General features: G+C 41.5%; 2 protein-coding genes across 2 annotated transcripts; one reads left to right on the plus strand and one right to left on the minus strand.

Annotated features, from left to right (window-relative positions):
• The first annotated feature begins 2,874 nt into the window (after window positions 1-2,874).
• On the plus strand, window positions 2,875-49,598 carry NRAP (nebulin related anchoring protein). Its single transcript, XM_064716317.1, has 42 exons — window positions 2,875-2,946; window positions 3,218-3,312; window positions 4,025-4,112; window positions 6,298-6,402; window positions 6,947-7,051; window positions 7,706-7,813; window positions 8,685-8,789; window positions 9,341-9,448; window positions 10,417-10,521; window positions 13,336-13,440; window positions 15,182-15,298; window positions 16,665-16,769; window positions 17,712-17,819; window positions 18,522-18,626; window positions 20,716-20,814; window positions 21,317-21,421; window positions 22,616-22,723; window positions 23,569-23,670; window positions 24,147-24,344; window positions 24,562-24,666; window positions 26,921-27,019; window positions 27,998-28,102; window positions 28,535-28,642; window positions 29,259-29,570; window positions 30,601-30,705; window positions 32,743-32,841; window positions 34,663-34,767; window positions 35,168-35,275; window positions 35,704-35,817; window positions 37,128-37,325; window positions 38,821-38,925; window positions 39,945-40,043; window positions 40,859-40,963; window positions 41,331-41,438; window positions 43,040-43,351; window positions 44,175-44,279; window positions 44,946-45,044; window positions 45,162-45,266; window positions 46,784-46,891; window positions 47,552-47,863; window positions 48,107-48,259; window positions 49,439-49,598. Exons 1-42 carry the CDS (start codon window positions 2,875-2,877, stop codon window positions 49,538-49,540), a joined length of 5,214 nt encoding a protein of 1,737 aa, XP_064572387.1. The 3' UTR covers window positions 49,541-49,598.
• Window positions 48,913-113,332, minus strand: HABP2 (hyaluronan binding protein 2). The gene is made up of 15 exons (XM_064716318.1): window positions 113,248-113,332; window positions 111,537-111,818; window positions 64,181-64,217; window positions 59,179-59,313; window positions 57,994-58,101; window positions 57,457-57,573; window positions 57,012-57,131; window positions 56,195-56,366; window positions 55,672-55,760; window positions 55,311-55,542; window positions 54,265-54,410; window positions 53,792-53,926; window positions 52,142-52,287; window positions 51,081-51,281; window positions 48,913-49,498 (listed from the first exon to the last, which is right to left on the minus strand). The coding sequence occupies exons 3-14, from the start codon at window positions 64,185-64,187 to the stop codon at window positions 51,105-51,107; spliced, it is 1,584 nt and encodes a 527-aa protein (XP_064572388.1). The 5' UTR covers window positions 64,188-64,217; window positions 111,537-111,818; window positions 113,248-113,332; the 3' UTR covers window positions 48,913-49,498; window positions 51,081-51,104.
• Between the last annotated feature and the right edge of the window lie 30,847 nt (window positions 113,333-144,179).

The raw sequence follows: 144,179 nt of genomic DNA on the forward strand, positions 1-144,179 counted from the left end.
TGCAGACATGCTTCAAGTATTCTGTGCAGTTAATTCAACGAATTTAAGGAGGCTGGAGAGGTAACAATGTTTCTTCCCACTAATTTGCACTTTCAAGGTACCGTCTCCTTGTACTTTATGTGTAACCACAGTACTTTTAAACCACATTGATTAAGGTTCTACTGTTAAGTAAAGCCTTTCAAGATTTTCATTGATATCAAAAAGCCTTTATGAGGCCTTACTAAAGGAGGAAAAAAGCCACAATGAGCTTTTAACTGAAGAGAAAATGTCTTGCTAAGATTTGTCAAGATAACAAACTTGCACTGGTTTTGTGATTTAATTCCTTGCATGATCAAAATACAGCGTGTACTTTGTAATGAGACCATTCAATGTTTACTTTTTAATAAACTCCCTTTTTTGTTAGCAACTCGGCTTTAATCCAGGGTGGTGAAGAACAAGACAGCTTTGGGGTCCCCAGAAATGGGAAAATCTCTAAGAGACTCCAGCAGAACTGGTGCACAATGGATGTGAGGGAAGTAGATGTGGCTGGGAAAGACAGTAGCTGTGGAGGATGTTGTGTGTTACCACACTTCTCCTCTTGAACATGCTGTGACTTGGGAGAAGCAGGAGAACTTGGAAAATGCATTTTCTGACTTCCAGACAAGCTGGTAGTATCTGTCACTGTGAAAAGAGAAAAATGGGCTTTGTATGTCTTGAAATGAAGTAGGATTTATCTGTGAAATAAAGGACTTTATTTGTTCTTTCCTCTTGGAAGGAGCACACAGTCTCATTGCCTTCAATGAGGGATGTCTGTGGGCTCTGTGGGTATGATGATCATCCATGCTGGAGTCCTCTCCAGGTGCTCAGTGTCCAGGTGACTCCTGGATTAATTATTTGTTCTGTAATTGCCAAGTATTCACAGTTTGGTGTGGTTCATGGGTGTCCTGCTTTCACCACTTCTCTGAGCTCATTTCAGGAGGGTCTTAAGCAATGCAGGGCCAGGAGCAGGTCATGCACTCTTATTCTCGCTAAAGTGGGAGACAAGGGCTCCAAATGGGCTTCAGACAGCATGGAGACCTCTGGGACGGTCTAGAAAATACACAGTGTGGTGACTCTTGGAGTGGAACACAAAGAGGTGACAACTGGTAGTGTGCCAAGTGCTAAGTGAGGAGGAGACAGCCTGGCCACTGTGACCCTAATACAGGTCACTTGCATAAACAGAATGACAATCTGGGACAAGATGCAAAGCTGTGTGAGAAGGGAACTGGAAGCCTTCCAAATTACTTTGGTTCATGGGAGTGAGTGAGATAAATATTATTGTGATGTAATATTATTGTCGACATAAATCTCTCTTGATCCCAAAAAGAATAACATAAGGTAACTCAGCAGTTATTTTAGTATAAGAAATTATGTTCTGGGGACATTTTTAAAAAATGAAAATGCATCTGTTTATATACTGATATTAGTTACTTTGAAAGGCCTTAAGTGTTTTCAGGACTTAGTGCCACTGCTCTTTAGATTAGAGACTCTATTTTCAGCACACCAGTTGCTGACAGGACATTGTGCCAGTACATTGTCAGCATTCAGTAAAAGTAGCAATAATAAGTTAGGCAGAACTGCATCTCTCAATAGAGAGATGAATAGGAGGCTCTCTAAGCATACCCAGAAGGTTTAGACAGAAACTATTTTGATGGAATTGTTTGCAATTTATAGAAAAGGGAAGTGCTTAGCAATATCCCAGGACTGCTGTAGGCAGTGGGGCAGATGCAGAGATGACTAAGTAGACTTTTACTCAGATTGAGATAACTCTTAGCTGTGTCCCAGGGTTATGGAGCCCTGCAGCTGGAGGCATTATGATTAGGTAAGATGTAAATCTTAAATCCTGACCATTTGTAGCTGGTAGAATTTAATAGCTTCTTTTGTTCAGAGCAGACTTCACAACCCTAATAGCTTGCTTGAATCCTAATACCAGACATTCCTTATCATTTTTTGGTGAAGGAATTTTTATATTCTGATCTATTACAGTCTACTCTTGGTGAACACTGTTAAATAGATGCTTTGTTCATTCTATTAAAAAGTAAATGGTTCCTTTCTGAAGTTTTTCCTGTAGGAGATAGAAGTTTGGATTTGTATCCATCATGTTTAGAACTCTTTGAGATAAGAGGCTCTGCCTGTTTCACAGTGCATCCTCCTACACCTGGAGATGGAGTGACAGGTGAATGAAACAGGAAGATATGAGAAAAGAGTGTGCTGACATAATATACAAGGTGAAACTGAGCTGGCACCAAGGGAAAACATTAATAACTTGTCTGGGACAATGGCAGTGAACTTCTTCTACATCCGCCCAAGGGCCAGGGAGCTTCAAACCCACCTCTGGCCTCCATCTCTGGTGGTACCTCCTTCTGCTGTGAGGCTGCTCCGAAACACAAAATGCTCCCCCATGAGGTCACTTGTTTATCAGGGTGAGGAGGAACTAATGGTAAATGCTGCTGCTGCTGCATGTACTTTTCTCTTCATCCTGGGCCTATGACTGCAAAACTGAAATACAAAATGATCAGGCTCTAACGTTCACATGGATGTGATTCGTTTCTGTGAGTTCATTCTTCTATTTAGAGAAAGATATTGCTGCCCTCCCTTCTGCACTGACACAGTTGCCAAAATAACCACTCTTACTAACTGGCAGCTTTAAAAGCCAGCCTGCAGCTGACTTTGAAACAGAAGGTCAGCAAAGGGAGCAACAGACTTCAATTCAGAGCTTTAATGGGAGCCATTGACCACAGCAAAAGGCCTTGACTGGAGTGTCTAGAGTGTGCTTTGCACAGGCCAAAAAGTCACTTTCATACTCTTTGAACCTTTTGTATAAACCTATATATTTTTCACTCTGTGGATTTCAAGATGAATGTGCAGCCGTGTGCTAGATGTGGCTATGGGGTTTACCCTGCTGAGAAGATTAACTGTATAGATCAGGTCAGTTCTCTTTCTTTATCATTTTTGGACTATAATAAATGTACAGATTGGCACTTCTAACACTGTGCAAATCTCTCAGTTCCAAAAGTTCTTTGCTCATAACTGGGTTCAGAACTGAAATGAATTAATAACATGTATATATTTGAAGAAAAAAATAGTCAGATTCATTAAATGAAGGGTAAGGATCAATAGTGAGATTTTAAACTTAGCAAAATAATAATAATGAAATACAAATCATGTCTGTTTGGTTTCTCTTTTGTGGCGTGTCCAGACGTGGCATAAAGCCTGTTTTCACTGTGAAGTATGCAAGATGATGTTAACTGTAAACAACTTTGTTAGCCATGAGAAAAAGCCTTACTGTCAAGCGTAAGTGTATTTCCTTTTTTTCCTCTTCCATTTTTTTTTTTAAGCAAAGGTTTAATTTGGCTAGTAATTTTAATAGAATGGAAGATCACCATTTGGACTCAGTCTGTCCTGTGTGTGATGTGAATTAGGTATTGTTGGTGATTGCATGCATATCTTTGGATTTACGTGAATCACAAATGGTGGGAAACTCTTTTTACCATGCATAAAGCTTCCTCATTTGGCCAGTGTGCTAAAAGACACCAAATTAAGTTCCCTTTCAGTATTGTAGGAAGAAAATAAAACCAACCACAAAATTCAGTGCTTTCGAAATCAGTGGTTAAGAGTTAACAAGGTTGAGCTAATCATAAGGAAAATGTATAAAATGCAGATTTTGGAGTTGGTTTGTTCTAGGAAGTTTTTATTTTATAATGATCAATTCCTGTCAAATTTGTCAGCAGAAAAAGAAGAGATGACAGTTGTTTTTTATTCTATTATTCTCTTTTGTTATTAGAATCACAGCATTGATATGATGATCATTAAAATTAATTTTGCTCTAGGCACCTACTCCTTACAGTAATAACTTGAATGTAATCTAAGATCTATGTGTGAGTGGGGGAAGAGATGTGTATAGAGGGGTGGAGGCTGATATTGTGGTTTTCAGTGCTCAAAGAGAACCTTTCTGGTGGGCTGCCTGGTACATTCCTAATATCCTTTTACACTTACCCTTTTCTAGGCACAATCCAAAGAACAATGCATTCACGAGTGTGTTTGAAACACCAATAAATATGAATGCAAAAAAACTGTCAGAAGTGGTAAGTGAGGTAAGAAGCTTGAGGGTCAAATGTGTTTGTTCTACATTTTGGTAACGTACTGATAACATCTCGTTTTGTGAGTATAAATACGTGCTTTTTACTCACCTTCCTGTGTATGATTCAGACCTCAGCTGGGTTTCAGTCATAATTTTTTCAATGCGATTACTCATGTGAAAGCAATCTTAGATCTGGATTTCCTTCTTCTATCAGAAAGAAAAACTGATTGGAGCTGCTCACCTGTATATCTGATAATCTGTACGGAAGCACAGTTCACCTAAACTGCCCAGAGCTGTGCAAACTTGGTGACTAAGCTGGGTTTCACAACCTCTGGGAGCAAGAACAACCCACTTGCTTTGTGATCTCATCAGAAACTGCCACGAAACAACAAATAAATTATAACCAGGTGGCACGCACGCAGAAGTTCCCATTAATATTTTGTTGAGTATTTCTGCCAAACCTGAGGTGGTAAAGCAGTGGGTCTGGGGACCTTGGCAGGGTTTTGCTGGAGGTGTTTTTGGGGATGGAGGAGCATCCTCCCTGTGGGCTCTGCCCTGCCCCATCCAGCTGGAATGCTCCAGCATGCGGGCATCCCCAGCACCACCCCTGCATTGATTCCTTCCAGAAACATCATCCACAAACCTACACACAACAGGTCTGCTGAAATAAATAATACAGGAACGCCCAGTAATCAATGGCTACCTCACTCCTCTGCCTAATGCTGTTTTCTTGAATGCCATGTCTTTCTATATCCTATAATAACATTACTTCTGAATGTGTTTCACAGACAAAGCAATGTGTTTTGATGTGATTAGCCATCACTAAAATTAACAAAGAAAGTTGTTTTTTTCGGATTATGGCATGCTGAATTCATTCTGATGTCCTGTATTAGCTGTAAAACCTTGATGCACAAGAATAGCCTTTGTCAGACACTATAATTTATCATTTTGTACAGCATTCTTATGCCTCAGTTTTTGCAGTATCATGGGCTGTAACTATTTCAGCAATGACTATCGTACTTACTTTAAACTGTGTGTGACAGATCTGCTCAGGAATGAGTTTGGGATTACTGCAGGTTCTATTTCTGGTTTAGGCAGTGATATGAGACTGATACTTCCAGTGCATGTGAGTACACAAGCCAGAGAAATTATAGCTCAAAGATCACTTTCCCTTGTTTTATACACCTTAAACACCTTCTGTCCTTTTCAATCACATAATGAGGTTCTGTTCCAGAGAGAAAACTGCTAAGGGTAGTAAAGAAGCTGAATCTGCAGTACCTGCTTAAAGGGAGTACTTCTGCAAAAAAATTGAGAGCAGGAAAATTTTTCATTAGTAAATGTATAAAAAATGCTAACTTGGGAAAAGGTTTCTCTTGCTACTATGGAAAATTGTTCTGTTTATATTGAAGTTTATTTCTGATGATGCAGAAAATAGAATGTTTGTTCAATCCCAATGTGATGTTCTCACATAAGTCTTGAGAAATCAACTGGAACGCAGAGATGACAATTAGGTTTCTCTATACAGAATTTCTATGTTATCAGGCAAGTCATTCAGCTCTCTGCTCCTCTGTGCTTAATTTATAAATGGGAATAATGGTACATGTGCTCAATAACATTTCTGTCCAGTCAGTTTAAATTCTCTACTCTGGGTAGAGAGTGAGTTGTATAACAGATCTGTGATTTCAGTTGGATTTCTTCTACATGCTATCATGATAAAAGTAGCAGTAAGAACATAATGACCCAGGACTAAGTATAGTAGTCATTTACATATTAGATTTGAGATATGACACATTTAAGATATGACACTTTGTGGATGCTGTGCAGGGAAATAGGAGAGTATTTTAATATTGCTTACTTGGCAATAGTTTTTTCATGTAATGCATTGACACATCCTGCTTTAAATTTCTTAGGGATTTCAATTCTAACAGATTATTTCCCCCAAAAGGATTATCTAAAGATCAAATTATTCTTTCAGAATGTCATGCCAGGTCTCAGGTGTAATATGCTGCTCCTTTACAGATGTGCAGCTCCTATACTGGCAGAAATCTTAGGGAGAAGCTGGGTGGACTAGAAAACAGAGTTTTGGCTTTGGGGCTAAATGCAATCATCACCTTGCCTCTCTTATTCTTCTTCAAAGGGGGTGAGTGTTAGTATGCACTAACAAACTACTAAAATGAGTCATTATCTTTTCTTTTTAGATAAAATATCGAGAAGAGAGTGAACAAATCAAATCAGTCTTTCAGTGGGATGTAAGGTCCAGAGAAATTGAAAGTGTCTATAAAGCCCAACAATTGGCTACCCAGGTAAGAAATACCCCTCAAGTCTCCCAGCCAGCAGCCTGCAGGACACCAAGGATTGGCCCTGGCTATCCTGATTGTCAGGATAACCTGTTTAACCATGACATTTCAATGCTAAAAAGAAATAGCCTTTGCTTCTCATTTGGCTAAACTTTTCAAGACAAAATAGCCCAACTATAGCTTAGGATAGAATAACTAGAAGGTGAGGAAGGAAGTGTATGCCTATAGTTAGCTATTGGGGCTGCTGCAGGAACAGCCACACTCTGTGTGTCTTCTCTTTACTGGCACTGGAGCTTCACAGCAGGAGATCATATTCCCAGGGGGTGTTATTTGAGTTTCACTCCAGGATCCTGGATCCTGTCATCTTGATGTCAGTTCTTGTTGTACAAGTTCTGCCTTGGCACTCTGAAGGGATGTGGAATGTAGGCCTTGTGCTGCACAATTTCACTTCCACTGCACTGTGTGCTTGCTTTTTTTTTCCTGTTAGATCATCTGTTTGAGTGCCAAAACCAGAGTGAAGATAGGTAGTTACTTAGTTCCTGTTTTGTAGAATGCTTACTATGCTGCCTATGAGGAAGGAAAATCGTGGTACCCAGGAACAATCCCAGATCCTGAGATGGTCAAGATAACACAGGCACAGAAGGCTCTGTCTGATGTAAGTGGACTGGTGTTTGGCTTTATTTTCATGGTTCATGGTTACAAATACATGAAAGTCAGCCTTTGGTAAGAAGTCACCTCCAGGCTTTACAGGAGGGGTATCTGGAGGGTCTGTCAAGATGTTGCCAAAGGAGAGACTGACATGTTTATTTCTGTCAATAACAATACTTAGCCATGTAAGGAATTAAAGTCACATAACAGTTCTATTGCCATCACACATTTATATATTTATATAACTCAGAAACACTTCGGCTGCTGACCAAATTGAGGTGATCTGCTCTAGGAGGCAGTGCTCTCTCTCTCACTAGAGCAGGACTCGTGATGGAAAATGTGTTGTATTTTCCACAGACCAGACTTTTCACTGACTGAATTTCCATGACTGATGAAAATCACTTCTAAATTATGACTGTGTCCATACAATGGGTTGGTGACCTAATCAGCATAGGCAGTTAACAGTGGACAATTGATACAAATGAGAAATGTTTTCTGTTGTGTGTAGGAAGTAGCTGTAAGTAACAACTTACAAAGTGGAAGTTCTTTAATTTGTTTTCTTTTGAATAAAGTGATACATACCTTTAGGAAACAGGCATGAAAAGAAGAATTGTATTAAACTACAGTGGATTCTTCTCTAATAAACAAATTAATCTTCTAGTTTCAATATACAGAAGAGTTTGAGCCACGAAGAGGCAAAGGCAGCTTCCCTGCTATGATCACTCCAGGTTACCAGGTTGCCAAGAGAGCCAGCCAGCTAAGCAGTGATGTAAGTCACAAGGGTTTTTAATTACGTTTTACACTTCTGAATTTGGAGAATCCTGGGTTCAGGCCATTCCCATGAGATGTTAGATTCCATGGTGAGTATTTGTTATACTGTTACAAAGTGAGAAAATGTTAACATGATGCAGAAACCAAGGTTAATAAAGTACTTGGTCTGGGAGTACAATCATATAAAATAAGTGACAATGTAGATATTTCCTGGCAAATGTAGCAACTTTTGCATAATTTATCACATCCTGAAAAAGATTGTTACTTGCACTGAAATGTTCATTTAATTCATTACCTTTAGGGCTGTATTCATCAAATTATTTACATTTGACATTTTTCATTTTATTACTTGAAATTAAGTTGGACTCAATGATCTTTAAGGTCTCTTCCAACCTAGTCATTCTGTGAATTCTGTGAAATCAAACAGCTGTAAGATTGAAATTAATTCACATAAAAGCTACTTTATGCGCAGAAAATTGCTTGTTTATTTGAGAACTATTCACATGAAAATATAAGTAAAAATAAATCCCATAACAATGGTTTTAAAGTATTGTTTTGTGCAGATAATATCTACATATCCCAAGATCATTGCAGTATGATCTTGGGACATTAATGACTATTCTCATGGTATTTTAATCAAATGTATGGCTCACATAAATCAAGGGAAAGTTTGAATATCTGGGTCCATTTCTGTCTGGTTTTGGTATTCACTTTAAGGAAATTGAACCTTAAATATATGGATAGCTTGACTGTGGAGAGTAGGGAGTGTCATGACTGCTGTTGCTCATTTTCTCTTGAAGCCTTCTGATAGGAAATGTACTTTTGCTGCTTATTGGGTGTAATATGGATAAATATGTTTTCCTCTTCAGGTGGAATATAAGCGTGGACACGAGGAGAGAGTTTCAAAGTTCACCTCTGTTGTAGACACTCCAGATATACTTCATGCAAAGGCTGGAGCACATCTTGCAAGTGATGTAAGTAAAACAAAATAGATTGATCTGGTTTTGGCTCCACAAGTGGTTCCTGGGGTGTTTATAAATTACTTGCAAATATGAACACAAAGAAAAATTTAAAATTAATATTTTAAAGGCAGACTAGTTTCACCATTAAGCATTTAGTACTTTCAGTTGCAAAGACCACATTCAATTTGAGGCCATTTTAGGCTGTCAGAACAGAAGCTGGGGCACCAGTCTGGTCCATACCCAGCAACTGGCTGCCATGAAAATTAAAGAAAGAAGCTGCCTGACTCTAACGTAAATAGAGAAGGCATCTTGCAGAGACTTTAAGTATTTTGTTTAAATGAATCTCTTCATCCTACACCCTGAACAAGACAAAGGGGCCATGCAGAAGATGTGTGATTGTGTAGTTAAAGACCAAATTGCAAAGATTCAGACTTCATGGTTCATCTTCCTTTTGGCAGATGACAGCCCTGGAGCACCTGACTTTGCAACTTTAAGGATTGATTAGGTGTGCAATCAAGACATATTTGCTCTAATTGCTCCTGAACTGTCTTGATTTTTTACAGTTGAAATACACAGAAGACTTTGAAGAACGGAAGGGGAAAGGCAGCTTTCCTGCTATGATCACTCCAGCTTATCAAATAGCCAAGAGAGCAAATGAATTAGCCAGTGATGTAAGTGTCCAAAGAAAAGTCTCTTTTGAGAAAGAAAATATTAAACTGTCACACAAATTTTGAATTAAAACATTTACTGGCAGAAATTCCATGAGCATGGCATACTGATCTTCATTGGCTTTCTTTTCCTTTCCAAACATAACAAAACCACAACACCCCTGAACTCTTTAATAAGCACCATAAAAAGATATCAGTGTTCCTTCAAAATGTACAGTTAATTGTGCTTTGTTATTGGAAACTAAAAGAAAAGCTCTTTTTGTTGGAGAAGGTATCATATGGAAGAACATATAACTCAAAGGAAGTGAATTTAAAACATTGTTAAGAGACATTGAGGAAAATAAGAGATCCATAATTTTGAAGGTAAAAGCAACTGACTCTAAAACAATTACATGTTTTTATTTGCCTTTGATCTGTGGAAAACCCTTCACTTTTGTCAGCAAACACACATGGTGATTAAAGGGCAGCATCAGGTTACAGGCATTATTTTGACTTCAGTAAATGTAGAGCAAATCTTGGTCTAAACTTGAAGGTTGATTGCCTAAAATTCCCTTTATCACTGGGGGTAATGCATCTTCAGAAAAAAAACCATTTACTGATGGGGTTCAGGTGACCCTGTAGTAAAAAGTGCTCTGTGGTAACCATGAATTTGCATTACAATCAGTTCTATTTTTTTAAACTGCTGGAGCATCAGGGATTAGCCACTGTCAAGCAGGTGGTGCTGAACACATTGACCCAATGGTCTGGGTTTTAATGGCAAGTCCTGTGTTCCTAGTGCATTATTAATGCACCACTAGTTCTGTTTTTATACCTTCAAGTGGCATGTTTGTCTTGTGCAGGTTGGTGGCAATGGGAATTTTGACAATCCTTTATTGACAACATGTGCATGCCATTGGCTGTTATTTATTGTGCAGCATCTGTTAACCAGACTAAACTCACCTGGATTATTCATTTCCTTTTTCTCCTGTTAGGTGAAGTATCATCAAAGATATGAAAAAGAGATCAAGGGAAAAGCCAGCCACACAGCTGGAACAGATGTTGCTATTGCAAGAGAAAATGCAGATCAGTATGGACAGGTATGGAACATCCAAGGGTTAGCCATGCTGGTGTTGATCATTGCTGCAGCTGATTGCTCAAGGCTTCAGAAACTGGTGACACCTATTGTCACTTTTTTTTTTTGTCCTGTGTGAGAAAACAAAATTTCAAGGGAAAGGATGGTGTACAAACAGTACTGTGCTCCTAAAATGTAATGTATCTGTCAGTGGCACCTGAAGATGTGACTGCAAGGTGGCTGCACTGTTACTGCATGACCCTTATGGTAGGGCCATTGCTAAAAACTGACCTTGGCAAATTTTATCTGTGTGCATTTATCTGTGTGCACTCTGCATTTCTGTTGTGGTGTTGTTAGGTATCACACTGAAATGTGCTTACTCGAGGAAATATTCCCATTCCATGAATAAGGAAATTCAGTCAGGAGAAAAGCTAAAGGGTTGTGAAACAGTAGAAAGCTGGCAGACAGTTAGGTGCCTTTTCCCTGTCAGTATTTTCACAAACCTTAGGAGCTTTGCAGCTCTAAATATGTGTGAACAGCACTGAATCTCTTAGATACACAATCTCTTAGATTTCACCTCCTCTACAAAAGAGGAATTATAAACCTGACAAGCTGTAGCTCTGTATTTGTGGAACCAGATAGGCTTTAGTTCTGTTTTGGTCAGTGGCATTTGTTTTGCTTACGTTTCATTTTTAAGGGAATACAATTGGTTTTATGGTTGCCCAAAATGCACCCAAATTCCAATTAGGTTAGGGGAACAGCACAGCTATATAGAACTGAATGGAGGTAAATGGAATTTGAAAGGAATTGAATAGTGGTGTTTATGTATAAAGAAAACTATATGGTTAATCTCAGGGGTTTTTGTTCTGCTCCTCAATAGGTTCATACACTTTGGAGAAATGAAGGGATAGGGGTTGTATTTTCCTAAAACCTTTGGTATTTTACATTTCTTCACTTCTTCTGTTGAAATTTACATTTAGTATTCTGTGGAAAGCAAACCATCCTCGAAGAATATGAGTTTAGAATTGTAGCAGTGGAGCCTTCAATTACTTCTGTCTTTTGAACTGCTACAAGTTTTAATAGGAACAAACAAATAAAATGAATTTGAAAAAGCACTAATTACATTTCCAAGCATTAGAATGCTTCTGTTTTAGAATTAATTTAAGTTTTCTTTCTTTGAAAGTGTCTTTGAAACTTCAGTCATGGACTTCAAATTCGATTTGAGTTTTAATCTTTATAGATTGGATACTGATATTATTAGTCAAATAACACAGAGTCACTGAAATTAATGGGTCTTTCTGAGTAAATTATGACTTAACATGGGTAAAGAGATTAGATTTCTAACTGTTGAGATCATTAACAATGAATTGAGTGTGCATCAGACAGATATATATAGATATATGTATATATGTACATGCATATTTATATGTATAACATGAGACAATTTAAGGAATCTTACTGTAAAATTCCTATGCTGAACATCTTTTGTTCATGTTTAAAAACCTTAAGAGTGGCAAAAATAGTTTTCTGAAACTTTGAATATATGCACAATATTAGAAATTATATTAAAATGTATTTAAGAAACTTAGAAGCAAAAGACAGCTTGGTCTGGAGAATTCAAACTCATTAATGGTATTTTAAGAAGCTAACTCAGCTGATTATTCAACTGTATTTTTTCTTTTCTTGCCTGTTTATAGAATAATTTAATGCCATTGTAACTGTTGTTCACCAATGTGCATCATAATGTCCACAAATTTGCGGCATGACCTATTTTAAAACATTGATGGTGCCCAAAATGACCTACAATGGATGGTTTTGCACTGAGAACACACAAAAGAGATATCCCAGATATGTGTAGCCATTCCTATCTGTGCTCTCCATGGCATTCTTGACATGCATTCTATTCATGGCACATTCTATTTTCACTCAAACTGCCTCTTTACTACAAAAGATTTACCAAATATTGCAGAGAAGACACATTATGCTTTATCTCACTTGTTTGTATTCTTGTTTGTACTCCATATTCTCCCCAGATCTTACCATAGAAGGCTTTGAGATTGTTGTTGTCCATTACATTAAAAAAAAAATCTCCAGTATTTTGCTGTTAAACCATCTAAATGGCTTTCAAATTGTCAGATATTTACACATAAACTTATCTATAGATGAGTTTAAGGGTGATACTTCCACAACAATTGGGGTTTTTTTAATCAGACAAATGGAATTTTTGATTTTGTTCACTAAGGAGTTTGGCATTCTGATATCTAGGTATCTCTATCTCATTTATTTATCCCTCTTCAAAATACATCACAGCACTAGTGAACTATTATTTTTGGTCAATTATGATGTGAAAAATGACCATCAAAAGATCAAACAGCTCCTGTAACACTACAAAGAAAGGCTGATCCTATGTTAAACTTGTTAACTTTAAGCCATTAAAGTTTAAAGTGTAAAGTTTAAAGTTTAAATTAGCCTGGCTAACCAAGCCATTAGCTATTTTTATAAAATTCCAGGAAAACATGTATTGACAAACAGAGAGGCAAGCAGATATTATCTCTGTGGGAAATGAGGTGAGAGCAGAATGGTGTGTGTCATTGTACACTTGAATGCTATCTTTACTACAGCTAATAGCTACCTAAATTTCTCTTGGAATGCAGTACAGGTATCTTCAGAGGCATAGGTAATTTAACAGGTCAATTTGTTATTATATTTTGGTCATTTTTCATTAAAAAAACTCATTGAATCCGTGACCCTTCCTACTAACAAGGACTGTGGGGCTTGTAAGATAAGCCATGGCCCCACCTGCTCATGTGTGATGAATAAACATCTGAATTTTCTTCAGGGATATATGGATGAGTTTGAGGAACACAGAGGGAAAGGAAGCTTTCCTGCTATGATCACTCCAGCTTATCAAAATGCCAAGAAAGCAAATGAATTGGCAAGTGATGTAAGTATGAAATCTGAATCAATACAATTCATAAACAATTAAAAACAGCAGTTTGTCAGAGCAGTGCCTGGGAGGAGGATGCTAAAACTGCACTTGAGAAGTAAACAAAAGTGACATTTTGCTGCATTGCTGGGAACTGGATGGCTCAGGGGATTAATAACATCCATTAATAGAAGGGGGCGCAGCTCCAACTTGCATGAGGGAGGAGATGGATGTAGCAACTAATGGGGATCCCTACTGTTAGGTTAACCCTCCTGGCAAATCTGCACCTGTATTATTAATGAAACCTTCAACTGCCTTAATCATCCTGTGGACTACTGTGGTATTCCCAGTAGTGAATAAATGGAGGATGAATGAACTGTACTGGTTTTGATATTTTGATGTATCATGCCTCCAGCACAAAGCAAGTCATATGGAGGAAAAGAAGCAGAGAGTGTGACACTGTCACTTCACAAAAGTGAGCTTATTTCAGGGATGTGATTTTTGGTTTTGGGTGGTAAACTGAAGAGTTGGCAAAGAGGTGGTGGTGTGTGATTCCTGCATCCAGCCCATCCATTAGAGGGCCTCAGCCCTATTTGAGGGGCCCATTTCTGGCAGTGACAAAAAAATGGGTCAGTCTGTAGGTCAGTACCCTGTGGCTGCTCTGAAGGGCTCCTGTGAGTGACAACTTTTGTAGTGTGGGAGCCTGTCCCCGCCGGGGCTGCCTGGGCTGATGAGCTCAGTCTGTCTTGTGGGCCGAGAACAGATGGTGGAGCCTTTCAGCTTGTGTTAGTGTGGGCTAGACTCGAGCAGTAAACTGGAGTGAAAGGATCAGTCATGTTCTGTTACCTGAGCTTATCACTGGGAGAATATAAAACACCTCAAATCCTCCGTGACCAATCCCAGTTTGGTGACAAACTCAGTGATCCCCTGTTAAAACAGGGAATATTTAACCTTTCTAGATAAAGATCACAGTTTGATAGGTTTTGAAAATGCTAATGGTCAGTAGTTTTCTCGTTAATTTATAATACATGGAGTGAAGAGGAGGATTGCTTCATGTAAGTAACATTTGCACACTAGAGTACTTAGCAACTTTCCTTGTAGTTTTAAAGCCTGAGGAAATGTGTGCAGACTTGGAAAATAAAAAAACCCAAACCACTTTGCATTTCAGTTCATGTAAAATAATTTATAAAAGGCCAAGTACTACCTCTCTTCACCCATCCAAATCCAATTTATGTCAAAAACTTGATGTCTAAATTTAATTTAGAAATCCCTTATTTCAATCTTGATTTTGCAGAGGAATATAATTCCCTTAAACACAGTAAAAGTACAAAAAGATATAGCTTTTTTAAAAAGCTGGTTTCTACAGGAGGAAAAGTTTGCAGACTGCTTGATGACTATCTATAATCCTCTGACTAAAATTAAGTACTGAGGATTAACTTCATTAATAGAAGAGCACACAAGCTCCAGCCAAGAATCTGCTAGTAATCTTTTCAAGCTATGAACAACAACCACTGCTGTCTGTCTATGTCAAAAATTTATAAAAATGCAACTGAGTAAAATGTCTTGAGAGGGTCAATGCAGGGCTGTGGGGTTATATTTGGGTTATTCAAGGTAGTAAGCACAGTGTTTCAGCACGGCAATTCCATTTACTTATCAAAGCAAGCACGGGGAAGATATTATCCTGACTCATGAAGCCAGTCTAAATAGTAAGGATGAAAAGATGCACATCTATTTTATAATTCTCCCTACTTCTTTTCAGATAAAATACAAGAAAGATCTCTCCAAGATGAAAGGTGCAGCTCACTTTCACTCCCTAACAGCTGAAGACAACTTGGTCCTTAAACAAGCCCAAAGTGTTAACAAGCTTGTCAGTGAGGTAAGGGCTTGAATCGATCTCTTAACAAGTTTGGGAGCAGCTCATACAAACATCTGTGTTTGATGAGTAAGGAGTGCACGTTAAAAAAAATAAAGCTGTTGTTCTTCCTGCGTTGTACATAAAGAAAGCATCTGTGTGTAGCACAGCAACTGGAGAGAAAAGCTCAAGAACAGATCTTTAGGTGCAGCCTTCTGGCCCTTCCAATCATCTCTATGAAACTGTGGGAAATTAACCCCAGGAGAGTGATTCTAGTTCTGACCAAGTCAAAAATTGAAATCTGGAAAAAACCCACCCCAAACCTGAATTGTGCATTTAATATGATATTAAGATATAAAGCTTAAGGATGAATTTGGTATGTACCTTAGAGTGTCTCAGAGGGTATTCTAACAATCAAAAAATAAGAAGAGAGACAAAATTTAAAGCGTTCTGGTTATGCAGATTTCTGTTTTCTTCCATCCTGTGAAAGACTGTGAGTCACTGATAATTGATTCTTTTTCTGCTTGATAAGGGAAGATTGCAAGAGAATTCTCAGTAGATTCTGAATTATTAATTTATTTATAGTGTCATATCAGCTATAAAACTATTAATAAATGTGAGTTTCTAGAACTTCCCCATGGCAGTTTAAAAACTTATACTCTTGAGATGTCAAAGTATAAAACCTTCAATAATGAAAAACCCCTGGAAGTAGGGCTGGAAGGGGCCTCCTGGGCCAATGATTCCTGGCTCCTGCTGCTTCAACACAGCACTGTATAATCCTCCTATTCCAATTTCTAGCCTACATTTATTCCTGTCCACTTTATTACCACTGTGTTTTGTGCTAGCATTGCCCTTTAGTTTAAAAAGTTCTTCTCCCTGCATGGTTACTTTTCTGAGAGGTTTACAAATACATCATTTTCTTCTCTGTGCCTTTGATTTCCTCAGCCAAGCAAGCTGAGTTCCTCTCATCTCTCAGTCTTTCACTGCAGCTGTTACAGGCTCAGTTCCTTAAACAGGAATGACTGTAAGAGTACAAAAGCTCTTGCTGAGGTCTTGCTGGAATTTGGTACATGGCACATTTGTACATGTTCATTTGCTGCATTTTCACCTCAGAATTTCTTTGTATATCATTGTTTTTGTTAATAGTTTCCCTCCTGCCACTGTCTTGTATAGTTTGCAGAGGATGAAATTGCATTTCTTTTGCCTGTAAAATGAGAACTGAGTACATGAATATTCTCTTCACATTAATTTTCATCATATGCCATCTGATGAACACCATGTGTCAAAATCTCTGAACAGTGGGTCTGCCTAATAAAAAGTGTGTGAAGGAACTTGATAGAGCAGATTAAGGTTTTACCATAGCTTCCCATTGTGCATTTTTGTTACTAAGGTGGAGTACAAGAAGGATCTTGGAAACAACAAAGGCTACAGCATGAACTACTGTGACACTCCACAATTCAAGAATATGAGCAAGATCTCAAAATTCACCAGTGATGTAAGTTTTCAGTGCCTGGTGTGTGGCTTGCTTGCCATGGTAGCTGCTGAAATCACAGGTCATCTGGGAGTGTGTGTTTCACATAAATGTGTGCTGGAAATGTGATTATAACTCATGTTAGACCGTTTTTGTACAACACTAATGTGTCCTGATGTATAGCTGGGGCTCATTTAATTTAGGACTATGAAAAGAACTATTATGGTATTTGGAAGAAAGGTCACTTACCAGGTACTGCTGATCTAGAGAAGTAGCAGAGTTGTTTCTCTGGTCTGTCATAATTATTATTTATTTCACTGTGCATGTCCATTTCCTGACTGGACAGGTAGGCAGATGATACTTCACCAGAGTAAAGTGCCAGAGAGGAACATAATTACTGTGTGAAAATAATCAGTGTTAATATTTTATACCTCTGATTTCTCATGAAATACAATTTCATTTCATAGTGACTCTTACCATTCTCTAAAATCCCAGAGGAGTAAATATTTTGCCATTCAGTTGAGGTGGCTGAATGATCAATTTTTCTTGTCAAATCCCCCACTCTGGGATTGGTGAAAGATGCACCAAAACAACCCAATTCTGTTCATTTCTTAATGTACAAATATTGTCTCCCTGGGACTTTGTTCTAATATTTGTTTCTGATGAAACACAGATGTATCTTCTTTATGTGGCATTTAGGTGACATGAAGAGCAAGTAAATGATATTTGGTAGTAAAAGAAACTCACTGAGAGTTTTAGCTTTTTTTTTTTTTTTTTAAATACCAAGTCTGCTGTGGACTAATGAGTTCCTGTATTGGAGCAGCACTAGTAGACCACAGCTGTAAAAATTGTCTCCCTGCTGTAAAATATGGAAACTCTTAAAAGCTGAAACTCTTCACTGGAAAAGCTGAATATATTTTCTCAGAGTATTTTTATCTTCTTTTTTTTTTTTAATTTTTGTTACAGCTTAAGTACAAAGAAACCTACCAGAATGAGATGAAAGGTCACTATGTGGGTGTTGGCATGGACAAGAGGATGCTGCATGCCATGAAGGTTGGCAGCTTGGCAAGCAATGTGAGTCCCTTTTAATCACACTTGAGTGCTTGTGGCCTCCTTGTCTTTCAGTTTTTCCAGAATTAAGTTGATAGAAAACTTTAGATCATACTGTACTGGGGATCTGATGGACAGATGTGTTGAGAAGAGGGGAAATTCTGGAAACCCTTTTGTACTGTTTTATGGCTCACTGTGTGGAAGAAGTTAAAATAAGAAATTTCAGTGATCTGGCAACATACTGAGATCCTTCAGTTTTCTTTGACATCAGTAGGATGCTGAAGGTTGTTTGCCACCACCCCCAGGGTCAGACCTTTGCTGGAAAAAACAGTCTTTAATGAAGATTTCTGGATTCCAATTTAATTTACTGGGTTAGTCAAGAAGCTATTTCATTACATACCATTCCTTCAAGTACATTATTTACAAATCTGTAAGAAGCTTGAGAACTAAGCAGAAAGATAAAAGAGATGTGTCATAGGTGGAAGTTAAGTTAATGCTCCCACTGTTGGCATTGGATTAATTGAGAAGCTGAAAAAGAATCAATTAGTGGCTAAACTATGCAAATAATTTCATTTTCTTTGTCACTCATGACATTGAACTTACTTTGTTTCTTGCATTTAATATTAATATTATTGTTTCCCTTTTCCTCTTGACTGATAATTATTCAAACAAATGACAGCTGAAAAAAAAAAGAATGAATTTTTTTTTGTTCTCCTTGTGTTTCAGATAGCCTATAAGTCTGATTACAAACATGATGGTGTTGACTACAATTACCCAGCTACACTCACTCCTTCATACCAGACAACAAGAAAGTTGGTCCCTTTGAAAGATGTAAATAATTTTATGTTTTTGGTTTTGGGTTTTTTTCCCCCTCCTGTGACTTGCATAGCTCATCATCTGTCTGTAGGAGAGATTGGGATAGATTGCATGTGTCAAATGATGATTTAATGACAGGAGCAAACACTGCTGACAAAGTTAGAGCAAAAAAGTGCAGTGTCAGGAGGTCTCAGAGCAGTATAAAGTGCTGCCCTGTCCTGTTGCTGGTGTCAGTTCAGCACAGATTGTGGAGTGATGTGAAATCTGTGAGTTCTGCCCTATCCCAGCCCTGTGCTGCACAAGTCTCACCACCTGGGGCAGCTTCAGCAGCAGCATCAAGCACTGAAAGCACAGGGAGACTAAAACAGAATTGTGAATCCTTTGTGAATTCCCTGGGATTGGTGTTCCCCTTTGGAGGGGAATGGGTTGGTCACAGAACCTTCCAGCTCCTGAGAGAGGAGCCCCTGTGCCCCTGGCTGTGGGAAGGGAAAGTCTGATACCCTCACTGCTCACAGGCATTAAAAGCTTCACTGATCTCTCTACCAGCTCAGCCTGTGCCTCAGTCAGGAGCACAGACACCAGGCATTGCTTAGAAACTCAGCAGAGGAGAGCAGCAGCTCTGCAGGGCATTTCTGACCTCCTAGGGCAGGTACACCCTGTCTTTACACTGAAATTGCAAAAATCCAGGAGCATTTATTATGCCTTAGAGAGGTCATTAACATTATGTGAGATTTATCTGGGCATTAAAACCTCTTCCAAGACAGGGATGGTAGCACAAAGAGCTAGAATTGGGAGCTCTGATGTTTTTGGGGAAGTGTTGGGTACACTTCAGCTCTAAGATGAACTCTTGCCTCTGTAGCAGTAATTTCAGCTTTGCCTTTGTAAAAGCTGAAAACAGTAAAATTCAGTGTTTGATTGCTTACTGTGTGAGAGAGCTGTGTTCTTAAAGAGTTCAAGGTAAGCACAAATTTATGTCCAAAATGTAAAAAAAAATCTCAGCAATTCCAGTGGCTCCACAACTGATAATCAGCATCAGTGTTTGAAACACATAATTTCACAGACACACAGTTTCACCAGTCCTGATCTAGGATTTTGCGTTATTCCCAGGGCTTGTGCACTCCCAAATAACCAACATGCTCACTCTGAACTCTTTTAGGAATACACCTCTGTCATACACTAAGCAATCACAAGTAGCAATAAATACTCAGTTTCAGTTAAAAGAAATGATCCCTTTCTATGGAATTAAAATTCTCTCTGTCTCTGAGGAAGCAAATGCACTGTTTTAAGTACCTTAATCACTTTGGACCTGTGAGATAATTCAGGCCTTTTTTCCTAGCTTTTATCATTCTGGCAGAATGAGGAAGTTTCTGTGAGGATACGGGAGATAAGAAGGTTTGCATTGAAATAGTTTCAGTAACACAAAGTCTCCAGAAATATGCTCCACTTTACTGGAAAGAAGTGTTCCTAAGAAACTAGTTTTAAACAATGTGATTTGCAATATTTGCAAAGTGGTGATTAACCACAGTGAATATTAACGAGGGCCTACAAAGAATAATAATTGTGTTTTGTAGTATAGCAATGAGTTCTTTTGCAGCAACAGGTTTGAAAGGAAGCATTATGTGATTTTTTTACCATGCATAATTTGGGGCTTTAACATATTTCTTTTATAACTTATTGTTGTTGCTACCACATTATTGTGTTAGTAATTTAATGGGCTTCAGTCCTCTTGTTGGCTGACATTAAAATGACTTTTCTGTATATAAGTATGTGTTTTTCTTTTCTCAACATCCACACAAAACTCTGACCACACAGGGAATTTCTGTGGTTAATTTATTGCATTAAAACTCAGTAAAGACCAAGTATAAGAGAATTCATTTGCTTTACCCAGTGGTACACGGGGCTCTTCATAGACAGTTACAATAATTCTTGTCTGCTAAAGAAAAAAATGGACTAAATGATGGTTAAGAAAATGAGATTTATTATTGTTTAAGTAATATTTTATCCAGAGTATTAGTTAGCAAAACTTCATCTATTCAATCTCTCATTTTCCAGTCTGAACATTTCTTCCTTTACTAAATCTTTTTTAAATTTTATTTTAAATTAGGTTAACTACAGGCAAAGCATAGACAAGCTGAAGTACAGCTCTGTGGCCAGCACTCCACAAATTGCTCAAGCCAAAATAAATGCACAGCAGCTCAGTGATGTAAGTTCTTCCATCATTAACTACTGTTATTTATTAGAATGATGGAATAATCTAATTTCATAGCATTTGTGTTTTATTCTTGACAGTTCTTCAGCAGATGCATAGTCAAACCGAGAATACATATTGAATTAAATCACTTTCAAAGATGTGGCAAGCATACCAGTAGATCTAATATTTGTCTTCACTTTTAAGATTTGTATCAGTGTGCTTTTTAAAGAAATTATTTTCTGCGTATTTATTAAGGCAAGGTTTTAAATTATATCTTTTGTACTTAAAAGATAATCAGTGGCTCTTTTATTTATAGAGTAAATTTCCACTTCCTACTGCTTAAGTAAAAGTTAACCTTATTGCCTTCATACTTGTGTTACAAACACCTATGAGTGTACTTATAATTTATGGCAGCAATAACCTAAAATTTAACAGCAATCATTCAGTCTAATTTTTATACTTTTATTAAGTTAAAAATAACTGAGTTTCTTGTTGACCTTTTCAACCTACACAGGTGAACTACCGAGCCGAGTATGAGAAGACAAAATCAAATTACACTCTACCTCAGGATGTACCGCTGTTAGTGAAAGCCAAAGCCAATGCTGAGTTATACAGTGAGGTAAGTCAAGCCTTGGGGAAATACTGGCATTCATGATGCTGTTAATAGACTGAAGTTAATATAAAGATGATGACACACTTTCTGGAAGCATTTGGCTTTGTGCTAAACAACATTAAATATGGTTCCCATAATAGATAGAGATCCAATTTCAAGGGCAGTGAAACCTCTAGACTTTTTTTTCCAAGATATTTTCTGATGATCTGAATTTCTTTAAATCAGTAAATCAGTATTCACTCAACAAAATTAACTTCTTCTGAGGTGAAATTTGTATGAAGAACCAACATTTGCACAGTTCTAGTAATTCAAAGTCCACTGAAGTCAGTGGAAAGAAATAGTGACTTCAGCCAACTTGAATCAAGCTCACTGCTGGGCTTGATAAAGATCAGGATAAATATAAACATGCAAAAAGCCAAATCCAGAAACTGGGGCTTCCTGAAAACCTTTTACCTTCATTAGGTGCATACAGAGTATGGATGAAGGCGTGCTTGATGGAATTTCAAGTGGAATCTTGAAAAAGAGCTTAAAAAACTATTACTTTAAAAACTATTATTTATTCCACCAACTTTCAGAAGTTAAGGATGTGATTCTCATGCATTTCATGGTGTTTGTGAGATAGTGTGGCTCAGGAGTGTGCTTTTGAAGAAAATCAGATTGTTGTGAGGGATGCTGCACTGACCTCTACTTCACCCTGTGGGGTGGTCTCAGGGCACACCAGCTGGATTCCCTTTGAATGCTCTCTCATGTAAAGAACTGACCTTCAAGTTCACTGTGTGGGACTTGACTGGTTATAGTTTGGGGATGGGAAAGAAAATCCTGAAATGAGTGGAAGGTTGTCAGGTTCTCAGCACTAGCTCTTCTGCCTATGGATCAGCTCCTGTACATCTATACTATTTTCATAGGTAGACATAACCAAAGGCAATTTTGAAATACCCTCCCTCCTCCATATCTGTCTGAAATTGAGAATTATTGCTGGATGTTCTGGGACGTCAAGTGCCTGTGAACTCCAAGAATAAAATTTTGACTCAATCCTAGACAATTAATTAGCTCAAAATGACAATGAACTGTGACTCAGGAAGGTCCCAGTTTGCGGACTGAGCATATTTATGCTTCTGTTTTTCTCTGAGTCATTTCCATGTTTGTTTGAAAATCCTGTGTATTTGTGTCAGTGACAGGTTGCTGTCTTTCCTTTCTCAGGTTAAGTACAAAGAAGGCTGGGAGAAGAGCAAGGGCCAGGGCTTTGAAATGAAACTGGATTCTCTGCCTTTGCTTGCTGCCAAAGCTTCCAGGGATCTTGCCAGTGATGTATGTTACATTTAGTTACCTGGGAATTATTCTTTAGGTTTTTCTTATTCTTTATTCTTTATCTATAAGTAGCTATAGCACAGACAAATAAAACATAGCTCATTTCATCTGGATTTTTAAATCCTGCATTTGGCTGTCCATCTTTCTCAATGGCTAATGAGCAGTTGGAAACTTTCTCAGATTCTGCTGGGAAATTTCACTCTCCAAAAAATTTTTTTTTTTTAATCATGTGTACAGAGTGAAGCAAAATTTACACAATAAACCCATAGTGAAATTCAGTGTTTTGAATTGTTTATAACCTCAAAAATAGTATTATCATCTACTACAAAGGGAATGCATATTTCTTTAGTCTGCTTCTGTAACATAAACACATGTATATAAAAAATGCCAAACAAAAGCTTTCTAAACAACTTATATCAAGATTTTTAACCTGTGGAGAGGGAGAAAAGAGAGATACTTTTTCTGCAGCTGAAAAATGTTCATCAGTGATGGGGGTTCTAAACTGCCACCTCATAAAAAAATTAAGTCTTGAATTCCTTGCTTGGATTTATTTCTTATTTTTGCCTCTAAGAGCCAGATAATTTAGCTAATCAGGAGAATTAAAGTGTATAAGCATATTCACCTCAGAGGGCTGAGCCTCAAAGAATGAGCTTAAAGATCTCATAAATGAGACTGATCTTCCATCTTTGGAATTTCTGAGAAAATCTGGGAAATTTGAAGTGACAATGAGAGAATCAGACAAAGCTCTTCTAAATTTTGACCATCCAAATCACCAGTGAAAAATGTATTGCTTACTTCATGGGTAATTGGAAATATTCTTAGATTTATGCTGGTTTTTTTGACAGATTAAATATAAAGAAGAATATGAAAAAACAAAAGGAAAAGCAACTGAAACCAAAGATTCAAGACTTTTGCACTCTCTGAAGGTGGCCAAGATGAGTAGTGAGGTAAATTATTTCTTACTCAGAAGGTGTTTTTCATAATTATGAAGCTTTCAGCAACACTGTGTGATCTATCACTGTTACTGCTCTTACTGTAAGAAATTCTTGCAAACATTTAACAAAATTGGTTTCCTTCACCATCTGTTAATCTTCAATGATTGGACAACAGGGGATTTTGGGCAATGGCACCCTTATTTTGGGGCAGGAAAATAACATCCAGTTAAAACCTCAATCTAAACACTTCTACACAGAACTTTCAGGTCTGTAAGGGTATGTTTAAAAGTAAGATTTACTATAATAGAGAAAATGTCTCTAGAATTTAGAGAATTTACCCTGATATCTGTTTTGTCCCTCCTAGGACCTGATTTCTAAATGTGTTTGGGGTTTTTTTGCCTAATCTGCACAAGGACCAACAAGAGGGGTGACTTGAGACAGCTTTGTAATATCTGATACAGACAATCTATTTTCACTCCTGTGTCTAGATTGCCTACAAAAAAGGTTTTGAGGAGAGCAAGGCCCATTTCCATCTGCCCATGGACATGATAAACCTGAGGCATGCCAAGAAGGCTCAGGCACTGGCCAGTGACTTGGATTACAGAACAAGACTCCATGAGTACACTGTGCTGCCAGAAGATATGAAGACCAAGTGGGCAAAGAAGGCCTATGATCTCCAGAGTGATGTAAGATGATGTACAGCCAGCTTAACTGTTAAAAACAGCATGAGAGATTATAACCTTTGCCATTTGAATTTAATTCTTTCTTATGAACATTGTCTGATTTGGTACTATGGCTTTTAAAAATGTCTTTGCAATTTTGAAACTGGAACGGGTGCACGTGTTCACTTGCAAACATTATTCTCGCGTTCTCTGTGCCAATAAATGTGATTTTCCTCTGCAGCTCCAATATAGGGCAGATTTGACATGGATGAAAGGAGCTGGATGTATCACAGAAGGAAGTCTTAATATCCAACAAGCCAAAAAGGCAGGAGATTTAGTCAGTGAGGTAAGCAAAGTTCTCAGGCTTCTGGCTGTTGTTTGTTGAAAGGGTCATGCACACTTATTCTATTACATTATATTGAATAAGTACAGGATTCCTAACAAGGAATAGCTGAGAAATGGAAGAACTGATGGGCATAATTTAGTTTAGAAGATCCTGGGTTAGAGATTAAAATGACATTTTCCCTTTATATAATTATCAAACTAATCTGTGAGGTAGACATCCCTGTATTTGTGGTTCCACCTCTTTTCATTCTCCTGTCCATGTTGCAGATCAGCATTAAATTTCCATTGAGTTTCATGTGCTTCATGAAGTACAAAAAAGCTTTAAGGAGCGGTATTGAAAAATTAGATATTTGTTAGCCATAGTTGAAAATTTCCTTACTCCTTAGCAAGTAGGGGCTTGTGACTTTACTGATAGCTTCACCTTTCCTGCTTTTCATTGCTTTTGCTTTATTAACTCATGGCTTTGCACTGCCATTAACCTTATGGAAGTAAACTTCCTCAGCTTCTTAGCTATGGTTGAGCAGCCTCACTAGTGCTGGGAAAACTAGAGAACAGAAAGAAGAATAAATTAGGGGAAGTTTGACAAGAGGGATAAAATCCCACTCAGTTCTGGAAGGAGGAGCAGAAGCCAGTTAGTTACTGGCGATCACACTCTGACACCTTGGGTCTCTGACATCCTCTCACTACTCCTACAAGGGGAAAAAATACATCTTAGAAACAAAAGAAGAGCAGCAACTTCAGATCTGGTGTCTTGCTACTGACACCTGCTTCTGGGGTGTGCTGTGGTAGTAATTACTTCCACAAATATTTAATCCATAATGATCTGCCTTTTCCTTCCAGCGCTGTGCAAGGCCACGAGAGGCTGCCAGTCACCTGAACTGGAGCCTGGTGGATATTATTTTAGAGATCTCTACTGCCATACAAAGCCTGGTGTTTTGTCATTTCTTTGCAGGATGTCACTACCTTGTGTTCCATGCAAGGTGACAAAACATGCTGTTTTTAATCTGCTGCCCTCCCTTCCAGGTTTCTAAAATAAAGCGATGAGCACCTCTTTGAAGTGCTGCATGCTTTTTTAACTTCTATTTTGTGTTCCCCTGGCAGAGACACAGTGCAAACTGATCTGTTCACCCATCAGTTCAAACAGAAGAATTTCTCTCCTGAAATGCCAGATAAAGAAAAAAACTGCATTTACACCCTTTCTAGGTGGAATGCCCCACTTCATGCCTGAACTCGTAGAAAAAGAATTCAATTAGAGAATACAACTTCTTTGCTCGGTCTCCCCTGTCACAATGTGGTCCTGAAACAGAGTCCTGCATTTCCTCTCTCAAGGAAAGAAAGGATGCTTAGCTTTCTCTCAAATGAGTGGTGCAAAAGGTTGAGGCAAAGACATCAATTTAAAACAGGCCTGTTCTAAAGCCTTATGAAGTGAATTAAAGTTTTCCATTCACCTCAGTGTGTTTCAGATGTAAAACAAAATGCAAAATGGAATGAAACTATGGACAGTCTTATTTACCAGACTAAAAATATTAGTTTCTATGCACATTTGTCCATTCAAATAGATTTTATATAAGCACCAGAGGATGAAAAAAGAACAACATTTTTTTCCCATCTCTGAGACTTGAGCCAGAGATGGGAAAAAATATTGCCTTGTGGAGGTGTCTCATAGCTGTTCATTCCAGAAAGGCTTGACTGCAATGTCTATGCCTAGCTCTGCTTTGAAAAGAGCAAGATTTTGAATTCAAGTTACTTTCAGGACTCTGAAACTGCTCACTCTAATTTAATTATCATCTTAATAATTTAAAAATATCTCAGTAAGATATGTTCAGTGATTTGAACCATCCATGCATGTGCTTGAGAAGTCTCTTGTAAGGAAATAGTGACACTGACTGTGTGGCTTATCAGCTCTCTTGGGTCCTGACTTAAGTCATGCCTGGGTTGAACACCACTCACTAGTTGGTGTACAACCCAGGTCCTTTAAGAGATGTAGTCAGCATATCTGGCACCAAAGATATTCATTCCTGCAGTGTCAGCAGCAGTGCATTTGGCACACACTTGTGCACTGCCCTCCTCACCTCAATATACCAGCAGTGGGTATACTTGGAAGTTTACCTTGTTGATTCCTGTGCTAAAACTCTCTTGGGAATTTACAGGGCACTTCTGGCTCTATCATTCATGTATTTTTCAAAAGTGATACATTTTTAGGGGAGGGCAAGTACTGTAGAAAATTTTGTGTAACTTGCTTTAATTTGCTGCAGAAAAAGTACAGGCAGAAGGCTGATGCTCTGAAGTTCACCAGTGTGGCTGACAGTTCTCAGATCAAGCACGCCAAGAAAAGCCAGGAACTTCAAAGTGATGTGAGTCCTTGACTGAATTTGTCTCTTTGCAAGCAGCTTAGGCACAATGTGGTCATTCCTGACACATGTACACCAGTGTGATGATAGGAGAGCCCCCAGTCATGAGGCCTTTCAATGTATAAAGTTTCTTCAGATTAATTCTAAGGGGTTTTTTTTGTTTATTTGATTAATTCTCTCCTTGAATTCTTTGAACTGGAACAACAGCAACAAAAATCCAGCACCATTGGGAATCTCTTGTGTGCTTATCTCTTGTGTGCTGAAAACAAAATAGTAACCATAGATTTCGAGCTTTATAGTAGGGGCTTCTTTTTCTGTGGGATGTAAGAAATGTAGCACTTTGTGAATGGGGCATATTTTCATAGTTTTCAACAGCTCCTCCAAGAACTTCATGGGCTAAAACAGAGCAGTTCATTTCTCTGCTGTCGTAGCCCTGGGATATAAAATGGGGATGATTTCTACTCAAAAAATAAAAGGTCCTTGATGTTTTCATTCAAAGTTGTAATGTTAGTCCTCACTGGAGTATTGTGTCAGCAATTACATTTAGGTCACAAATGTTCTCTGCAGATTCAATTGCTAGTGTTCTGCATTTCATGCCTAGAATTCTCCGTTTCTGTGTCCTATTAACAAGAAGTTGCTGCAGTTTAACACTGGGTGAAATATGTTCTTGCATGCATTTTGTATAGAGTATGAATTGCTGGCAGCCGTGTAGCTAGATAAGTAGCTAACTTTGGGAAATAAAATCTCCTGATATATGTACCGTTTCACAGCTTCCTTGAAATTTAACCATGAATAGTTTAGTCAACCTGACTCTGTTTTTAACTCCATATTTAACACAAAAGTTCAAGATGCTAAAGAATAACTTTCCCAAATAAGTTAACCCTTACAAATCTTCGGATATTTGGAATGTTTTAACCACTATTCTTTCAACATTAAATGTGGAGTACTGCTTGTTGACCCTGCTTTTCTTCCTGTGTTCAGGTTGCCTACAGGTCAGGGAAAGAGCAGTTTCTTCATCAGTACACCATCAGCAAAGATGACCCTGTCTTCATGCTGGCCAAAGCAAATGCTGCCAATATCAGTGAGGTACTGTGTGATTCCCTCACTCCTGTGAATAGTTATGTAGGTAAAAGTTATGTTCTTTCTCAGAGCAGGTCCTCATGTTTTAGATATAAAATCTTGAAATTTAATTCCATGCTCCTAATAAATAGTAGTCAAATCTGCTGCTCTGAAGACCTGCCACTTCTAGAGTTTGGAGCTGTGCATTTTTCACACTCTTCCAGGCAAGTGGCACACTGACAGTTTCTCTGGAACCAGTGAGATATTGGGGTTTCAGTAACCACAGCATCCACAGTTACAGGATTTTTAAGGGAGGACACCAGGTTCTGATCTGTAGCCATACTGTTTCTGGGCATGGAGTGCAGGAGGGACTCATTATTGAGAGCTTTCACTGTGACTATAGAAGAAATAGAAAGGATTGATAATAATAAAGAAACTGTGCTGTTGTCATCTCTTTAGAAACTCTACAGGAGTAGCTGGGAGAAGCAGAAGGAAAAAGGATTTGTGCTTCGTTTGGATGCTTTGTCATTCTTGACAGCTAAGGCAAAGAGGGATCTGGCAAGTGATGTGAGTATGGTCTCCATCAGCCTCCTTTTTCTCAGGACAGCTGACAGTCCAGGTTGCTGCTAGTGTTGGGGATGTGTCACATATGTCTCAGGGCCCTGAGCCACCCTCACTCGATTCATGCTAAGGAGCGATGGAGGAGTTGTCTGGGTGATTGGCATTCTGTAATTAGTCAGAAGGGTTGCTCTGAGCAATTCAGAGCTTTTCCCCGCATGCTGACTGTGTTTTCCTATTCTCATTTTGACCTGAGGGTGAATTTTAGAACTCAAAATGAAGTGGAAATCTCCTGTGAAACATCATAACTTAATACATCTCTGCCTCTGCCTGGCTAGAAAATTCCTGAAAGAACCTTCTGACCTCTATGCCTGAAGAATGTTTTTCCTAGAGAGAATCAAAAAGAAAATATTTCTTACAGGTTTTTGTGAACATATTATTATCAAAAAAGTGCTTATTCTTTATAGGCACTAATTTCTAAGGCATTCCAGTTCTTGTTTGCAAATGATCTTTGTACTGAGGACCCAGCATGCCACACCAATGGCAGACCATTGCTTTGCTCCCAGCAGAGCTGTCAGTTTGGCAGCCTAAATCATTAACTCCTGGTCTGTTTTCTTCTTCACAGGTTAAATATAAGGAGGGTTATGAGAAAATGAAGGGTAAGCTCATTGGAGTAAGAGCTGTGGAGGAAGATTCGCAGATGGCTCACTCCCTGCAGATGTCAAAGCTGCAGAGTGATCTGGAGTACAAGAAGGCCTTTGAGGGCACCAAGAGCCAGTTCCAGATCCCCATGGATATGGTTAACCTTGTTCATGCCAAAAAGGCTCAGAATCTGGCCACAGATATAGGATACAAGACCTCTCTCCACCAGTACACAGCCCTGCCTACTGACAGGAAAGTTGCATGGGCCAAGTGGGCCTATGGATTGCAAAGTGATGTAAGTCCAAAGTTTCACCTCTTTCAACCCTCTCTCATCCTGCCTATTCCCAGCCCACTTAGGGCTGGCTTTATTCAGACATTTATGCTTGTAATGCCATGACACCTTTATGCACCTAATTTTTCAGCTATTAAACAGTGAATATTAACAGTAAATATTAACCACTTATTTCCTCAAGAAGTGTACTTAATTATGCAATGTTTCTGAGGAGGGTTATAACTCTGTTTATGAGCATGGCTTCTTCAAAGCCTACTTCAAATGCCAATAAAACACTAGGATTCCTATATGGTGTATATTTATTTTTGTTTTCTAATGTGCAGGGAGGTTAAACAATGTATGGTGATAAAATTGGTGATAAAATTCCATATGGAGACCACATGTAACCATCAGATTAACTGTCTGATACTGTAAACAGTTAAGTTAAGCTTCCCATTCTGAGGTTGTAAGTCAGAACTTTTCAGGGAGACTGAGACAGAAATGTGTAAGGCCTTGTTGAGGTATGACTGCTGAAACCTTTGTGACATCCTTCAGAAACCTGACTTACATTTGAAATGCAGTACTGTTGGTAGGAGAGATTTTGTGAGGAAAGTGAGAATTGCTGCTGCACTCTTTTTCCTTAAAGACATATGGAAAAACAAACAACCCAAAATGCTTTCTCTCCAGTAAAACAAAAGGGTATGCTTTGGGAAATGCTAAGTGTCATTTTCTTTTTATTGCAAGTCACAGATGATCTTTTAAAGAGTGCTCCATATGCAATAAAACTGTAGTTAGAATAAAAATTGCAAGCAACAGTAAGGTGTAGACCACTTTTGAAAATTACCTTGCAAGGCATATTGCACAAGTGCTGGTGAGTCCTTATACTTCTATTTCATTCTGTATTTTTTTTGCTTTCCTTGCAACTGTGCAATAGTGAATAAAACAAAAGCAGGCGGTAATTTGACTTCATTGTTGTTCTGGAGATGTCTGAATCTTTTAATGGCATTTTAAGTGTGTGAACACCAACAATAGGACATTTTCTTTTCTTTGTCAGAACCGATACAGAGCAGATCTGAACTGGATGAAAGGAGCTGGATGGATAGCCACTGGGTCATTAAATGTGGAACAGGCTAAGAAGGCAGGAGAACTCATTAGTGAGGTGAGATTTCATGACAGCATGTAACAGAATTTGCTGCATAATGCGTGCAAAATGTCTGTATAAAATTAAAATAATTTCCACTCAAAGGGGAAAGAAAAAGGCATACCACATGAAAGCCCTCAAAACCAGGGATAGGACTGGTAATTAGAGGGAAACCAGATACCAAACACATGCCAGTAGGAGTCCATATAGCCTTTGCAAAAACAAAGTAGGTGACAAATGATATTATGAATAATAATGGCAATCAAACAGTGCTCAATTGCTACCCACTAGCCTACCTTTTTAATGAACCAAAACAGGAGAGATGATGAAAAGATGGAGCCATTGGACGCAGAACCTCCTTTTGTAACAGATACACGTTTCCTTCTTGCTCGTTTTTCATATATATTCATTGAAATTCATATAGATATCTCTGTCTGCAGTTATCTATCAGCCTAAGTAGTTTTCATCCTTATTTCTCCCTATAACTAATATCACTTACAGGAGAAGTCAGACTCCAGAATATTTTGCGCCTGTCCAATGAGGCCTTCAAATGAAGTTCTGGTGGAAATTGTTAAAAGCTTCATAGTATTCTGTTTCTGTTATTTCAGAGGTAGTCCTGCTGGCCAAATCTGTTGTTGTAAGAGATTGAATCCTGTGATTTTTCAATAACTGTAATGCAGGAATCATGTGTCCATTCAGTCTGTGGTGTCTCAGAAAAATAGTCATCCTTTCACAACTGGCTGATTGCTAACACTATTTTTCGTCCCCATGTAATCATCCATTGTGAAGAAGGATGATTTTTTAGGCACAATAAATGAGATCCTCAGCTAGTGTCAAGCAAGGTAGCTTTATAAAAGTTGCTACAGCAATGCCAGCTGGAATAGTAACTATGAATTCCATTTGGGTGTTTCAGCAGTGAAAACTGCTGAGTAGAAATTTGACTCCCTAGGCTGCTCATCTCAGCCTTTTTGTGAGTACTAAGTAATGTTAGGTGCTATGAGCCTTGTCCTTTCATACATATAGTGACCAGTCCTTCTAATCCTGATAAAAAAACAATTGCCTCTCTAACAATTTTTTGCAGAGATGTTCTGGTCAACTCTGCTTTGTCTCCAAATTTGATTAAGACAAGGCATAAACCACTTTTGTTCCCTGTTAAACTCAGTAAGATTGCTCAGTTTTAGGATATTACTTTTGGAAACCAAAACATTACTTATAATGCATTAAAATGTTTGTGTGTTTTACATTGGTATTTGTAGTCTTCGAAGGGACAAGATGTTGCTTCAAATAAACTTGTGTGGGTCACAGCTCAGTTTAAAGGAAAATGACAAGCCATGAGTTTATCTCATGCATTTTGAAAATTTAGTATGTGGTATTTGGAGAAGTGATAAAGGTATGGATTGATGGCTTTAAGACAACTCCTGCAGGAAGGGTAGCTTTTAATGACCTGTCCAAATGGAAAAACTTCATTTTTCCACTGAACTGCCTACACCTTAATTATGTATATATAACAAAACCAAGAAGCTCTCAGAAGCTACTATGAGTCCTTAACAGCAAGCAAAATTAATGCCATTATCTAGAAGATATGCCATAACAATTAGGTACTGTGTCAACCACTGCACAGATTTGCTGCAGGTTTAAGAAGGTAACCTAAACCCCTAACCAATAAGTTAAATACTTGCCTTTATTAAAACACTACAATTGTCCATCATTTCTTGCTTAAAGGAACTAGAAATGAAAAATACAATTGGTCATACTTTATTTGAAGTAATGTAGAAAAGATTTTAAAATCCTGAGTTCTGGAGTATTTAGGCAAGCAGAACGTGATTTTGAAATATTTTTCTTATATTTAAGGATTAATATTAGTTGGCAAAAGGTTATTGTTGAATTGAAACAAATATTAATCTGAAAGTACCTAGGACATAAAGATGAGGAAAGAGGAATAATAATTATGTTCACAAATTCACTCTAATCTCCAGCAACCTATGATTTTTCTCTTTCAAATAGCATGAAAGAGCAGCACAAAATTCACAGCTTTGATCTTTTTCTGCTCAACAGAAGAAGTACCGTCAGCATCCATATGCTTTGAAGTTTACCAGTATTAAAGACACTCCTGAGATGATCCAGGCTAGAATTAGTTATAACCAGGCTGTGGATGTAAGTTATAATGTATATACATTATGATTATAAGAGTGGTATCCTCTTTGAACGACCTGATTGAAGCACTGGCTTTCTCTCTCTTTCTTTCTCTGAGATTATCCTTTGGAACCATGAAACTTCTGTATTCTGGTGTGGTGCATCCCACAAAGAGCATGTTTCTAACTTAGATTGGGAAGAGAACCCCCAGAAGTGAATGGGATTTTCATACAGAAAGCACTTTCTGTCCCACTTATCTTTAGAAGTAAAATTTAGGAATAAGACTGACCTTTGACCTTTAAAGAATTTTGGCCTTCTGATATTCATTAAGGAAGAACATGTCTGGGGTTCTTTCCCCTTTTCAGACAGATCTTTCAAATTTCAGTTTCTGTGTATTCTTTGGAAACAAAACGTAAGGCAGAATGACAAGGAAGGAAAAATAAATTATTTCAAGCTGTCATCCTGCTGAGAGAGAAATCCAGGAGGGGAAACCTTAAAGGGAAGAATTGAGGCTGTTTGGTGTTTAAACATGTTTATTTTTAATAGAAGAGCGATTTAAAAATATTGTAGACTTAACTGGGATAATACAGAAGTGAATAATAAGCAAAAGTCACTCAAAAAAGACAAGTTTCAAACATGAGAGGATGTTTTATTTTGAAAATAGATATTTTTAAAGTGAAGGAGAAGATGAAAGACTTTGTGTAAAACACATGCTATTGTAATACTTTTGGTGTCTTTGCCTTTGGTTTAATTAATAAGATCCAAAAGGCTTACATCTCAGGCAGGATAAATATAAGTAATTTCATTTCACTGAGCCACAGTCAAAATCAGTCGGTGCTCTACTTCTTCACACATGGAGCTCTCATTAATTTTCCTCTTAGAGAGCTGCAATACAAGTGGGCCCAGCTGCTGAAAAAGTGTCAGACAGGTGAAATGGAGGAGTCCATTCTAATCTAGAGGGTCTTGAACCCTTCTACAGAAGTAACAGCCTGGGAAAGGCAAGTCAGGTGCTCCATGGATCAGATCTAAGGCCAAGGAAAGAAAAGTGTCTGTCTGTACCCATCTGAAAGTTATGGTGTCAATGAAAGAAGAAAACTAGGCTAGCAAAGAAAAGTAATATGAGAAGAACTCTGCATAGCCATTTCACGGGAAGTTCCAGTTCCAGTTAATTGCATGGAACTCCTCTTACCTGTCTGCAGACATCTGAAATTTGTCTGGTCCTGGGCCAGCTCTGTGCTCTTCCCCCAAGGGTTGATGTGAGTGGCACACACAGACACCTCTTCTGTGATGGGATAAATCACACTCTGAGGTGTTGCAATCTCTTCCCATTGATTATTGAGCACTCCTTTACCACTGACTCTGGAGATAAATTTGGAGTAATTGCACAAATAATTACCATCCAATTTATCTGCTAAAATTGAACACCTTTGGAGAGGTGTTTGGGGGTCTTCAACTCCCTGTATTTCTGTGGAATTTCAAAGTGTTAGTGGGCTACTCATTGCTGCATACCCTTAATATCTACTGTTTATTTATCTTCTCCCCACCCACATATGTTAGAAGTTTTATCAAATTAATATTCAAATATCTAAATTTTCATATACATTGATTTACACACTCAAAACTTCAAGGAGCTCCTCTCTGGCATACTCTAGCTGATAAGTGTATCAGATCCCAAAGGCTTTTGAATCCATTTTGACTGATACAATTACCTGTATTTATTAATGCCTCTGCTGCTTTTCTGTAGTGTTTGCTTTCCATAAACTTAATTGTTAATGTTGTTGTTTGAACTAGCGATTGAACATGTAGAGAGTACTTGCTACTGAAATTCATCTCTGTTTGCAGAGGCTGTACAAGGAGCATGGAGAGAGTGTAAAGCATCAGTATACACCAACAACAGATCTTCCTGAAATCCTGCAGGCCAAATTAAATGCTATGAATATCAGTGAGGTATTATACCTGACCTTTAATATTTTAAAGGGAAGTGGAAATGTTGATAGTGCTTCACTGTTTCTCCTAAATAGAAAATCATACTAGATTTCTTTCATTTCCCCCATATATGATCATTCTATGATGTGTTCTAAATACTTCTGAAGTAATGTGGGAATTCAAACTTCTTATTCAACTTCACCTACATTAGAAAGATTAAGAATGATCAAATAGATAGTATTTGCTAATGGGCTTTTGTCTTGCAATAATTCCTGTTGTGCTTTGATGGTTTCATTTGTGTTTGCCCTCTGCATTAGAATAGAATGAAACTCATCTGGTAACATTTCTAGGGTCTCAATAATGCTGCAATGTCAACCCTCTGAACAGCAACTCTTCTTTATTTCTCTTCCATGTTTCCTAGACTCGTTACAAGGAATCCTGGAGAAGGATGAGAGATGGTGGCTATCAGTTGAAACTGGATGCCATCCCGTTCCAGGCAGCAAAGGCTTCGGGTGAAATCATAAGTGATGTACGTGAACCTGCTGCTGATGCTGTCCATAGGACATGCCAGTCACTCCAGACTGCATCTGCCCTGCTGAGTGACTTTTTGTGGGAGCAGCATGTCCAGCCAGCTCTGCATCTGGGAGACATCTCCTCAGACTAGTTAGTGTTGTTTATGGAGGTGCAGCCACAGTGAGGTGTTGTTGGTAAATAAGCAAAGGCAAGTCTGTGAAAGCAAAGCTGAGCAGTTTACCTGCTGCAGAGACTGCACAGTCACAGGGGTTGCAGTTGGGTGAGGTCTTCCTAGAACCCACTAAAGCTTCATTCAGGTTTTTTATCATACTGAATATTGTCAGAATTGACTATCTTATGAAAGCCTTTTTATTCAGGTATTAACACCTGGACTAATACTTCTCTTTACTCCTACCCACATTTCTCTTCCTGCTTCCTTTTTAGCACAAATATAAGGAGGCCTTTCAGAAAATGAAAGGGCAGATGGCTGGCTCGTGTGGCCTGGATGGTGACATTCATATTGCTCATTCAGTCCGTGCAACATCTCTGCAGAGTGATGTAAGTACAAGGAAGAGGATGGGGGCATTCTTGAATTGGTTTCCTAACTGGGAGTAGTTCCTCAAGGAAGATGCACTTAGCTGTGGACTAGCTGAGGAATAGCCTACTTATTTTAAACTTAGGCTTTCTGTCCCACTTTCCAGCTATATTAATATAATTGTGATATTTTTGCCATTCTTCTACGTTATTTAGAGTAACATTAATTTGACAGTAAAAGAAGCCTGTGTTCCAGCTTCACACTCCTCTGCTTCATACCCCCACTGCCTACCACAGAATATTTTACTCTGTGAAAGCATCACTCAGAAGCAGGTCTAAATGAGAATTAGCACTGGTCTTTGTACAGAAGTAAATGAAATTAGTTATTCAGTGTTGATTTTCAATTTATTGTTTTTCTGGAAGACCAAAGGATGAAAGAGTTTATGGAATTTCAAGCTGGACTTTTTTGGTTGGGGAATGGTTCCCACTTGGTCTTGACATGTGCTAAGAATGACATCATTTGTTGTTTGCTTATAAGAATTGTAACTCTTCAGTGCATTTTGAAGACTGGCTTGATCCAGAAAGCAGTGAAATATATGGGAGTGTGTTCCTGGTTCTCAGAAGTACTGGTCTTGTACTGATGGCAGGCTTAGACAAACAGCTAGTAGAAAGTGTTTGAAGAATTCATCCATCTGTCAGGTTACTCTAAGTCATTTGATGACTCCAATAACTCTGGATATTCATTATCCTGGTGAACAGCCTGAACATCTCAAATTTGCATAATCTGATTGGGAAATGTCATGTGAAAAAAGTTCTTTGAAGATTTCTGCACCTTTCTTCTCTTGGACAGAGACAAGAAGTAAAAAAAAACCAACCCAGCACTAAATATTAGTCTAGAATTATGAAACTAAACTGGCCAAATCAACAAATACCCTGAGGTGTTTTTTCTAATTCTAATGTAAATTAGACTGCTTGCATGTTTTACTCGGGCAGTACCTGCTCTTCTTGTGGTACTTTTAAAAAATGCAGTAAATTAGGACTTCTTTTGCCAGTTTGCCTAATTTTATAGATTCAATGTATCAAGTTTTAACAAATAAATAATCTCAGCTTAATATAATATAGATGGCTACTTTTTGATGAAGTATAGTCTGCCACATAGTCTAATTAAAATTATTGATCTTTCACAGTATGGTTAAACAAGTTAGGGAACTTGTTTTAAAAAGAATAATTTATACTGCAAAATGGAAGAAATACGAGGAACGTCTCTCCTGATCAAAACCTGAATTTTAATTACTTTGCTGCGATATCTATGTGATCTCTTTCTCGCTTGATAGGTGAAATACAAGCAAGGTTTTGAGGACACGAAGTCTCAGTTCCACCTGCCTCTGGATATGATGCCCTTGGTGCACGCCAGGAGGGCGCAGTCGCTGGTCAGCGAGCAGGAGTACCGGCAGCTGCTCCACCAGTACACGGCTCTGGCCGACGACGTGAGGCTGCGCTGCGCCCAGAACGCCCACAGACTGCAGAGTGAGGTGACTGCAGCGTGTCACTGCGGTGTTTCCTGCTGGTTCTGGGGCAAAACAGCTCTGCTCCAGCTCGTGACAGCTGGCAGCAAGTGTTTGGGCAGAGCTGAGGGATAAACAATGGCTGTTCCCCCTCGATTACACGGAGGAGTGAGGTGTTTGTCTCACTGCGCAGTGGAACAATGTGTAGTAGAGATACTACTAGAGTATCTAGTGGAAACTAGAGAATAAAGTCTAGTAGAAACTAGAGAAACTAGAGATAAAGTAGTAGAAAGAATAAAGAAAGAATAGTTGAATAGAATAGTAGAAAGAATAAAGTCTAGTAGAAACTAGAGATAAAGTAGTCTTTGACGATTGGGTAGAGAAGGATTTGCAAGTGAGGATGATTGGACAGTTGGTAAAAATACCCTTTTTAAGGTCTTTCTAACAATGCAAACCCTTTACCAACTGGTATCTACAACTTGATTTGGATCTGGGTGAAATTTCATGTGTATTTTCACAAGAAAGATTGAATTTGTAGGATACTTATAAGCTCTGGCCCAAGACACATCCATTGAAATTCTAAGGATGAGATTAACTCCCTACATAGTCTTGAGTAAAATTAACTAAATAATGCCTTACTAATCTGCAGGCAGAGCCTTGAACCAAGGGCTTTTCATAGATCACATTGCCCCTGCAGACCTCAGGAGGGGCTGTATCTTAAAAACCTAACTGGCCACAAAATGCTACTATATATCACCTTAACATATCAGCAAACAGATTTAGAGATGACAGGATGCGTCCAAACAAGTGTAATCCTTATTTGGGTGAAACGCACATAATCAGAGATTCTGAGGCAGGTTTCCATCCATCCTACTCCTCATCCATCTCATTATGAAATGAAATTATATTGTTATAATGTATTTATCAAGAACCGGTTGGTAACTTTTGAAATATTAATATTTACAAGGAGTCAGTGCTAGGTTTGGTGGTCTGGAAAATATTTTAATGATGTGTATGCAGTGGTTCAGTGCTATTTTTCCTTAGTGTTCCTTGCTTATATTATGACCATTCAGAACTGTTAGAAATCAAGACTAGTTTGTCTGCAGTTTCTCTTACTTAAAAGAGAAAGAAAAAAACCATATTTTCTTATGTTTTTATAAACTGGTCTTATTTTATGTAAAATTATAAATCAATAGTATCTACCTGTGATTTATGTATTATATATGAAGAAAATTCATGTACCTAAAAAAAGCTTTTTCAAGGTTAGAAATGGAAGACAGAAGTTCAAGTAGCATTTGGTGTTCATGAGGCTCAGTAGTCCTCAGAATCCTGCATCTGTGCTGTAGATCTGCCAGGGCTGTTTTCACACAGACACATTCATAAACACAAGATCTTGGGGCAATGTGTACAAACTCTCTGTGGTAAATATTAATTTTAATGGAGTTATTGCATATTTTTGGGTGAATAAATATAGGGCATCTCAAATGCAAACTCGTAATTACTTCTGCTTGGTTTTCCTTAGAATTTATATCGCTCTGACATGAACTTTATGCGAGGCGTTGGATGTATTACCCCAGGGGCCCTGGAGATTGAAGGGAAGAAGAAAGCTTCTGAACTCATCAGCGAGGTAACAAAAGAGGGGTTTGATTTCTCCACTACGAACAAGAGTTTGCCAGATGTCTTTCTATTAGACTGGGCTGGCAAAGTGACTCACTGGATAATGCTAGGCTCCCTCCCCTTGCGTTTGATCATTCCGCTCGTGTCCTAACTGCAGATGGGTGAACCTGATGGAGTTTTAGGCTTTGCAAACTTTGCTAACTTATTTTGCAAGTCTTTTCTCCTGTGTTTCAGACCCAGGAGGTATTTAATTTATGTTATTTATTTAGGAATTTAAATGGGCTTTTTCAACTAAAAGTAAAGCTGTGCCTATCTGTAATAAATACCTTGTATTATTTCTCCAAAATTAAAATGAGCTGTGCAGTGCCCAGAATATTACAGGGTCCTCATCTCTACACCTGTTTTACAGTCAGTTTTCTTTTTCACCTGCTGCTTTTGTGTGTTGTTGTTTTTCTTCCTCTGTAACTGGACTTTTATTTCATCTGCCATGTTCTCTTTGTACAGTCTCTCATAGTTTTAAATCCTGCATTTTTGCCTATATTCACATAGATGTGAAATGAAGAAAAGTAGGAATTGTGTTCTAAGGAACAAATTCCTGCTTGCAGTGATCTTGTAGTCATTTAGTTCACAATTCTGGCATCAGACCACAGGCCAGGTGAAACCTTTTCACAAAAAATCTAGTAGGTTTGTGCAGCTTCTTCTCTCTCTGGACTGGATTGCCTTTGCTTTAATTCCACTACCCTGGGTTAATGACACCAAGGGATGAAATAATCTCGTTACTGTTTTCAGCATATTCAGCATGGCAGCGCTTTTCTTTCATGTCTTATTCCTTATTTACTTTTCATGTTCCCTGTGAAATTTGAACGCACCTAACTCAGAATAGCAAAAGGTAAATTAGTCTAAGGATCAATAGACAAACTAGAGTTTTAAGCACAAGAAGCAGTGAAATTCCACTAGAATTGGAAAAAATCCCTTATCTGACAAGGCAATTTACTTATTCTGCTCATTTTTCTTTGTGTGTGAACTCAGAGTAAATATCGTCAGCAGCCACATTCCTTCAAGTACACATCGGTGACAGACTCTCCTGGCCTCCTTCATGCAAAATTCAGCAATATGATTGCTAATGAGGTAGGCTCTCCTAACGTGAATCAGAAAATATGCTTTTCAAAATGCAGCAAGCTGGGGATGGAGAACTGGGAAGAGACAACCCTGTTCTGAAAGCAAAATGCATCAAAAAAAGGTGAAAGCATCACTGGTTTGTGCTTTTTCACAGTTAGATCACTTTTTTTTTTTCAAGTATTTAATACCGTTTTCAATTCAATCTCTTTCAAAAAGCTCACATAGTATCCAAACAACAGAGTTCCATTATCAAGTTTTTATATGAAATGGAGACTCAAAAATCAGGACTGTGGGGTGTTCTAGAGGGAACTCATTTGCATAGTATAATCCATCTTTGAGGGCTTCTCAAAGAGCCTTTTCTTTTTTAGAGAAGAATCACTGGTCTAAATTCTGAAAAAAACCCCAAAACCTATAGAAAAATTATCAAAATCATATATAATAACTTGAAGAAAAAAATTCAAGCTAGAAAATATGCCCAGTCTACCAGAAATATTTGCCTTTTTATTTCACACACATTCATGTTGCCCTTGACATTCTTAGGTCTACTTTTGCCTTGCTGGGAATATAACAATGCAAGGCTGAGAATGTAGTGGTTTGGCATCATCATATATTTATAAAAATTAGTGTAAATATCCTTTATGCCCAGCAAAAGCCCCACATCTTTATGCCCAGAAAAAAACTTCACGGTTTCAATGATATCCTCAGCTATTTTCAATGATGGCTGACTACAGTTGTCACAATCATTAACAACTTAAGTACTGCTGTTGTATTATTGAAACAAGAGAGAAAATTAATTTCAGTTGTCTCTTTGATCTCTTTTCTAGCGCCTGTATAAAGCAGCAGGAGAGGACAGTCGGCATCACTACACACCAACATTGGGTCTGCCAGAGTTTACACGGGCAAGAATAAATGCAGCCAACCTCAGTGATGTAAGAATTTGTTCTGTATTTCTTACAACTTATTTCAGTTGCAGGATGAATTGTGCGGTGGCAAAGAAGATGAATAAGTAGAGGAAATTTGAGGTCTATTCTATTTATGTTTTCCTTGATTTGATTATAATCAAATTAAATCTTCATTAGCATATATACGGTTGTGAGTAAATTAAATCTACATAAAGAACGAGACAGGTTTTGTCTGAGTTAGTAGGATTTCCCAAAGATAATTTAAAAAAAAAATCCTTTGATTATAAAGAATGAGACTGTAACACAGAATAACAAATGAAAGATGGTTCCTTTGTTTGTTCCTTTGTGCATTTAAAAGTAAAGCAGCAGTCTACATGTGCCTTTCCTACTTTAGGCAAAATACAGAGAATCTTGGCATAATCTACGTGCTCAAGGCTACAAGCTGACAATGGAAGCACTCCCGTTCCAGACTGCCAGGGCCTCCAGAGAAATTGCCAGTGATGTGAGTTGAATGATTCAACCTCCCTTCTTGCCTAATTTCTGTTAACTTCATGTAAAACAATGTCTAAAGCAGATTTTACTGAATTAAAGCAACTCCATAACCATGTGAGACAAGTGTGAGACAGAATATATTACTTATGAATGAGATTCTTTGTGTAAATTAGGGAAAAAAAGAAGAGGAAGAATTGCTGCTAATCGGGAACCAAGCCAGGTTAAACATCTTCCAGTGGGAAATGGCAAATGAATGAAAGTATTTGCAAACAGAAAGAAAAGGGATTCTTCTCTTTTTCAGGCTGTTGGCTCCTTATATCATAAACTGCCCACTAACTCTGTGCACTCTGTTTAGTGCTGACTTTTGGAACTATTTAGTATTTCCAAATTGAAATGAAGTCAGAAAAAGCTGAGGGTTCTTTGAATCTCCAAAAACCAGGAGTTCCCTGTCTAGTTGGGAAGTAAAAATCTGTGCAAATTCCTATAAATATGTATCCCCTTAACTTCTAAAATAGAAGAAACAAGTCATCTTATCCTTATAAATATCGTATAATTTAGATTGTTGTATGCAAAACACTCAGACATGGTGGTACCCGTTTCTCAGAAAGCCTAAGTTCATCCCTTCTTCACAAGATATTTAATAAATTCTAGGAAGATGGAAAAAGTCTTCATGTTATGTAGTACTTAGTTGCATACTTTATCTCTTACGTGGTAAAATATGAATATATTTCACACCTGTTTCTTTAATGAAGCAAACATTTCTAGTTGTAATTTATAATATGTACTTAACCATATTTTGCAGAGTGCTTTTGGTTACAGCTTCAGATCTGCTCTAGAGGGTACAAGTCTGTAATAGAATTACATCCACTTACAACAGATCTGAATTTGGCCCTTCATCTTGGAAGCACTTTATAAACATTAGATGCTGTAATTTAATCCCCACAACTCTCTTGTGTGGTAGATAAGTGTTATTATCCCATTTCAACTGCATTATGAACTCTTCAGGGCCCAGGCCTTCCCTTTAAAGTTCTAAGCACCCTGTTGATGCTGTATAAATAAGCATTATCATCATCATCACTATTTCACAGAGAGGATAAATGCAAGATCACAGGGAGAGTCATAGTCCCAGCTAAGATGAGAATGAGGGGTTGCTGGTTCTTATTCTTTCCAGGAAAACTGAATTTACTCTTTAAAATAGGTGGGTGGCATTTGCAAATCTGAAGGCTACAGAGTGCATGGTGTTTTGCTTTTGTATAGATTTCCTTTTCTTCTGTCTTTTGTTTGTTTCTCTCACATTCTCATTCCCTATTCTGATGGGAATAGAATTCTTAGAGAGATAATAAAAGTACATGATTTGAGGTTAAACATGATCAGTGTTTTGGGCATATTCAGAAATTGCAATGAGATGCACTTAACTTTAATGTTGCAGCTCCTGTGGTATTTAAATTTGAGAGCAATGAGATATTCAAACAATTGCTTTCTACTGCTACATACCTTGACTGGTATTACAGAAAACATAGATGTTTTAGTAATTTATCTTAAGTTATTTATTTTGAATAGCTGGTCTAAATTTGGCACATTTTCTCTTTTCCCTTTTTTCTAAATTTTTAGTACCAATATAAACACAATTTTGTGATGGAGAGAGGAAAATGCATTGGTGTCAGAAGTGTTCTGGATGATGCCAGGTTGCTGCACTGCTTGCACGCTGCCAAATTACAGAGTGAACAAGAGTATAAGAAGGGATCCCAAGATGTGTGGTCCCAGTTTCATCTGCCCATGGACATGGTCAATCTTGTCCATGCCAGAAAAGCCCAAGCCTTAGCAAGTGATCAAGACTATAGAAAGAGACTCCATGAATTTACAGCACTTCCCGAAGACATGAAGATGAAGTGGGCCAAAAGAGCCCACATGCTGCAGAGTGAGGTAAAATCTTTCTTTTGGACCAGCCTCAGCAGCAGGATTTACCAGTAGCTCAGGCTACTCCTGATCCTGCCTAGAGAGGGACAAGATAGGATGAGGGACTGGATAGGATGTGAGGGAGAACCTCACCACTTGGCTCTCACCTTTGGAACACCAAATCAGGAATCCAAACAAATGGTGATGATGGTTTTGCCTGATACCCTCACTGCCTAGTAGAGTAATGTACAGCACACATGAGTTAGTTGATTGTCATGTCCTTTGTACATATAGGGGAGAACAAAAATGAAGGTTGGATGATTGGATTAAAGTCACACAGTGAGACACCATGACTCTGAAGTGAAGTCAGGATTGTTGGGATTGTGGGCACTTTGCTGACTTTCACTTTTTATTGGGTCTGCCTGATTTTCTTTAATAGATTAGGAGCTAAAAGCAAGCCTTTAATGTAAGTAAAGAAAGAGTAATGTGTCCTCCTAGAAATGGGGTTAACGAGGAACCATGAACCAGATAAAATAATTAGTATTCCTGACTTGTACTCACCTCATAAAATTATTTCAAAAGAGATTCTTTTACGCCCAGTACAAACAGGTTATTACTTACTGCTTTGAGTCATACTAATTCACTCATGGGGCCTTCTCTTGTAACTTGCATATGATACATTATTTAATTCCTGGTGGAACGAACAAATGCAAACAGTTTGGCTTTACGATCTGATATGTGCATGGCAAATGTAATACCTCCAAATGTGAATATGAACCAGGGAGTTTTTTAAAAAACCTTAATAGCTGCAGATACAAAACTGATAGTTAACGATTTTCATTTTCAACAGCATCGCTATAAATCAGACCTGAACTTCATGAAAGGAGTTGGTTGGATGGCTCTGAGATCTCCGCAGATAGAAAGTGTAAAGAAGGCTGGAGAGCTCATCAGTGAGGTAACTGATAAATCTTTCATGGGATAGCAAGTCTGTAGGAATTGTTTACCATCAAGGCTCCTTGTTACATGACACTTACGAATGTAGCTTATCATTTCCTTTTGATGTGGGAGCCTGTTTATACAAGGTGTAAGTTACCAAGAAGCAGTATGGGAGACACAAGTCCACTGTGTGACACCTGCTGAATATTTTCCATTCCAAATGAAACACAAGAGTATAGGCAAAACATGTAGGAATAAATAAATGCAGGAAACTCCATTATGAAATTCTAAGCAGGTGGTTATGGAAGTTGTGTAGAAAGATACAGCACTGACAACCACAATGAAGGGGCATTTGCCTGCTCAGAATCATGCATTAATGGAGAAAAATTATGAGCTGTCAAAAGCATAGTGTTCAAAAGCTTTTTGCATGTCAATTTTAGTGGGAAGTCTTTTGTGCACACACTCACATAGACACACTCACAAAAAAGTCCTGTGCCTGATACAAAGGCATCCCCAGTCCCTAGCTGAAAGAGCAACTGAGACTAAAGCAGAACAGCAGCCTCAGGAAAGTGTCTTTTATGTTTTACCCCAGTTAGCACACTCCTGGAATTGTCATATATCATTAACAGAAACATCTCCTGTGTTTTTTCCTTTGTTTGTTGTTGTTGCCTCTTGCCCCTCTCAGATAAAGTACCGTCAGAAGCCAGAAAGTCTGAAGTTCACTGCTGTGGCTGACTCTCCGAGTTTGATTCATGCCAAAAACAGCTACCTCCAGTGCAATGACGTAGGTTTCATTCTAATGTATAAGTGACCTTAATTTTGCTGTACCATAATGGATGAAAGAATTGCTCTTGACATTGCTTCCAGTATGACCTGCATTCAATGACTTTTGGCCCCACAGAGGCTGTACAAGGCTGGAGGTTCTGAAGACAGGCACAGGTACACCCTGCCTCCCGATCATCCGGATTTCATCCGAGCCCGCCAGAATGCACTCTACATCAGTGATGTAAGTAAACCTTCTCCTCTGGGCAGCTGGCTTGGTAAACTTGTCTGGAAATAAAAACCTTCATGTGTGTAGAAGCCAAGTTCTCTGAGCCTGACCAGAACTAAAATAAGCCAGAGGCAGTGAACAGCCAACATGTTGCTAGGTTTGGGCTGGGGGAGTTGGGTGAAGTCTGCTAATTTTTCTTTTGAGCATTCATTTAATTTTCTAGGGCAGTAAGCTATTATTAAGGATTTCAAACCTTCATTATAGATATGATTAGTTACACATTAAAATCTTTTCTGTTTTGTTTGGGTGAGGGAGGAGGGAGAATCCTCTTTCCTAGACTATGTATTCTACCTTTCTAAAACTGCAACACTGTGTTTAAATGATCCCTTAGGCGTAGTTGTCGTCAATCTGGATGTAACTGAATCAGTGAGGGGAATTAGTTTAAAGAGAATTTGTTTCCACATTATCTCATACAGAGGAACTCAGTCTATTCCTAATGTCCTGTTCCCTGACTAAATAGCTGTTGTCTCTACCTGTAGGGTCAGAATGACTTTAGTTTGTTAGGAGCTTTGAGATAGATGAAAGAAACTAGTAGAAATTACATTTTGAAGCAATAGAGGAAAATGTAAAAAGTCAAATAATATGTGTAAGGATTGCACACAAATGAAAGGTTATTCCTGTCAGCAGGGTGTACAGTGAGGCTTATATTGTTTCTGCCCTGGCTGTCTTGCAGGATTTCTGGCATCTAAATTTACTTTTAAATTTATTACCACCTAGCAGTACAGCCACCAGTGAAACAGAAGATTGTCTTAAAATGTGGAGTGGATTTTGTGCTCCTTTTCCTATGGTCACAAACCCCAGGAGGGGTGAATCAAAGACTTACAGAAAGCAAATGAATAAAATCAGAAGGGGACAGCTGAAAGTGTCAGCTAAGATATCATGGCTGGTTAGTAGGACCTGCAGACTGTAAGCTATTTTAAGAAAGCTACTAATGGAAGAAGAACCAAATCTAGAGCAACTTCTCTTCAGGATGTAAATGTGATTCACAGCCTCAAAGTCACATTAGAACCGGCTGTTATTCCACATGAGTTAATGAAGCCACATGTGGCTGGGGATAGAGAGGAGGATCATTTGAAAAGCTTGAAATAACTGGTATTGAAATTAGGATGCCAGGAAACCCAAGACACTGTCAGTGGATGCATCAAAAGAGAGAATAAGGGCAATATCAATGCAATATTGATGTGACTGATGCATCACAGTTTCTAATAGAAATTAAATCACATCAAAAACAACCACATTCAAGTACAAAAGGAAACCCTGGTGGCACTTTTCAGATGAGGCATTTTATCATTATGGTGAATAGAAAAGAAGTTGAAGTGCTATAGAACTGGATCAAAACCTTGGAGATAGTACTGATGACTCTTGATACAAATAAGCCCAGTAGGATAAAACATTTATTATTGCAGTTATGGGACTGCATTTAAGAAACTGCAGGGGGAAATGACTTTTTTGTTCTTTTCTTTTCAACACAGAAATTGTATAAAACATCTTGGGAACAGACAAGGGCATCTGGCTATGATTTTAGGATTGACGCCATCCCATTCCAGACAGCAAAGGCTTCAAGAGAGATTGCCAGTGATGTAAGAATTGTTCTGTTTCAAACACTTCCCAACCCTCTTCCCAAGCCACCCCATCCTGCAAAAATGGGTGAAGTCTGACATGAATGAACATTATTCTGGTATGGAAAATTGGTGATCCAATGAAACAAAGTGCTGGTTAAGTGCAAAGATTTCCAACTAAAGTCTACCATTAATAATGTCCAATACCAGGCTGTTCTTATGTGCCAAGAGCTTTTCTTGGGAAGAAGACATATTATCATTTAATCAAATAATATAGATACTAGGCTATGAATAGTTAAAGCATGGTCTAGGATAAAGTGGGTTATCTTTGAACACAGAAGACCACAGCTGGCAAGAAAGCTAAAGATGGAGGAGCTTCATTGGTTGAGCTCTGTATTGTGTGTACCCAAGAGTGCAACAGTAGGAGGATCTCTGATTACTTTTGAGAGATGAGCATTTTGGGCCCCCTAAGTCTTTCCACTCCTTTAAAAATGAGCACAAAAGTAATTCTTCTAAAGTGTCTTGTTAGATTAGGAGATGTGGTTTGATATCAAACAAACCCTCAGTCTTTGTGCACTACAGGAAACATGATTGATAGGCAGAGGAGGATAAGTTATTTCATAATAGAATTTGAAGGTAATTTGAATGTGAAAATGAGATTTTCCTCTGTACTTCCTGCAGTACAAATACAGAGAAGCCTTCCTGAGAGACAGAGGCCAGCAGATTGGATTCCTCAGTGCAAATGATGATCCCAAAATCAGACATGTCCTCAGAGTGGGGAAACTCCAGAGCGACCTCCAGTACAGGAGTGATTGTGCCCTAAACATGGCACAGTTCCAGAGTCACCTCAACCAGCCAGGATTCCTCCATGCCAAGAGAAGCCAGCAGCTTGCAAGCAATGTTAACTACAGGCAGCCCTTGCACCAATACACTTGTGACCCTGAGCAGCTAAATGTGAAACACGCAAAGCAGGCCTACAAGCTGCAGAGTGATGTAAGTGTGGCTGAGTGACATGGTCCTTCCCTGGGCTGGGGGCTGTCTGTGCAATCTCCTTTGCTAACCTTACCTGCCAACAAGATCACCTTGAAAGAACCACAGTCTGCTAGCTAAAAATGAATAATTTGTTTATTGTTGACCCTGCTGCTCCTTTATATGCTCTCTGTTGAATACCCAAGGCATGTGATTTGGTTAGAGCTCAACAAAATAATACATCCTGGTGCATGTTTATTCTCTCAGATAAAATACAAGTCTGACTTGAACTGGCTCAGAGGCATTGGCTGGACTCCCCCAGGCTCCCACAAAGTTGAAATGGCAAGAAGAGCTGCTGAACTGGCATACCTTCGGGAAATGGGATTGCTGCAGCCTTCTACTCAGTACAGACCTGGAGCTGTAAGTAGAGCAAACCATCTTGTCACAAATCCTCACAGCTCTGCTCCTTACCTGCACACATCCTGTCTAACACTTTTGAATGCTCCCTGGAGTCTACAGCTCTCCCTATTACCTGAACAGGATATGTGCACTTCTCTCATGAAGCTTTGTGCCTTAGCGTACATCTTAATTTGAAGGAACCATTGAAGGGAATTCAGCAGTGTCGTGTCAGGATGTGTTTTCCCCAACTTGTGGATGATGTAAGATCTCCAAGTGTCCTAGTACCTCTGAGGAAAGCAGAAGCAGAGGTAGAAGGGACTCCCCATGCGCCTCCCATGCTCTTTTCCTAATTTCATCAGGAACCACATGTTGCCATGTAATTCAGTGTTGCCATGTAATCTCCACTGGCGGCCGTATTGACAGGCTGAGTGTAGGCTCCTGACAGATGATATGTGCTGTGGGAGGCTTTGTGCAAAGGGGCAATGCTCCAGCCTCCTCTGCCTCTGTCCAGCCCAAGGTTAAAGATATTACAAGCAGGAATCTTCCAGGCTTTCCTTCTGTCACAGGGATGACTCCCAGTCTGCAGTGTCCCAGTACAAGAGAGCAGAAATCCATACAGGAATCTCATAGCCCTTACAGTTAGGAACCATTCAGCTACAAGAAAAGAGAAGCACTGCACTTCAAACACTTTGATTGTTTAATTATTAACTTTGGTAAGAAATCCAGACTAAGAGAAACAATACATACCCATGATTTACATTCCCATCTGAAAAGTTACTCAGGAAATAAGTGAAAACTAAGGTTGAGTAATGGAGGCAGTGGGAGCTACTGTTACTGAGAGTAGTAGCAATATCTTCATAAGTCAAAGGTATGATAATGACGGTCCCAGGGAAACCTACAGGTGTGCAGTCCATGTGGAACTCAGGTGTTTGCTGGTTTGCTTCTTATTTCAAAACAGAAACCAGGACTTGAGCACATTTTGTCCTTTGGTATGTGAGGTATCTAACTTACATGAGCAGGTCCATTTTTTGCACTTCTCCACAGCAGAAATTCGCTCTCTGCAGAAGAGTGATTTAGATTTTCCTCTATTTTTTGCCAGTTGTGTAATTTTTAATCTGAAAATACTGTCATAGAATAATAGTTTAAGCCCTCCCCTATCCACTGGCAGGTTTCACAATTTTTTGGATTGTGATTTTACAGGACCAGTTGGGGACAGAAGGATCTCAGCAAGCTGGAGTCAATCCTGATGCTTCAGAAATTCTGCAAGTCAAGAGAAGGCAAATGCAGCTTTATCAGAAGTAAACAGAAACATGACATAACATAAATAGATTTTCATCTTGTCCTGCAAATCCCGTAGCTTTTTCAGGTTTATGTGAAACACGATAGATGGCATTTAAGAATTTTTGTTTTAAGAGGTAACCAAAACATTGCAATTTATAACTGATCTTTTTAATTTTGTGTGGATACTTTGTGATTTCTCAGTGAATGTATTACAGATTCTGCTATTTATTTAAGGCTGTAAATGAAATTAGTACTGGCAGGCTCAGCTTTGTATTATGGATGGTAGAATACTAAATAATTTATAATGAATAAATCAGGTGACTCTTATTCCATGTTTGTAATTTTTGGAGATTTTTATGTTCCTGGAATATTGGCACCATTGACTAAGAGAGTACAAAAACACAATTCATGTGGTTTAAGAGATGAACGAGTCAAAGGCCAGTGGGAGAAAAGTTACCACTGACTTTGCCAAAGGCAGGTCTTCTAGCAGGCTCAGGGAATCTGTTCTAGACTATCAGGCTGTATTCAGGTCACAATAAGTTCTTCAGTTTTTTTTCAAATCTTCCAAAGTGAAAAATCAGAATTACTCTTTGCAGCAGTACAAATTCAGAATTACTCTTTGCAGCTATCGAAAGATTAGGTAGCTGCTTAGAGAAGGTTGTAAACCTTGGAATTCAATCACTATTTTAAGAAATTGACTCTTCACAAACAAGTCTGTTCTTTATATCCTCATTTAATACCAATCCCTGTTTTTCAAATTTCTGTGCCAAATCATTGGGCAAAAGTTACACAATCTGACAGGGACATCTTATGAGAACTCTCAAATTATCCAGTGACTTTAGACAGATTTTTTAGTAGCATTTAGTACTACTAGCTCTCACTGGTTAAGGACATATAAACCATTGTAGATCTGGAGCATAGCATGTCATTATTCTCTAGTCAGGAATAAAGTGGGTAATTCTAGTACTGAAAGTTTGTTTGGCTTATCGATATGAAATACATCACTAATAAAATTTGTAGTTATTTACCCACAAAATGCTTTAAAAATAATTGTCCTGACTGATCCTCTCTCCTCAGGAAATTCCAATGGCTGCAATCTTGCAAACTCAGCCCCATGGTGATTCTTATGTGTGTGAAAAATGGTACTGGCTTTAAGAGTACACACCGATAGCTTTGAGGTGTCAGGGTCCAATGAGTGGAGAAAAAACACACCTTAGACAGGAGCGTGAGGGGAAGAGGAAATATCTGGCAGCAGCTGAGCTGGGAGAATTTTCACAGCTTGAAAAGCAGATCTAGAAACATATCAGGGCCTTTCATTGTTTGGGGAAGAAATGGAGTAGCTTTACTTTCTGATCTGTTCAGCTAAAAAAAGTGGGCTTATTTCAAAGCCCGCAACAGAAAAACTGTCTCTGACATTCTAGCTAACACTCATAAGGCTATTTTCAAGATGATGATGAAGGATATCCCATGCAGGTCATGAGAAAATATCAGCCATATTTTTTGTCCAAGATGAGGCATTTAGGGAATGAATAAAACCAGTAAAACTCTCAATCTTACTTACCATTTGTCGTTCCAAAGCTTTCTCCTACTGACGCGACCTTGATGAATACTGAATTACAGCATTAATCCAACTGGCAAATTTTGTCACCTGGGTATAAACTCCTGGCTTGTTTTTTAACCCACATCCCTCTCCCCAGCTCACAAGGCCATAAACGTAGTAGGAGCCATTTGCTACACAAGTCAGTGGACCTCCAGAGTCTCCCTGAGGAAGGAAAGCACGCATGTTCAAAGCATGAAGCAAAATAGTAACCAAAATCAGAATGCTTCTCTCATCACAAGACTTTGAAGCTGTAATGATGGTTTTTTTTTCTGACAGATGTACCATCAGATGCTGCTTAGCCCCTAAGTGGACTTGCAGTTCTGTGACCAGGTCAAATTATACCAGACTTTTTGGCAGTAAGTTTTAATTTTTTTCTAGTCTGTGACATAAATCTGACAAGGTCACATGAAATTTCCCAGGCGTGAAAGTACCAGGAATTCAGAGCCTGAACTCAGAAAGATAAAGATGGGATCCCTGGCATTAATGAAAACTCAAACTGTCTCACACTCCTCAAAATAGCCTGAGTTACTTACTTGCTTTTTTTTTTTTTTTTTTGTTTCTGATTTCTATTGCAAAATATGCTTTACAGTGGTCATTTTCACCTTAGGAAGTGTTGTCCAAACTGTTTCCTACCTTTCAATGGTATAAGTATGAACTTGTTTCACATTTGTGTTAGCTGTAATAAAAAGAAACATCAACACTGACTCCTTGCAATCTTAGCTCTGATAGTGAAAATCAGATTAGAATTGGCAGTCAAGGTAGAGGCCATAACAAAACTGAGGAAAAACAAATAGAGCAAGTTTTCATGTTATTATGACAAACTGCCTCAGAAGTCTCTTGATTCCACAGATCTGCCTGTAGGTGACACTGGCAATATTAGCTCTAAGGATGTACAGCTCAAAGTGTATTGCACAAAGGCTGTTGAAATACGCTGATGTGAGAACAGGTACATATGCAGCACATTGCCAAAGTTCTGCACTGCCTGACCCTTTACACAAAAAAAATTAGAAAAAGCCACACACCTGACAAGAATCGATTCCGGGTTTCCGAAGACGTCCTGCACAAAACATGCTATCATCCAGTTTGTCTTGATGTAACTTGGGTTCATTGCATTTCCTCTGTGAAATCAGCCTGACATTGGCATCTAACAGCTGATTGGATGGGTCACCTATGGGATGTGCACCAAAAAAATGGAGTCACTTTCTTCTCATTCCTGTCATATTCAAAATTTGTCTTTTATTCAAAATACAAGCTTGCTGGGCAAAAAAAACGGGATGGGGCAAGAGAAGGGGGGATGATGCATGTTCTAGCCTGGGAAGGAAAGAACTATCTGGCTGAAATAATGTGTTTCCGATGAGCCTGAAGTTTCACTCAGGACAGAGTTGTTGTCTAAATTAAAGTTAAGTCAGGTGTTCAGAATTTGGTTCCAATCAGCTCTCTCTGTGTAATCCTGCTTTTCCAAGGTGCTGGTTGTCTGCAGATCCCAGAGGTCCCCGTGGGACTTTGAGCTGCTCAGCGCTTCTCAGACTGGTTCTATTAGATGCTTTAACATGCAAGCTAATGAAACAGATGAAAACTGAAAATCATACAATATTTAAGGGCAATGATTAATTACAGTGAATCTAAAGACATAACTTGACATCTAAAGGCAATAGCCTTAGTTTCAAAGTACTACATCTGTAGATAATTAAAGGTGGTTTATAAGTTTGGTTCTGCTTGAATTTCAGGAAATATTCCATTTCTGCAGTGATTTCCTGAAATGCTAATAATAGCTCTGCTCATAGAAGGAGCCATTTAGTTTGAACACGTACAGGGTACTTGATATTCTTTGTTGGGGGGAAAAGCCATAAAATCCCCCTTATCCTTTTAAGAGAGACTTTATTTGGAACTTTAAAATAAGTCCATTAAATTCTGTTGGTGCATTCTGATCAAATGAACACACTTGTCTCTTGTGCACTTCAATGGGAGTTATGTGAAGGGAGAATTCAGTCCCATGGATTGTATCAGGCTGTTTCAGTCACTAAGCACTAGGACACCTACTGCAGCCTCAGTGACAGGTTTTCCTTCTGCTGCTTCACAGAAACACATCAGTCAGAACATGAGAAAATGCATCTTCCAGATAATTGCCATTATCATTTTTTAAGCATAAAAATTTCTCCCCTTAGGATTTACCATGGGCAAGAAAGGTTTTTGGATAGAGCTGGTTGAACTTGAAAAGCTTGGAATTTTTTTTTTATTTTTCAGTACATCTGAGGGTCCAGATGCTGCTTCCAAAAAGCTTTATCCTACCCAATGGGCTGGAAAACCATGTGAAAATTCCTGTCTTTCTTGGTACTGTCTCGAAACACACAAGCTATATGATAGCCTCTCTTGATACTTCCTTGCTTCTGTATCTGGCTTCAGATAAAACCATGACATGGAGAGTTGGATGGCAGGCTAAAAAATGCATCTGGCATCTTATCAGAACTCTAACAGGTTTGGTTGATTTAGCAATTAGAGATTTCTGCTAATGAGTAATTTGCATGGCATGGTTTAGCTGAATTTATTTTTTCATTCCATGTCTTGGTTTCACCAGTGTCTATATCCTCATTTGTGTCTGGAAATTGCTACTGAAAGTAGCAGCCCACCTTGCCACTAGAGTACCCACCAAAATCCAGTTAGCCCACAAATACCTGTCTCTGTGTCACCCCATCCAGCAATGAAGCAGGAAGTCCCAGCAGGAAGGAAGAAGTCTGGGAGACAGGCTATTTTCACATACTTTGTTTCCACTGCACAGTAACCATCAACAGGCTGCAGTTTAAGCAGTGCTGGAGAGGAGATAAACAATAACAAAAATATTTGGAGTTAATTTTGATCCCTAACTATTGTTAGCAGTTGTTACCATGCCAAGCTGCATAAACCCAACATCCCATTTGCCCCCCTATGCTGGACCTGCTCCCATTGTTTGGCTCCTCCTGAGCAGTGACTTCTGCCTGCCCGTCACAATTTACATCCCAAGATTCAAGCAGGTCTAAGTCAAAATTTGGCCTGATTATTTGTAGAGCATAGCATCAATAAGAATGTTACATTCACTTTGGTGGGAGAGAGGCACTTCAAGCAACAAAGGTTGGAGGTGAGCCATGTGAGTATCAAATAAAGGATTTACCAATATCATTGTATAGGGCACGACCCGCCTCCTCTCTGTATTTGCCATGTAAAATTACTTCCACTGCATCAAATATTTGCTCATGGTCCTCTTTCTTCTTGAGGTTTTGCTTGCCAAGGGCTACTTGGATCTTTGTTTCTAGGTTTCTGGGGAAAAAAAAAAGTCATTTATGTACAGACATTTTTTATCAGTGGGGGTGCAGTTTCAGTAACAGGAACTCAAGATATTTCTTTCTGTTGTAAAGCTTGGCCAGAAGATTTCCTAAAATCATTATAGGAAGGCTTAGATAGGAAAATAGTGATATTGGAAAATGCATGTTCTCTTAACTTGTTGCAGTCATGAAATAAAGTGATTTTAACCTGCAATCAGCTGTAATTAAGCTGATTTTCTTTGCCTTTTAGGGCAGAGTAGCAGTATGCACACAGTCTATTACTGTGGCAGTGATGACAAGGGGCAGCTCATGTAGCCATGGCAGTAGAGTTGCTTGCCAGTGTCTGAGTATATTTAAAATTATATTTGTTGAAATTATTTCCAGATAATTTCAATTCAAAAAATTTGTTGAATTGTTTCCTAGGGTGGTGGTTTCCAACTGATTCAATAAAAATGTTGGAGGAAATGTAGTATTCTAAGCTAGCTGACACAGAAAAAAATTAAAGCTACACACATATTTTGACTGTTTTGAAGAACTTAATTCTGATGTAATAGGTGATGTTGCTTATGGCATCCCAATATCTCCTGAGGTTTGCATAGAGTTCTTCTTTTACACATTGCAAAGTCTTCCTACTTTCCTCCTTTTTTCCTCTCACAAAACTCTTTTCAGCTCATTTTAAGTGGTGCCTAAGTTTGTTATTTCAGCAAGCACCATTTTCAAGTATATAAGCATTTTTTTGCATGTATTTTTTTTTTCTGTCCGTGTATATGTTTTTCCTTTCAATTTGACTCCCAGCAATCATTTTGATTGCAAATATTTTGGATACCAAGCTGCCTTTACTAGCCCTCCAGATTTTAATACATTTGTCTACCCTAATGATAGAACATGCACTTACTCAAGGCAGTGTGCAGCAGTAAGAACCCAGCATGATTTAATTAGCACTCCACCACAGAAATGTTTATTCCCATCTGGAGTCTGTATCTGCAGAGATGCCATCCAGGGATGTTTTCCAGGTGTAGCCTTGGATCCACCATAGATCTTCTTGAGTGTCCTACGAACTTCTGGTTGTCCACATGTTTGGAATACTTCAGGGGGGTCTGTAGGGGGTTCTGTTGGGGTCTCTTCAGCTGCATTGGAAGAGACAGCAGATGTATAATGCAGAGTTAATATCAGACTGGAAGAGTTAAGCAGCAGGGAGTCCCCTACTGCTCTAGACCACCTATGTGCTATCAAATCACTTGATTCTAATTCTTTACCTGCGCAGAGTGAAACATCACAGTATTCCCAATCCACTTCATTATTTTTCCTGATGTAGCACCAGGGTTTTTCATCCTCATCAGGATTCCTGAAGGGAACAGTTAAGAGAATCAGCCGGTAGGAATGGGGAAATCTCCATGAAACTAGTGAAGGAGCTGAGGATTCTAAGGGAGAAGCTTCATGTTCCCATATGGGAGATGAACAAAAGATAATATTTCATAAGATTGACACAGAAGATGCCTGAGCAAGGCATACTGTACTGCCATATTACTCCTGCCATGCCTACTCCCTATCTTAGCCATAAGAAAAATGTGAGACTGGTTCAAAACAAAGAGGGCAGCTTCTGGAAGCCTCATATCAGCATGGTTAGAGAAGGTATCTCTAACATTCTGGTGTTTTATGGGCAGACAGTGTCTAAAAAGATGTGAGATCTTAGACCATTAGTTTCTCATATTCATGAGCAGTTTGTCCTCAAGGACCTCTTTGACACAGACCTCTACAGCTGCTTCTTCAAAATATTACCTGCAGAAGTTGTGTTCACCAATGCCATGTGTGTCAGCATCCTCCATAAAGGCATTAAAAGGATGGTCCAAGAGATGGTGGGAATTCCAGTGCAGGCAGGTCCTGCCATTTTCTGCTTGGTTCACTCTACCTCTGTAAGTAGAGGAGTCCTCTTCATAACAATCATTTGGTCCTGTAGAAAGACAATGACTGAAATGAACTTATGAAAATGACTTTTGTGTTGCTCCTTGCTCAAAGTGGTTCCTCTTCCTTCCCTTCCTTGTCCTACATTCATTTTATGGAGGATCAAAAGTACCTACTGGGTCAAGTAATTATGTTCCTTATTGTGAACCGGCCAGAAATTAGAATAATGTCCCAACATCTGTCCATCTTCCACCTTGACTGACTTCAAATGTCACCCATCAGAAGCAGTCCCCTCAGCCTGGGGAGTCACAGGCAAACAGGCTGGCATCTTCACTACATCAGATTTTGAATGTTTAAGGAAATCCTGACATTTCTTCTCTTTGTGATGTGTAACCTCTGAGGACCTCTGGACCTCACTAACCATGTACCAGTGGGACCTTGCCAAAGCACACTTAGAAAACACCAAGATGGGAACTCTTTCAAGCCCCTTTGCCAGCAGTAGCTGCAGAAGTCAGCCTCTTCCTCTAACCCTCTCTCCAAGGTCCCAGGTGCCCGAGTGTAGTCAGGCTCTTGGAGCAGTGACAGGAAGTCAGCACAGGATGCTACAGGAATAGCATCAGATGGTCTGGCTGCAGGGGGAAGCAGCCCCTGCTCCCTGGAGGTTCACCCCTCCTCCTTAGGGGCTGTGACGCACCGATCTCGCAGAATCTCCCTCTGAAAGGTTCAGGGCACTTGCAGGTGAATTTTGATCTGTATCTGTTCCGTATGCAGGTGCCTCCATTTTTGCAAGGGTTTGGGCTGCACTGTTTGGATGCTGTCAATGTGGAAAACACAGAACAGCGTTGTCAATGTGCTGAACCCTACACAGACACTCACATGCCCAGTGGAAGCTGGGGAGAGCTCCCACTCAGCCTGTTGGCTTTAAGTTCTCATGAAATCTTGTAAAACACATATCTCTGGGGGTTTTACCAGCGACTGAACCACCACCCTGCAAATCAAGCATAACTCATCATTGACCAGTGATGGATGGGAGCTGCAGCTTTACTAGGGCAGGATCACCCTCTGCAGTGAATGATTTCCCACTGCAGACTGGCCATGGTGCTGTCCCCACCACAATTTGTGCCCAGCTGAGTGCTCACCACGCCGGCAGGAGGGTCTTCTGTAGGGAGGCTTGCAGCTGCACTTAAAATAAGGTGGGGTTAATGTAATCAGGCAGTCCCCAAAGTGGCAGTTCTTCTCCAGACACATGTCCTCCACTGTGGAAAACACACATAAAGTACATCATCAGCATTTGTGTGTGCACAGGAGCTGTTCCCTTACAGGGATCACAGGAAGGTGCCTTCCTTTGATGCTCTAAGGAAGCTTTCATTTGGCAGATGTGGACTCTGGGTCTCACATCTTGTTCACAGCATCTATGGCAAAAAATCTGTGGTACCAGTGGGCAGCTCCCCACTTCCCATCTTGCAGGGCATAGAGGAGCACTCTCTGCACTCCTGAAGTTTATTTCACTGGATGCTCTTTAGACAGACTTTGGCCTGGATGAGGTCCTAAGAACTGTGGACATGACTGCTCTGGGCTGTCAGAGCACTCAGCTCAGCAAACAGCAGGTTTATAAAGTTTCAACAGTAGCATTATCTGCCAAAATGAGGAGTTTAGGTTAGCAAAAGAGCCATTACCTTTTTCACATGTAGTCCCACCATATGGCTTGGGGCAGTGACAGCTGAAGTCACTTCCCTTGGCTTCACACGTACCACCATTCTTGCAGGGGCTGGAGTAGCATGAGTCTGTAGAGGTAAGGATGGAGATCCTTCAGCATCTCAACCTTCATCACCTGCTTTTTCTTCTTGCATTTTGTCGTTGTCAGAGTCTGTCTTCCTGGGCACAGCATCCTCTGTAACAAGTGCTGTGCTTGTGCATCAACTCAGCACCACAGGAGTGGTATGAGTTGCTGCAGAGTTTATTCCAAGCTGCAGTGGCTCATAGCTTTGGGTCTGGAGATCCTCTACTCCCCTATTACAGAGTTGTAATGGGGCAAGTCCCTTCCTTTGATCAGAGATAGATTTGTCTCTGTGGCATTGTCTCTGGACTGAGTCTGCCTTCATGGACTGAGTCTGGAGTGATGTGGATTTGGCAATGTCCTGTTTGGAACATAGCATTAAATCTCCTCTGGAAAAGCCATCCACTACCATTAGACTCTACCAAACCTCTGGGTGGCTCTTGCCTAAAGGGAGCTGGCACGTGCTAAAGTCACTCATGTGGTGCTCCTTATGTTGTGCTTAACATCTCCACTGCAGATCAGGAGCAATTGGTACTGGAGACAGCCCAAAGTCAGCTCTGCTGCTTTGTACCAGGGGATAACTGGGAGAGTGTTACAGGCAACTTCCCTGCCTCCCCTTTTGAGTCCCTTGAGCAATCTCTAGCATCCTTTCCTGTTCTCCTGAAGTTTAGCAAAACAAAAAAATGAAAATGAAATAAAACCTCTGCAACTGATAAAAGAAGAAAAAAAAAAAAAAGAAAAAACTAGCTCTACATTTGGTTCCTAGCATAAATACAGAACACATCCCATGAAAACAGCAATTACATCTTACAGTGTCTATAGACAAATAAGCCTGTGCTTTTTTGTAGTAGCAATCAGAAATGTTCTGCATGATCAGAATCCACCCTGTGAAACCTGGAGATAAAACACAGGATCCTTACAAGGGAAATACAAAGAAGAACATTGCAAACAATTCTCCTAACTCATCCCTTTGATGCAGGCATTTCGAGAGCAGGCTGGCAGCCAGGCCTGCCACACTCATGCTTCAAGCATAGGGTTGAGATTTTACCCCTTCCTTGCCTTCCTGCCCACCCCTGACAGGTACCTCTCCTGTAATCGAAGTCGCCTAAAGATGTCTCCATCCAGCTAAATTCCTCCGAGAGCTCCTGCTGGAGGTTGGTGTCCTGATTTGCTTCTGTATAGTAGTAGTTCTCGTAGTTCTCATAGTCCTCAGTCTCATCTGCGGGGAGGGGTGAGAAGAGAGTGAAAGAACAGAGGATTAAAACTGGAACAGGAATTAAAATTGGAAGGAGACAAGTTGTGAAAGAAGTTATTCCTGAGATGGACAGTACTTTTCCCTTTCAGCTGATTTGGGATGTCAGCGGGTTTAGTAGCCATCTTGAGGACCAAAGATGCTGTTCAGCTCTTCCTTGGCATAGGCAGAGCTCACCTGAGCACAGCTGGCCCCAGTGCTGCCCTCGAGGATGCTCCTGAGGCGCACTGGGGCTCTGGCTGCCCAGCTGGCTCCTGTGGTGACAGCCAGTATGCTCCAGAGGGAATGCAGGCCAGGCTCTCCAGGCAAAGGCGTAAGGAGTGTGGTACCACAGCCAGGGCTGACAATGAGGCTGGTACCAGCACAAAAAGAGATTTAAGCTCCTATAAGAAGAAGGGATTTTCTTTGTCCAACTGCTTTGCTGACCATCACCGCTGCTGCAGAGAATGAGGCAGGGCCTTCCCCAGCACGGAGGCCCTGCTGTGTGAGGGGACACAGAGTCCCATCCCAAGAGCAACTGGGGGGACAGTCATCCACCTGCACGAGTTTGTGACTTCTGACCCACAAAGCGGCCTTTGACAGCGAGGGCCCTGGCACTGCAGCCATGTGCTGTCTGAGGGGCCCGTCCCTGCCCCTGCAGCCGCGGCCTACAGGGGCCGGAGCCCTCATGGAGCCCATGGGGAGCGCGGCTCTGCCAACCACACAGGGGGTGTTTGATTAAAGTGGACTGGCGGCTCCTGCCACAGGTACAGCTCTTGCCAGTGGAAGCCACTCCAGTGTTTCAAAGACAAGCTATGGTAATGAGCAAAGCTAAGCTACGTACAGAGACATTTTAAAAAGCTCTCCCCTAGGGCCGGACCGATGGCCCCATGGATAATGCTCTGCCTTGAACTGATTATCGACTGCATTATCTTAGTTTTCTCTCCTCATTCATTCACTTGCAGCCTTTATCTTTATTCTTTCTTTGCTTCTGAAAAAAAGAAAGAAATTCCACGTTTGTACAATGGGTGTTTTATATTTTATATTAAAATAGAACCGTCTTTTTTTCTTCTCTTTTTTTTTTCCTACATGCCAACTCTCGTTTCTCACAAAAAAAAAAAAAAATAGAGGAAAGTTTCACCTCATTTATTGCTATGTCAAGTCAAGACTCCTTTTCCTCAGCTCATTATTTCCACAGGAGCCGAGTCTCAACTATGTGCAAGTGTTGCAGAAGTGTACGCCTTGCTGAGGAACAGAAGGATCTTGCTGAAAGATAAGGACATTGTCTACACTGAAAAAAATTAAAATTAATGTGATGTAGTTAAGGAAGAAAAACAAAAAGGAAGTTTTGCCTGAAATGCAGCCTCCAAGTTCACTTTGTTGGAGAGGAGATTTTGCAAACGACTTGAGGTTGAGGGAACTGTCTGAAGTAGTCTGATTTTGTATCCCGTTTATTTTCAGAATCTTAGAGGGGCATTCTGGCTTTTATTCCACAGATGCTGTCTGAAGGATGGGGTATCCTTTTTTATGGAAAGATATACCTGCTTAAAGTTATGAAGGATGAACAGGGGAGCAATAGCTGCGAAACGCACAGTGCAAACATGCCACCATGCTTTACAGAGGACTCTCCTGAGTCAACAGAGGAAAAATTAGTGCCCTGAATGAGGAAAAATAGCTAAGCCATTGCAGAATCATCTATCCTGGGTTTTAAGCCAACTGCTCTGTGTGTGTTTTTAAGAAATGACACTACTGTCATTTGACTTTCGTTTGGCATGATTTCTCAGCAACAGATTAATCATTTATTAAGAATACTTATGTAATTACTTGACAGGTTATGAACAATTTTTAAGCTCAGCTGTTCTGTAAACAAGATGGCCAAGATGTAATTCACAAGGTTTGGGGGCACAATCCCCCATGCGCACTGATGGGGCAGTTTTGGGAGAGGCTATAGCACACCTGCTGAGTTTGGCACCCAGCTGCCCTTGAAGAGGGCAGCTTCAGGTAGCCAGGGCCGAGATAAAACAGGCAACCCTGGGCAATCCCCTCAAGGGCTGGCAATTACCATTTCAAGAAATTTAATGGCCAAGGCATGGAGTTCAGGGTGCATGTGGAAAGGGCTCAGAAGACATGAGCAAAGCCTTTTGGGTACCCTGTCCCCCATGTGGATATGGGAGTCAGGAAGCTGAGGCTACTACCTAGGAGACCAGCCAAGGCGATGTAAGAGTGCAGCAGATCTGAGAAATGACCAGTGTCCCTGCTTTCCCCATTGCTATCCCTCTTCATGAAACTGAGAAACAGACTTAGCTCCTACAGGTCACATGGGTGATATTTCCCATCTCCCAGCTGCTCCAACTGCATGAAGCAGTGAAAAACAAAGACTAGAAAACCCTCACTGGGGCATATGATATCAAACTAAGAGATGTCTTCTTATTTATCACTGTTTTGACACTAAATAACTATTTGGCTTCCACATCTCTTATTTAAGAAGTGCTCCCATTCCAAATTTTTAAATTATTCATAACAAGCCATAGGTTTAGTAAAGCAAAAACAACACTTTTTTTTATCTGAGCACATAATTAAAGCACAAAGTCTGATACACTGGTTGATTTAAACATATTACTAAATCAGAGTGTTCGTTCTTTGTAAGTGCTGGAAAACCTTAACATGCTTAAAAAAGCAGTGATCTGACATTTGTCACTGAAATGTGACTATTACATGAAATTAAATTAGACATCCTGCATGCAAATTTTCAAAGAATAACTTTCCTCTGTGTAGTACAAAAAATCCCCCCATAATTGATAGACAGAGATTGACTTTTAAAGCTTCAAATCAGCTTTGAGGTCTGGGTGATCTTTTAAACTGTGCAAGCTTTCATCTGCAGTTTTTCACATTGCCAAGAGCTGTCAATCAAGCGATGGATTTCTGATCAATATCCCCTTGTTCATTAGCTGACATGGGCTCTCTGTTACGGAGAGAACAGATACCCCAATGCCGACAGTCACACTGGTTTCAAAACCTTCCCTGGATCAAGTGATGACTAATGTTCCAAGTGGGAAAGTGATGCATTAGGATGCCATCGGGTGACCTGAATTGCGAGGTAACTTTGTTGGACTGCAGTTGTCAAGATGAGTGATGTGCAGAGTTAAAGCCTATTGCCAACACACATCAAGAGTGCCAGAAAGTACCCAGCATTTATTCAAGCTCTCTGAACCTCTGGAGACTGACTGAAATCTGGCCTAATTTAAGCAGGATGAGTTTTCCTACCACCCCCCTAAATACTTTTTGTCCCCAGCTCTGAGATTATTGCAGTGTTATTTTTATGAGGCTGAAATCCTGACTGTATTTTAAATAATGAGATATTCCCCATTTACTTCTGCAGAGATGAGACCTCACAGTATTTCCTCCCTTCCAAGCAGGCTGTGGCTGGGAGTAGCTGCAGCTTCAGAAAGAAGGGAGACCAGCTAACAACAAAGCCAGAAAGCCTTTCAAATAGTTTTGTGGCTGTTACTTAAAAGCAGTTTTGCAGCACTTTTTTCCTCAGAGGGATGGATGCGGGTGAAGGGGAACCGTGATGGCTGAAGGAGTGGAAACTTTAAGGGGGATGGGGAGAAGATTGTAGGAACACTGAGGGGACAGATGTAAGGACCATACACCATAAGGCAGGGAATGAGTTAAAGAAATTGTTAAAGAGATAAGCTACCATCAAAAGACAGATCAACCAGTTTGCACAAGGCTGTGTAAACCCTGAATCAAGTGCATGACTGTGGCCAAATATTTGCAGAGCCCAAATACTGAGCTCAGACATAAAAATGATTTGGAAATTTGTTTTCTACACACAAAACAGCAACATTGATTTGGGCACTGCTGTATGACAGATAAGATTTCTGGTTTGACCTGAAAGCCCAAATACCACTGAAATGAACAGGAATGCAGATGAATAATGAGGGTATACTAAAATTCACCATATTTTTTTGCAGGAAAATCAGCAAAATTATTGTGATATTTAATTAGATATGCATTATAAACTCAGCCATTGAAATCAAGAGAAGAAAGAGCAGGGCTTACCTGCAAAAATACTAAACTTATCAATAAAAACATAATCTTCTACATGGACCATGTAGGCTGTGAAAGGATATACAAATCCTCACACATCCTACACATTCTCACACAATATTCATCACAGCTTTTCCCTGATCAACATCTTAATGCGACACAGCCTTTAATGATTTTTACTTGCATGGGCTTGTCTCTGAATCTTCTAGCACTTGGGGCAAAGCCTTGCAGAGATAAGTTCCACAGTTAGTTGCATGCTGCAGGGGAAAGTCAGCCTTCATTTATTTGACCTCCAGTTTTGATCCCCAGCTATGGTCTTTGTTCATCCTTCTGTGAGGTTTGCAGCCCAGCACCATGACCTCTCCTCCAGACAATGGGCCACTGTCACCCACTGGTCCCCAAAGCCCAGGAAGGCAGAGAGTGGCAGAACAGTCATGGTTTGGGGCAGAATTGAGAATTGCAGGTGTGGTCCAGGAGAACCCTGGGATCAGCTGCACGTTTGTACTGCTGCTGTACCTCTGTTTTTGTTTGCAGTGTGTCAGACACACTCCTGGCTGGGACATGATGCACTGTTGTCTCCTGCAGCACACGTGAAGGTCTGAAAGCACCCACCATATTACCTTTCCAAAGTCAAACAGACTTTCTACTTGATCACAGACCATATTTTAAGCACAGCAAGGCTCTCCACGAAGTTAAAATAATTCAGCACTGGGGACTAGGAAAGGGTCTTGATGAACCAGGTTGCCAGCCTCTCAGTTTTGTGGCAGGCAGAAGTTGAAATGATGAAACTGAAACCACTTACCTTCCATCGTGTTGGCCCAGAGGGAAGAATGGGTAGCCTGCATGAGACAATAAAGGTTAGAGAGTCATTTTCTGGTTAAAACAGAAGCCAGCACAGAGCTTTGCTTACAGTACAAAGTTCTGTTTGCCCCTAATGTTGTACATCCAGATAAGGCTGTTCCCCCCCCACACTTTGGAGCTAACTGACCTAGATTTTTAGAGCTCTTTCTAAAGGGTAACAAAATGTCAACAACCCACGAGAGAGGTCTGGCTTTTCCAAGAATACCACCTCAGCTGCTGGGCTGATCTGATTTGGGGCAAACATGACCTGAATGGGTTAATTTTTCTCTTTGCTTTCGAGGTGGTGGCACACTGATTATTTGTCCAACTTCTCTGAGATGCTGGCAGAGGACACACTCCAGCTGGCTGCCAAAGCTGGAGGCTGGGAGGTGCCTGGGCATGGCAGAGTGGATGTTGGGCAGTGCAGCACGGCCCAGGACCTTACACCTGGTGCACCCAGTGAGACCTGGACCCCTGAGCTGGAAGGCTGTTAACAATCTTTGGATGTAGGAGAATATTTCTGGCACTCTCCAGGAGGAAATGCCATGTGTCCCACCTCCAATGTGGGGCTCCAGCCTTTCCTGTTTGGCTCATGATCAAGGGCAAGCAACAAAAGGGAACAGAAGAAGAAGGAAAACAGCTCTTAGCCTTTGAAGAGTGTGAGTGAGGTTTGTCTGAAAGGAAAGGCACTGACTTTACACCAGGACGCATCCCCAGCGTGACAATTTCCGTTTGCTTTTCCTCTTGCTCTAAATCCCAGCTGAGGACAGGATTACCTGCCTGCAGTGAGGATACACATCCTAACAGTGGGTGTGAAGGAGATTTGAAGTGCTATTCTTCATCCCTCACATAATTTTAGGGAGTAAAATACATTTCCAAACAATTTAACACACATAGCAAAGACAGCATACACATGCAATTATTATGTGCACCTCTATATTGCTACAGATACAATTAGTTGTAAATATATGCCCTGTTTACTTGCACATTATACATTGAAGAAAGACATTCTCAGATAATGCTGGTTAAGACTAAGAACAAATGAATCAGAAGCAATGAATAAGAAACAAGACAAAATAAAAAGCTCAGAATTCCCATTTGTGAATGTTTTCTGGAATATATAAATGAACTTTTGCTTCAGGCACCTTTGCATCCCTCTTGTGTTTGAGCCAGGGAGAACAGAAACTTCAGTTCTCCCCTTCCCCACTGACTTTAATGAGAGCAATGTCCCCTGAACCCCTCAGCAGAGCCCCTTCCCAGGTGCATTTGAGTGAGCCACACACATACAGAACTAAATCCTTTGCAGCTGGAAGGACACACATCCTCACACAATTGCCCCTCCTGAATGATTGTGGAGATGATGGTAAATGAGAAGGCTGTAAAAGCTCTGTCCTTGGTGTATATGTTTCTTGAGTGCAGGTACAGCATTCGTCAGATCCTTTGCCAGACCCCAATGGAGACCACATAAAGCAAAGGTCTAATTGCTCCATTTACAATTAGTGATAGCATTCATCCATAAACACAGACCAAAACAAACTCTGCAAGTGTACTCTTCTCTTTTGGAGGAACAGATGAAACAAAGAACAAGGAAGCAGCACTGGGAGCAGGCTGATGCAAGAAACATTTCATCTCACTCTCCAGCTCTCTGTGCTGCCCTGCTGTCATGTTTGCCTTATGGGGTTGGAAAGGGTATGGCTCTGAAAGGTTTGACTGAGTGAGCTTGTCCCTGCACTGGGGACAGCCCTTGGCATTCCGGGGAATGCTGAAGGGTTTCAACCCAGGCTGAGTGAGATACACCAGGCTGTTCTGTGCCTCAGTTTCCCCAGCTATAGGGTGGAGATCACTTTCACAATGCTCATACCCTGAGGATATAGGAAAGATGAGAGATGATGCAGCATTTTGCTACACTACTTTCTTTCCCAGGTTATTCACCTGCTGCTCTGTCCAAACATGGGTAGAGATCACCACAGAAAGGTAGGTACCCTAAACTCTTTCTCACAATAAAGTGGTGCCCTCATCAATGTGCAGGTTTACACTATCACACTTCAGAGCAGGCAATGGTTTGGTGGCTGGTGACTGAGTCTCAGAATTTGATTCCTGCTTTTGGATGAAAGCACTCTGCTGCCACAATATAAATATTACTGGGAACAAAGGCTTCTGGAGCACTCAGCATAGAGTCCAGGAGTCAAACACAATCTTTACTGAAGGCTCCTGCATCTCCTTTTGTGCTGCAGCTCTCCCTCCTCGTGTGCCTGTCACAAGCTGCAGCAGCAGAGCCACAGGGGACAAAACCTCTGTCACAGCTGACTTCTCAGCATGGAGAATTTTCTCCTCTGTCCTGGGGTCCCCTGGACCACTCACCAGCCCACACTGGTTTTGAAGCAATTTCACCCCTGCTAGCCAGGAGAGGGCCAAATTTTCACTTTTTGACTCATGGCCTGAAGCTTGCCATGGTGGTGTGCAGCAGAGGAGGAGGAAGAGCTCACTCCTTCGCTCCTGTGTGCTGGAGCTCTCCCCTTCATCCCCTCCAGGAGAGGATGCAGGATGGGGGATGCAGGATGGGGATGCAGGATGGGGATGCAGGATGGGGGATGCAGGATGGGGATGCAGGATGTTAGAGATGGATAAAGAAGAAGAAGGGGTGCAGAGGGTGGGGGTTCAGGAGGGGGCTGCAGGAGGGAGGCAGGCAGGGGCAGAGCAGGCAGGGCCTCCTGCCTGCAGTGCCGTATTGCTCGTGGCCAGCAGAGGAGGATCTTGTCCTTCCGACGAGGTGCAACACTGAGCCCAAGGAGGAGCAGGATTTGAACAAAAGGAAGGGGGGCGGGGGGAGAAGAAATTAGACCGTGGGCTGGTTTCACCAAACGGTCTCCTTGCTGCAGCTCGACACCGATACTTTGTGTGCTCTCTCAAGAGGGAATAAAATCACTGGATTCTGTTCTTAGCAGTTCTGCAGTGATGTGGGACAGAGCTGGAAGAATTTGCAGAGAGCAATTTTAAATTTTACTACTTCAGGCTCATAAAAAAGAAACTCTACCAAAAAAAAAAAAAAAAAAAGAAAAAAATCAAAAACCCCCAAACAGTAAAAAGAAAAAAAAAAGAAAGGACATTTTACATAGGTACAGTGCACTGCTGACTATGGAGCCAACTACATTTATGGGTCTCCTAGAAAAAAAACGTGAAATTCAAAATATCCTAATTTCACCTGGCCTTTGTTGTATTTTGTCACTGTAAAGATTAGCACTTCACTAAAAGTTCATTTCTTCAAAAAGAAACTTCAAAATTTTGCTAAATAGATTTTGTACTAATTACATTGCACATACATGATACATGCAATGTTTCCATTTCAACTCCTAAAGAAAGAGAGGCCAATGAAATGTAATAGATTCAAATAGGAATGACAGAACCATGAGCTTTCTTTATCTCAGGATGGAATCCTATGGCTCTTTCTCAGACAAAAATGTCCAGTTAATCTCTAGCAATTCTTTCTGAAGAAACCCAGGAAGATTTGGCCCCAAATTCAAGGGAAGTTATTTATGGCTGCCAGGGCCATTCTGCAATTGAACTGTTTATTGTGTCTTGGGTACATTGCTACCTCTTATTGCAGTAAAAATGAATCACTAAAACACAAAAGCAGGTGGAGAAGCAGAGCAAAAAGGTGACAACCCAGGGTTATGATGTGAATTTATATGTTTGCAAAATAGACTTCCAGAGAAAACAGTGAAATCACTCAAGCTTGCATGACAGAGTAGCAAGACAGACAAAAATTAGCTCTATACATACACAGACACCGCAACAAAGCACTACAGGAATTCCAGTATGAAACTGCATTGGTAGGAATTGGCTTATTCACTCAATTGCATTGAGTCCTGCAAATTCTCCTGCAACTTGTCATGAACTGGCCTCTGTGGCAGAAAAACAAAGATTATGCTTTCATTTGTTCATCTGTGCAGTCACAGCTTTGCAGCCATGAAGGAGGTGGGATGGGATTGAACTGGAGAATGAAGATGGATATTTGATCAACTTCCATCCACAAGTGACACAAGCCATGAAGGAGCCACGAGGGCAGACACAGTTACTGCCTTCTCCTAGTGAACCCCTTGATCCTGCTGACAGCTCTCAGTAGGAACCTTTGTCTGGGCTGCTTGCCAAAGGAGGAGGGAATCGACAGTTCTGATGCTCTTACAATCGGCCAGATTTTTGCCTGCAACCATCTTGGGTAGTGACAGTCTTTGAACTTCAAGGGAAAGTGGCTTTTCCAGCAATGACATTGTATTTCTCAGTCAAGGCCATGGTTGCAGGATAATGAAAGCAGGGCATATTATCATCTGGAGCACACATGCAACACATGTTGTGTTTTTAGCCTGGGAAACCATTCTCTGAAAGGATTCCACCAAAGCCTCTGAGTTCTTCACTTCTAACAAGACATCTCCTTCCTCCACACTGAACTGCAATTTGTGCATCAGACTAAATGATGTGTTCTTTATCAACCAGTCCCAGAGTACCCAGAGAAGTTCACACTTAAAATCTTTATTTTGCTGATTATTTAGTGGTGAACCTTTCCCATGGTAACTACTCATACAAAACCCACAGGGATCCAAAAAAAGAGCAAGATCCTTCAGAGGCACCGCTGAAACCAGCTTGATTCTCTGCTCAGGAGTTACCTGCTCCCATTTTCCAAGAGATCAAAGTTTCCAAATTAATCTTTGCTCTGTAAGTGGTGGCCTGGTAGCAGCTGGATGTTTTCAAAGCTCACTGGTGATTGAAGTGCACTCATGCTCCCAGGTGAAAAATGGGGTCAGCTTCGGATGCCACAGCAGAGGGAAGCTACAAAATGTGTTTCAGGGGGCTGCAGGAGCCAGCTAGTCACACTAACAGAGTGCCTGGGCTAACAAACACTCCTGCAGCCAGTCCTGGGAATGCAGGTTATACTGCTAGACTTAAAGCTTATGCAAAGTCATTAAGTCCCTTTAGTTACACGGGATATCAACCTGCACGCTGCAGGGCATAAGCTGATTGCCTTGGGGGGTCAGCGAGGAACGCTTCGCTCTCTGAGAGCACCGTGCAAAATTAGCTGGGGGCGCTCCCAGGGCTTTGTTGCTTTCCTGCTGCATCAGGCAAATTTAGGAGAGCACTGCAGAAGGGCATTACACCTGATGGGCCACAAATCCAGGAGGGCTTGGCAGCATTCCTTCTCCTCACAGTGATCAGCACAGCAGACAGTGAAGCCCTGTGTGCCTGGTACAGCCCTGCAGTGAGGGTAAGGGAAGCAGCAGAGGGGGTTTACAACAGGAATGGATCCCTTGGGGGTCAGAAAAAGATGTCAGACAGACTTGGCTTCGGAACACTCCAAAATGTTGGTCTCCAAGCGCCTGAAGCAAGGAAAGACCTGCACTGCTGGCAACAGCATCCTCTTTCTGTGGGCCAAGAGCTCTCCATAGGCCCTTATGATAAGGGTTTCTTTTTTACAATTGTTTGATCTTAATGTGATACTTTTATCCTTCCCTTTCCACTACTAAGTGCACTTGGTTATTGAATTGGCCAAGGCTTGTGATTTCAAAACACTTTCCATCACAACTAAGTGGACATCAATTTTTTGAAGTCCCAAAATAGTCAGTGAAGAGCCACCTCTGCTACTCTGACCCTTGCAAGGCTTCCTCCCTGCTGCTAGGGATGGTGAGTTTGCAGGGATATCTGATACAAGGAAAAGGCCTGATCTGAACACCTATAGATTTAAAAATAGTTTTCTTTCCTGCAAACATGTGCTGAATCACTTTAGAGCACTGTTAAGTGGGAGCTGCATGCTGTTGTATGGGAAGAGCTGTCACTGGAGTGTTGTGGGATCCAACTTCCTACTGTCCTGTTCCAGATTTCTCTAGCCCAACTCAGCACAACATTTAAGCATGGCATTTAAATCTGAGTGCATTCCAGAAAAGCTGCTTCAGCACAAGTCTGGATAATTGAGGATAGACTCAGTTGCAGAAGAGTTATTTGGCTTTCTCTTTGAATTAATAAATTAATTAAGAAATACTTAACAATACAGTACCTTGATGGCAGGCACATTTCTACTAGAGTATCTTGCTGAGCAGAAGTGAAATGAAAAGCAGGGGTAAAAAACCCAACCCGAGAAGACCTGCCATGTCTGTAGACAATCTTTGGTGCAGTTGCATCACAGATGCTAAAGTAAAGGACCAAATTCAGTGCTCACCATGCAGCTTTATGCCTTTTATGGAAATAGTATGCATTCATGCAGATGGGATCAGTTTCTTATTAGGTAGTATGAAAGAACTGAATGAAAATTTTTGTTTTAGGATTCTGCTCCAAACCTGTCAGATCCATGAATGTCCAAGTATTTTCTTGTTCTATTCTGACTGACTCAGCATGAACTACTGCTTAAACCCATGTTTGACTTCTGCTATATTTCACCAATAATATTTGTTAATCATCTTATTACTTCTAAAACCAGATTAAAATAAAAATGATAGTTAGTTCTAGAAAAGGATGAAAATACGAATTTAAGGGTGGTTTCAGAAAAGTGCATCTAATGTCTTTTCATTCAAGCTATTTCAGTGAAACTTTTTCTTCAGGATAAATCATTAAGACAAATATATCCTCTCATAACTTGTTTGTCATGCAATGGTCACATCATGGCAACTCATTCCCTCTTTTTTTTTTTTTCTGGGATCCATGCCAAGTGCTAAGCCAGAAAACCTTGTTATATTAATTATGAAGAAAAAGCATGTTTTATTAAAAACTAGCCTGCTGAATATTCTGTCGTGCTGCTTTTCAGTGACAGCAGAATTGCTTTTGCATTTTAGCAATGTTAATGAATTTTCAGGGGCAGGGGAAGATATACTCTACATTTTCCATAGCAATTTTTAAAGCAAAGTCAGATTAGGACTGTAAAAGCATTGAATCAATCTAACACTTAGGACTCATTAGAAAAAATCTGGGCAAAACTTCACGTTGTCTAAGACTGGCCCCATATCTTCCCAACTGAGCATGAATTAACATTGCCAAATTCATGATGAGCTTATTTGTACTAGGTGGGGTTTCCACAAAGTCTGTAAAACTGGCATTTAAGTACCCTAGAGCTGATCCCCTCAGTAAGATCCTACATTCATACTGGACCAAGTGGGGCATGGGTCCTGGTAATACACAAATTATTAATTACTCTACTGAGTTGTGAAAATCAGTAATCTCAAATTCCAGCCTTAAAAATATCTATGCCCCATTAAACAGCCTCACTATATATTTTTCCCAAAGAATTCAATTTAAACATGTCAACATCTGAATTTTTGCAATGTATTTCAGTAAATATGAACCTGCACACATAGGAAAAGTCACTAAGAAAGCAGATGTTTTAAAGAACTTCAGATTCCTTCATGAGAAAATCTACTTGATTGTTTGGAAGAACAAAAGAAATTTTTTTTAAACTGACTTTTAACTTTCCTTTGATTACAAGTCATTCTTCCAGTCTTCTTTAAAGACAAGATGAATAGATGTAGGAAAGTATATCAAGGTCTGCCAGAGCAGAGCTCTGGTCACCCCTAGCTGTGTTGAATATTTTGCCATTAACCTTCCTCCCACGTTAGCAGCAACGATAATTCAGTCATTCAAAACATGTGGCTGAGGGAATTTCTACCTTTTACAGAAGAGTTTGCAAAACTGCCAAGGCAGGGCCTACCTGACCTGTTTAACGAGACATTGAGGCCCTTCAGAATGTAGACTGGAAATAAGGAAGAAAGTTTTTACAGTGAGGGAGGTGAGTCAGTGGCACAGGTTGCCCAGGAGATGGTGGATGCCCCATCCATGGAAATACCCAAGGCCAGGCTGGATGGAGCTCTGAGCAACCTGCTCTAGAGGAAGATGTCGCTGTCCATGGCAAAGGGGTTGGAACAAGATGATCTTTAAGGTGCTTTCTAACCCAAAACATTCTATGATTTTAAGATGAGTTGCCCATGTTGCAGTCCAGGGTTTTGGATCATTTCTTAGTGCCCAGGACAGGAGAGGGACCATGCTCCCCACCACAGACCACCCAGAGTGGTGTGGCCACTCAGTAAACTCAGGAGAGCCATTCCTAGACACTGTTAGATGTCTGCTTCAAAAAAACCCACGGGGCTCCCCTCTTATGATGCATTAACTTGGTCATCTCAGTGGCCTGAAATGCAGATACAGCAAAGCTACCACACAGAAAGAAAAGGAGAATAAAAACATACTCACGCCCAAACATGTGGTCCCTAGGAGAATAACCAGTGGAAGAACCTGAAGTGTCAAAGCCCTGTTAGCCATCCTTGTTTTTTTCTTGAAATTAGTTTTTTCTTCTTGCTTATGATTTTTTAGACGAGTCACAGTCTTTTGAGGCCAAGCTAATTCAGTGCAAATAATTAACCATGCTTCAAATATTGTTTAATGTTCAACAGATTGCCCTGATCAAATAATTGCATCCTGTCCAGATAATGACTGTATTGACCCCTGGCAAATGTTTCAAATCAGTAAGTAACAAGGATGGGAACAGTTTAAATTAACAATAAAAACAAGCATTTACTTTGTATTAGAATTATCTTTCATCTATTATTTTAAATTGGAAAAAAGTATGAATCATACTTACTTCTCTCTCACCTGAAAAACATTGAGATCTTGTTACATAATATATGATTTTTAAGAGCATCAAAGTGTGTTATTTGATTATTTTCTAAATTTCAGATGTGAATCAGAGTTCATGTCCTCAAGCTTTATTCCACTAATGTGAAAACCAGGATTTATTTTTTTTAATAAAAAAATCTAAATTCTTGAGTAACCTTTATTCTCCTGAGGCTGAAGCATTTGTAACAATGGTAGCAAATCAGGAAATCAGAGAATTTCTGCAAGAATGAACAACCCCCTGTAGCAGAAATGCTGACAAACTTTTGCTGATCAGATATTGTTTGTGCTGCATGTCACAAAAACAAATTTGTGACCGTTCTTTCCCCATGACAGTTTAGAACCTGAAAAGGAAGACAGTGATAAAAATAGTGTTCACATGTTGAAATATAAGGAAAAGAACAGTGAAATCCCAAGGGCTTAAAAATTTCCCATCCTGAATGTGATTTTGTGGTGAAAAAACCAGTTGTGAGTACTTGATTACAGTGGCAGTGCTGAAATTTGGATGCCAGGGAACAGTGTTTCTGATGATTCCTTGCTCTGGAGCATGAACATTCCTAAAGGAGATTTCATACACCCAAAAAATACACAAAGAATTTTGGTATCCTGACTATGCCACATGTGCATACCTCAAGCAGGTCCCTACAAGCAATGTGTTTGAGTCAGTATGTTGGTGGCCAGCCACAAATAGAAGTTTATGAAATTCTAGATTCTTTAACTAGTTAGAAAGACAGCAAGATAAAAGGAGTTAGATAACACACGACTTTATGTAATGTGTCCTTGAGTAAGCTGATTTGCACTGAATTTTAATAGAGCCCTGATTCATCAAATCTCAAACAGAATTAAGGTATGGACTGGATCCTAATAACATCATGCTTTATATCCATGAAAGATAAATTAAAGGATGCAAAACTGCTATTGACAAACATTGATTATATGTACTTTGATGGACTTTGAAGTTGTGCCAGATGCGTCTTATCAGCCCCCGAAGTTTTCTTTTAAATCTCATTGCATAAGGCTTTTACTTTTTAATTATTTTTTTCCTCAGCCTCTTTGATCAAGAAAAAATGTAGATCATATTTGTGTGATGCTATTTCCTATGCATTTTATTTAGATATGCCCTTGTGCACAGCTCATGATATGTAAAAAAATGTTACATGGCACCTAGTGATCTTACCCTGTTATCCTGGGTGCTATTTAATACTTAATTGACCTTCTCAAGCTGCTGATGAAATCCTGCCATGTGCAGAGAGCTAGCACAATGCTCATGGTCCTTCAATACCACATAAATCTACACAATAAGGTGCAAGACACAGGGCTGCTGCTTTCTCTGTGTTGCCAGGAGGATTTTGACCAGTAAGAATGTTCAGTGGATCCATTTTTATTTTGCCCCCTGACAGTGCCAAAGTGGTTCTCATGTCAGACCCAATGGGAAGGCAAACCTCCCTGCAACCTCTTTCTGGTTTTAGGAGATGGACTGAAGTTTAAACAAGTGGAAATCCTTCTTTCACTTTCCTATATACAGAAATATTTTCAGTAGGGAGCTTCAAGAAACTGAAAATAGGCTTTGGAACCATTCTGACACTTCAAAGTTGTGAGCCCACATGCACATCTTGCTTTCCTTGCCCATCAGGATATGATCACCACCTCTGGGCATGGGAATGCATCAAGTGTATTGGTGTGCATGGCAAAAGGCTCCAAGGGTGGTGCAGGACTCAGGTACAGGTGTTCTTTTTTCTTGGGGGAATTGACTATTCCATCTCCAAGCCCATCCTAGCTTGCAATCCTGCAAGCTTGAAATCCTTCAGACATGAAGCATTTCTCTGTGACAATTTAGATGTCTTCCAACAATAAACATGGAGGGAAAAAACATAAAAACCATCAAATCCTTTTAAATTGAGAATAAATAGATGAAAACAAAAGTTTGAAGTACTGGATCAGGACTATGGTGGGCTGGGGGTTTTCTGCATCACTGTTGATATTGCCTTGAACAAATAATTTCTCTAAATACTCCCTCATTCCCATCATAAGAGTGTGGCTAGTAACTTCTCTACTTTCACTATGTCCTGTCTGCTTAGATAATAAACTCTTCTGGCTCACTATTTTTTCCTGTGTTAATGAGCAGCTCCAGGCAAAAGACATACCCTGTCCTAGCTGTGATGTCTAGTATAAAAGAAGGAAAAAATAACCAGCCTAAAAGACCGTAGTCTCAAATGATTTATTTGGAATTACTACTGAATATTATAGTCTATAATACTTGAGCAACTTTGGTTGCCAGAATAAACAGCAGAAACATTATTTTATTCTTCTTTTTTTCCCCTTAAAATGGGAATTTCCACTGAAAAAATATTACTCTTGGATATTTTTCTGCCACTGTACAGATAATTTGAATTCTGATCCTGGAAAGCATTTCAAACCCTTCCTGGCTGAGAACGCCTCTCCATCCTCCAACACAAATGAATATTCTGTGCTGAATCTACCTCTGTGTGTCTGGTGCATGTGGATTATTATGCTGTTAGACACACTAACTGCAGATCTAGTTATTAACACCAAAATAAACAAATCACCACAGCTGTGAGAGAAGAGAGAAAATTCCAAAGATAAAAGCAAGATGAAAACATCTACTATGTGAATCTAACAAAAGCACAAGTTCTAGAAATTCTTGCTGGCATCAGCCCACAGCAGCACAAGCCACACTCTTCAAGGGTAAGAACATCTTTCTTCAGAGTCAACAGCAATGCCAGGGAATATGGATGCTTTGACTTTGGTCTTTTACACTGCCACAATTTTGTGGTTTTCTTTAATTAACCTAATAACTCAAAAGCCCTACACATGTTCATGCTTCCTCTTTAGTGTTCTCTCCACTTCCATTAAATACAAGTCCTTTCCAAACTGCAAATGAAAATAAGAAAGCAGAAGCCCTATTATTCCTCTTCCTACAGAAGGACTAGAGTTGAGAGAGAGTATAGGGAATAGACTTTTAATATAAAATCTGGGAAGTGGAGGAGGGGTATTGTCTGTGAGAAATTCATCTTGGTGCAGAAAGCCAGCATGAGGTCTAGACATCCCTTAAATCAACATTTAAAGTGTTGTGGTTGCATTTTGCTTCATAATTCTCTCTAGCAGCACATTCCCAGTGATGGTTTCAATTCTTAGGCTCAGATCAAAAGCACAGTTAAAAATTTCAAGACAATCAAACAAGCAAAAAACAGAATGAGTGCAGGCAGCAGAAAGTTCTGTTGGACGTGTAAGAGGGCTCTTCCCTTGTCCATCCTGCTCTAAGTCATAAGTAACTCATCAAAGGCTATATGCTAGGTCAAAGCTGCTGCAAAAAGCTGAGCTGGTTGGAGAGAGAGGCAATCCCACCCCAGGGATGCACACCAGGACCAGCATCTTCTATTTGGCATTGATTTGGTACCAAACTCTTTCTCTGAAGGTGCATAAACACCACCTTGAAGAACAACCTGCTATGGTGGAGCTTTGTCCATGTGCTCAGTCAAAGATTGACAGATGCCCAGCTAAAATATTTTCTGTCCTCTTCTGGCCTCTTGAGTTCTCTTTTAAATCTTCCCTAGAAGAGCTCCAGATATTCTTGCTGGCTGTGCTGCTCTCTGAGCCCATTTCTGTGTCTTGGAGCTGCCTGCTAAAAGCATTAAAATTGTAAAGTGGTGGATGAAGGAAGACAGTTTTGCTTTCAAGCTGAAAAACATGCATCAAAGCCCCTGTAGTAAATTTACAGAGTATTAAAAACAAACAAAAATCTGACCGTAGGGTAACATCATTTTAGGAAAGATGCGATGGCCTACCTCAAAGTCTGCATTTAATGTGAACAGCACTCACTTAACCTGCCTAGGCTATAAATCCCAAGGGCCAAATTCTGTCCAACCATCCTAAAACAGAGATATTTTTAGACTGCAAAGGTAGAGCTAATATAGTCTCTCTGCTCCAGTTACCAAACACCTCCTCCACAGGCCCCATTGGTGATTCTCCAGACAAAAGGGAGAGCAGGAACATTAATCTGAAGGAACTCATACAAGTAAAGATGTAATAAAATATGACCCCCATGCCATTTTGCATGCATTAGAGGCAATCACAAATTAGAAAACACCTGAGTTTTAAAAAAACCCCAAGACACGCCTCCAAAATATATCATTAAATAATAATTACTGCAATTTTAAAAATTATTTTTCTTTCCATTTGCTGTAGTGTTATTACTTTAAAAAGGACTCACAAAGTTTTCATCGAGTCATCATTTTTTTAGGAAAGGAATCCAACCGGTTCATACAGTAATACACATACTAAATATCTGTGAATTCTTCAGCAGAATAATTTAATATGCTGTTCAATGAATCGTCTGAATGACTGAAATAACAGAGACAAGTAACTTCAGGTGCAAAGATGCACAAATGTCATGAGCACAGCTATGCAGTTCTGACAGAGCCAAAGAATTTTCAGTAAGAGCTATACAAATATTTCATTCTCCTAAAATGTTTAATTTACTTCTGCAGCACGCTAAAGCAGATTTTAAATTTTCTATATATTGTCTAATAGTAATTAGTGCACATGGACGGAATTATTCTTCTAAATGGCCAGCTGGAAGACTGTACATGGTGGCAGACCCTGCCTTAGCTTCTTGCTCTCCTTGTGGAGGTGTGACATGAGTAGCCTTAAGTCATATTTATCTTAGTTTCATGTTCAACTTGGCCAGCCTGGTGTGATAAGCAGGGCCAGTTTGATTGAGCATAAAGATGTTGATTAATTTCAAACTCAGATTCCCCAGGTTACAATTCTTCTTTTTGTTCCCTCATCTCAGATCTATACTTGACCTGTATTTTCTTTCTGAAAAGCTGTTTTTTCTGTAGACACTGATTCAGTAGTCAATCTCATTTTTAACATAGTTGGAGTCAAATAAGTTTTTTTTGTAATTTAAGATTCTGAAACTTGTAATAGAAACAGCAGAGTATGATTTGCACGTTTCTCCATGTAGCAGTGGTAACCACAAATAAAACTGATCATGGCTTTTATCAGACTTTCTCAGATGATAAAGTTGTCTCCTGAGCAGCAATGCAAATGTGAGCACCGGATCAATAACCACAAATTACTTTGCAATTTGGTCACTGGAACTGTGAGCAGATCCTAAGGGATTTTGTGTCCCCTTTCCACTTAATTTATCCTTACCTTACTCTGAAAGCTTCAACCTGTTCTTCCCCCGAGTTCACTGCATTGAGCACAGTTTGCCTTCTTCCCTCTGGTCCTCTTTAACCAGCCTTTTTTCGGCCAAGCAGCTACCAAATATCTTTTTTTTACCTTTTCCAATCTCCAATTTCTGTTCCCATTGCAATCAAACCTTGCAGGCTTTAAAGATACACTGATGGAAGGTACGAAGAGCCAGACCTGGTGAAAGTGATGGAAGCAAGGTGTTTGCAGCCCTTTGGGTCTCTGTGCCAACACCACCAGCCCAAACTTCAAAGGGAAAAACTGGGAATGGACAGACCCAGCACCATGAAAAATCAGGGTTTGGAGTTCATAAAGGGAAATGCAGACAGTGTCCAGTGAGCCTTCTCTTAAGAGCCAACAACTGTATCAGCTCACTGGAAAGTCACTGTGGTTTTCTCACTCCAGACTCCTCAAAGGCTCAAAAGGTGAGCATTTTTAAGGTTGAGAAATTTTTATATGAACCTACCATGACAATGTTTCATGATAGGAGCTGTCAAGTTCCTCCTTTCCTAACCTTGGTAATAACATGAACATCCTGATTTACAATCTCCCTGTAAAGCATCATAGTCTTCCAGCAAGAAGAAAAGAGTCAAGAGTCACTATGTTCCTATGAAATACTTCACAAGAAGGGTATCAGTGAATTCTTTTGGCTGTTGTTAAAAAGAACCTTCTGAGAAAAAGTTTATATTTTGTGTGTAAAGCAGCCCTTCTCATACAGTAGGTTTAGATGGCCCCTAAGCTTTCACTGCAAATTTGGAATGTGGAGGTGCTAGTATGGATGGCAGCATGTATCAGTGTTTACATTAAAAGTAATTACAGTGATGTTATAATTCCTAAGCCAGGCATTGAAAAACTGAATAATTTATTGTTAAAACTAATGCAAATGTGCTCCAAAGTGGAACTGATTCCTGAACAGCCTGATCTCAGGTCTTTAGTGACATGTTGAAGACAGCAAAGCGATATGGTTGCATTATTTTAAAGTCTGTGGTCTGTTATAACAGTATATAATTTTTAAAACCTGTATTTATTTTCACTTTTCTCTTTACCATGGTGCCTCCCTAGCACAAATGTTTCTCCTCTCTGACATCCTCACTTGTGCACTTGAGTGGGACCCCAAAAAACCACAGCAAACACCCTCCTTGAGGGAAGGATCTTTCACATCATGTACAGGATACTCTGGAAATGAAGGTTTCAGGCAGGAGAAGAAGCTGGAAACCCCATTTTCCCTGTTCCCTGAAGCTGGTCCTGAACAGATGTTCCCATGGGGAGCTGCCCAGATCCTGGCATTGCATCCAGCAAGGGGGTCTGACAGACAGATGCTGCACATAAATCCACTTTACTCTGGACATTTGTGGTCCATCTTTCCAGGATCCTGCCCCATATACTGGCTACTCAACTAAATTCTAGAGGAAGGAAAAAGTATGCCTGAAGTTACCCCTTCCCTTTCCTTCTCTGCCCTTCCCTCCCAGAAAAAATGTACCCCCCTCCATGGCCCATATTTCCAAACTTTTTCTTCTTTGAGTGATTTTCATATTCTGAAACAGCACCATTGAATTTTGCTTAGTTAAGGCAAGACGGCTCATGTCAGAAAATGTTTGCTAGATTGGGTCTCATTTTGTAACATTTCCCCTCAAAGGATGATTCAATGATGCATCTTAGAATCAGATTCCAGAGAGGGAACTAAAAGAAACATCAATAAAAAAAGAAACTGTGAGGAAACTAAATATAGAACAGGCCAATATGAATTAAACAGCATCCTAGAAATCTTCACACAATAATTGATTTGCTCATTTGTACTTCTTTCTATTCTTTAATCTTTCAGCAGGGCTTCAATCCTCCCCCCATTGCTTTTTTAATATTCTCTGTTCATCTGTTGTCTACAATATTGTTTCTGATCTCTCTCATCCCATCAATCATCTATAAAAAGAGACTAGTCCACACACTCTGGTCTCCAATCCTAATGACTGTAAAGAACTAATCACCTAAACTGAGTGATGTTCATTGTTGTAAGTGTCTCTTTGATTTATTAAACATCTCTGTATAAATTCCTGCATGTTTTGCAAGTTGTTTCCTAGAACCTGTATGAAGGCACTTTGAAATCCTAAAACTGTCTGCTTATGGGGTTTTTGGTTCACCTAATAAATGGATTCTAGTCATGAAAAATGAGCTTTTACTTAACTGAAAGGAGCACTCAATTCCAAATTCAGGTCAGAGCCTCAGTTTGAGCTTCCCCTGAATATACAGCAAACTTTAAAAGGCCTCTCATATACACTTTATATTAATTTGAAAATACTGTGTGCATTGCTTTGGGATGTCTGCCTGCTGATGGAGAGCCACAGACACTATGGAAATGCTCCTAATAATGGCATTTTCCATAGCTGTCACTTTCACATGCTGTTGCAAGCTCCTCAGTTGATCAAGTGGACTTCCAATAGGATTAATTAAAGTTTAAGAACTGAAAATGTTCACGACCTGTTTCTGTCAAAGCAATGATTTCAGCACTGTGCCATTGGTGTGGGGCTGCCCCACGCAGTGACAGGATGGGATTCCAGTGCTGAATCAGGGCCTTTGTGACCACACATTGATGGTGAGGCCACTCCAGGCTCACCAAGGGATCTGGGTGTCACCAAGGTTGGGAATTCTCAAAAGGGTGTGAGATCCAGGATTTGGGAGCTGCCTCCCCATCTAGCCTGGTCTCACCTGAAAGGAAAGGAGATACTAAGGACAGAGCAGAATTCAACACGAGCAAGGTAAGTCTGAAGATTTTGTGAGGCTTTTGAAAGAACCCAACATGATGTTCTGGTGAGCTAATTGCCAAAAATGGGAACCAGACAAAGCATTCAATGGGCACAGCTCTTGGTAGAACCACACTCCACAGACATCACTCAAAACAGAGGATCAGTTTCACCAAAAAACCCTCTCTGTGCTTTTCATGCTTTTTCACCAGCACCTTAGGCTGCAGGACTAGAAAGAATAGATATAAAGTGTTTGAATGAGGCCATTCTGGAAAGGATTCTTTGCCAAGGAGAAATCCACTCCCCTTTCTCATGCTGGATTTGCACAGAATATCGAGTCCCTGCTAAAAATAAATGCAGATTCCATAATGTTCACCCCAGTCTTTACAGCAGTCCCTGGCTAATGAACCAGCCACTGTTACAGGCGGGTGAGCTTCACGCATTGATTGCCTTAGTGCCTCATAGTAAGTAAAAAGGACGTTAATAATCTTATTATTACAGAAACATCATGGAAACTCATAAATATAGATTCAACAGTTAACATCACAAATCTGTGAAAACCCTTTTTTTCAGCACAGTATGGGCAGAGTTATGCTGTCAGAAAAAAGAAGGGGGGAAAAAGTATGTATAAATTATTCTACAGATTTGTCCACTTTTTATGTTTACAAAATGTGCTCTAATACCTTGCAGATTTTGTATTCTGTAACCTTGAGCAAAACACTTTCCTTCAACCCTCTGGTAAGAGAGCCATGCTGGTAAATCTTGGTTTGGTATATACAGCTCACATGAGTTTCCTTTTCAGTGTCAGGTTAGCAGATCGAGTGTTGCTCTTAGAATGAGATTTTGTCTCCTTGCATTCCACTTAGCATTCCAAATTTGCCTTTGCCTGTATCTCAGGATCTCAAGTAAACATCAGTGTTTTGTGATTGCAGTTGTCACCTGGAGTAGCCACAGAAAGTGGTTAGCTTCCCCACAAGTGTCCAGGCTCAGAAAGGGCTGCAACATAAAAACACAGCGAGAGACACATAGAGAGAGGGGTCTTCTCTCTCTATTTTTTTTTTAAGTAAATGTGACAATTATATTTGGGGGAAAAATTATTTTCTTTCCCCAAATAGCGGAAAACCAAATAGAGATAAAGGAGATTTTTATTTCTGTTCAAGAAGATATTAGAGGACCTTATTAGTGAAGTTTATAGTGTTCCCATTATGTGTTCTCTTATATATATGTAGTTGCTGTAAAGAGATATTTCTATTAATATTAGGTGAGGGCACTCCATTACCCTGTTACAAGAACATAAATAAATAATAGCCATCTGCAGCACTGGTGTCAGCATCTTTATCACAGGTGCTGATTTGGGCTAGATGATTTCCAAACTCTCAGGAAGGAGAGACTCATTTCTATTCTGAGAAGCTCCCACACAGGGGACTGTCACACAAATGGACAGAGATTAGGACAACCAAAAATTTCCACCTGTGTGAAATCCATCCCTGCACCACAGAAAGGCTTGCAGGGAGAAATGGTTTTAAAGAGCTTCAGAAGTAAAGCACAGGCAGGGAAGGGGCTTTGCTTTGTGAAGAAAAGATCACCAACAGGAGAGCTGAAAGCTCACAAAGAATTTAGCCCCCAAGCAAGTTTAACAAAAATGTTTGCTTAGAGTCATATCACACCACTCAGCAATTGGATCACTTAAACTAATATCATATCCTTAAAATATTAACTGATGATGGACACCGTCTATAAATTTAGTAGCACTGGTTTCACCGAGAAATGATCTGTGATTTTTCTCTGTACAACAATACTGGCAATTTTTAATCTATTATCTCACGACCTACCTAAATCTTAATATTTTTTTCTCTCTTGTCAAACAAATGCTTTCCAAACCTATGTAGGATAAATATAGTGATGATTTAATGTGTTTTACAATCCACTGAGATTTAAATATATCAGCTCAGCTAGGAATGGATATTATATATTTTACAGCCCTGGTTTGGGAGAAAATACTTCATCTTGAAGAAAAGAAACAAAGACCTTTTTTTTTCTGATTTGAGAGTGTTGTTTGAGTTTTATTTTCTTTTCTTTTGTTTTTCCCTGAAAGATGGTTGCAGCTTGAGAGGCACTGAGCAGTAAAGAAACCAGAAAGCAGTTAGTCTTGCTGGAGGTGAACTGCAGGGTTAGAGGGCAGGAGAGGAGGTCAGAGGTATATATGATCAATACAATATTGCACAGGAATTGCCACAGAGGACACCTCATGCCTACTTTGTGTGAGCACTTATAAATACCTGTCTGTATTGCCAATGCCTGGCTCAGCTGAAAAAGGTTCTGTATCTTTGACGTGAGGCAAGAAGATCTCCATCCCCGCAGTTCTACTGAGATTACTCAGCTGTGAACAGATAACTCGATACAAAGAAGAGGAAGAAAAAGCAAGGAAAAAAGTAGAAGCAGACAATTTCATAGAGCCCAAACCAGACAAGACTCTCTCTGATGACCAAGGGAAAAGCTTTGATAAACGGTAGGGCAGCTCCTCAAATCCAGGTCTCTGAAAGTGGGGGTGGAACACTGCAGGAAATAATATGAGAGTCCCTGCTGTGGGAGTCAAGGGAGACAGGGAAAATAGTTCAGGTAATAAAAAAAATGTTAATATTACAAGAGTGGAATGCATCTGAGTATAATTCCAGACTTTTAAGTTCAGTTTTCAAATCTTGGAGAAAGAAAGAGGCAGCCTGCTGCCATCTCACTAGTTTGTCACATTGGGTTTAAGGTGTAGAATAAATCAAAACTTTTTTTTTTTTTTTGGGAACATGGTACAAAGAAATGCATTAATAATACATGAAAAAATCTTCATCACGTTGGTGTGCATCAGTGGAAATACTATTTTAAAGAAACTATGAGCAACACATGAAAAGATTTGACCTAGGTTTCACTTCTGATGTGCCAGGGTGGGGGCAAGGTGAGCATTCCTCTTACCTACTGATGTGTTACATCTGTGACTTCCTACTTGGGTAGAGAAGTGGGGTTCCCAAAGCAGGGATGATTTTTTTTTCCCTACAAGCAAGCAAGGAAGTTTGAATCCTCTGAGCCATCCCCTCTAAGCGCGTTCAAGAGGAACAGAGAGAGAAATAAAACAAAACCTCCCAGTTAGCAGTAGCTGCCATGCCTTCTCTTCCTCTGCATGCTGAATGTTTAAATGTCTAAAGGCTCTGATGTTTGCTGAGAACAGCAGTGGTATTTGTGCTCAGCTTGGCACTAGTGCAGACATGGGACACATGCCTACATCCTGTGCCCTTCTAAATGCTTGTGATTTCCTTCCCTTTTGCTTCCAGATAAATACTTTTTTAAAAAAAAATTAAAAGTATACAATTTCTATTTATGGAAGAGCATAGCTGCAACAAATATTTGCTTCTAAGCTAGCTGAATCTATCAGCAATCACAGTGTGGGAAAGATCAAAGGGAAGACAAGATAAACACAAAAATGTTATTTGTGATTTGGATTGTGGTAGCATCCAAATGCTCCACACAAAAATGGGACCTCCTGCAGTCAGTGCTGTACAGGCAAAAAGTGGAATTTTCTTGTCTTCTGAATCACCAGGAGTCTCAAAAGGCAAATTTAACACAAGGAGGATGAAAACAGATTATTTCTGTCAGTGACCAGCATGAGGAAATGCTCATTTTGCCAGGGCATCTCTGGTTAACTTGGTTTGCAAGAGCTGTGGGCACCCTCTGCCCAGCTGGTGATGACAAGGGATATGAGTGTTCCATCACATCTGTGTGTGGGGCTCTCTGTCCAGGAGGGAGCCCTTTGGAGCCCTTGTGCTTCAGGAATTCAAGAGCTTTGTTCCCACCAGCTCTTCCATGAGCTCCCTGTCCTCTCAGGGCTGGTCAACACTGTCAGACCAGACAATTTCCTGCACTCAGTGGCCACTTTGGTGGACAGAGAGCATGAACAATGGATGTGACTGTGCTGCCCCACTGACAATCTTACCCCACCCTCCAACACTTGCTGGAGGACCCCTCAGCTGTGCCTGGACAAGCAGAGAGGGAAGGTGAGTGCTCTGCATCCCGCTCTGCATGCCCTGCCAGGTGGGGGAGACCCATCTGACAGCCCTCACAGGGCTCTCTGCATGCATTTCATTCCTGCCACTCCATCACCCTCTCCACCCAGATGTTCAGGACAAGAGTCTGAGAAAGGGGGAATTCACTGCTCCAGCAGACAGCCATTGCTCTCCCTATGTATGCCTTCAGCCTGTTGTCACCATCTTCATTTGTAGTTTTGTGAACTACTTTTAACTTATTTAATAGATTCCCACAATAGGAAAAAAAGGCCCTAAGGAAAGAGAATAAAAGTTGTTACTTTGCTAAGACCTTGCCTGGCAAATTTCAACTCAAAAACCCCAGAGAATGCAGAAGAGATTAATGAAAATGCTGAGAATCACCATAATAATTCCAACTACCAGCACCAGTGTCAGCAGGCTCAGCAGGGCCTGTCATTAGAAAGCCCCCTTTTAAATGGGTGTCCCTCCTATTAGTTAAATTATCTACACTGCAGAGAAGAATATTCCAAGGTGACAGAAACCGAAACAGTACAGGCTGCTAAAACTGAAAATCAGATAATTGCTCATAAATTACTTCTGGGGTCTTTCAAGATCTTTCGGTCTTGCTGACTGAAAGGCAAGTCATTTGGAATGCAATAATTAAAATAAAAGCTGCAACATACAGGAAATGTGGTTGGAAGGAAGATATTAAGAGATGCATTGTACCTGCATAAATTATCATCTGGTTTTTGATAGTATCCTGAATTCATTCTTATTCTCCTCAAAAAGCAAGTAGAGGTGAGAACCTTGACATGGAGAGCACCTCTGGCTCTTGTCCCCAGATCTGGATCTTCACATGTATTCCAGCCAGGGATAAAAAGGAATATTGGATCTTAGTGTCCTTTCTCACACTTATTGTCCTTTCTCACACTTTTTCCCCAGTGCTGTCTCTGTGTAATGCTAAGTGACACCCACCCCTGACCCTGGGGACCAGCAGATCCTCAAGGGTAGCCCAGCAGATCCTCAGATCCTCTTGTGACTTCAGCCCCTCCAGAGAATGGGCTCTGCCCTGCTCACATAAACTGAAGGGAAAACCCCAAATTTCCTCCCTTGGGATGGGATCTCAAGACTTTACCCAGAAATATTTTAAATAGGTGGCCTTTTCTCCTAATTTGTCACATCTGAGGGCAAAATTAATGACACTTGGTGCTCAGCAGAGCCATCCCTGTATTAGTTTTTTCCAGTAGTTTTAGATGAAAGTTGCTGAGAGATGGAAGGGGTGCTCTGATGAGCTGAAGGTCAAGACATCATCACCTCTTCAGCTGTATTCTCTCTTCATTTTCTGATCATCCCACACTGCTACCAACTGTCTGGAAGAGGATAGCCAATCAACTCCAGAAAATGTCTGTTAAAAATCCATTTGACACTCATTTACTGCTGACCATGTTTGGTCTAAAAACATTAAGAAACTGTTTCACCCCTCTTGGCATTTATTGGACTACATGGAGATATTTTTTCAGACTTTACTTGTTGTTTTTTTTTAAAGTCAGACTGTATTTTGTTAGTTGCCCAGAGGATTTCATGCATGGGCTACTCTATAAATAAGAGTTATTATTCCCCAGTGACAAATGCAGCTTCTTTCTCAAAACTTCCATAATAGCTCATGTGGGACAAGCAGGAGTTTTCTGATGGTGTCAAATTTCACAATTAAAGAGACACCTCCTGCCATAAGAGGGATAGATAACCAGTTTTTAAACCACCATTTAATTGCTGAAGACAACAAATCCTCTGCCCATGAGTTACAGCTGGGTAGTGAGAAGGAGATGACATCAGTCACCAGCTGTGATTCTCAGAGGTTCCCCAGGGAAAAAAAATTTGGTTCCCCAATCCAATTTATAGCTTGGAGGAGGTAGGGGAAGCTGTAAAACCTACCAGGCTAGCATAACAGGCTGGTGCTGTTATCCTGATCTCAGCAAGGCCAAGGACTGTACAAGCAGCTGAAATTCCCTGTGGAGTTCAAGATGAGGCAGGAGAAATTCTGCAGGACAACCACTGCAGCATGGGCAACACAGTTTCTGGGGAGGAAAATACAGGATTTCTATCTTCAGGGCTGCTTCTCTGCACTTTTTGCCAAAATAAATTAACCCCATGAACATAGAACAAATGTACATATATTACAGGGCTCCTTTCATGAATAAAGGATGCCAGGTCATCAACCTCCATCCAAATAAGCAGCACAGGAAGGGAGAGAGGAGAAGTGAAGGTAATTTGATGTTACAGCAGAGAGGAGACAGAGGTTTGCACATAGCTGAATCATCCAACAACCCAATCTGCCAGAAAACAGCATATATCACACAACTTCACGTGATTTTCATCAGTCTGTCCCTTGGCCTAGCTGGAATGTTCTCTAGCAGGATCTCAGAGATGTTTCATAGCAGACGCATTGCAGCCTCCTGGCACAGCCCCTTCCAGCACTGATCTCCTGCAAGGCTGCTCCTCAGCACAAAGGAAAGGGATGATTTCTCCAGTTATGACATCACTTCCTCACAGATAATGCTTTTCCCCAGCCCCATCACCTAAACCTCCCTTAATGCCTGGTGGTTTAGTGCATGTTCAGAATTTCCATTACAGTGAGTCTTTACCATTCTTCCTGCTTTTTAGGCTCAGGAAATACTTTGTGTAGGATTCAGGGCATGCAGGTGGGAGTGTTCCTGCAGCCTGACCTTTCTGTGATCTGTAATTCTCAGTGGCCATGGTTTCACCTTTGTCTGGAAACTTATAGGAAAAAAAAAATCTCTTTTGGAGCAATGAGAAAAAGGCTGATTAGATAACTGCCTGTCATCTTCTAGGATGGTTATTCCTCAGTGAATGCCTGAAATCAGCAGTCAAGAACAAACAAAGAGCTCACACTCCTATTTCATGACTAGATCTCAGTGTTACACTGAAATGAAGCCAGTTATCCTGAGTGGCACCTGGGTCTTTAGGAGTTGGGCACAAAAGGCACCGTGGATCTGGTGCTCAGAGGCACCACTGAGGAGCCTGGCTGCAACACGTGGGCTCCTCTTACTCATGTTTAGGGGTCGGAGCTGCTGTGTTGGGGGGCCAGGGCTCCACCTGGATGTACTGAGGTGGGCTGTGTGCTGGCAGTGTGTATGAAGCATGTGTGTGCAGCCCAGAGGAGATCAGGTTTATTTGTAGGCAGGGGAATTTTGAAGTTTCCCCTTGCAGGCATCCACTAGAGAGCAGGTGGAGATCAGGCTGCAGAGTTGGTGTTTTACAGGTCTCAGCTCCTGCACTGCCAGTTTCATGTGCTCCTCTTACATTTCCCTGCTACTTCACCACTCTGCTTCTCTATACTTACTGTTGAAAAGTATTTACATGAAAAATGTTCTAAAGGGAGAGAGGTTAGCAAAACTGTCAACTGGGCTAAAAATATTAAGCAAACCATTTCCAGCTTCCATGAAGTAATAGATTTCTAATGCTGCTTACTCAGGGCTTCTAGCAGGCTGCTGTATACTCACAGGAGGGTGCTTTCTTTGCTTATTTTATGCATCAGTTTCATGTAGAATGTTTGTTTGCTTCTGTGAGTGAAAACCATATATTTTCTGATGGAGATTGCTTACCTCAAGGAAAAACTAAATGTAGATCTTCAGCCTTGAGAACATTAACTTTTTGTGCAATTTAGCTAACAAATCACAAAATCATGGAATCATAAATACCATGATGGAAGGGGACATTAAGGACCTGGTCCAATATTGCTTGGCAAAAGCACAGTCTAGACAACTTGCCCCAGCACTCTTTCCAACTGAATCTGAAATTGCCCCATCATTGGGGAATCCAAATGGAAAAGCATTTGAAATTTGGTCAAGAAATTCTTGAGGAATTTCTTCAAACTGGAGCAGATATATCCTCAAAAAAGACTGTGGAAATGTGTTGACATTGAGTGTGACCTCAAATCTTGATACCTGAACATGAATTAGAGCAGGTCTAAGCACTCCATTCATGTGCCTTTTTTTAGTGGTAGATCTTTACATTGTTCTCTCTCTCCTTGGCCATAACTTTTTTTCTTCCACCAAGAGCAGGATCTCTGCCTTTCCAGATAAGCATCCAGCCACCTAAACCTCTGTATCTGAGACAGATGTACTGTCTGTCCCAGTAAAACTGGGACTGCCTTGACAGCTCTCCTACAAGGTGTTCCTATGCCTTTTGATCTACCCTGCCCCTGCCCAGCTGATCAGGACTCACCCCTGCACCTGAACGAACTGGATCATATTTTTGGTGAAGAAACAGGGAGGATAGAGGAATGGGTACCCTGCTGTGCTGGCTGACAGAGGACAGAAGGAGTAGAGGGAGGAGGGAGGGAGTCAAGCTGCCAAATGCAGCTGCAGCGTGTGACATTGGGACAGGCAGCACAGAGGGGACAAGTACACATGGATGGAGCAAATTCTGCAGTTTGTTTACTCTGCAGTGATAAAAGAGAAAGGTCAGTTTCTATACACCCTGGCTTATAGGCTGGTATATATGATTCATATATATGTATTTAAAGTCTTCTATATCTCTCTGGCTCAGGCTGCCACTCATTTCTAGTCTTCTAACAAGCAGGCTTTTGAACAGCATTCACGCTCACTTTTTAAGTTTCCAAAGAAGCATCTCTGGCTGTAGAGGCTGCTGCTAATGAGAGATGAGGCAGTGAGGAGACAGCACTACTCCAGGTCGTCTCTGTGCTGTGCCATCCTGTGCTGTGTGAGCAGATGACAGCCGTGCTCTGCACTGCTCTGGCTGCACCATTTGGGTCAGAGTCTGTGTTAGCACACAAGTAACCATTAACCTGGCCTTTGCAACCAGCTTCCAAAAACATCTCTGAGTATTCACCTTTTGTTCTGACTGTAACAGTTGTATTCAAGAAAATGTCAGTGAGCAACAAGATAGGGTTCAGTAGGACAGGAATCACAGAAAAGCAAAATTGTGGCAACACAGAATTTACTCCAGTCTAGGCAAATAAAGAAAGTCCCTCTCACTGCCTTTTCTGTGCAAAGGGAGATGCATTTCAACTCAGTCACAGCAAGGGGCTGCAGACACAAAGTTCCTCAGCTTTTCCCACCACTGGGCACACACCTGACATCTCTGTGGCAGCAACTGCAGCTTTCTGTGGTCTGCAATGGGAACACCGACTGAAATGGGTGCTCAACATCCCTTAGCCCTTGGTCCTTTGGGATTTTAGTCACAAAGCAGACGAGTAACTCCTCTCTCCACACCTTTATACTCAATGCTAGAGGCACTTGAAATACTGAAGACTGAAAACGAAGTATCCTAGTTTGTATTGAAAGGTACCATTTAATGATTCACAAAATACAAGACTGAGAACTGTGTGTGCACACTTTTATGTTAATAATGTAGCAGAGCTGCCTGCCCAGATGTGTTGGATGGTTTTGCTGGCTCCTGTGATCCCATCTGTTTCCCTCCACCCTTTTCCAAGACCAGATAAATTTCTTCTTAACATGGCTGGAAAAGTTGGGAAAGCAGGCAGAAGTAGCAGCTACCTCCATGAGCTGCCTCAATTCCACTGACACATAATTTCCAACCAGTAAGAAGCCCACAGAAACATAGAGTCATGGTGCCTCTTCTCCTCCTTTTTTATTTTGTTTTTTGGAAAAACATCTTAGTAAGAAACTTCCCTACACTTGGAACATCAGTTCAGCATCAGCAGAAGATAAAACCAGTGATTCAACAACATCTTAATGGAAGACTCCCACACCTTTAGAGGGCATCAGAGGAAAAACTCAGATCTGCTATGGCTTTGATTTGCTATGTCCCTGAAAATAAAAAATGATGGCTACATAGTCTTGCAGAGACACAAAAAATAGAAGAAGGAAATATGACTCTTGCTCAGTTAAATTTTTTTAAAACCTACAAGTGCTCTCCACCAGCTGTCTCTTTCTCAGCGCGAGGCTTCAGGGGCTGGGCAGAGCACTGCTTGGTGAAATGGATATACTAAACATTGAGCAAAACCCCTTCTCATTTACAGCTCTCCTACTTCAACAGAATTACATCAGGGATCTGTTCCATCTGTGGTACAGAGCTGTGCAATTCATACACCCTCCTCTCCCTTAAAATCCCCAAGCTGCACTGTAAAAGCAAGGAAGCAATAAAAGACATGGTGCACAGACAGAGCCTAGTCTGCACTCAAGCTCTGATGCTGTAAAAAATGCCTGGCTGAAACAAAGATCTAAGTTCCACATCAGTTATTTAACTTTCAAACATCATATCCTAGGTTTTACAGTGATGGGCACTACAGAAAACACAATGAGAAATAGATGGGTAATTACAGTGGTGGTTTTGACTTTTACCATCATCTAGAACTGTAGTAAAGTCAGAAGACACGGGTTTATGCTTCTTGAGATACGTGTTTAAATCAAGTTATGTCATAAGTGATCTGAATGTAATGGTCACAGCTTGACTCCTCACCAGTCTTAGATAAGCGACTGAGATTCAGAATTAGGCACAATTTTCTGTATCAGAGCACGTGTACTGCACAGTTTGGTACAAATCAGTGTGACTGGCAGCACACTCGGGACTAGGAGAAAAGAAGAAACTTAATTTCTGAGAGAAAGTTGTGATGTGTGTGGGGGAAGCTCCCTGGACAGCTGCCCACGACCTGGCTGCTCCTGAGCTGAGCACTGCAGCTTGAGAGAGGCACTGCTGGGTTTGGGGGCAGAGCAAGGGGCACGAAGAAGCTGCTGGTGGGGGAAAAACCAAAATATTATGAGAACAAAACAGACATGAAAGAGGTTTTAAATACCACGTATGTATAGATCACAGGGGAACTTTGAAATGCTCGATTAGGTATTGAAGTAGCCATCACACAGCCCATAACCCCTGAGTGTTGCAGGAGCCCCATGCAGGCAGGGCTGCAGCATCCTTTGATGTGCGGGTAGGCGACAGGAGCGTGAGGCACCGCGGCGAGGGACCGGAGCGGGGTCAGCGCCGCTCATCCCGCCGGCTGCGGGCCCGGTTTGTGCGGGTCCCGGCCGGGATTGTCCCCGCTCATCCCGCCGGCTGCGGGCCCGGTTTGTGCGGGTCCCCGGCCGGGATTGTCCCCGCTCCAGGGTGTCACCCGCGCCACCCGGACCTACGGGGGTGACGGCGGTGTCCCCAGGGCTGCCCGAGGGTGCAGGAGCAGCCCAAAGGCGCAGTGGGGTGCGGGATCATCGCGGGTGCCCGTGTCCCCGCGTGGGGCCGGCTGTGCCCGTGTCCCCGCGGCGCGGGAGCCACGAGAGGGCAGTGACACACAGCCGAAGGGATGGATGGATGGATGGATGGACGGATGGATGGATGGATGGATGGATGGATGGATGGATGGATGGATGGATGGACGGAGCGCTCCTGCGCCGAGCGCGGCTCCGGCTGTGCCGCCGCCTTCCCTCCCGTTACAGCGCGGGATAAAATTCCAGAACAAAGGAGCAGCACGGGGATGCGCTCGTTGCGGCGCGTTCCAAGGGTCCCTTACCGGCTCTGGAACAAAACCGGGGCGGGTAAATGCCCTAAATACCCGACAGGGAAACGCTTTGTGCGCCGGGAGCTCGGAAGGTGAAATGAGGCTTTCTGTTGCGGTTGTTTGTCAGGGTAAAATAACAATTGTATCGAAATTCATTTTTAATTGAACTGTTCGGCGTGCTCGGGGAATCTGCACTGGCATATATGGAGTGCCCGTCATTGCTGTATCTCTGGGCTTTATCTGCACAATCAGTTAAGCTTAGTATGTTTTAATTGAAATTCTTTCAGTCTTTCAGCTGCTACTTCCCCCTTCAGATTATCATTCATATTATAGCTGCATTTCATGCTTATCCTATTCTGAGTGATCAAAAGGATTGTTCTGCCATTATATTTAATGCTTCCCTCACTTTCACAATCACTTTTTATTATAAACTCTTGCTGTTATGAGGGAATTTGGTGCAAATCAGTTCACACCTTTTTGTTAGCTATAAACCAGACGTAAGAAACCCCAGCATTAAAAACATGCAGAAGTGAATGACTGTCATTCTTGATAACAGAAAATATGCCACTAAGATAATATTAAATATTTTAAAATATAACTGGAATATGCAAGATGTAAGTACTGAAATAATTTTAGCAGCATATACCCCTAAAATTTCTAAGTGACAATCAAAAATCAAAAAAGGAATGAAAAGAGAGCCTGTTACTGTCCTGTTTCTACACAACATATTTTATTTTACTTCATGGAAATAAGTATCTTTTAAAATTTTTGTTGAACATTCTTAGCTTATCTTACTGCGAGAAAAAAAAAAGGAAAAAGGAAACTAGGAGATTTACAAGTTTCTCATATGAAAGAAAATTGTTAAAATTAAAATTATTTAAGGAAGAGAGATCTTGATTTGCATTTCTCCAATAAATCAAAATATTAACTGAGTTTAAAAAAAATCTGCAGATAGTTGTATCAGTTAATACCCTCTGAGGATTTCATTGTTTTACTGAAACCCCTGAAAATGCATTTTCTAACCTCTATTTGATTTTTTTTTCTCTCACCTCACCAGTAAGGCACTATTTTCAGTTTAAGCCTTGGTGCTGAAAGCTGCGATCCTGAGCAGCCTGCATTCCCAACCTCTGTTGGGAACAAAAGAGACAGGATGCAGAGGGAAGCTCAGAGAAAGGAACAGCGTTGGAGTTTGATTTTACTTCAATGGGAAGCATGACATAAGTGAGAAGAATTAGTGTGAGCCCAGTTTTGGAGGACAGCAGCCCACATCCAGTGCTGACAAGGGAGAGGACTTAACCTAATGGTTTGTTTCCACACCTCACAGCCACGAGCCTCAGCAACATCCACCAGATTCCTCCTGAACGAGGTATTTATTGCAGTTTCTGAGAGCTGAATTCTTACCAGCCATAAAAGCATCATTCTGGCACTCAGTGTGGACCTGCACCTTCCATTGGGAGCTGCAAGGGCCCTGGGAGTGAAGCTGTGCTGAGCAACCCATGGTCACCTGCTCAACAAGATCACAGGGAACTTTGCCATTTGTATGTCAACGTTTAGACCTCAGGAGTTTTTATCTAAATCCAGATAATTTATGTGAGTCTGTCTATGACAGTATGGCAAGGGGAAAATAAAACCAACTTTCTCTAAGAATATGTATTGCCTGGTGATGATTTCCTGAGGAAAAAGCAGGTTTTCCTCTCTTGTGCTAAATTTCAGAAAGCTTGCTCCTAGGGACACCTTTTCATGAGTTACATATAGGCTCTGGCAAATTTTTTATTGTGCTTTCAAACAACTGATTCGCATCCACGATGTGTCTCAAAATATAGAAGAAATGCTTAAACAGATGGGGAAAACACTTGCATATATCATAGCTTATATTCTATATTCATATATTCTTATATAAGCTCATGTATTCATATATAAGCTTATATTCTATATAGAATTAAATTCTATATTCTATTGCAGATATCACAGTATATATTCTATATGATTCTGTTGTATATCTGTATGTGTATGCATGCATGGAAATTCTGCATACAGCAGAGGAGGAACAGCAAACGCCAGCCCAGCAGTGCTCCAGACACTCTCTCCTTCGGGGAGGGGGGCAGAAAAATGTATTTTCAAATTCAACTTCCTCCTCCATGTTCTTTTTTTGTTTTTTTCCCCCATTCTTTTAAATGTCAGACTCCTACACAGTTTCTTTGAAAGTTCGAACAGTTAGTTAGATCAGTCTGGAAGCAAAACAAACCACAGCACATTTCACCTTTTGGAGAACTTTCCAGGAGACAACATGCATTTCAGAGCGGTGACGATTCAGTGTTTAGCTCTCTGGGGTTGGGGTGTAGACTTAAAAATTCAAAACATTTTTTTTTTTTGTACATCTGTGTTGAATCAGGACTTGTTTCTGATTAAGGTGGCTGAATTTTTTATTATTAAATTATTTTCTAAATTTATCACTTGTATTTAGGGACATCAGATGGAAGTGCAGTTCTGCTCTAACATTGCTCACTCTGTTTAGGATCCAAGCTGACTGGGTTGGAAGGTGTCTGATTTTTCCTTCAGCTGTGTTTTGCCCGAGGTACAGCCCATGACAACAGAGCACCGCTCTTTGACCTACTCGTGGCAATTTCTTTCACTGTGCATGAAAGAATGAGCATCACTGGGAGAGGCTCAGGCTGCTGCTCTTTCCCTTGTCTTGGTGCTTGGTGGGAAGTTCATCTCCTCTCCCTCTCCTGCTTGTGGGAGGCTGGATGCTGGAGCATCTCAGGCTGATGGCATAGGAGGCACAGCTGAGATAGGCTCCCCAGGCAATAAAGTGCTGTGGGAGATACTGGTTTGATTTTGAACCCTGAGCTTTGAAGGGGAGTTTCTTCTGCTCTATCTTGCACTAAGAACTGAGCCAGAACAGTGAGATCACCACATAAGTGCTGGCAAAAGCAATGGATGCAGTGCAGTCACTCCCAGCACACTTTGTGGGGGGCCCATAAGCAGCCAAACACACCCAAACACAGGGCATAAATAAGTAGGAGAGAAACAGGTTTGAGTCTTTACTGCACCTGGTAACAAGAGTAGCTTGTATTTCCCTGTCCTCCACTCCCCAGAGTAGCATCAGTCTGGAGCTGAACTAGCTCCAGTGGTCTACCAAAATCATCTCTGGTGAGCCCTGTTTTTGTGTGTGTGTGTGTTCACCCTGGCAGCACCAGCCAGGAGGGTCCCTGACATTCTGGGGGTGCACATGTGGACCCTGTTGTGCTAAAGAAAGAGACCTAATGAGCAGCAGTGGATCTGAAGGGCCCAGATAATGATGCATGGCTGAGGCAGACAAGGCTGCTGGCTTGCACATCATACAGGCTGTGGGAAGTGCACAGCATGATGCTCCAAGCACAGTTTCCTAACTGCTAAATGTGGGTTAGCCTGTTTATAACATATCCAGAAACCAGCAGGGTACTGTCCAGGCAGCAGACAGGGCAGCAGGCTCACACAGTCCACACCAGGAAAGAGAAAGGGCAGCAATTGTGTGTCTAGGGGAGTGCATGGGGCAGAAAAGGTTCTGCCTCCCCAGACAAGTGAAACCACTGCATTTATAACTGAAGAGGGCTCAGCAGTGATTTGGATGGCCCAGGACTTGCTACTGAATGATGTGATTCCCATTCCCCTGGACCAGGGCTGCCACAGCAGCTAGCTGAGAAAGCAGGGCGGGACCTTCACAGGGTGCCTCTGGCTGGACTTTGGGACACCTTTGTTTTAGATGTGCTGTGCCAAGGAGAATTGTGCTCATACCAAGTTCCAACAACTCAGTTTGTGGTTGGGCAGATGAGGGCCGCCTGCCTGAGGGAAAAGCTGCCTCCTGGCAGAGCCACTCGGATTGCCTGGGATGCTGGGAGGGTGGGAGATGCGTGACAAGGACTTAAATCACATCTGGTGATCACAATTCACCACAATCCATCTCTGGCAGCTCTGTTTGCCTGGAGATGGCAGCTGAGTCCACCTCCACAGTATTTTCAGACTGTTTCATGTCTGCTTTGTGTGCACTGAGGTAATGATGAATTTTAATTAATTTTTTTAAGGAATGCATCACAAACATAACCTACAAAATATTCTGATTTCTCTATCTGGGACCATTGGATTTACCCACCCCCCTCAAACTTTATGCCCCATCATCATCCATCAGGCAAGAGGAACAAGGACACCCTTTTTGTAGCCCCCAAGCCATATTCTGTGACATCCTAATATGTTGCCTTAACTCCTAGCTCTCCAACCAGAACCCCCTCAGCTCTGAATTAAAGAGATGACAGAAGCACTAAAAGGAAGGTTCCTTCGGTAGCAACTGTGACTTCAGAATAAGTGCTCTCTTCTCAATATTAGCAACACAGAAACACTCTTGTTACCAAGCTCAACTCTGTGTACAGTCTGTGTATAACCTTTTAAACAGCTTTTGCTGTAAAACACAAGTCTGTGTTTGCTGTAACAGGAGCGTTTCATTCCTCACAGTAGAATAAAAGGGTTTGCTGAAAGAGAAAGGGCATTCCAAGTCCCTGCTTTGTGCTCTGAATTCTTTTCCAACATCTTCCTTTTAATACATCGCAAAAGGGGGGAGAGAAGAAAAAAAAAACACATTTAAAAAGAAAAAAAGTGTTTTAGAGTGTTTTCCCAAGAAATATCACACGCTGAATTGAAACACCTTATCTACAAGGAGGTCCTGGTGGCAAGTGTAGAAGCAACACAGGAAAAAAATCAATACAGCCTGCAGAGATTAAAAACATACTGGAAAAACATAAGGAAAATGTAACAATTAATGCCAGTTGTACATATAATACGTGAAAACAAAGCGCAGAGGCATTAGTCTCTACACACAGATCTATTGGATAGGTAATGCTTTTATCTCAACTTGAAAATGGAAGCTTTATTAGACTGCTTCCCATCAGGAGGCATCATACCAAGAGCAGTGTAAGGCTCTAACTAGCTGAAAGCCTCTTCCCCCCACACCTTCCATCCCAATCACTTTGCATACCCGTGAAATTCAAATGGCTCAACCTCAGACTGAGGTGGTGTCAAACCAGGGTTCAGATTCACCAGCCTGCATGAAACCACCTCCAGTGGAAGACATGAAGCAGCTGGCCAAGATGCCTTGCAATGGGTGGGAGCTTTTTGTCTGCAATTTAAAAAGCCCCTCTGTGATGCTGCAGCTAAAGATTGTTTTATCATTGCATTGTATCATGCTGTAGCAGCTATTAATATATGCCTGGCTTGAATAAAATGTCCTACACAAGTTTCAGCTGTGGGGGGTTTTGTAATTAGTGTGCTCAGGCACAAAAATCAGGAACATATTTAAGGTGTCTCTCAGGTGAATGATTCCTCAAAACTCCCTCCAGCAGCTTTTCATTCATACAATAATTACACCCAATTTTATCATTTAACCCAGTATCTTGAGTGTAAACCCCAAGAAAAGGCATTAAATAGCTCTTTCTCCTAATGTTAATACACTCCTAATGTTAAAATACGCGTTGAAGTCTAAGTAGAATATTTGCATCCTCAGTTTTCTGGATCAGGAACCATAAAGAGGAAAATCCCCCTTCTCATAACACTTACCATAACAAATTTCAAAAAAACTACACAAGACTCACAGCAGGACTATAGATAAGCATCAGATAGGTGACAATATAGGAAAAATACCACTTCAACCTTCTTTCTGCTGCCTTCACATCAAAATAAATCAAGGTTTACAAGTTTACTTTAAAACCCCAGAGAGCATAAGTGAACCTATGGTTTACTCATCCCCTTTCTGACACCAGCAAGTAGAGGGGTAGGTACAGGGTCACACAAGGGTTGGTGGGTTGGACACCCAGTGCTACTTCAAGGCAGTAAAAGAGCCAAGCTGACTCAACCATCTGAGAATCATCCCAGTGAAGGAACTTTAAGGACTATGAGACTAAAAAGCATTCAGGCCTCTAGCTGATGTTTTGCACAATTTACATCCAAATACTCCCACCATACTCAGCACTGCACCGAGGTCAGCAATGTAGCAGCCTCTTTAATGGAAGTCTGTGCTAGACAGACACAAACAGGAGCAGGCAAAGAGGGAGATTTCATGGAGCTGGGAGCTCTGTTTCACACAGATTTCATAAATGGCTCTCAGAGCTAAGCTTGCTTTTTGTGGCAGGGGCACCTCCTGCTTTGGCCAGGCTCCCATTTTAGCATCATATAAATCCAAAGGGATAAAGAACATACTTGGGCACTGGTGTTCCCACTACAGACAGGCTGCCTGCCAGCATGGATAAACAAAAGTACTTTTCATTTATTAGTTACTAGTTTTCATTCAAACTCCCAGAGTGCCGATTCTTTTACTTTGGACCGCATCCCATGCTTCCACTGAAGCCAGTTTAAGATTCTCCTGACCACATTGAGAGCAGATTCATTTGGAAACCATTTGAAAGGCTCAGCTCTGCCATTCTCACACAAGGTGTAAAGCAACATCAACAGGTAACTCCTGAGAATGACTTTGCACAAGCCAAATTCACAAGGGTTTAATGAGCCTTGGATAAGACCAAGAGCTTTTTTTCAGTAATGCTGTCCACTCTCAGCAATATGTAATAAACATTCCCAGCACCCCATGAGGCAAGAAGTCAGAGCTGGGCCTGCTTTAAGACATATAAACTGCAGAAAAGCTATTAAGGCTTCATAGCAAGCCAATGATCCAGCCAATGCTTGGAGTGCAGAAAGTCCTGGCTTTTAATGTGCATATGAACCTGTTAGTGCTAAGGTTCAACTTTTTCCTGTCAGTCGTCTTGAGTGTTTACTAAATCCAGATGGCCTGAGGAAATAAATGAGATTAAAAAGAGTCTGTTTCATTCTCACACTTCCCAAAGCCCTCTGCAGAAGTATTGTGTTGCTACAGATAACACATGTACCTGCAGGCATCGGTGCAACTGCTGCAGACGTGCTGGGGACTCCTTTTACCTCGTCCTCAGCAGAGCTTAACAGCCTTTAACACTTCCACACCCACAGAGAAAAGGAACACCACATTCTGCTTTTGTTCCTATTGAAAAATGCTGTTTATTCACTGTTTTTCCAAACTGTGAAACATTTTCACTGGCCTCTCCACAAATCCTTGGCGGCATTTCCAAAATGGGAAGGGTGGGGGGATCCTAACCTCTTTGGGAGATACAGGAAGGACGCACATGGGCCATGGGCTCTGTAGTGATGGAGAGGTGGCAAGTGGAAGCACTTGAGCTCTGAGAATCCCCACCCACACCAGAGACATAAGCCCCATGGGTTTGGTTAGTCTAGAACTAAAGAAAAAAGCAGAGAGGGCAAAATCTTTGACATGTGAATGGCTGTTATGAAAGGGGATTGGATAACCAACCCTCTGTGCTCCACAGAGACATAAAGATACGTTGAGTCTGCACCACCAGCCCCCTGGAGCAGCAGAAAGCTGTAGTGTGCCCTCGATGGAGCTGTTGGGGAAGACACCAGAAAGGATTTAGGGGTTGCTCAATCCCATCCCAGTGAGGAAGAAGGATTAAACAGGCTCCTGCACCACAAAGGACGTACAGGGATGAAATGAGCCCAGCTGCCCTTTATATGGGGTGCAGCAGGAGAGATGGGGGTCTTTGCAGCCCCAGTCTGTTAACCAACACCTGGCCATGCTCCACAGGGGAATGGCATTCAGCAGAGAGCTGACCACACAGGATTGAGCGCTGCTGTGCTTCAGGAAACAGCAGAATGGGATGCATAAACACCAGGAAGGCACCCAGGGTGCTGGAAGATTGAGGAAGAGGATGCATTCAACTAATTTCACATCCCACACGTGGGCATGGGCTGGACAACATCATCTTTGTATGAAAGATTGGCGAGATCTTGATTTTTCACTTTTAATAACTACACTTTGCTAGTAAGTCCTTCTCAGATCTCCTTACCCACGACTCTCATCCTTCTTCATTTTAGTCTGATGAAACATTTCTCTTTGTGTAAGAAAAAGGCATCAGGTGGAGAGTTTCATTGAGGATGAGAGGAGGGAATGGTGCTTGGGGTAAGGGGTTGTGGCTTGGGGAAGCCCAGATCACTGCTGCCAGGGACTGGGATGGCTCTCCTGCTTGCTCCCCACTTCAGCTCTCTGCCTGCAAGTCAAAGATAACAGAGCTCTTTTCTTTCAGCCATTTGTCTGGGAAGATTTGGGGTTACTACACATCCAGCAAGAGGTGGCCCAGGCCTCAGCGGAGATGCCGGCTCTTTACCATTGTACAAACAATAGCACCTCTGAGAAGCAAGCCCTTGCTTTGTATATTTACTTCGTTTCTTCTTCAAGCTTTGTTAGGGAACCAAGGCACTTAGGCTGGTTACTAAAATAAGGAAGTGCTATAAAAAGAGATCAGCTCTTGCAAGGAAATCCAAGCTGCAGAAACATGAACAAAGATCCATTGAAAGGCAGTGTTAAATAAATACAAATTAATTTTGCATAGTTCCAAAGTCCTTCAGTCAATAAACGCCCATTCTCATTATTATTCAATAACATTTAGCTAATATATTTGGATTTGCAAGGCAAACATTTTCAAACATTTTTCTAAATTAGCACAAATCTTCTGCTTCGTCTTTTCTTCATCTACTGTCAGCGGAGCAAATAATCAGAGAACAAATAGTACTCCGCTTATAAATTCCTCTTGCCAAAGACTCGACCTCTAGAGACTTGACTTCACATTTGCTTTTCTGTAGAATTTAACAAAATTAGTCAAGCGCGATTTGTTGCGTGTTTGTCTCTTTTCAAAAGCTCAGAAATGTCTAGCTCCGGTGATTAAAGGAAGAAGGAAGATTTTACTAATAATGTTTAAGTGGAAGGATATTGGAATGCAAGAAACATTTATTAACATCCACCTGTAGGTAAATGCTTATAAAATTTCATCTCCTGTCAAGGTTGAGGTCATTCCCACTTACTGCCACAAAGTCAAAAAATAGGGAACAAATCCTCAGATACCACTGCATCTTCCTGGCTGGGCTGTGGGTAAGATAGGCCAAATATTAAATTTCACAACAGGATAATGCACAGAGCACCTGCATGATACTGCCCTACCCTGAGGCACAGACAAGCCGAGATGATTAGGTATTATCAAAAGCTCATCCTCTCCCTTCTTTCTCATTAGAGCCAGAGGAACCTACTCTAGCTGAACCATTTGCTGTGTTGGGTGCAAGGAGGAGGCATCTGCATTTCAATAGGGTGCTTGTCAAGGCTGACAGCAACTGGAGAGCTACTTGTTATAACGCTGTGTACTCCGGTTGCCACAACCCTACAGTGTGTCTCTTTTTACTGCCAGTGCACTCTTCTGTCATTTGGGGGCCTTAAAGCATGTGAGTCCCCTCATGTGGGCTCCAACACCTCAGGAAAGGAGGAACAACAGAGGTCAGACCCAGCTTCTTCAACATGGTTCTACCTTCATTTTTATGAATCAGGCTTTGTGGTCTTGAATGATAATAAATGGAGGATTTGGAGATCAAAGGTAATTTGATTTCTGAAAGAGAGCTGTGATCTGTGATAAACATGCTACCTGGGTTCGTTTCAAGTCAGCAACATCAGGGAAGTTATACAGTTATTGCACTGTTGCTTCCCCTGTGAAAACAAGAAAGTCAGAAACTGGCAGTCCTGCTGTGCTCACTTAGGAGGGGCTGTGCCAGCCACCCCACACTGGCCAAAGCCAGCAGAGCAATGAGGAGAACATTTGGGAAGAGTCCTGACTGGCAACACCCAGCAAGAAATGGCAGACACCTAACATGTGAAGGAACCGTTTGGTTCAATGGAACAGAAGAGATTTTTGTGTAGAAAATTCATACCTGTTACAGATCTGGCCTTCTATACTCTGTGCTCATGGCTCTATCAGGACCTGTGCATAATAATAAGCATTACTCCCCAAACCAACTGACATTTGCAACCATGCCAGCTCTAATGTGCCACATCTAAACCAAAACAAGATTCAGCCACTATTTTGGCATTTCCGAAAGAGAAGGAAGCATAGTTAGCCTCTCTTTTTGTCAGCCTTTGACCTGGTGCTAACAGGAGCTCCTCTGAAGTTTGATGACACCCTGTATGGGTGAACCCTCTGAATTTCACTAGGACTGGAATCAGCACAAAGGACAACACCACTGTTCACCATAGGATTAGAGCCTAGGGAGGTCATATTCCATTTTTCTCTATGAAACTCTAAAATGCTTCATTCAAACCAGCATTAACACTTGTATTGGCTGAAAACAGTGTCTGAAAACAGAGTCCAAGCAATATACTACAGTCAATTTCTCTCTGCCTGAGAATAATAAAATGAGCTAATAAAATCTGCTCTGATGGTTCATCTTAGGACCAATCACTTAGTACCAGCTGCCTCACTGATATCTTTCTTCATTTCCATTTCTTCCATTTTCCCATATACTCATATCTTCTTACTTTGTTATGTGCTGCATTTCCTCCTACCTCTTCTTTTTGTGTTACTTTTCCATCATCACCTTTCAACATTCAGCTTATTGTCTTCCAGTTCCACTCAGGGAAAAATTAAAGTTCATGAACAACATGCCTAGAGGCTCCTTCAAATATGGCTTATCTCAAGTGGTCCATTTACCCCTTGGCCATTAAGCAATACCTTCAGAAACACAGCAAGTTCATTCTCTCTGAAAGATATATGAGGCAAGAATAGAGATACTGCCTCCTCAGTACATGTGCACATTTATGGGCAATAAACCCAGCAGGGAAGGCTGCCCTGTGGGTAAGTTCACCAAGGCAGGGTAAATATGGCAATCAGCTTTGCTTTTTGCACTTTTTCCTTTCCTATGCCTGACTAATGTCCTTGGACTGCACAGCTTTTAAACAATGGTATCTGCAGGTGACTATTTCACCATTCGTTACTTTGATATCCACCCTTTTTTCTTTACAGAGGAGTTTTTAGTTTCCCAAAATTTTGTAAAGAAACAAGCCCTCCCCTTCTCATAACACATGGGAAAAAGAAATTTCTTGTTCTTTTCACTAGGCAGTGCTGAGCTGCTAAAGGGGCAAACAGTTGGGGTCAGTATTACCCAGGTTGTAACAACCAAAAAATGTCTTTTTACACTCTGAGACAAGCATATTTTCTGAGCAGCCTTCTGCATTTAAGAGACAAACTATGGAAGCACCTGCTCTTGTGCTTTTCAGAGAAGTTCGGACCTACAAAGTTATTGTAATCAGTTCCCTAAAACCACCAATAAGTCAAAAAATTATTCTGAAAGACAGAGCAAAAGACTCACTTGCACAGTGAAATGGCTCTTCCTGACACATGTCACGAGTCAAGACAGGTTAGCTGAACTCCACACTCTTTAAACAGTTTTTGGAGCAGTGCAGCTTGGGCTGCCAGGCACCACAGCTTGTGCCATTCCCAGGACCAGCAGTGTCCCTGCATGCTGGCACACCCAGAAGGTGAAAAACAAACATGGGAGGTGCATGGTGGCTTCCTTGTGTGAAATTGGAAAAAATAATTTTATAAAAGGATAAACAACAGGCATCTTATAATCATCCAACACTCAAAGCCCTCATTGCACACAGGGCTTTTTCAAACACATCTGGATGTCCCTGAGACACCACTGGTGGGCTCTCCTTGTGCAAGTCTGGAATTCAACAGATGCCATGCTCTAAAACAAAGATGCGGGTTGGCCAGTCACCTTTTGCTGGGTTAAGACATAAACAGTTGGGCGTCCCAGCAAATCCATCAACCTCCGTCTGTGCACAGACCCAGAAGGGGCAGCCCTGCAAAGCACATCCCTTCTGGCCTTCCCAGATCTTCTGATGTTCAAGCCACCGTGTGCTTCAGTGGATGGAAACACACAACAACTCCTGCTAAAAAGAAACACACAACAGCACACAACAACTCCTGGCTAAAAGAAACGCACAACAACACACAACAACTCCTGGCTAAAAAGAAACACACAACAACACACAACAACTCCTGGCTAAAAGCACACCACGATAGCGATGAAATGTCCAAAAATGTTTCAATCAACTTCTGCAGCTGGAAGCCAAATTCACATCAGTGCTTTCAGAAACTTCACCCTGTGTTTCAGGTAAATTCAAAAGATATTGGATGTGGTCGTAATCATAACCAAAACTTTGAAACTGGGTCTATTTCCACTGCCCTCAGCAGGACCTGGATCAGCCTGACATTTATGTTTGAAATAATGTATTTGAGAGCTTGCACTAAGTGAGCCTGTTCTAAATATTGCCTCAGTCATTGTTTATATGGAATTATTGTGCTCCTGTAACTTCACTGAGCATTCATAAATGACCAAAATAGCCACTCCTTTGTGATTCCAGCTGTCAAACTCCTCATGGCAGCTAGAGGTACCTCTCAGCCTAAGTGACAGCTGCAGATGACCCAAAAGAGATTGAACTATTCTAAATGTTTTTCTTTCAAGGATGAAAATAATTTGTCCTCATTCTTCTAAATGCAAGTCTTTTAGTTTTGGGTAGGATTTTTTTGTTTGGAGGGTATTTGGGTTTTTTTAATGTCACAGTTGGCCTTCTTCATTCCTATGAAAAAAAATTAGAAAAAAACCCAAGAGAAAATAACCTGCTGCAAACTTCACCAAGTATGAAAACCACCAGAGGCTTAGTTAACTGCTCACAAGGAGTTAAACTTGCTGGCAGTAATTACTAAGCACCTTCCAAAATAAACAAATAAGAAAAATAATGAAAAAGTTTGTCTTTCTTAATCTACTGTGTTATCACTATGTTTGCCCAGAAAGCCTCTGTAATTCTGATAATGTGAAAAATAATTTCTTTGTCCTTATGGACAAAAAGTGTTTTTCAGCTCATTGTACATTGGAAAAATCTTGACTGTAAGGTGCTTTGTAATTTAGTTCTGATATACACCTTGGCTAACAGGTGTAATTAAAAACCCATTATAATCATCCAGCAAGCAAATCAGAGCAGTCCCGAGAGGAGCTGAGCTGTGAGAGCCTCTATTTATAAAATCATATTTAATGTAGTCTTATCTCTACACTGAAAAAAACATCTGTTTAGCATACTGTAAACAAAAATATTAAGGTTCCCTGGCCTTTTTGTCAGAACAACTTATGACAGGATCTGCCACATATGCAATTAAGGTGTAGCAGAACTGCCCAATTTCTAAGGAAACAACTACAAAAACATTGTATGTTTGCTCCTGGTTGATACTTTCAGCTCAGGAGTGAGAAAACAAGGACTGACATAAGGGGAGCTGGGGGGATTTAAGAGAGGCTTGGTCAACAATGTGCAGCCTCTTTGTTTTTAATGTCTCAGCCCAGGCATAATAGAGGTGGCAACAATCTTTTTTCCTGTGATTTTGTCTTCAGATTGCAGGGAAAATGCACGTTGCCTCAAGTGTTAATGAGCTAGAATTAAAAATAAACCAAAGACAAAATAAGCACAAACAAACCACCAAAAGCACCACAGCAGAGTAATAAGCATATTTGCATAATCCACTCTCTCCCATGCATTTAGAGATAACCACATCTTATATCCAGAAGATGAGTTGCAGTTTGTGCTACCACGGGGATAAAAATGGGAATATAAGCACTTTATGGTTTAAGAAGTTGAACTAAAATAACACAATGAGACCAACAGAAATCGGCCATCAACCATTGTCAGTGTCATTCTAGGAAAGTCAGTCATGGAGTCAAATCTTTTCCACTGTCCCTGTGAAATCAAGTCCCCCACAAATACAGTGAATCTAAAGCTGGTGGATAGACAGTAAGCTGAGTGCCAGGATCAGGATGGACATTGATGAGTGGTTCTGTGCCCAGAGGCTGCTCTCCCTGGGAGCAGGACACCTCCAAACAACACCACAGCATGGCAAAACCCAAGGTGTTCCATTTAACAGGGGGAAGCCCACCAGCAGCAGCAATGGTGCTGCACAATGAGAGTTCCCAGGGAGCTTCATGGACCAGCTTGAGATATCACACCTGTATGTATCAAAAACCAGGGCGAGGACAAGAGCTGGAAATGCTCTGAGCAGGTGGAGTCTGGAGCTCAGCACTGCCCATGCAGTCAGAGCAGGGGTGGATGGAGCTCTGCTGGGAACCTGGGCACCCTCAATCTCCCACTGCTTCATGCCAGCCTGGGCCAGCTGCCATCCAAGCCTGGTACATGATTCTTCCAGCCTGTGTGTACTGATTATCATCCTCTTGCTTCATTTTTGTCCCTTTGTTATTTCACAGAGTCCCATTACAACTACACTGCTAGAATAAATCAGCTTCTCTTTAGGCATAAAGCTCTATTTCTCTAGTTTATTGTGGCCAGGCTAAGGGTGGATATTAAATGCATCAATAATTATGTTTTTGAGGAAACAGATAATTGCCTATAATTAAATGTTGATAAAGCATGTGATGCAGGTGAGCAGCATCCCAAGAACATGAGGAAATTAGAAAGTTTTTCACAGCAAGGGCAAGGAACTGAACCATCCTACGCTGCCTGATTTGTTTACTTCCACTTTTCACCTGGAGAAAGCATCAGGTTGTCTATATGGTTTCTACTTTCTGTAGAAAAGGTTTTTATTTTTGGTATATTAACATGCCATTATGCAAATGGAGAGCCTCACATGCAAAATCCAGAAGCAAATAATCAGAGGTCACTTTTGGTTCCTTCAGAAGTGCCCACAAATGGTGTATGTATAAAGCCCACCATTGCTTGCCTGGGCAAAAAGGTGTCCTTGAACTCCAGGTTTCAAAGCCATGAAATGCTGTGATGAATTACTGGACTGGGAAAGAAAACCAACACAGGCTGAGGCAGCACCATGCACAGGTTCTCTAGAAAAATGTCCAGCTGTCTCATGCCCCAAACCTGGAGGCAGTAGGTGTTGCTGTGCTATCAAAACTCCTCATAAACAAACCCTTGCTACGTGCACTCCAAGCCATGGCCGAAACTCTGTGGCTGCTGAAGTCAATGAATAATTTCTGACACACAAAATGGCAACAGGATCCTGTCCTGCGTGACAAACCTGTTCTACTGGTCCCCTGTGCAGGCATGTGTGGTTAACTTCCAACATCTGCTCTTGTTGTGAGCTGGTGCAGAGGGTATCCTAATTCAGACAGAAGTGATTGATAATTATTGTCCCCAGAGGTGCCATGGCTGAGCCACCTACAGCAGCAGAATTGCCTGCTGCGTGCTCGCTTCCAAGTGGATAAGTTGATAAACAGATGGTGTGTGGCTTGCTTAGGACTACATTATTATAGTTAACAGCAAAATGTACCTGGTTAAGAGAAATCACAGGACAATCCAGTTTTCAAGTGCTGTTTTTCCTTTGAAAACACTTCCAACTGACTCCAGCTGCATAGCTGAGCCATTGCTCCGCTCTTCTCAATAGCACAGTTGAGTAAAAAGGGAAGGATTTCCTCTGATGTTCACTTAAGCCAAAAAACCAAAACAACCTCAGAGTTGAATTTACCACTCTTCCATAACCACCACGTATCAGAAGGGACTGTCTGAGATCACAACCGACACACAAAGAAATTAATTTGGTGTTGACACTTCACGGTGCTTTGAGATTGTAAATCAGAGGCTGCTTGGCAGGTAACAAACACCACCTTCCTTAAACACAAGAACACAGCAGCTGAGGAGACTTTCTGAGTCATCAGGCACAGTCCCCCACTATCATGGATTGCAGCAGCTAATATCCCTGTTCTCTTAATAACCCTCATTATCACAGCAGCTAAGCATCTGGCAAAGTACACAACGCTGGCACTGTCTCCCCACAATGATCTGAGCCAGTGTGTGTGCTAAGAGGGAAGAGATATGATTTGTACATTTTGATAGACCTGTGAACTTCTGAAAACAGACAACAGTCGCTTAGAGCCCTATGGAAACCTGGGCAGGAAAGATCTTTGAAATACTTCTCAGACAAAAACAGATATAAAGCAAATTATTCTATCCCACTATATACCTGGAAGGATCACATTATATTTAGGCAACACATTCCTTCCATGCAAAAGTTTAGTCCCAGACATTAAAAAGAACAAATGAATCTTTCTAGTTTTAAAAAGTCTGCTGTAGCAGCTTAGACAGGCACACAGCAGAGTTAAGTGAAGTGTGTATTCCCTGCGATAATAAATCTCATAACGGAAATCAAAGCCAAGCTGAACTGCATGTTAGGCATTAAGTGTGTCCCAAACTGCTCATCTTGCTAAACCTTCATAATAAAATAACATTACAGTCTCTATAATTACATGGTGCAATGATGCCACGGGAGTAAAGCCTAAAGAAAGGCTTAATTTTCCAGGCTTTGCAACAAGTGTGAATTGGTGTGGGGCTCAAAAGGCATCCACAGCCTGGACCCAAGCCTGGGTGCAAATAGGGCTGCCATATGTGACACAGAGCAGGAAAACGGTGTGAGTTCATGCTCGGAGCTGCCCAGCAGGCACCAGGAAGGGAAGCTCCCAAAGCCCCCAGGATTTATTGGAGCTGCCTGTTGCTCCTCTGGTGCTGTTTCTGACACATCTGAATAGAGGCACCTGGAAGGGTTTGGAGATTTTTTGCACTGTTGCTTCTGACAAACCATGAAACAGTGGCAGCAGCTAAAACAAGGACACAAGAAAATCTGTCAAAAATGCAAATAGAACTTATAAAAGTAATGTGGAGAAAGGTTGTCCATGCTCAACTGCTTCAGCACAAGGCAAACCATGCCCTGGAAGGGCCCCTCTTTGCAGGGTCTGCAGAGGCACCCTGGAAAGCCTTGGGTGAGATTCACAGCTTTCAGATTGTTAAAGTTTGGTTCAATCAGTCCTCCTGCTAAGCTTTTCCACAACCTTCTCATGGAACTTGTAACCCCTGGGATACTCCACTGTTGTGAAGTCAACAGAAAATTATGAAATATCATCTGAAAGTTCATGGAACAAATTGTTTGGGAGCAAGTACAGCCAGAAAAACTAAAATGATAATTTCAGTATCTTACTGAAAGAACATTCTGGGGATTATGACAACATTTAGTTTTTCTTCTTTTGGTGACCTGAAATATTTCATTTTGAATCAAGCCATGCCAAAACCAAAAAGAAAAAGATCAGTGTTATACTAAGTTGAATAAAATGACTTATTTAGACTCTGCAGAGAGAGCCAGAATTTAGAAGAAAAGCAAGTTTTATTTCAATCACTTTGATTTGGTAATACGATCACCTTCGCATTAAAATTATCTTCAGAATTCTCTGTCAAACCCTACGACTGTGTGACACTTTAGATTTTAAATAATTCTGCAGATTTTTGGTTATATTATGGATCAGAGGTGTCCCTCGATCTGCTCCAGAGTTGCATCAGCAAGAAGGAACTGTTGGTAGTTATTTACAGACATGTAAGGCCCATAAGGGTCACATAAATAGCAGTGGGGAGTGAAGAGGTGGTGGCTCTCCTACAAAACCCTACCCAGTACCAGGCACACAGGGACAGATCAGGCATGGGGTCCCTGTGGGATGTGGGAGCTGCATCCAGGTGTTTGCACAGACACAAACTCCAGCTGGGCTGGAGAAACTACTCATTACAACAGCTCTATAAATGCTTTTGTAAAATAGGATGACTCTCCCTACAGACTTCCCTCATACACTCTTACCTTACCCACTCCTCAGATGCTTTTGGCAAACACTAGTGAAAACAGACTCTTGAGGTGTGGGGTTAATTGTTCTCCTTTTTCTGTACACATAAATATTCTGCAGACTGAGAATTGCTGTTTCCAGAAATACACAAATCAAGTAAAAGTTTCATATCCCCAGCTCATGGATAATTTCAGAGCCTGAATCATCTGGTTTGCAGCAATTAAAACAAAGGGTGCTTGTTCTAAGGCATTGTTTTCACACTAGAAAGCCCAGTCTGCCTTCAGCTGTCTTTACCAACTAGGAATTCAAGAAGAAAGCAGCTATTAAAGTTTTCTCTACCCGGTTTAAATGTGGCACAACACACATTCCTGGCCAACTTTTCAGACTAAACATCTTAGTAAATTCTTCCTGACAATAGTTAGTGACAAGCATGTCAAAACCAACAAACTCAGTCACATACAAGGCTTATCAATAATTTAGGCTTTTCCCCCCACGAGAGACTGTGTGTTTTGCAATAATGAAATATATGATTTTAAAAATAAATAATAGGCTGTTGTCAGGCCGATTGTAGCTAGAAGTTATGAATTTGATTGATTGAACATTTGAGTTCATTCTCTCTAGCAAGATCAAAGCGAAACTCTTCCATTTGCCCAAGGCCACTTGCAATTTATTTAGAGATTGTGTTCATATCCCAGCAGGTAGCAATATTGGACTGAGGTACACAGAAAATCAGCTCTTTGAGGTTTTTTCTGAGTCCAAGGGATGCAACAAATGAGATTTTTTTTAGTTCATTAAATCATTAACCACTTAATCACTAAAAAACACAACATCAGTTGCATTTTCCCTCAGCTAGGCATAACAAGGAAGCAGTCATGGTATTGAAAACCTCTGTTTTAACATTGATGCCTTTGTCAAATATGACTAGTCCGTAGTTTTTATTTGTATGGTTATTTTCCACCTCCCCCTTTTTGGTTTAATTATCATGGCAGAAGGTAATGACACCCAAAAGGGACAGGAGTATGAATAGCAATGGCAAATCCTTATAAGAGCAACATGGAAAATAACACACGTGCATGAAAGCACACAGAATATGTTTGTATAGCAGATATTGCAAGCACCCTAGTGCAAAAAGAGCTCCAAACAAATCAGCCCAGACTAATGTGAAACCTTCAGCCACCCTGAGACACAGCCAAGATCAGCTCCCCAGACAGCACTCACATGCTGACTGCAGAGCTTTGCAAGGCTCTCTCGCCAAAAAAAGAACCATTCTTCAGCTGTCCTGCGTTCGTCCTACATAAGATTTGGGGATTAGCAGCATTAAAGGGAACACAACCCAAACCAAAGCATGCAGGGTGAGTACATGCAGAGCAGCAGCAGCAGCTGGTTGGCAGTGATGGGCTGGCATGCAGAGCACCAGCAGCAGCAGCAGCAGTGCAGCGTGGGCACGGCAGGGCTGCAGCAGCCTGCACTCACTGCAGGATAAGGATGGGCTGGGAGCAGGGAAGGAGGAATTCCAGGGATCCACCTCAGAACACACCAGGGGGTTTGCATGAGGCACAGCAGGTCCAAGCTGGGCGGTCAGAGGCTGTAGAGGATGGCCAGCATGGCATGGCCAGGGTGCCTGGCTCCAGTGTGGAAATGTGGCTGTCACACCTTGTGCCAGTGGGCAACACCTGTGTCTCCCAGTCAGGTGGATGAGAGACATCTCTTGGTCTGCTGACAGCTTGGATGAGGTCTAGAGTCAAGGCACTGGCTGAGTGCAGCTTCAATGGTCTTTGTCTCCACTGGTGAAAGCTTGTATTGGGAGCAGACCCATCCATCCAATGAGCAGCAGTGCCAGGGTCTTCTCCTGAGGGGTTGGCACTTTGCTAAAAAGCAAAGGCAATGGGCATCTTGTACTTTCTCTGCAAGAGGGCTCCTTGGATCTCTGAACCCCTGCTAACAGAAGCAGAAACCAGGAATTAGGGATCCAAGAGCTTTTAAGAAAAAAAATTAAAAATATTAAAGCTCTGCTTGTACAAGTTATCTCACAGTAAGATATGGGAACAGAAGCAAGCAGTCTCAATCCTCCTATTCCCAGTTCTCCTGCTCATTAAGGAGAATTAAGTTATTCCAGTTGTGGAACAAGACAGAAGCACAGTTAGACCCAGTAATACTGGTTGCAGATGTGCTGCTCCATACTGGGGGAAAAACAAGGCACTGAGGGTTGTCAGGGAATGTGACAGCTATCATCTGCTCATGTTATCTGAGAAAGAGGAGAGAAGGAAAAGCTGAGCAAACACAATGCCCAGCTTTTGTGAGGGGTTTCTCACATATAATACCTTCAGTCTAAACATGGAGTTAAAGAATAAAGAGTGAGTTTTTTCTCAAAAAACCCTAAACTTCAATGAATTTTCCCAAAACAGACCAGGACCATAAGTGGCCAACAGTCCAGCTAAGTAACCCTTCAAGACAGACATACAAGATATTTATCAAGGAACACACAGGCTGTATCCAAAGCACAGCTCTTTACAGTGATCTCCAGTCACTAGAGGGCATTTATGTCCATGAAGATGCCAGACCCAATTCTTTCACCAAAGATATGGTTAGTTAATGAGGCTTGACTGCTCCCAGAGTTCAGCTAAACAGCTGAACATGATCATGGGTATGCAAACACATTTGCACAATTAGCTGAGTTCTTCACAGATTTTCAGAAATGTTGACAGTGAGTTACATGATCAAGCCTAGCTCATTTTCTTTGTGGTACAGCCTGAAGGACAGAAAAAACAAAGTGCTTTTGGTAGAATTAGCAAAGATTCAGGTCCCTCAGGATGGAGGGATAACAGCAAAGATTCAATCTGCCTACAAAAATGACCTGAAGGAGTGGCCAGATTCTCATTCAGAAACAGGAGAATGGAAATAGTATTTTGGATCTCAACAGGTACAAAATGGTCAGTCTGGGCATCTCCTCAGGTAGGAACTTAATCAGGAGCTTACATTTATGTTTCATGGTGTCATGACTTGGATATAAATGCTTCCTGTATGAATCAGATTTTATTTAATAAGAAACTAGAAAGATAAAGCTGCAGATAAACCAAAGCAAAGCTGAAAAACTGCCTTGAATATAATAAAGGAGACATGAGAGAAACATGCCAAAGTTACTACTTTTAAAAATTTTATTTCTACTAAAAATCTTAAAGATTTTTTCATAAATGTTAGTGCCCAGGTGATTAAGATAAGAAATCAAACTAGAACACTGGTACTCTCTAGAACTTATGAGGAATCGAGGTATGTTTAGAATAACTGATGGAAAGCTGGATAATAACATTATTTTCCCATCAAAACCCTTTTCTCTAAACACTCTCTACCCACCATTGAGACAGACCTGTTTGGTTCTAAAAACTTTTCTGATTTCAGTGGCAGGTTGCCAAAAGGTGTGAAACACAGGCTGATCTTCTGTGCTAACACAGATAGTGAATTGAGTATTTTAAGTCAGAGGCTAAGACAGAACTGCAGGGATTATTTCAGAAAGTGAGCCTTAAGTTTGTGGGCAGAACAGGTGTTATCCTTTAAAGAGAGGAAAACTATTAACTTGGCCTCACAGAAAGTGATGAAGTGGCTGAGAACATTGCTATGGAAAACTCCAGCATTTTTGCCTTTTGTGCTGTAGATACAATTGTTTAGGTTAACAGAAACATTAGAAAAAATGTTCTGAATATACCAGCAGTCTTGAATCAATGGTTTAAATTAGCTTTCACTTTTCTCAAACTTGCTCATCTGTTATTTGTTCAACCATGACTAAATATTCCATGCAGGGAGAAAAAAATTAACCACTGAATACTGGAGCAAAATCTGAGCTAAAACCCTGTAGCCCTCAAAATCACTTGCTAGTTCATGAACAAAATAATTAAAGTCGTGCCAATGACAAAGGATCAACACCATTGTGGTCCTGCTAGTCTAAAAATACAAGCAAGACAGAAGCAGTAAGGGAGAAATTACCTTATATAAAGCCAAACAGCTTTGTCTCTCCTTGCAGCCCTTGCTTACATACACTTTGATAATTGTGGCTACAGCATGGAAGGTAAAGTTCACCATTTGTACAGGTGATGACAAAACAGGAGATAAATTAACACCAATATTTCAGCTTTCACCAGCTTTCTAGCTGGTTTACTCCCACACACTCTGCCTCATTATTAACACAATGTGATCTTCCCCTAATGGATATTTTTGCTCCCTTTCAAACCAGCTTTCTGTGCACCTATCCCATGGCCAAGACAAAGTAAAGAAATTTTGGGTTTTTTTTATTGTCTATTGAAAAAAAAAATCCAGTGCAGAGAAGAGAAGGTTTTACCATCATCTAAAAACAGCTGAAACTACAGAAAAGCTGATCAGCATTCAGTGCCTGAGAAGGTGCAAGCAAGTGTAAAACAGAACTTAAATCAATGAGACACAACTTCAATCCAGGAAAAAATCTGCAGGCTTAAGGCCTGGTGAAAGTTCCTGTTTCCAGAGATAATTGGAAGTTTTGTAACTGAGAAAAAAAGAAAAGTCAAATTGCACATCAATGAGGTGGAAGAAAGTTCTGGTTATCTACTTTGGCAGGGAAATGGTAATTAATGAAAATCACTCACATTCTCTGGCCACTGCCAGTAATGGTTGACAAGCTAAAATTGGCACATAATGATAGGCTGAAAAATGCTGCATGCATTGGCAGCTCTTCCATTTCCTCTTGGTATCCTCCAGCTGCAGAATTTATTTTCAGTTTGTTTAGAGATTTTGGATTCCTCCACAGGTCTCTTTTTCTTGCTTTGGTACTACGGCATGGTGGCATAAGAAGTTCCCAGGCGTTTAAGAAAATAAAAAATAGACCAGTTGTAGCTGTAGCAGGAGGTCTAATCCAGAGTAGCTGTTTGTGTTTATCATGTGGCAACAGCTGGACTTGTTTAAGCAGTCATCTTAAGCATGGTGAGAAAACTTGGAGCTGGCTCCACAGAGAAAATTGAGTCCTGGACCTGCAGCTTCTAAGTTCTTAACCATCTCATGAAGGCAGCAGTCCAGAGTCAAGCCTGAAGGGAGCCATAACCACCTGAAAGTGTGAAACACAAAATTCAGGGCTGAGATCATGAACCAGTGGCAAGTGCTAAGGAAAGATAAGGGAGTCCTGTGTGATATCAATAAGGTGCAGCCAGAATTTCAGAAGAATACTTCACCTGTGAACTACTGAAGCAGAAGCTTCTTACCAGGCTTGCTCAGACTCAGTATTTTTCCTTTTCTTGCCCCACATATCAGTATAGTTTCTTTCCATGTCACACAGGAGCTGGAGGCTCCTCCTAAGAACTCTTGCTGATGTGATAGTATGAAATTTCATTAATTGTTCCAAATCAGACACACAAATACAACACCCTTTAAGAAAGCTCTGTATGTGTAACAGAGCCAAATTTACCCCTTAACATCCATAAAATGCCATGGAACATTGAGATACAAGATACAAAGAAGTGGACAGTAATAATTGAATCTGACTGCTCCTGTTTCAGCTGAAGACACCCTGACCTTCAGCTCAGGCACAGAAAAGCTGACAGTCAGAGCATCCCTAGGCGGGTGCTGTGCTGACTGTGAAGATGCAGCAGAGCCCACAGTGGAATTCCAGGGTTTCTCCTTGCCCAACGTTGTGCAGTGTGAAGGAAAACCAGCCACCATGCTTGTGATGGAGAGCTGAAAGGTCAGTGACAAATCACCACGTGGGATACGGATCCTGTCTCTGCACTTCTGTTTTGTTTTCCTGAGCACGCTGAAAAGAAATCAGTGAACCTACAAATGTGCTGCCCTGACCTCTCACATTGTTCCCTTGGGCTCAGACACCAGCGCTGCTATGAAGCAGCTCCAAGCTGGCATGACATTGTGGCATTGACATGCAAATGAGCAAAGCCAATGAAATATCTTCCTCTCCTTAAGAATGCTTGATTTTTATATTTTCTTTTTTTCCTTTTCTTCTTCTTTTTTTTTTTTTTTTGTGTGGTTTGGGTTTTTTATAGGTTTTATTTATTTTTTGATGCTTTCATAGCCTCCCAGAATAACTTAGATGTATTCCTGCTTCAACTGCTACTTTTTTTTTTTCCCAGCAGACTTAGAGCCTTAGTATGTGTTTGTTTATATATACATATAAATGTGTGTAAATTCAGCTTACTTTAGGAACAGGAATATTTTAAGCATTTCAACTACAAGAAAAAGCATATGATGATTCTTTGAAATTCCTCAGTGTAAAACAACTGCAGCTGCCCCTGCCTTGCTTTAAAATCATCAGAAAAATCTGAGACCTAACACCCAGCAATGATTATTCAGTTTGCGTGAACTGGCAGCCTGTGCACCATCCCGGAGTCAAAAGAAAAAAATAATACATTTCCCCCTTTTTTGGCTCTTCAGGGATGAGCCAAAAACTCAACAAGCAAAACTTGACTGAAACTTTTACAGCAAAATTGTTCCAGAAATGTACTTTTTGCATAGTTTAATTGGGTTTAGATCCCCCAGAGTCAAAGGCAACTCCCCCGACCCCTCCTAGCAGCTTTCTAAATGAAAAACACTGAAACCTTCAGGGGGTTTAACTTGCGATAAAGGTACAGGGCAGGCTTTACCCAATATTCCAAGTGCTGAGATGCGAAGTTGTGGCTGATGTGTGAGCAGACCCTGAAGCTGTGTGCGCAGTTTGCCCCGGAGATGCGCGTGGGGCAGCGCACAACAGCACTCAGCACCTTCCACAGCACCTTTTGTGTACGGGCTGCACGAGGGTGGGAGCACATTCATCTGCCATGGCTGAGGCAAAAAAACTTGAGCATATTTTTTTCCCCCTGCATTAGACATCAGGGGACATTGTTAGCAATGAAAGCAATGGCAAAGCTCTTCTGCTCAAAGAGCTCACTGGCTTCAGACACCGTGGAGATGTAGGTTGCTGTAAAAGGTGCTGAATGCTGTTGTGTGCTGTTTCAAAGAGAAATGACATTTGTACCCTCCCAGATGCTTGCTGAGTGCCATTTCTGCTTTCTTCTACCTATTCCTCCCTGAACTGTAACTTTTTACATTTGTTTCAATTATCAAAAGTGAAACTTGACAAACACAGTAATGAACCCCAGGCCAGGCTTCTCATGTGATCTACCACTTCGTGCAAAGACAAGAAAGAATGTTTAGAATTTGACCAGCAAAAGGACCTCAATACTAAGACATGCATTTTAAGGTTTCTCTGTGTGTTTTTGTTGGTTTTTTCTTGTTTTGCTTTTGGTTTTTGTTTGTTTTGTGTTTTTTTAATGTGTATAGCAATAGATATTAAAGCACCCAGAATAGCTGAAAATTCTAATGTTGCTAAATAATAGCATCTATTTTAACATCCGTGGTTATATATAGGATCTTGAGGTTCATGTCCAGAGGGAGGGTTTGTTTTGTTTGAACCACAGAGCTGTGGTGCAGTGGTCCAGACAGTCCTAATTTTATTTCACTTACAAAAAAACTGGAGACAAAGTGTTTACATCTCCAAGTATCTCAATAAACCCATGGATTATTGCTAATACCAGACCTCTGTGAATCTCACTCCAGGCCCAGTATTGCCATTGATTACGCTGAGGTTTTCAACAAGCTGCCAGCCCATGAATCCTCCAGAGGATGAGAACAGACAAAAATAAGTGGGTGAGGTAAAGAGGAAGGGGATGTTTCAATTCAGAGGATGCTCTACTGAGCATAAATTGGCTTGAAAGAACAGGAACATAAACAACACACCACCCTTGGCAAAAGCAAGTTAGCAAACAAAAATACCCCAGCACTTTTTGTAACGGTGCCTGATAAATATCAGAATGGTCCTAGATTTCATTTAAATGTTAAAACTGAATTTGGATCTGAAAACAAAGGATAAACATATTTCTTCTGACATGTAGTGATGCCTGATGACATGCAATTTCATTGCTTTTTCTTTATGATGCAGTTTTTGTAAGTGATACCAGTTGTCATCAAACGTCACAAAAGCCAGACTTGCCTCAAGTCACCAATATTTATTGTTCTCCTCCAGCAGAGCCTGGTTCGAGTTTGGCGCGCATGGATTTAATTGTTCAACAGAAGAGTTGGGCCCAGCCTACCCTGGAAAGGAACACCAGCCTGAGATGGATCTGCTGACATGATGCAAGTGAGATCTTCTAGCAGCTGGTGCAGCAAATGTCCTTTAAAGGAAAAACAAATAAAAAGAGGGGAGAGTTGGGGGTCTGGCTGGATGTTGGCTTAGTAACAGGATACTGGATGTTTGCTCCTGGGTCGGTCATCCGAGTCCTCCCAAGCTGGAGCCACCCCCTCCTGCCACCGCAGGGTCACTGGAGCAGGGGCAGGTGTCCCCAGCATTCCTCGTGGCATTAATGAATGCCATGGTTCTCTGGAGAATCCAGGAGAGAGCAGTGGTGAACAGGCCTGCCCTGAAGGGTGGGTTCAGACAGAGCAGTCTGAGCCCCTGCAATGCCTGCCTTCGTCAAGGAGACACATCCAGCAGCGCCTGGAAAGGCTTCTGCTCCTTCAGCCTCTGCTTTGGGCCTCAAATCCTATAAATTATGGGATCAAAACTAACAAAAAATCCCCCAAATCCCACACTTTCTCTTCTCTACTACTTGTTCTTCCAGTAGTGTCCAAACCTTACATGTTCTAGGAACTCATGGCACATCCCTCAGAGGCATTGTGAAGGAGGAACACCTTAACCCATGGACACCCATGGTACCAGCCTCTCCCAGACCCATCCTGACTGTTTATTCTCTCCTTCCAGGAGATTTCCAAGTCTCCAAGCCCCTCTCCTTTTGTCAAAGGGAAGAAGTTTGACTTCATGGGTGTTTCAGGTCTGACAGGAAGAAAAACTTTTGGCTATGTGCAGCCATTAAAGCACAAAAATGAGCAGGAAAGGCCCATTTAAAAGAGTTGGGGACTGGAGCAGTGGAAGTTTGACAAGGAGAGGGATGCAACAAAGTCAGAAAAGATGACATTTTTGGAAGAAGTGCTGTAAGTTTGAGCCTCTCTAGAGAGCTGCATAAAATTCACTGGAGCAGCTGAAAGAAAGGAATAAAATTCACCTGACTTGTCAAGAGAACATGGTTCACAAAACCCTGATAATTTGGCCTTTAAAGCACACAGACTAACTCAGGTATGTGGAGACACTTCTGATTCCTTGCTACATTTCCTTTAACTGGGTGGAATATTTTTTCGTTTTGCTTTTTTGTTTTTTGGGGTTTTTTTTGTTGTTGTTTTTGTTTGGGGTTTTTTGGGGTTTTTTTTGGGGTGATTTGTTTTTCTTTATTTTTTTTTTTTTTTTAGGTCCACACAGCTAGTAGAGGGAGCTTGTACAGCTTCAGTTCACATTTGTCTTTGTGAATATTTTATGCTACTGCCCAGGATATCAGCACTAGATCACCAAACCACAGCACAGCACAGGTGCTTTACAGCTCAGATGTGCCGAGGATTAGACAGCCTAAAAATCTCATGCTGAAAAAAAAAAGGAAGTTAAAATTTCCAGACTTTACTTACAGTTTTAATTGGCTTTCTAAGTCTCCTCACACGTGGCATGAGGCAAACTGCATTTTGCTCACGGGCCTGCAGCACAGGGAGGTTTGGTCAGGATCTATTAAAACCTCTTTTCATCACATGCTTGACTTCCTTTAGCAGAGCTCTGAGACTCCATGGTTTTCTTTATTTGTTATTTTGCATTTATCATCCCTGGGTCCTTCATGCACATTCATTAAGGAGGTCTCACAGCAGGCCTGTGAAGGGGGTTGCTACTTCTGCTCACTGCATTTCATAGAGAGGAAAACCAAGCTGAGCAACAGCTTTGTGTGCCTCCAAGGGGGACACCAGGACATGGTGAGGAGCCCAGCCCTTTAGAGGGGGGTTTTTTGGAGAACATTCCCCCAGTGCCATCATCCTACCTGTGCTCAAGCTGCGACTGCGCCAGTGGGAACAAATTAAACCAGTGTTGCTCATTGTTGCCTCTCCACCCCTCTCTGCAGCTGTGAATCCCCCACAGGGGTGTGGTGGGGCAGGTTTGGGTTGATCTGCATGGGGACCACAGGGGAAAGATAAGGAAAGTGCCACCAGCCACCACTGGGGAGGCCATGGGGCTGAGCCAGGATGCCCAAGGACTGCAGGGCAGGCAGTGCTGACCCAACACCAGAAGCCTGCTGGATTCTGCTGGGGCAGACACCTGCAGAGCAGCTGCTTCCATCCTCACAGGCTGCTCTGTGCATGGGCAGGGAGCCCAGGGAGCCAGAGAATGGTAGCGGGGCTGCCAGGCTGTCACCTGTCTGTGGAGAGACAGGTTGTCATTTCCATGGGGAGCTGATGAGGTGTCTTGGGATAATAAGTGGTCTTTACAAGAACCTTTACTTAAAAAATTTATTTACCAGTGTTGGTTTAACATTCCTTGCTTAAGAGTAGCTGGGTGTCACCAAAGACAGTGATCTTTTCTGCTGCAGGCCTGCAGGCTGGGGCTGAACAGGGATGTGTTAGTTCCACATCCAGCACTGCTTTTCAAACCGGGTTCTGTGGGCTAATTCCCAACTGAACCCTGGAAGGTTTAGTTTGCATTGGCAGATGCTGGCTCTGGAAGGTAAACTGTGTGCCCTGCCTGTTTTAATGAAACAGACCTGTCTGTATGCACGTAACTCTCCCAGCTTCTTCAGGCCCTTTCAGCTCCTGGGATGACACTGGCCGAGTGCCAGACCTCTGCTGCCCAACCAGCACGTGGATAAACCCACAGGAGAGGCTGGAGCACCTCATGGTGTGGATAAAGCCAATTCTGCTGAAACACCCAGAATTTTATCTTTATCCAAAACATCACTGAGCTGGGCCAAAAATACCATTAGCTATTTCCATCCTTATCCCTAATGTTTGCACAATGGAAAAAGTGAAACACGGTGTTAAAAAAGGGTTTGGGTTTTTTTCAGATGTAAGAAAATAATTTCTCTGGAAAAAAAAATCATTCTTGTGGTCATATCCATCTTCTGCTTTGAGGACTTGATCCTGCAGAGCTCCTGGCTCCGCCTCAGACTGTCAAGAATTACATAATGAAATGGGGAAAAAATAATCCCAATTTTTCCTTAACCCAAAAGCCATTGATAATATACAGTTAGCTATTCCCTTTGGAAAGACATGGCCCTGGAAAGGCACCAGATATGAGCTTGGGAGCTCCAGTGCTGGCCTGGAAATGTTACTCTGTTCAAGTCAGGCAGTGTGTGTGGAAGAGAGCCCTATGTCCTGTCAAAAAGGATGCAGGACAGAGTTTGTAACATGAATCCAGCACCATGTGGTTCACCACTGTTCATTAATAATCTCCATTGTTCCTTCACACAAAGGTGTGGAGCATTCCAACTGAATTCACTTTATGGAACTATCCACCTTGGATAAACAATATACAGTGTAGTGCTCCTGTAAACTCCTTGGCCAAATAATCCCTGGGATTCTTGTCAGTGGTCTGAAGAGGGAGGAAAAGGTCGTTCATGGAGAGAATCGGCAGCCACTGACCTCCATGCAAATATTTCTTTCTTGTACTTCCTTTGTCCTCTCCTATTTTATAACAAAAGGACTGTTTTAGATGGGCAGGAAAGGAGTTGTTTGGGAATGGAGGTGCTGCATTTTGGTTTGTGGGTATTTTTTTGCTTGTTTGGTTGGTTGTTTTTATTTTTTTTTAAAGTGTATGTAGTTTCACAATTAGCCTACAGCAAAAATTAGCCCTTCATGTAGATTCACACACACAAAAAATAGACTTTTTCCTGGGACTGTAGTAAACATTTTTAAAACAGACGTAGCCTGAGGTGACGCTATTCTTGTGCTTGTGTTTAAAAAGGAAAGGATAAAAAAATTGTGAAATGGATCATTCCTGAGCGAATTAAAACTGCAAATGCCTGTTAAAAACACAGTCTCCAATCATATGGGCAGATGCTGCATCCTACCATATAATAATGTCTATACCTGCAAAAAGGAAGGGCAATTTAATTGACAGACATTTTAAAATCCACAATAATATACCTTACAGTGAATTAGTCAGAGTTTGATGCTGTAGCCCTTATTCTTGGCAGTAATCTTTGCTCACCAGAGCAGACTACTGGTTTCACCTTTTACCAGCACTAAACTGGGGGGAAAATAAAGAATATCCACAGATAAGTTTTTATCTTTGTTAAGGTGACACATTCTCTTCAACCATTCAAGAAATATCATCCTCTCTTATCACCCTCTCCAGGTCTTCAAGTACCTACATGGGAAGAGGTTTCTGATGGAAGAAGAGTCTTTAATCTAGCAGAAAAAGGCATAATGAGATCCAGTGATTGAAAGCTGAAGTTAGACAAATTCAAACTATCTTATCTAGGAACTTGGTAGATTCCCCATCACTTTTGAAGTCTTTAAGAAGATATCCAGTCTTGATGTAAAAGATATGCTCTGGATCAAACAGAAGTTATGGGTTTGATGCGAAAATTATTGGGTGAGGTTCTGCAGTCTGTGTTATGCAGGAGGTCAGGCAAGAGAATCATAATAGTCCCTTCTGGCTTTAAAATCTGTGAAGCCCAAACACGACTTCAATAAGGAAAAAGCAAGCCACCCTGACGACCTCTTCTGCCCACAGAACTTTAATTTTGGAAACAGAAGCTGGTTAAAGCAGTTCATCAGCCTTACCTGGACTCTGCTTAGCAGACTATTCCTAACACCTCGGGATCTTTCAAAGAAAGAAATTTAAAAACAGTCTAGTTTCTCTTTAATAAAAGAAGTTGGAAAGCCCTGACTGGCTTCTCAACCAGCTATTTCTTTTCAAACTATAACAAATTTTGCTTTAAATTTTCACAGCGAGACTTTTATGTTGTATGTCATAATTGTCAACATTTATTTATTTGATACTCCTTATAACATATTCCTGCAAATGAAAAGGAATTGAACTAATTAGGCAAGATTTCTACATTTAATAGTATTTATATAGCTGTTAGATATGGAATAAATAATGTCCTATAACCACATTATTTTTATTGCTTTTCTACTCTGTAGCTAAGTTACAAAATAATTTTCAATTTGAGTCCAAACAATACCAACTTTCACAGTTTTATCTTGAGTCCTGATAATTTTTCCCTAAATTGCCAGCTCCAGGAGTCATATGAATATATGAAAATCTTGTCATTTCTTTAAAAAAAAAAATCTTTCACAGTAGTTGCCAGTAAAGTTTGAGAACATGATACACACTCCTCAAAGGACCTAAGCAAAGAGCTAAGTAAATAAGCACGTCCAATTCCTTTTTCATCTTATAATTTTAAGGCAAATCTCCTGATTCTGGAATTTAAACATTTGAGGTTGGCAGTCACCAGGTCTATTGAGACTTGCCTTCTCCCATGGGGAAGGAAAATCTGGCTGGGCAAGAACAGGCCACCTCAGTTTAACTGACTAGGCTTAAAAATACCTATTTTTCATAAATAACCAATCCAAACCAGAGACCTGAACACAAGATGAAACCTTGGAGAATCTGATGGCTTTGTCCAGACCAGGGACTTGGTGTGGCTTCTCTGACAGCACATTTCCCTCTGGTTTGGTTTGGTTTGGTTTGGTTTGGAGGGCAGCACTCAGCTGGCCCTTTGAGCCATGATGACAATTTGGGCAAGGATGCAGCAACACACACCACAGCCCAGCCCCATTTCTGCACCACTGGCAGCACCAGCCAGATGTTTCCTCACTGTGGTCTTAAAGAAGCTACAGCCAGTTTTCAGGGACACAAGATGTTGTATTGACATGGGGCTCCTGCCATTCTTGATGCAGCATTTGGGCAGGGGGTCCTGTAGGTGTGCAGGTGTGTGGGGGGCAGAGCAGGGTGTGCCCACAAAGTCCTGGGAGCCATCACTGCATGGGAAGGGGCTGTGGGAGACAGGAGAGGCTGTGGGTTGCAGGAGAGGGTGGCGGTGGGACTGTCCCCACATCAGGGCTACAGATGCTATCACAAAATTCAGGCTGTCAAACCTGTTTGAAGGATAACAACAGCAAGGTGGACAGAAACTCAGGGCTTAAACTCCTTCAATGCCATGTGAACCTGCTCACGCTGGCAGCAGCAGGGCCTCCAAATGAGCTGTGGTGCAGAAGGAATGTGAAAAATGGCAATAAATGTAAAAGCCTCCTTAAAATCTCCAGTCCTTGCAGAGGCACGGACACCCTGCCAGCTCTCCAGCTCTTTTCTGTTGTCATCTCACTCCAAACTGTCACAAGATGTCAGTGTTTTCAGATACTCCTGCTATGGCTGAGCAAACAGCCTCTCCACACTGCCTGGCTGACTTTCAATGGCATAAAATTCATCCATAAAATTGAGCCATAAGGTTCTCAGCAGAGTGGCAGTACGACACTTGGCAGTACGAGACTTGGTGCAGGAGCCACATCAGCCTCTGACAGTGGGATCAGGGTGCAGTTGCAGTTCACCCTTGTCCCTGGGGTAGCTGAAAGGCACCTGGGTGCCCATGCTGAAGTGATGATGCTTATGGGGATCACTGAGTTTAATACAGCCCTGGTTTTGAACCAGATTTTTTTTTTTCCTCTCCTTGAAAAATTCTTTTAGAGTGTTCTGGAATGTGAAGTTTGTTTTAGCTGGTAAATTCCTTAATCCCAGGTTTCCCTGCATGACACACCAGTCACGACGTCCTCTGGTGGGTAGTTCAAAATTCTGTCTATTGGTGTCTTCCAAGTTCCTTTTGCATCCAAAGCCCTTAATCTCTTCACCCATATATACACAGGATTTGCAGGAACCAATGTCATCCGCTCTTCCCAGAAAATACAGCATATGCAATTTCTTATCCCTCTAGTGATCCTGCTACTCTGAGGCCTGGGAGTTATAAAAAATGGTGTTTTGTGTTGAGAGCCCTGGGCTCTATCCTCCCAGTGAGTTGTTATTTCTACGAAGGTTAAAAATCCACTTGTAAAATTTAAGAGGAGCACCTTAATATGAAAAGCATCCACAATTACAGAGCTATCTTCAATGACTCTATAAAACCAACACATGGGTTATGAAATCAGTGTGGGACCCTACTTTGGAAGCTTTGAATTATCTTTTTAAGGAGTCACTCATTGCCATCATCTAAATAAGAATATTCCACTAGGCAACAGACAGTCTCCAGCAGCTGGATAACACTAATGTTCCCTTGTCACACCAGACCTTCCTGGCAGGATTCAGTGATCCCTGCAATGGGGACAAATGCTGCTGTATAAGAAATTTTTTCCCATCTTCTTCAGGGGAGCTTTGTCCTTTTGCAGACCCAGAGTTTATTTGTTGCTTTGTTTTGTTTTTTTTTAAGAGACCTTTGTGGACACTGCCTGTGATAATTAGCATAATTTCAGATGGGGGTGTGTTAACGGGGGGGAAAAACACCTGGTCCCATTGCACAGAAAATTCCTAGGAAAAATGAATAGGTTACAGTAATGTTTGCAGCTCAAACAGACCCATCTGAGTCGAGCCTTTTGTGCTCATACCAAGGTGTTTATTTCAGAGAGATGCTCCAGGTAGGCTGTCTCTGTATGAGACAGCTGATTTATGCCGCGATTGTTTGCCACCAGCAGTCCTGCTGCCTCGCAAGCCACACCCTTTGCTGCCATCCCGAGGTTTGGATTTGATTTCCCTTGAGAAAGAAGCTTCTGTTCACATTCCCATCCACCTGTGCTGCCTCAATACAGCATTCTATGTTTCCTGCTTTTTTTTACCCTCCCCTCCCCACCCCTGCGAATTTGCTCTCATTGAGTGGCATGAAGAAAAATAAAAATAAAAAAAAAGACCACCTCCTACTAAGAGGACTAAGACCTGGGGAGCCAGCGAAGAGGAGAGGCCGTTGCCTCTAAAGTTCAGAAATAAAAAAAAAATGACTTGTTCTTTTGAGCTCGCTGTTCCCTGATGTGACACTGTGATCAGTATCAAATGCTCGGTGGCAAGGATTTTTGTCAAGCTTTCCCAGCTAAAATAGATTTAACCTACCAGTTGCTCTTTGTGGGTTTAACAATGTGTGTGACAATAAAGGGCTGCTGCCGCTGCATTGTTAACACATGAATAGTCCTGGTTCTCTGTATTTACTATTGTGCACTGCAGATTTCCAGGAAGGAGTGTTTGGCTCTGGCTATTGATACATGTCCTGTTTTGCAGAAGGAGCTGAATCAGCCCCTCAGTGATTAGGTGATGTGAAGGGGCAGTTAGGATTTAATTGAAATTAAGGAAAGCACCCGATTGCCTTTGAACTGCTCTCTGGGCTTTCTCCCCTGCTCGGAGATGGTGTGCCTGGGTTCCACACTCTGCTGTCACTGCCTTTGCACGTGAGGAGTTCACCCTGAGGGCAGGAAACTTGCAAAATGCCAAAATCCAGGCAGAAATACATTCCTTGATAACGGTTTGTAGTTTGTTCTTGGCTAGGGCTGGCCAGCAGTGCTATGGACAGGAGGAAGAGGCAAGGAGAAAGATACTGATATGCTCTTCTTCTCCAGAAAAAGCACTGTCAGACAGGTCTGAATGAGAGGGAAGCTTCAAGAACCCCCAGGGATACTTCTGGTGGCTCCTGTGCATGTAGTTTTGTTCTCATTTTGAGTTACACAGCACCATGAGCACCCAGCTGGGACTGGGTGCCAGGATGGTGAAGGCAGGAGGGCTGGGTGGGATGAAGGAGGATGCTGGCAGCATCCCACTGTGTCCCTCATGGGGTCACTGATTCCTGCACAATGCTGGAGGTGTGTTCCCACAACAGTGCCCTTCTTCACTCACCTGAAATACCCTCACAGCCTCCACAGGGCAAGGGAATTGCCTGTAAACCCTGGCCAGCCCCATGAATGTCCCCTCAGGAGCAAACCTCAGCAACACCTTTTCTCCATCCAGGTAAGGGAGCCCTTGTGGGCAGTGGGAGCCACATCTGGCTCTCCCCTGGATGGCAAGAGCCAGATGCAGCCTCAGGTGACCCAGAGGCAACCCTGGGCATGAAAGTTGCACTCAGGTGCTGAGAAGAAAGAAGGAAAATCTCCAAAGGGTGAAACACCTCTCCATCCTGGAAGTGATCTTTGCCTGCGTTTCTCTCGGTTTCATTTCCGTAACAATCAGCCACTTATTATTAAATCAATGCTGCTGGGGAAATGGAGTTAAATTAAGGGAGATCAGAGGCAGGAACGGAAGCGACGTCTATATAAATATCTGCCTATATTATATAGAGTACTGTAGTTAATCAATCCTGAGAACAAAGGGCTTGGCTTGAACCAAGGAACAGCCCTGGCCAAGTGAAGGAGCCCTGCTGTGGTAAGCAAGCAAACAGCGTTATCGACAAGGAAAATGTTTATAAAGACTTCTCTCCCACTGAAGGAGTTGAAAAACAAGGGTTTTCAGCCCCTGGGGCAGGCACTGGTCCCCTGGCTCTTTGGGCAAGCACTCCTCTGAAGGTTAGCTAGCACAGGAGCCAGATGAGGGGACAGCAGCTTCTCTTAACTGAGGCAAAAATCTTATTGATTATACGTTCAATAAAAGGTCAAAACTCCCTTTGAGGGTCACCACAGTTTCAGTAAAGCTCTCCCCAGCCCCAGCTCCTCTCCCTGTCTGCAGAGTGTTTCGTGCCAGTCTCTCCAGGTGGACACCTGGGGTAAAAGTGAGCTGCAAATGAGCTAATCATCATTAATGTGTCGGTAGAACCTACCAGCCTGACATCCCTCCTAATGGCTGACAAATGTCAGGGTGACTTGTATGCTTTTTTTGTTAATTGAATTGGTTAATTAGGTCCCAGAGGCCTGGCTGCTAATTGTGAGCTGCAGTGGAATATGGGTTTAAAAAAAAATGCCACAACAACAAAAAAACAAAAAACCCCATAAAATCCAATGCAAGGAAGTTAAAACAAAAGGGAGAGATGGGGGGGAAAATAACACCCCCCACTCAGTCACTCACTCACTCACATGCACACACAAAACCTCCTTTGTGTTCTTTACAATCTGTACAGTTACCTTCGCTTAATTTCTGACCTGCCACATGCTACTGCCTTCTTGATGTGTTTTTAAAAGGAGGGTTAGAGAAATTCCAAATCTGCCTTTTTTGACGAGAGCATCTGCTCAGTCAGAAACACAGTCATTAATTTTCTGCCAATTAGCAAAAAGAAAAAGAGAGAGAGAGGGAAAAAAAAAAAAAAGAAGAGGGGAAAAAACCCCTCCAGATTTGCATCTTAATTTGTTACTTTGTAAAGATGTTGGTTTTTTTAAAAGTTAAATACTCCCTCCGGTTTGCCAGCCATAGAAAGTGAAGAGATGATAGCAACTTCCCACCAAGAAAAGGCAATTAATCATTATATTTTGCACTTCTGTAGCAGCTTTCATCCCCTGATCTCAAAGCGCTTTGTGAAATTATTGTATTAAGTCTCCTGCCAAGCCCCGGTGAGGGTGGCAGTGTACCAGCAAACTCCTTGGGGCCAAGGTGGTCTTAATCTGCGTCTGCTGAAATGTGCCAAGGACACTAATAAACTTTATAGGAAATAATTACTAGTTTACCTGTTTCAGTGAGGGTTAAGCAGAGGCTCACGGAGCACTTGGGGGCTTCCTGGAGCAATACAACCTAGAGCTGGAGGGAGCATCTTGAACCATCTTCCTCCAGTCTCAGCATTCCCACTCCTTCTTTATTAACAGCCTCAACTGGCAGCTACAGGCAGAGAGATCCCTGGCATTGAGGGCATTGAAAGTATTAGAGCCAGAGCTGTTCAGGAACTGGCTTCTCCTCTGTGCAGAATACCCCACAGACCATGAACACCACATCCACTTTGTTCTGAAACAAAAAAAAAACTTGGGAATTCAACCATTTCCTTCCAGGCAAAAGTTGGAAAACTAATGCCCAATCACTTGAAATATCTTTTCATAAATAGCATCACTTTGCACCATGTCTCAACCTTGAAAACTTCTCTGTTCCTTCCCACCTTGCCAAAAGAAAATTTATCGTTTCAAAAATCAAAGCTATATCTTCTGCATGAATGAAATGAAGGTATTGCTGTTCATGGAATTTGCTTTCTTTTTAATCAGATGCTTCCCTCTATAACTGATTTAAAGCAACATGTCAAAATCCATACTTTTCTTCAGAAAAGGAAAAAAGATGTAATTATTATTGAATATGATGATTGTTCCTACAACAGCCTTTTCCTGAGCCAGTACTGATGTGGGAAACCTAGCTATTAGCCTATTTCCATGTGTATTTTAGATTTCTGAGTATTCTTCTTCCTTCACCCAACAGAGGGATCCCAGTGACTCAGAAAATGGGAACCCAGGTGCTTGATCCCTGGCGCTATTCCCTGCGCAGCCTTGTCACAGCAGCAGGAGTCAGCTTGCCTCGGTTTCCCCATTCCCCAGGGGAAGTGGAGGGTGCCCCCAGGTGCCTCCTTGGCCAGCCAGGCACATGCCTTTACTCTGCTCTCCCTCCTCACCCCAGACTCCCACGGGCACCTCGGGGCTCTCAGGAGGGGCAATTTGTGGATGCTGGCAATGGACTCGCAGCCCTCGGGTGAAGATAAAACACGGCGATTATCCTGCTCGCCTCCCCACCCCCCTACCTGTCGGATAGCAAAGTTGCCTCACGAGTTAAAATAAATTGCCTCACGCTCCCCACTGAAAGCATTTTGACTTTGTCTTGAATCGCGTATTCCAGTAGTCATTATACTTCAGCTCCTTCTTCTTCTTCTTCTTAGCATATGACATACATAGCAGTTCAAAAGTTGCAGCGAGCTGCTGCCAGGTCACATTCAAAGGAAAGTATCTGGGAAGCTGGCAGCTAAAAGTATCTGATAAGTTGGCACTGTTACTGCTCAGCAGGAGGAGGGAGAAGTGAAGGAAGGAAGGGGAGGGGGAGCCAGGCATGGGGGAACAGGGAAGGGGAGAGATTCAAAGGGCTTTTGTTTCTGGATCAGATTCTTCCAGACTCTGAAACTTTTGCAGAGATGTATGTGCCAGGGATTTTTTTTTTCCCCTTCTCTTCCTCCTCTCCATAGTTTAATGCATTAAAATAACCTATTAAAAGGCCTATATTTGCTTTCAAGCAGACTCTGAAAGGCGCTCAAGATGTCACTATTAAAACCGGCGCTGTGCTTTGCAGGCGAAGGTCTGTGGTGAGGAGAATAAAGCAGAATTGATTAGCTGCTCCGACTTTGCCAGCCTCACAAAGCCTGCGGTGTGCCACAAGTTGCTAGAGAACAGATCAGCAGCTTCTAACCAGCTCGCCTGTACACAAGGGTGCGTCACTTTGAAATCCAGCTTGGCTCTGCAGAGCCTGGCCGGCCCGGCGTTCCCACAATGTCCCCACATTTCCCACTTCCCCATGCCCTATTTTCCCCCTTTTGTGAGTCATCTGGGAAGAGTCCGGATTAAACCATCATGGCATTGCCTCTGAACCCAGAGAACAAAATGCCCCCCTCCTGGGAGGCTGTGGAGGGTGTTCGATCCGAGGCAGCCACAGGACCCCAGTGCAAACACCGCGGCTGCTGCCCCGAGAGTCTTGTTCCTGGCTACTTAATTGACAATGAATGCTAGAACAAACAGACTGGAAAATGTTGGAAAATGCTGCAAATGGCCAAAAGCATAAAGCCAAGGCACAAAGGTAGCGAGGGGATCGGAGCCCTTGTGCTCTGCATAAAAATGATCCACTCTGCACCTTTGAAATTAGGGGATGGTGTTCGTGTCATGCCGTGCATCAGTCTGACAATCCACCCCTGAGTAGTCATTGTCATTATACCACAGGTCACATTTGTAACAACTCTATTAATGTGTATGAAGTTACTTCTAGTCCAACAGTGGCCTAAGAAAATCAGGCTTAATTAGATTCTCCTTGTAATTAAATGCAATTTATTCTTATGCTTTGTGTTATGCTTCTGGCTTGCCCGTGCTATTGTCTGCTGATTATTAGAAATGTATTTATGAAAGGTGTAGCAACTGTGTAAGAGCTGTGTTTTTAGCCAACATGCAATTAGCTTTGCTTGTACCAACCCCAGCACAGCAGGCCCTTGGCCCCTGAATGCAGCTGGTGTTGAGAGTACTGCACAAATAAAGGGAAGGAACAGGCAAGCCTGATCTCATTTGCCTTGGTAGGTTAAGGTTATATCAGATAAAATCAGGCTGAGGCTCTGTGTTCCATGTTTAGGCCTACAACCCTTCCAAGGAAAGCTTTAACTAGCCCTGACTAGTGATTAACTTCAGCTCTGCTTTTTCAGAGGTTTGCACATGATTAACCTAGTCTGTTAAAAACAGGGCCACTGACTTTAACAGAGATGAGAGCAATAAAATAAGCATGCATCAGTCCTTTAGGGGCTCAAACTCTGTGCCATTCAAACCTGTGCAACACAGAGGGAAAACACTTTTTTCCCCCTTCACAATTATTTCAACAGCTGCCCAAGGTACAAGCAGAAGAACAGGTCTAAGGAGATACAAGACTGCACAAGCAGGTTCACATCAACAGCTGCTCTATCCCTCCATCCCCTCACCAAAACTTCCCAGCCACTGGGTTTTCATTCTTTGTTTTCAGGGAAGCATTTGCTGAATGGTTCTTCCATGCCCATTGAGGTCAATAGAGTAAATTGAAAATAATCCAATACCTTCAGTAATTTCAATTTAAATCAACGGCAAACGAGGTGCAAAGACCAAGCCAGGTCTCCCTTGCTGCTACTTAAAATAGTTTTAATAGAGGGGAAACACCTCTTCAGGTGAGCTAGCTCAGGGAGAAAGAGAGTCTGAAACAGATTGTGGGAACAGTGACTTCCCCCACCACCACCTATGTTCTCAAATAACCTGATTATTCTCATTAGCGCTGCATTCGGATGGCTGCAAACGAATAAAAGAAAGCAGGGGCAGGAGCGGGTAGTAAATCCTCCATACATGAATATGATGAAGAGTTTAGGCAGCTCCCTCCCACTCCTGCTAAAAAAAAGTTTTAATCTTGGCTGCTCCGTGCATATTGACTGGCTGCATATTGACAGGCCACCTGCTGAGGCTGCTTCAGCTATTGATAACCAATGCCATCACACCGAAAGTTCAAACAGCCACCGGCGGCTTTCATGTTTGTAAACAGTATTGATCTGCATAAATCAGCCTGCCATTAGGCTGCCGGATTAAACAAGGACCAAGACAGAACATTTGTGAGATTAAATCCGGAAACAGTTAATTAAAAGCTGAGCAATAAACCCAAGCTGTAAACAGCAGGCAATTAATTCAGGCATCTGTAGCGGTGTGTGCGCAGTCCTTTGCCACGTTCCTGGCTGTGCCCCACAGCCCTGTTCCCTGTCCCCACACCTGCCACCTGTCCCCAGCACCAGCATTCTGCCTCCTGCACCCATCACCAACACCCATGCTGGAGTGCTCCATCATCACACTGCTGCAGAAGGGGCCTCAAAAGGAATCTTGAGGTGTAGGGACATTTTTTTGTGAGGAGGGGAGGAGGGAAGACCTCCAGGCTTTCCTTGTGCTCAGCGTGGTTGTACTGTTCCAATGTCAGGACCCAGGACATCCCTCTGGCTGCTCTGGGTGATTTGAGACCCTGGCAGGGGCTCAGAGACCTTGGCACAGAGTCAAAAACACCTGTGCCTTTGATTTTAGTCCATGGAAAAAATTACCAACTTTGTGTGAAGAGTTACAAGCCACAAGAGTTGAATAGAATGATAGTTAATTTGTCACAGGGTGAAAAAGTAGAATTTTGGGGGTTTTAGAATGGGAGTTCAAGAAGCAAGATGGAGGAATTGGGGTGTGTCCTGTCTTTCTCCTTCTCCTTCTTGTCCTCCATCTTCTGCTGTGATGGTGACGCTTTTGGATTGGTTTAGAGTAGAGACAGTCTGTCTAACATAGGTGATAGGTATTGGGAAAGTATTGTAAATAGAGTACATGTAGTTCTTAGTATAAAAAGCTAACACCACCCCAAGTGGTGTCCATGAACCAACCTACTGGACAGATCTCAGCAGGCCAGACAATGAATGTTATAGATAAGAAAATATAAACAACCTTGAACCGATGAATCTCTTCTTCTTCAGTAGTGAGGCTGGGAAAGGAAAGGCTTTCATACCTTGGGGGTCATCTCAACCAAGAGTAGAAGAGCTCACGTAGCTGCCTTGTGAGCACTGATGGCCCAGATCTGGGAGACGAGCCAGGGATCCCTCTGGTCTAAGTATCTTTTCTGACACTGACCCCCATTACACCACCTCAGGGTCATCACTCTGGTGCTTCACTTCAGGTTCCCCAACTGCAGGAGAAGACAGGCCTGGCCCTCTTCAATTCAGCCACACTTTCCAGTGACAAACAACCATTTGATGAAACAGAAATTTCTGGAATTTACATAAATATCCATTTTTGAGACAAACAAAAAAAACAGCCCAATGACCTCAAAAAAATAACCAGCAAGGTTTGGGGGTTTCAGGTTTTCACTCTTCCCTATTGACTTTCATCCCCTTCCTTCCTTCACTTCACAATGAAAAAATAACACAAAAGAATGAGACAATTAAGGCTGCTTAGAGGAGGAATGAAAAGTTCATTTAACTAAAAGCAAACAAGTAAATTTGGATAAAAATAAATGCAAAGATTATTTTTAATTCTCCCTTGAAAAGTTTCCCACATTTTCTAACCAGATCTGTTAGTTACATGTCCTCAATCCATGCCTTATAGAATTACAGTTAAGTTGGCTTCATTACAGATGATTTAATGGTTATTTTACACTGCCTGTAGAGAACTTGGAGGCTCTAAAAACAGTGCAGTGTGACTGCGGCTATAACTGTGTAGGATTTATAGGGTCATACCCCTCACAACATTCAAGAAGGATGTGCATTCCCCTACCAACTTTGCTTTCAGAAGTAAGGAATTAGGGCACAAAAATATTAAGGAAAACCAGTAAATGAAGTCAGACCTCTCAAAACCTTGTCCAACACCATGACCAATGAGCTATCACTAGCAGCAAGCAGTGTGAACTGTCAGCAGATCTGCACCAGCCCCAGGGGCTGTTCTGCTGGGCTTTTCCTGTCCTGGTGCTTCCTACACAGTCTCATGCTGATTTTATAGAGGGGAACTGAATCCTGTTATTTGTAGATGGGCAGATGAATGTTTCTTACAGGGGCTGGCTATAGTCCTAAAAATGGTCCCAGTGAATTGCAGCTGACAGCAGAGGATGACAGAAACACCTCACTTCTTCAGAGATGGATTTGTGATGGCAACAAAGCCAAGGCTTCTTCCAACTCTTGCTCAAGGACCACGGTGTGCTCTGCCAGGTGAAACACCTGTATCTTAGAACCCCCACCCATTTTCCAGGTGTCATCCAAAGCACTGCAAATTACTCCCATTGAGGTTTTCCATTTTCTCTCCCCTGGGAAGAGAGCAAGAAAAAATAGCCATGATGAGCAGCCCTTGAAATTAAATGCTTGCTACTCATCTTTCTGCAATGGTGTTCTGAGATCATGTCCCTCGTCCTCTGCTCTGAACCATGGCAAGAATATAGTAGAAAAAATAATTTTTTGGTAGGGATTTCAGTTGCCTATCAAGTGTATATGCAAATAACATGCAAAAGGAAGATTGCACAGAAGATGGGTGAGAGCTCTTTCTTTGATACCCAGCATCAGGAATTGGTATCATCACATGAGTAGTTTTAAAATGGTGAACAGGCTTCAAGGGCATAGAGGGTATTATTTGTATAATAAATGTAAGATTTTCCCAACCTGCAGAAATCACCCCACTTTAGTAAGCAATGCCTGTGCTACCAGCATCTCATCAGGTTTCATGAAAGGGACAAAAACCAAACCAACCCACAATCCAGGGGGAAAAAAACCATACAACCAAAACCAAAACAAACCAACTAAAAAGTTCTTTATTTTGAAAAGTTTAAAGTTGCTAACTGCAAAAAGCCATCTTGCAGCATAATGGCAGGATGCTTCATTGGTATAATCGAAGAACTCTGAGGAGGAAAGAGAAATGGTGCTGTGAAAAGCACAATGATTCTGCTGGGGTAGCTGGCAATGACTTGTATTCAATTTTGAATACAAGTTTTGCTGCTAATGCTAGTTTGTGTGATACCAGAGCTGCTGCCCTAAACCTCTGGATATCAACACATATGTTCAGCATGGGCAGCAGGAACCCCAGGGGACACTGTCACAAGGTAGAGCACTCTGGAGCTGTTATCAAAGCCAATGGCAAATAAAGACTAAAAACCACATTGACTTTTCTTACCATTTGAATTTGGTCTTTTTGATTTCCCCATTCTCAAGAAAGGATGTGGAATGCTTATAAATCCTTCCCCACAGTGAGCCAGAGAAGCAGTGGTGGGAGCAGGCTGGTCAGTACAAAGGATGTGTCTGCTCTGCTCCCTGCTCCACAGAGATCAAAGCTCCCCTGGAAGAACCTGGCTGGAAGGCAGAGGTTCAGCCAGCAGTGACTCCTTCCTTCAGTCCAGGCCTTGTGGGGCTGTGAGCTATTTGCTTAATGGACAGAGACCCACGTGCTGGGAAATTAACTTTTACAAGTGGATGTGTTGACAAATGTGGTACAAATTGCCGTTGTCAGCAGTGACCTGTTCCTCCTTGCTGGCCCTGCCCAAGGCCCTCAGCTAAAGGGAGAAGACAGTCGGGGCTGTGTTTGAGATCTAATAAGCCTCAGCCAGTCACTGGCTTTGCTTTTAGCATCCCTGAACATGAGCAGCACTAGGGAAATGCAAATACAATGGTAAATTATGATATGATTTTAAAGTGGCCTCTGGAAGTCCCCAAACAAGTGACAAGACCTGGCAGTGCTCTGGATGGTCAGAAGGACACTGTGCTGGGCAGGAGGAGCAGGTGTAGGGGCTCAGCAAGGCACAGACCTTTCTCCCTCCTCATCCCATCCCCAGGTGCTGTGACCACACACCAAGCAAGAGCCTTGTTTCTTTGACATAGGGCTGAACACCACGTACCATTCAGAATCAAGAGTAGCAGGGGGCAGCACAGCCTTTGAAGACCCTTCTACTTGGCCTCCCTCCAAGGTTTTATTGCTATTTATTACCTCATGATGTTATTACTGGTATTTAATGATATTATTTTGGCACTATAGCTGCATGTCAGACATCTGTCCTGAACCAGAACCCGACTGTATTAGATGCTGCACAACTCCATGGGAAAAATAAATGCAGCACTTGTCCCCAAAGCTCCCAGCCTAAATACAGTTTAGCATTACAGCCTTTTCCCTTTATTCAGAGCCTTGCTTTTATCCTCCTGGATTCAGCTTGCAAATTCAGGTGCAAGGGCTGCTTTTTTCTTATAAGAACTCAAGTACTACCAGTGATGACCAGGAATGTTTTTGCTGGAATTATGAGGCTGCTGCCTACAATGTGCAATGGAGCTCAGCCTGGACTCAGCCACAGCAGAGCAGGACTTGTGAAATCAATAGGTGTTCTTCTTATCCGGGTAGGGTCAGGCTCAGGATAAGACAGTTCAGGGAAATTTCAGGCACCAGATATTGGAGGAGACAGCAGAGAGTTAAGGATGCTGCTGGTCCCCAAAGACCACGAGTAAATGAATTCCTCTCCAGCTGGAGACTCTTATAAATGGCCTTCAACCCAAAGAACCAGGTCTGTTTAAATTACAATGTACGTGTCACAGTATGTAAGAACCTGCTCAAATCATATGGAAATAACTATTCCTGGAACACCCAGGTCTCCTGACATCACTTCCTTGAGAAATAGATCCAATTAATTCCGCTGAGAGACCAAAAAATGGATGGGGGGAAGGAGGAAAGGAAGGGAAAAGCCCTGTCAGTGGAAGGTCAGAAATGTCTGCAGGTGGAGACTCTGTCTTTTTCTTCTTTCTTTTATTTTTTTTCCTTCTTTTTTTTTTTTCCTTTTCCCTTTTTATTTTTTTTTTTAGGATTGTTTCAACTCTTCAGCATAGAGGAAGGAAGGATGGCCTGGTGGATAAAGGTAGAGGAACTGCTGACAGTTCAGAGTTGGCCCCTGTTCCACTCTGCTGCAGACATCCTGTGCAACCCTGAGCAAGCCATCACCTCCCAGTGCCCTTCCTCCTCCCCTCCAAAATGGGTTTAAAACCATGTTTGCCTGTTTCTGGGAAGGACACATGGCTTGGGGCTTCTTCCTCTCAAAGTTTGGAAGGGTCTTGCAGAGAGGGGAGGGAAAAAGCACCAGGATCCAAATTGCCAGCCAGCAAATGCTGGAGCTGCCTTGTGCCCTGCGAGGGAGGCAGAGCTGAGGAGCTGAGCTCTTTCTTTCAACCCCACATCCTGATGTTCAAGCCTGCTCCAGGGGTGCTTGCAAGCAAGCAGAGGTGATGCAACGTGACTTTGCTTTCGGTAGATGTGTTCAGCAAGATAAAAGATGGATTGAGACGAAATATGTTCAGCAAAAACTGTATGCCTGAGCAGCACCAGGGCACAAAACTTTCTGAGCAAGGCAGGATTCTGTGTTACCTCTCCACAAAGTAAATACTACCATATGTGCATTAAAAGGCTCCTATTATTTACAGAGTGCTGACATGCAACCCCCTGAAAGAGTTAGTATTTTGTTAGGTAAACGTTTTACCCTCTGAGCATTTTCCTCTCCTCCCTCTCCCCTCCCCCTCACCCAATAACTTACAGATGTTAGAACAATAAATTGAATGAATAGTTTCCCACACTGGAATGCCTGCATGCTGAAGAATGCAGAAATGATTTCTGGCCAGTTTCTGACACTGATCTACAACTACACTGCATATATTCTGTTGCTCTTGTATCAAGTCTTGAGCTGCTCCCTGCCAAGAATTAAGTGCTTGTTCCATAAACCTGGTGTAGATTATCACTTAGCTGTATAGATGTATCTAATAGAATTAAATAGTTTGGCTCCTGACCAGTAACAGATGTGCTACATATAATGCAATAATAATGAGACTGAAAGCACCATGTTATGCCAAGGGAACATTGTGAGATATCTCACATTTCTTCTCTTGCTCAGTCAAAGCTCTGTGAAAAATAAATCGAAAGTCCCATATTTATCCGAACAAAACAAGCTTTGGCTTTCCTTCTTTTTTCATTTTAATCTTACAATGGGTTTGTTATCCAGCCCATGCACAAAGACGAGCAAGGGGTCAGCTTTCATTTCGATGGAGCAATGGATTTGCTTTACCATAGTTTTATTTTTCACTGAAGTTCTCCTGTAACTTAAATGGTTATAATAAAATAACGTTGAACCAAGACATAACTATCTGCCTGGGACATGCGAGCCCATATAATTTGATCCATTGAGGACAGAATGGGCTGGGTAGGAGGAAGGAGGGTTCGGCTGTACACATAAGCTGACCTTTTATTTTCTAAAATAAAACTAAAAAAAATCAACAAATTATTTTTCTAAATTTAAAACTAAAAAAAAATTAACTAAATTAAAAATTATCAAGTCAGATCATACTCCTGGGATGAACTGGATGGTTCTTACAAAGCACTCGAGTCCTTTTGGATTTCTATTGCAGGGGAGGTTCTGGGTACTCCAGCAATGAGGTTCTGCCAGCCTTCTGCAGGGAAGAGAAGGGAGGGAATGCCCTGGAGGCCAATGCCCATGTGGAAAGTCTCGCCAGCAGAGAGCGGAGGGGCCACATCCACCTTCCCACAGCACCACCGCCTCACTTCAGGTCACAGCAGAGCCTCTAAGAGAAGCATTGGCCCTGGTGGCAGGGACGTGACCTGCCCACCAGCTGAAATGAATCCACATTGTCCACCACAGCTTTTGATCAGCTTTGCAGATACCTGGTGGCAGGGCTGGGGGAAGAAACTGCCCTGCCTGAAACCGTGACAGGACGGGTGGGAGACATCTCTGGAAGGCGCAGAGAAGGTGCCCAAACAAGCTGCTGCTGAATGCTGGCCATGGGGCTGTGTTGTGTTTGTTCTTCAAGTGTGGGCATGGTTAATGAGGAAGTTGTGAAGGGAAGCGAATTCCCCGAGTGCCTGACAGTTCCAGCCTTCCCTGACCCGCGTCGGTCTGGGTACAGACAGAGAGGAGCACAGAGACTGCACTGCACCGGCAGCCCAGGTTACAGATGAATATCAGGGCTCCAAGATGTTATTGTTAGATCTATCAGCTGTCTTTGATGCCCTGAGGTATTGTTGAGTTGCTTTTGATCCTCGGCAAGAATAGATGGGACTGTGCTCTGCTCACTTTTCCCTTAGCTTTCAGAGAGATCTCAGAAGGTAATTTTGGATAACTGCCCCAGTTTATTGACCTTCAGGGAACACTGCCTGATGTTTCATCAGTAATGTACACAAAAACAGTGGGGGTGATTAATGAATTGATACTTTTTTTGTAATTCTCTTGGACAGACAGAGCTATTATTAGCATCGGACAAGTGCCTCTGATTATATATATTCTGTGGCCGTCCATTCAAATGCAACATGGAAAGGCCAGGCTGTCATGGCGATATTCAGACAAAACCAGTCCCTCCAGCTTCAGTGGGAAGACCACAGAGGAGAATGTTAAGAGGGCTGGTGCTGTAACAGAGAGGAGCTGGCCCCTTGGGAGAAGAAGTTGAGTTGCCATTCTCTTATTGCTAGAGCTGGCATTCAAGCCCTGGAGAGGATGATCCAGGTGAACAGATGTGACACTGCTCCTTCTCCCTGCTTTCCCCCTTTGAAGGGAAGCACTCTGGGTGACACAAACACGACTGTGACCACTTTTTAAAGGAACAGTTATAGAAAATTCAAGCAAAACTGGATCCCCAGAGTTATGACTGACAGCAACAGTGTGGCCAGGGCCATGATACTCCACCACATGCCTGATTAAAGTGAAACCACCCTGCCTGATTTTTCAGGATCAAATGGCTGTAATGCGTTGTACAGACCAAGAACCAATAATCTGTGATGAGAAATTCTGGACCAGGCATCAGGCTCAAACTGTGCTTACAGATAGTTCTACAGGACAAGAAGCAGCAGCAGCAACAAAAAATTTGGTAAATAAATTATTCACCCAGCTCCATTAAAAGCAAAAGAAAGGGATAGAAAATAGTCATCTGGCAAAAAAGGAAAAGACAATTATCCTCCTTACCGTACATCATCCTTGCAATCATACTCAGGGAGAATGTGACAATTGATTAAAACTAATTGGAGGTTAAATTAAATCATAATTAGCATTAATCAATAGCAGTGTTGGCATGCCAGTGCATCCCTCCTTTAGGCAATTCACCTCCAATCCCCCACACTCCAATAAGGCTGGTGACCTGCGAGCCCAGCGTGTGCTGCTGCCATCAGTGAGGAAGCAAATCCCAGCAGCACTGGCCTGCAGGGCTGCAGGGAAGAGAGCATTTCAGGGAAAGGCAGCCCTGCCAGGACCGGGGATGGTGCTGCACCTCTCCCCTCTCCTGCAGCCAGCATCAAAGGCTGGGGTGCCCTCAAATGATGGAGGCTGGTAACAACAGCTCAGTGCCCGCCTGCCCTCGAACAGCGCATCACAAAGAGCCTTGCCTTCAGCATGGTTTTGATAAGGATGCTCGTTTCTCTTCCTCTCTCCATGTATGGCTTTGTTTTTGTTTTTTTTTTTTGTGTTATAACATTGTGTGGCCCATGCACAAGGAATAGCCATGGAATAGCCATGGAATAGCACAAACAAGGAGTAGCCATGGGGTAGCACAAGGAATAGCCATGGAATAGCACAAACAAGGAATAGCCGTGGAGCAGCACAAGGAATAGCCATGGAATAGTACAAGGAATAGCCATGGAATAGTACAAACAAGGAATAGCCATGGAATAGCCCGAACAAGGAATAGCCATGGAATAGCACAAGGAATAGCCATGGGATAGCACAAGGAATAGCCATGGAGCAGCACAAGGAATAGCCATGGGACAGCATAAGGAATAGCCATGGGATAGCACAAGGAATAGCCATGGGATAGAACAAAGAACATTTATTTGAACTTAACCAACATCTTGTCTCCATCCCCAAAGCAAGGCAACCAGGAGAATGAAAGAAAAACTTGCCTGCCTTTTGAATTTTCATCAGCACAGCTCACAGAAATGTAGTCTCCTAACCCAGTGTAAGAAATGCCAATATCAGCATTTTTATTCCAATGCTAGGGAATTTTGTTTATTTCACACTGCAAAACTTTTCTTTGGGGTGTTAGACAATCCACATAATGTAAGTTGGGGGAAAATCCCAATTTTAGTTGATGCCACTGTGCTGTGAGAAATCTTGATGCCACTCAGTAATGGAAATGCAATCCTGTTGGTAAGGGTGGCTCATTCCTGCACTTTCAGACCTTGCATATCTGCCAACTGCCCAACTTTCCTGTGGACTCCCACATGGTCATGTCCTTGGGCCGTCACCCGAAAGCACTGCACACACGACTCTGCCATGGGTTTGGGGGGCATCTCTAGTTCCCACCTTTCAGTTTGGGAACTGCTGGGAATGGATGTGCTCTGTCATCAGAGGAATGCTGTTTCCTGTAAATGACCATTTACCCTAGGTGGAATTGCCACTGCAATGGTCCTCAATTTTAGCTTTTTGGTGCATATTAAGACATTTATGGCTGTAACCCTTGGCTGTAACCCTTGTCCTCTCCATGTGTCATGCACGCTGTTGCTCAGCGTCTCCCAAATGAAGGCCATAAACTTTCATTTTCTGGTGTGTTGTGAAAGAAAACAGATGTTGGAATGCATCTCTAGGCAGCACACCTTGGCAAACTCTTGCCAATGCCTGAATGCCTGGAGGAGCCAATTCTACTCCAAAGGCTGGGGATCTACTTCATCACCTTGAGCCAGTAAGTCACCTGCTGAGAACAAACTTACCAGCTCCAGTAAAGCCCTGTGTTACACACCCAGCTTCCAGTTCAGAGCTGAGCTGCTCATAGTGCACACAGCAAGTGCAAATTTCTCTGCAAAAGGCTGTGGTGATCTACAGAGACACCAACACAACCTTCTCTGCTCCACCAGCATGAAAAGGAAGGGGCTGTGCAAGTAACAAGACATTTAGATTGCACCCAAGATAATGGGAAGGGGACAAAGAGAAACGTCTCTCCAGCCTAGAGGAAGGCATGGCTGTATTTGCACTGACCACACACATCAAGCATCTTTGATCAGGAGAAAAGCAGGTGGTAAAAGACAGTATATAAAAAGCTTGGTCATGCCTAACACGTCCCTTTCCAGATCAATACACACTTGTGAAGATATAATCTTCCTGCTGTAATGCTGACAGGTTAATGACAGCATGAGTTACCCGCTATCTAAATGCGTGCATCAGTACCTGAGTTAGATTAACCCCTGACACACTTAACTCCATAGCCTGTCATCACAACACCCTCACCTGTGACTTTTCCTGCCTTTTACTTATTAAACCATCCTGCTGCAGGCCCCCACCTTCCCCTGTCTGTGCAATGCTGGGTGTTGAGGGTGGCCGGGGAACCCCTCCATCTCCTCTGAGCTGCAGCCTGGGCAGGTCTGTCTGCAAGATGAGTGTCTCCAGCAGGGACACTGCCACTGTAAGCACACCCTGGGTGGGAAGGACCCTCTTTGCCGTGGGGAGGAATGGAAAAGTGGAGATATCAACTCTGCCAGTGCATCTGAGAAGTGAAATAAGAAGCAGAGACCTGATTCTATAACCACACCAGCATGTGGCTCTTGTAAATTTGAGTAGATATTCTATTTTAAAAATTAAGAATCAAATTTCTGTCTATGTTTTTTACTGGGTTCAGGTTTTAAGTGTAATTCAGTCCTTCCCTGGCCTCATGCCTTTCCCCACCAAAAAAATACAGACAGATGCTGCAACATTCAGTGGGTTGGAAGAGGAATGAGACCTGGCTGGGCAGCATCCCCAGGATCCTGCCCTGGATTTGGCCCAGAATTTGCAAAGTGGATTACTACACCACATAGCTGGGGTCAGGATCTAGTAGCATTTGCAATGAGTGGTCTGCACTGCTGCTGGCTTGGGACTCAGGGGATTTAGGCTTTAATCCTGCTTCTGGTCTTGACCTCCTGGATAATGTGGGGGAGATAGGCAGAAGGTGCAAAGATTTAACAAGGTGATTGAAAGCTATTGGTTTAAATCTCATCAGAATAGCCCTGCCACACTCCCATCAGCTGCCAGAGGAATGCCACTGTCAACTTCCAAATTGCCTTGTGTGCTCCATTTATAAAGCAGAGACAAGTGCACAGAGTGCCAGGCTGGGCCTGAGTGTGTCCCTTGCACTCTCACATCCCAAAAAAGACAAAGAGGGCAAGTTGGGATGAGCAGGGTGCAAACATCTGCCTCGGGTGCCTGCTGTGTTTGGGCTGGAAAGCTCTCACACTCTCGCCTGGGAATACTGGTAGTTCAAATTGTAACTGAATTAGCGGCGGGAGAAAACAAACCCCAAGTGACTGAGCCTTCTGACAGAAGCAGCTTTGATGTCCCTCTGCTCAGGCTCTGCCTCTGAGCCCAGCCACCCCCCACCTGCACCCACCCCACCCCGTCAATAAACTGTTTGTTTAGCCTTGCACAGATTATTCATTTCTTGGCATGAAGCTCTCAGCTCCAAAGAATTAACATTTGGATTGTATTTGCGGGCTAGTAAAGCACCATCAGTACAGCTGGGATTCGTTGCACAAACTATTTTGATGGGGGAAATCAATGACAAACTGAGAAGGGGAGGATCAAACAGTAAACCCTTTTGCAATCTTTGTTTGAAAACACCATGTTGGGGATATTCGGGGTTTCTCAAAGTGGTATGGGTGGCAAATAAGGTGTGGCAACCTTTTCCCAGATCATCTTGCTGACTCCTACATGCAACAAACTGACCCCAGCCCCATCCTAAAATAGATTAATCACAGAATATTTCATTTTAAACCCAAGCTCATAAGTCTTTTTCCCTACAGAAGAGGAGACTCTCTGAATGTTTATTGCTGTTTTGCTGGAATTTCTTTTTTGGTCAGAGAGGGATTTGAAAACGAAATACATTTCCTGTTGGAGGCCAAGGGCTGTGAGCTGCAAGGAGAAGCATAGCCTTTGGCTTGCTCCAGCAGTAAATAATCACTTGTGTTCCAAAAAGTCATTCACATTGGAAAGGGATCCCAGCACCTGCAGATAGAAGTGCCCGGGGCAAGTCCAAGCACTTCATTTAGACTGTCCCTTATTAGGATCAATCAGACCCCATTCCTTGTAGCCACAGGAAATTCTAGGCTTAACACACTTGCCTTTTAAAATTAAAAAGGTGGAAAGATGTGCAGTTAAAGACACAGAAAAAGATACAGGAACAGAGGACTGGTTTTCCATGTTTGCATGAGAAACTTTCTTTTTTACTCTCTCTGTAAATTGTAAGCGCAAAAAACCTTCATCTTATCAGTATTTTGAGCCTTGGAGAAGTCTAGTAGTTTCCTTCATCTCCATTCTAC

Source organism: Zonotrichia leucophrys, chromosome 6 (assembly GCF_028769735.1).
Source record: "Zonotrichia leucophrys gambelii isolate GWCS_2022_RI chromosome 6, RI_Zleu_2.0, whole genome shotgun sequence".
NCBI lineage: Eukaryota > Metazoa > Chordata > Aves > Passeriformes > Passerellidae > Zonotrichia > Zonotrichia leucophrys.

Bases quoted from the DNA above. Each gene is read 5' to 3' on its own strand.
- HABP2 (XM_064716318.1), bottom strand. The intron at 57,132-57,456 runs GTGAGCACTCAG...CCACATTGACAG, and splicing joins AAGACCCTCCTGCCGGCGTG to CATCCAAACAGTGCAGCCCA. The intron at 51,282-52,141 runs GTGTGTGGCTTT...TTCCTTCCTCAG, and splicing joins CCGGAATCGATTCTTGTCAG to GGAGACTCTGGAGGTCCACT.
- NRAP (XM_064716317.1), top strand. From the start codon at position 2,875: ATGAATGTGCAGCCGTGTGCTAGATGTGGCTATGGGGTTTACCCTGCT. The intron at 40,044-40,858 runs GTAGGCTCTCCT...TCTCTTTTCTAG, and splicing joins GCAATATGATTGCTAATGAG to CGCCTGTATAAAGCAGCAGG. The intron at 46,892-47,551 runs GTAAGAATTGTT...TACTTCCTGCAG, and splicing joins CAAGAGAGATTGCCAGTGAT to TACAAATACAGAGAAGCCTT.